The sequence below is a fragment of the Corythoichthys intestinalis genome, chromosome 1 (assembly GCF_030265065.1).
Source record: "Corythoichthys intestinalis isolate RoL2023-P3 chromosome 1, ASM3026506v1, whole genome shotgun sequence".
NCBI lineage: Eukaryota > Metazoa > Chordata > Actinopteri > Syngnathiformes > Syngnathidae > Corythoichthys > Corythoichthys intestinalis.
The window spans coordinates 61,229,015-61,373,193 of record NC_080395.1 but is presented as its reverse complement, the minus strand read 5'-3'; the positions used below and the strand labels follow the sequence as shown (position 1 = coordinate 61,373,193).

Sequence of the window (144,179 nt, the reverse complement as noted above, 5' to 3'; positions counted from 1 at the left end):
ATTTAGAATCTATTTAAAATACTTTTTAACCTGATACAATATTATTAAAAAGAAAAAAAGTACCCTACTGTAAATGAAAGTACTCTGGCAATTCATGTGAACGCAAATGTTAATAGACTGAATTACAATACACACAGTGCAATGCTTACAATTTGGACAGCATGGTGAAATACTACTTTGGCAAGGCAAATTTTATTTATTTCTTCTCAACAAATGGGGTGGGCCAATTGTCAGGAGCAGTGGGATGTCAAAAGGGCGCGAGTGATCCCCTGGAATATGTTCTTTTTGCCATGCTACAATAGACCCTACCCACGTGACGTCACAACTCCGCTCTCCTGACTGGTGCCGCCCACTTGTCCGTCAACACATCGTGTTGACCTGTTACGGCTACGTACATTCCTCCTATTTATGGCGTGTTTTTCTGCTCGTTAACATTAATCATCAAAATGGTGAAGGTGTGTGTGGCGGTCGGTTGCAATAACAGAGAAGATAGACGGAGAGACTTGAAGTTCTACCGGATTCCGAGAGACCCGGAGAGGAGAGAGCGAGATGGGCTGCTGCAATTCGACGAGAAAACTGGGCTCCAAACGATTACCACAGATTATGTAGTAGTCATTTTATATCTGGTAAGATGCATTTAATATATATTTAGAGGGTTTTGGGCTGACAACCACAATTAAGATCATTGCTAGGCTAATCGCCGACAACATACACGTATGTATGTAGTAAAGTGCTATCGCTAAACCATATAAACATTAAAAGCCCTAGCTCCATTGACAAATGACATGAAATACATTAGACTTGACAGTGGATGTTAGCAAGAACAAAAGATTTTGAATTGAAAATTTCGTAACTCACCTTCCGAGCACAAGATTCCTGCCGAATTTTCGTGTACGAGGACCTGTTTCACCCAACCAGCAACGTAGCATTTATAAGCCTCCAAGCTCTTAAGTTTTTCAAACTTTCGTGAGAATAGGCTGATTTTGTGTGGACAAGATAGTTGTAAATATCAGGGTCAGGCAGAGACGGCGAAGGCAGCCGGTCAAAAATCATCGATTTAGGCATCAAATATGGATCTGGCGACTGTATAGAACGAAGCTTTTCCACATAACGCCTTTTATGCAACACATCCAGTGAGTTTACGGCATCAGAAAGCACCGGGTCTTCCATGAAATGCATTTTAAATTCCTCGATCAATTGAAACCAATGCTAATACAGAGACAAAATGACGGACAAGTGGGCGGAACCATACAGCGAGCACGTGGTTTTGTGACGTCGGTGGGTAGGGTATATAAAGTGTAATAGTAGATGGTAGTGGCTTACTCATTGTGAAGAGTGTGTGTAGGGATTAGTATATATACACGTAGGGTTTTATGTTCCAATCATGTGCAAACACAGCACTGAGCAGGAGATACTGTATGAAGTGCAGAAAATAAATAGTCAAGAGACAACATGAAAAACTTAACAGGGAGGTAAACAAAGCCGGACAGAGAGAAAAATCAAAACCAAGGAAAGTTTCTCAAAAGCTAAGAACAGGAAATATGACTCAATGTTACACTTGGCTTCATTGCGACTATGGTGGTAGACCAGGAAACACTGGCGGTGTATTTACTGTGTCTAAAAATGTGAACAGCCGACAGCATGAGTCTAAATACATTAAGGCGTCACTTTCAGAATTAGTTCCTGATCATGCTCATAAGCTGTTTGAGTAGTTTCATTTTGCGGAAACGTGTAAAGCCAACAATCAACAATTTTATAGACAGATTATGCCATTTATAGTCACTGAGGCGAGTGTACGGAGTGGAATTATTTTGCTCTTCATAGGAAGGGCGTAACAGAAAATAATTGAGAAGCTCTTGGTTAGATAATTACACATTTTGAATCAAATCATTGGTAATGCAATTACAGGACTTACTCATTTACTCACAGTAATCACTATTTGGACATTGCATGATTGTATTTAAAATAAATGCAGACAGATGTTTATTTACTGTTTTACGCATTTTCCAATTGTAACGATGCAATTGATAATTTGATAATGCTCTGCTATACTCAGAGTAACGAATTAAGGTAGTAACCCTCCAGTTCTCCTTGAAGTTACAGACACATTTGACCCTTGGGTTCAATTTGATCTAGGTGTTATATGGTTGTTTGTACAGTAAATCTTGCTTTCTTTAATTATTGAAATGAATAAATGATGGTGCAAATTGCCCCGTCCTCTATTTTGTAGACAAATCAATACGTGCCCTTTAAAGAATAAATACTGTCGATTTGTGTGACTATGCGATCCTTTCACTCACCCTTCCTCTTTTCTTTTCTGAGTTTGGGACAGGTAATAAGAGTTGAAGAGTATTTTTCTGTGTATTTATTGTTTTTGGTGGGGCCAATGGGGCTTTGATATTTTTTCTGTAAAATTCAGAAACAGAGAATCATAATCTGCACATCATTTAAATAGTCGGAACATGGATCAGATATTTAGGCCCAACAGTAAAAATTTTCCACACAGGATTCACAGAGAGTGTGTGCATGCTCCTTGCAGACATATACAGTATATTTTTTTTAATTTCGGGTGGGACAAATCTGGTACCTGTCACACATACTGCATGTGGTTCATATCATTGGAGGAGCTTTTTGCTGTTTGTCTACATGCCCCTTGCTATAACTGCAGCTTTTGATGCTCCTGGAAGGCACCCCATTCTCAAAATATGGGGTTTCACGAGGGGTGTCAAACAAATTTTTGTTATGGGCCACATCGCAGTTACGGTTTTCCTTGGAAGGGCCATTATGACCACATGTTAACAAAATTTATAATTGCCTATAGACAACAAATTGAATGGTATGTGATTTTGCAGTCTTTTTTTGTTCAACAATTATTCTATGCATTTTAAAAGGAGGATTGTTGACAAAAAAAAACATGCTTGCAATATCAAGCGTTAAGTTGATGCAAATTACAGGCCACAAAAAAATTATGTGGTGGGCGGGGTCTGATTTGACTTACAGTATTCCAGTCTTTGACACACCCAAAACAATTTTGGGTCAAACTGACCCAGAGGGACACCGATGTTTGCAAACTGTATACAGCACATTGAGAGAACATCAACATTAAAAAAATATACATGTTGAGTTGTCCGCATCAAGTTAGGATACAGTATGTCCTGAAATATATACAATATACTGTATATTACATTATATTCATTATTATAATATACAGTGCCTTGCAAAAGTATTCGGCCCCTTTGAACCTTGCAACCTTTTGCCACATTTCAGGCTTCAAACATAAAGATATAAAATTTTAATTTTTTGTCAAGACTCAACAACAAGTGGGACACAATCGTGAAGTGGAACAAAATTTATTGGATAATTTAAACTTTTTTAACAAATAAAAAACTGAAAAGTGGGGCGTGCAATATTATTCGGCCCCCTTGCGTTAATACTTTGTAGCGCCACCTTTTGCTCCAATTACAGCTGCAAGTCGCTTGGGGTATGTTTCTATCAGTTTTGCACATCGAGAGACTGACATTCTTTCCCATTCTTCCTTGCAAAACAGCTTGAGCTCAGTGAGGTTGGATGGAGAGTGTTTGTGAACAGCAGTCTTCAGCTCTTTCCACAGATTCTCGATTGGATTCAGGTCTGGACTTTGACTTGGCCATTCTAACACCTGGATACGTTTATTTTTTAACCATTCCATTGTAGATTTGGCTTTATGTTTTGGATCATTGTCCTGTTGGAAGATAAATCTCCGTCCGAGTCTCAGGTCTTGTGCAGATACCAACAGGTTTTCTTCCAGAATGTTCCTCTATTTGGCTGCATCCATCTTCCCGTCAATTTTAACCATCTTCCCTGTCCCTGCTGAAGAAAAGCAGGCCCAAACCATGATGCTGCCACCACCATGTTTGAGAGTGGGGATGGTGTGTTCAGGGTGATGAGCTGTGTTGCTTTTACGCCAAACATATCGTTTTGCATTGTGGCCAAAAAGTTCAATTTTGGTTTCATCTGACCAGAGCACCTTCTTCCACATGTTTGGTGTGTCTCCCAGGTGGCTTTTGGCAAACTTTAAACGAGACTTTTTATGGACATCTTTGAGAAATGTCTTTCTTTTTGCCACTCTTCCATAAAGGCCAGATTTGTGCAGTGTACGACTGATTGTTGTCCTATGGACAGACTCTCCCACCTCAGCTGTAGATCTCTGCAGTTCATCCAGAGTGATCATGGGCCTCTTGGCTGCATCTCTGATCAGTTTTCTCCTTGTTTGAGAAGAAAGTTTGGAAGGAAGGCCGGGTCTTGGTAGATTTGCAGTGGTCTGATGCTCCTTCCATTTCAATATGATGGCTTGCACAGTGCTCCTTGAGATGTTTAAAGCTTGGGAAATCTTTTTGTATCCAAATCCGGCTTTAAACTTCTCCACAACAGTATCTCGGACCTACCTGGTGTGTTCCTTGGTTTTCATAATGCTCTCTGCACTTTAAACAGAACCCTGAGACTATCACAGAGCAGGTGCATTTACTGTATACGGAGACTTGGTTACACACAGGTGGATTCTATTTATCATCATCGGTCATTTAGGACAACATTGGATCATTCAGAGATCCTCACTGAACTTCTGGAGTGAGTTTGCTGCACTGAAAGTAAAGGGGCCGAATAATATTGCACGCCCCACTTTTCAGTTTTTTATTTGTTAAAAAAGTTTAAATTATCCAATAAATGTTGTTCCACTTCACGATTGTGTCCCACTTGTTGTTGATTCTTGACAAAAAAATTAAATTTCATATCTTTATGTTTGAAGCCTGAAATGTGGCGAAAGGTTGCAAGATTCAAGGGGGCCGAATACTTTTGCAAGGCACTGTACATTATGCGTATGTACGTACAGCATCTGTAATTGTTTTCAGATGTGCTGACAGCTAAACTACTTTAACACAGTCGGGACTGTCTGTACTATGCCCCGTGGGCCTAAAGTTTTTATTGGCTCGCAACAAATTATGAAAATATCATTGAATATAGCCTGCACAAGACGTTTTTCAGTCTACATTCTGTTGCACTTCTTAGTTTTAAAACTAGATGGAGTAAGTTACTTAAACAGAGACCCTCCATTTGTCAAAACCTGACAAAATGTTGAAATCAGATCCATCAGCTAATCAAATGCGCTGACAATGGCAGTTAATGAGTTAATACTTAAAATACCCAAAAAATCTTTTACATGATTCTTTTCCTCTGAAAACAAGAAAGCCCGCTAACAGTTTGCTGAAGACATGTGAACAAAGCACATGGATAACTGGAACCATGTCCTATGGTCTGATAAGGCGGGCGGGCTTTCTTGTGTACCGTCTTCAGAAGAGGCTTCCTCCTCGGGTGACAGCCATGCACACCAGTTTGATGTAGAGTGCGGCGTATGGTCTGAGCACTAACAGGCTGACCCCCCACCTCTTCAATCTCTGCAGCAATGCTGACAGCACTCCTGTAGCGAGTCACATGACATTTTGGAGGGAAAATGATCAACAGTACTCAATTTGGACATCTCAGGATGTACGTAGTTTCTAAGGGGTGTAATCACTTTTGTTGCCAGGGGTATGGATATTAATGGCTATATTTTGAGTTAATTTGAGGGGAAAATGAATGAACTCCTATTATATAAGCTGCACACAGACTACTTTCCATTGTGTCAAAGTGTCATTTAGTCAGTGTTGTCCCATGAAAAGATATACTTAAATATCTGCAGAAATAATGCGTGGGGTGTACTCACTTTTGTGATTAACTGTATATTAAATCATGTACATCAATGCTGTATCTAACAAGATATGGTATATCTTTGTGTTTTCCAAATGATAGTTGGCCCTAGCATTCTTTGATTTTTTTTTAAAGAGACCCCCTGAGGAAAAAAGTTTAGACATACTGTACCTGCTTTAACACAAAACAACATCTCTTCCAGAAATGAAAATGCTACTCTGTCTCTATCGAATTCAAAGCACTCACAGTGTACTACCCCTTCATCAAATGTTGTGACATGTTCATTGAATATAAAGTATACTTGTATGTAGAAATTGTCTCAAAAAGGTTGTTTTTCAAATGTTCTGGAAACTGCCATTTCAAGCCTCCAATATAGAGGTCTTCAAGACTTCCCTAAAAAGGTTAAAAAATAAATAAAAAAAGCCAATAGAGAAGGGTTCAACAGTGTTAATTTCATCAAGTGGTTGAATTTATGTAGCCCATAAAGCCAGAGGCCGTCTCAAAGGCATCTGAATGGCAGCAGAGGCGACAGGAAGGCCCACACAGGAGCCATGAAGAGACTGAGCCTATCAGCTTTATGATAGGCTAATTACAGGACTGGGAGACCACACTCAACAGTCAGAGGGATAGTGATATCATTAAGAGCTAAAGAAAGCCCGGGATGGATGAACATGTTGCTATACTGCACAATTTATGGTTGGATTGCAAAAATACCACAAGGAAATGAAAAATTCAAGCAAACTTTGAGGTGTCTGCCACTTTCAACGCATAAGAATAGCATAATTAGTATCAAATATTAATCTGGGTTGTCTCCCTTCACAGAGGTATAGCATTAGGAAAATCTACTCTGGGTATGCTTTTCATTTGCTGTGAAGTCAGACAAGTTCAAATGAATAAATGAACAAGTCATGCAGAACTTTTAGGCCAAAACCAAAAATGAAGTGGGGAGCAAAATGAGCAAACAACATGGTTTGACCCACAAAATTGTTAAGGTCAATAAGGATGCATGTAACGTGTCCAAAGGACATTATTAACATTATACAGACAGCAGACCAGACCCTGTTAGAGTGAGTTTCCTTCCATTCCTTGAAAAAAAAATCAAATGGTCAACTACACCATAGCTGATAACAGATATTTTGTTAGGCACATCCCTAGCATTAAGAATTTTCAGCCACCACACAAGATTAAGAAAATGCCTTTATTTCTTTTTTTCCTTTTACATTTTTGAAAAAGCTAGTTTTAAAGCACAAAGTTTTACTTTGTGTATAAACATCTCTATGTCACTAAAAATGGTAGCATTTGCACACTGTGCTTCAACTGTCACGTCTGTACAACCACTCCCAGTCTCAGGTAGTGAAACAACAAAAGTTAACATTTTATTGCATAAATTACATTGACTCAATGGCCATTATGCAAATAGATAGTGTGGGGGAAGAATGATGAAAAATATAGTTGTATAGTGATGACACACTGAAAAATAGCTGCTTTTATCTTTAGATGTTTGCACCTCATGTCGGAGAAATAATATGTAGAGCCAAAAATAAAGAAAACATAAAAACATCTCAAATGTAACTTGTGCTTTTGTCTGCAAGGCAAAAATATTGAAAATCTTCTGTATGTCATTTAAAACAAAGACAAAAAGAGATAACCCGTCCCGTACCCACTTGAAAATGTAAATACAAACTAAAATTGAAGAGAGTGTGCAGATATCTGCCCATTCCTGTTTAAAACAGAAGAGCAAAGTTTTACTAGAATCTGCACAGCCGTTGGTAGTTGAAAGGCACAGTCACATGGAATACATTTCCAAGATGACTGAATTCATGAAATGCTTAAGGTTTTGCACAAAAATATACACATTTAAATATTCTCTACATTGCAACTTTGGTATTAAAAAAAAACAAAAAAACAAACAAAAAAAAAGTGGCAAGAACAAATCCTGGGAAAGAAATATTAAAAAGTTCCAGCATTCATAGATTTTTTTTTCTTTTTAGCAATTTCATTTAGCAAACAATGCAGCTAGAATACGTGTAGAAAGGTCAGAGGTCTTTTATGACAACTTGTACCAAACTAATCCCCATAGTTACATCATTGTGTCTAACTTAGATGGTCGGTTCACAATCTTGGGCGGTATTCATAATACCAGAGTAATGGGACCACAATACCATTTGTGGATAGAAATGTATCTTTCAAATGTGTGGGATTTTAAACAAATTTCATAACAAAATGTTTTTTTTTTAACACACGGTATAAATCTGCATATCACGTTACATATTTCACACTTAATAAAACTACCATCTGTTTACTGTCGATAGTTTGTAACTAAACAACCAATTATCTTTTACGATGTTGCCTTTCAAACATTTACATTCATGTTTTGTTTTTCGCTAATCCTTGTGATGTAACCAATGCAACATCCAGAGAGCAACATCCACATTTTGTTCATTTTGCTCAAATTGATGCTGTCAAAAACCAAGTGAATCGTCCTAACTTTGTTATAATAAACTTCATACTGAAACCCTTGGTTCAGGTTGAATTAATCAAACGATGTGAGCTAATTAGCGTGAAGGACTTGTCTGATTCACAGAGGTCAAAATTGGGTGAGTACATTTTCCAACTTTAAATTATGAACACTTCAATGTGAAATGTATAAGCAATATTTTGATTTTTTTTTTTTTTGTGAAAATGCAATTTTACTGGGTGGGGGGGGGTGTTGGTGGTGGTAAAGAGATCTCAAGCTTCTACATGCAGTACTCAGCATTTATTAACAAAATTATTTTCCATCCATATTTTCAGTTTCATAGTTTTCGGGAGTCCTGAAAATAGGGATCATTACAACTGTACTGTGATATCCTTGGCAAAATAGTGCAACATTATTACGTCACAAGTTACATTGCCCTTTCTACCTAAGATACAAGTATCGATGCCTTTTTGCTATATTGATATCAGTTTGGTGCATGGTCTTGGTTTTGATCATAGTCGAAACAATATATTTACAGTGATACCTTGACATACGATCCTTTCGACATCCGACGTAACATTTGACTCGTTATTTGTCTCGACATATGACGACATGCTCAAAATATGACGATTTATGAAAGCGTCGCAATTTGCTTTCCCGCACGACGGACGCACGGTGGACTTTCTTGTGAGAGAAACATGGGCCCCAAGAAGGTTAGTGCAAGCAGTGAAAAAAGGTGACACTTACCATTGAAATTAAAATGGAAATGACAGAATATATGAGCGTGGTGTGCACGTCAGTGAATTGCCTAGACAATATGGCCGGAATACGTCTACGATCTCTACGGTTCTCCTCCGACCACCCTTCGCCAGTCTTTAAAAGTTAAGGTGACAATTATTATTATTGTAACACTGGGAGGGAAGTCACCAGCTTCATTAGGCTTTTAATCATTTATTTTAGAATTTGTGCAACACAACACAGCTACTGTCCGCCATAACCGATGCCAATAACAATATGAAAATAGGAAGTAAGAATGTCCCACTTTTCTGCACCTCTCACTCTGTTGTCAGTTACACTGTGCGTTCAGGAACAGCATGCAAAACACAACTGCGACGTTAGAACCCTTTTCGTTACATTATTATCATACCGATTTGTATTTGGAATTCGTTTGTTTTCCTATGTGTAATTGCTATTTTTAATTGTACCAGCAGTATTTATTAAGGATTTAGCATAGTTTTTTGGCTGTGGAACTAATTGAATTTTTATAGGAAAATCCCACTCGACATGTGACCATTTCGACTTACAAACTAGGTCCTGGAATGGCTTAAATTCGTATGTAGAAGTACCACTGTATTTAGTTCAATTTTTAAATAAACTTTGTTTCCGAGTCGTTGTAGTTGAAAGCACAGCTTGATTACTGGCTACTTTACTTCAAAATGAAAATACACTGCAAGAATGTCCCTTGCTGACTCATCCTACATGACGTTTTCGCTACTCACTGAGATTTCAAAGAGTGATGCAATGGGTAAATCTGTTTAAGCCTGTTATTGAGTCGCCTCACACTATATTGTTTAAATATTTAAATTGTCTAAATAAAACTACACTGGGAAACAGAATGCACGATTCATACTGAAATAATGAATGAGGCACTCTCAGAAAAAACAAACTCCAACTGCCCAATAAAAATCTTATGTTGCAAAGAGAGGAAATGCACGAAAACCCTCTTTAAAAAAAAAAAAAAAAAAAAAAGCTGTCAATTTGATTGCTAGGAATTTATTAAGGAATTAAGGATATTAAGGAATCGACAAAATACTGAGAACCGACCTCACTTTAACAGCTTCGACTGTGTGGAAAAACTAGCTGAAACCTGCCCATATTCAAAAGTAAATATTACACTATTATTAATAGTATATATATTATTATAAGCATATATTATTAAGTACATCGACGGATTTGAAATCATGCTAAAACAAGCTTAATTAATAAGCTTAATTAGCGGTTACTTCCCACCCTCACATGTATAAAACTGTAGCCATTTAGTCAATATAGTTTCTCCATTAACCTTGCCTTTTATCTCCTTTGTGGGGATGGAGTGAAAAGCATCTTTTTTATCCTGTAAACTGTAAAGGAAAGAGCCACAATAGTATTTATGTTGAGAAGATACCATTTCTAAAATAGATTACCGTAATTTCCCGAATATAACGTGCACTTTTTTCCCCCAAAATCAACTTGTAAACTCATGGTGCGCATTATAAACGGGTACATGGATGGAGACAGAAATATATATGTATTACATATAGTATATATATAAACCGATTTTTTTTCATTGACACGGCCACGTTGTGTTGAAGAAACGTATGCGGCGACCCGTTGCGGACCATTACGGTACGTGACGCCACCATTTTGTTTCGGTAATACTTCACACTAATCGGCCGAGTGATTTCGTCTGTGTTAAATTCTGCTTTTTTCACTCTTCATAAAGCACAGAATTTAGTTTCTTGAACTCATTTGAGTCGACGTTTATTGCAGCTCCACAATTCGGAGCATAACAAATGTAAGGACACACACTTCCTGTGTCCGTCAACTATATCGGTCCCTCGGGAAACTCAAACCCAAATAACAATAGTTCAGTAGTTTTACCGTATCAATCCATGGAAGAAACATTTATTCATCATGAGGAAACGAGCAAGTTATACAGCACCCTTTAAAAGAAAAGTCACATCCTTTTTGTTTTCTCCTAGATTCTGGTAAGTTGGAGAAGTTGTCAAATCATATTATTACCGTAAATATTGTCAGTTTACGGTAATGTTTTGAACTACCAATGTGCTATGCTTGTGCTGTGTTTCACCAGTCAGTAAAATGACATCTCTGTATCTGTACACGAGCTCTGTTTTCTTGTATTCTTCTATTTATTGGTGCTAAAATTAGGGTGCGCGTTATAAACGGGTACAATAATTTCCCCCAAATTTTACAAGTAAATTTGGGGTGCGCATTATACACGGGTGCGCCTTATATTCGGGAAATTACGGTAATTCACACAAGTTTTTCTTTTTTCACCATGTTGCACGCTGCTTTCATTGAACATCAGGAATTCAAACTAGACCTTACACACATATCTGCTAACATGTTTTCAAATAAAGTCCAACCATTGTGTCTGTAGCAGCATTGTGTTAATTCGTGTTGCCACTAAAGACCGGTCTTAAGTCTCGAAAATACATTTTGAGAGTCTTGTATTGATTATCAAGTCATAGTCTTTTGTCAATCACGGACAGGCCGACAGGGCATATCAAGACTAGCAATTCAACTACATTACTGTGATTTAAAGGAAAAACACTTTGTAAACTAATAATGCAGGTAGTCCCTGGGTTATGAACGAGTTCCGTTACAACGCTGGCGAAGTAACTCAAATTTCCGTGTAAGTCGGACTAAACCCTTTAAATACCCCTACATCTCAAAAGAACTATCCAAAAGTGTATTTTATGTCATTGTACCTTCCTCACCAAGACGTTGAAGTCCTAGCTAGACAGCGGGCTAAGCTCCGGAATAACGATGTCAGACGTCCGTGTGGTTTGCTGAATTTATTCAGCTGCTCATGAAATCAACACTTGCAGAATGAAACTAAAATAACAATGAAATTAGTTTCCTCTTCAATAACAGCAATTCAAAATTGCATAACTAGCTGCTGATACAGCAACAACAATCCACACAAACAATTAGCATGTATCAGTAAGCGTCCGCACATCATAAAAAACAATCACATAAACTCTCCTCAAGTATTCGACCACAATTGAAAATGCACAATAAACAGTACGAAAGGTGTTATATACTAATGTTGCCTCTCTGTATGCTTCACAAGCAACAAATGTGCACGCGGGCTTTCTTCCCCCCCACACAGCCGCGCGAATTCTTTGTGTGTGCGCGCGCTCTTCTTTGTACGCGCAAATACATTTTACATGTGTACATGCGCTCTTACTCGCGTGTGGAAGTACTACCTGTTCCATGCTTTCTGCGCCAAAATAAAAGCATGCATAACAAAAACAAAAGTCAACATAAAGAAAAAAAAATACACGACTGGAGACAAAATAGCGGACGAGACTTCGGCGTCGTACAGTCGAAATCACCTAAGTCGGGTATGTCGTAACCCGGGAACTACCTGTAATAATAATACGTTTACTTTTTGTGCTACTAACAGTCCACCTTCCTTATAAATGACTGTAACCTTAACATGAAAATATAATATATATTTTTTTCAATGGATTCTTATAATGTTTGTCTCATACCGGTTTGTTTTAGTCCTGGGCTTGTCTTAGTCCCAACTCCCAAAAGTCTTGGTCCCGGAGAATGCGGTCTTGAGCACAAAACTAGTGTTAATATAAGTCTAGTTCCCGTAAACTGCAATGGACTAGTGAAAACAAATTGTAATCCAAAGCGTCTTATTTGTATTCTTGTTTGAGTGCAGAATTGTAATGCATATGTTAAGATAGAATTCCTTATTGGAAATGTCCGCTTGCAAACATGTTTTAATATATTATAAAATATTTACAGTTACTTTTAGGTATATTTGGGATTCAATTTAAAAAAATAAATCTAAGGAGATTAGTGAATGATTGTAGAACTGAGCCTACCATTTAACATGACCTAAAATCTGTTCCCAAAAACAAAGCAGAAAAACAATTAAATATGAATGTAAACAGAAACTAAGTCTGTGCATTACAAACTCTTGCCCCCAAATAAAAATGTGTGCTACAATTAGTGCTGCAGGGAACACAACTCCTGTAACAGAGCACACATGTTCTAATGTTCAAAGCTGCAGCTATTTAAACATTCTTTAGGATTAGAAAATATACTATACACCGCAATGCACCCAGACACACACACTAGAAGCTCTTCACATTCAGTCATCAACCATCAATTCACACACTGAATCAAAGTCTGTCTAGTTGTGCTTAGCACGATTCCCTTTCAAGTAGCTTTTCCAGCGCTTCACCACATCCTTGAAGATGGGAGAGTTATCTATTGATGCCAGCAGTTGGAGCTGGTTAATGTGCGTGGTGTGATAGTCCCAGCGAGCCAAGTTGGGCGCAGTGCCCAACATGAAGTGACGTAGGTCATAGATGCTCCCTGACCCTGTGTCAAAGAAAGGCAGCATGGCCTTCAGCGACTCCATGCCACGGCTGAACAGCTGCCCTGCCTCCTTGCCGAGCTTCTCACCGGCTGTCTCGCTCAAATCGTAGAGTCCCAGCAGGGAGTAGATGAAGCCGTTGAGGACAAAGGAACTAGGTGAGGTGGGATACTCTTCATACCAGTCATATTTGTTCATAAATACAGCCTTGACCCCGTGCTGCGCTGACGGCACCTTATAGGGTCCAACTGCCTTCAGCGCAGCATTGAGGTAAGCCTGATCCTTGGTGAGTAGGTAGGCTCTAACAAGGGTGGACATAGCCTGACCCTGGGCCATTGCAGAGTACCAGCCAGGGTCTAGTGGCCGGAAACCTTCTCCCAATTTACGTGTGACCATGATGGGCCACCCGCCATGTTCGTCCTGGTTGCGTCTTAGCCAGTCGCTGGCAGCAAAGAAGGCAGCCATGTGGGCAGTGGTAGAGACAGTGATGTTGTCAACAAATCCCCTTCCTTGTAAGAGTAATCGCACGACTCGCTTGGGCATGATCTAAGGGCAGAACAAAAACAGGTTCAAATTAACTTGAGCTAGCATTAGTTACTCAAATATAATTACCCAAAACAATGTAGAAGACAATAGTCAGAACAACGACGTGCAGCATAGCATCTGACCAACCTTAGTGGCTTTCACAGCCTTGGTGTTAGATAAACCAACGCCTTTTCTCAAGTCTGTGACGAGGTCGCGTGTCAGGGTGCTCCATGTGGTCCGCGGACCTATGCCATAGGTGATTTGACGATCTTTGCAGGCGATGAGTTGAGTATTGGTAACATAGCGAATGGTAAAAGGGGAGCCTTTTTCTGTAGTGTCGAGGATCACAGACAAGCTGCCGTTGGAGGTGAATTTAATGTCCAAGCTGAGGATGAAGTCTTTGGTGTTATCTAGAGGGAGTGACACTGCCTCCAATGACTCTGTGAGGGGGGGAAGTGTCTGATGGATTAAAATGCAAGATAAGAACCAGTCTATAAAATGAAGACAATCCAAATTTAATTTGTTGCAAGTGCACTAAAGGTGACCGCCCATTATTAATTATTTTATCTTACGATCCCTTGCAAAAATGATGGAATCACCATTCTCTGAGGATGTTCATGCAGTTGTTTAATTTTGTAGAAAAAAAACGCAGATCACAGACATGACACAAAACTAAAGACAGTTTAAAAAGGCAACTTTGGGGCCTTTAAGAAACATTAAAAGAAATCAAGGAAAATAGATGGGCGAGCCAGTTAAAGTTACTTTTTTCAGACCAAACCAAAGGCATTTTGGCCAGATGCTGGATCTCAACTACGATGTCCAATTGCCACTTTTGATGTCATATTATTGACCCAAATTTAGTAAAGTCATACTACCGTATTGGCCCAAATATAAGACGACCCTGGTTATAAGACGACCCCCTCTTTTTCAAGACTCAAGTTTGAAAAAAGACTTTTTGAACACCAAATTAATTTTTATACAGAAAATAATTACAGTACATCCGAAACAAATGAGTATAACAATATATTTGAGAGAAAAAGCATGTTATTTTGCCTCATTCAAATCTTAATATCTGAACATTTAAACATGTAAACTAAAGTGCACTCACATTCGTAAATGAATAGCTTCTGGTTTTTGAAATGTAAATATAAACCAATCTATTGTGATAAAACAACAAAATTGCAATAACTGCATTAACCATCAAAGTGAAGTCTAACTGTAACTGTGGTCTTGAAACAAATCTGATAGAACATCGCTTCAATGATATCTGGCGCAATCTAGCGTCGTGATTAGGGAGCGTAGCTGAGATCTGTCATGACAGAACATCGCTTCAATAATATCTGGCGGCATCTAGCGTCGTGAATGGGTATGATGTCTAGACTGCGAATATAAGACGACCCCCTCTTTTTCATTCTTATTTCAGTGTAAAAAACACCGTTTTATATTCGGGCCAATACGGTACCAAGGGCAAGACCAGAGAGCTTTCGTAAGACACCTGAGAAAAAAACTGTTGAGCTCCACAAAGCTGAAAATGCTGTGGGACCACTGGAAAGCAGCTTGGTGAGAATAAATCAACAGTTGCAGCAATTGTTAGAAAATGGAAAAGGCTAAATATGACTGATTATCTACCTCAGACTGGGGCAACATGTAAAATCTATCCTTTTGGGGCATTACTCATGATAAGAAAATTGAGGGCTCAGCCTAGAACTACATGGCAGGAGCTGGTCAATGACCTGAGACAGCTGGATGCACAGTTTTAAAGGCTACTGTCAGTAGAACACTACGTTGCAATGGTTTAAAATCATGCATTGCTCAGAAGGTTCCCCTGTTGAAGCCAGTACATGTAAAGGCCTGTCTGAAGTTTCCCAGGCACCATCTGTATGATGCAGAGGGGTCATGGGAGAAAGTCATGGTCAGATGAGACCAAAGTAGAACTTTTTGGTGCAAACTTTACTCGTCGTGTGTGGAGGAAAAAGAAGAATGGGTACAATCCCAAGAACACCATCCCCGCTGTGAAGTATAGGGTTGGAAACCTCATGCTTTGGGGCTGCTTTTCGGCAAAGGGGACAGGATGGCTGTACTGTATAAAGCAGAGGATGAATAGTGAAATTTATCGTCAGACTGAGCCACAACCTCCTTCCCTCAGTCAGAGACTTGAAGATCAGTCGTGGCTGGATCTTCCAACATGGCAATGATCCGAAGCACACAGCCAAGCTGACCAAGGGTGGCTGCGTAAAAAGCATATCAAGGTTCTGAAATCGCCTAGCCAGTCTCCAGCTCTCAATCCAATAGAAAATATGTGTTTCTCACATACAGTCCCAAAACCCGACAGATCTAGAGAAGATTTGTGTAGAGGAATGGGCCAAAATCTCCGTTTCTATATGTGAAAACTTTGTGAAGAACTACAGAACTACAGTCTGACCTCTAATTGCAAACAATTGCTAGGCTAAATATTAGCACTTATTTTCTAAGGGGTACAAATACTTATGAACCCCAGTAAATTGCAAAAACATTATTGAAAAATCATACAGTGAGAGTTACGGATTTTTTTTTTTTTTTTTTTTTTTTAAAGATTGTCTCTATCAGTGGAAATGCACCTATGATTGAAATTTCAGACCTTTACCTATTTTCTAAGTGGATGAACTTGCAAAATCACAAAGGGTGCAAATACTTCTGCTCCTCACTGTATATACCTTATTATGGCTTAGTCACAACTAGAGGTTCCTCTGCCATAGCACCACGAAAAGTGCACAATGTGAAAGTCTTTATGAAATTGGCCTGAATACAGTTAAACAGTGGTTCTGAAATACTTAGGGATTCTTTCCAAAATATGTTGAAACCATTTAGAAACTTGAACTCAAAGTTTGTCTGACTCTGTGGGAGATCACCTAAGTCTAACAAAGAATGACCTAAATTTCAAGAATTTGAGTGCTCTAACATGACGACAGCCTACTCTTAACCCACTGTGAGTGTTCCTAAGATCAAATAATACAAAAACACATGACAAATACTGTACTGTTACAATGCGAAGAACGTGGAAAGAACATTTCCTCTGTAACAATATAATTCACACTCTAAGACAAAACAAAAACACAAAAAAATCATAACTTAATTATAATAGCAAGTGGAAATGCAATAACCTTTTCGTTCTGAATTTTCAGCCTAATGTTAGTGTGCCACCACCCCTCTTTCTCTGAATTAAGTCTGTTTAAAGTCAGTGCAAGTGCTTCAGTAGGTTTTGTGAATTCACTTCAATCCTCTAAAGTGCCAGCAGTTTTCAGAATAATCCCCTCTTTGGAAATAATTTCTACTCTGGGCAGCCAAAAGAGCTCAAAATACTTCTCAGATGAAGGCCCCTTAAAACTTGGTGAAAGAAAAAAAATAGATATGTGAGCCATCATTCTATTACTTAAGTGAAAAAAGCCAGTCTGAAAGCAAAAGGGGTGGAAATGAGCCAATAGTGGAGAAGACAATTGACTACCACAGACAGAATTCTCACACAGTGTATGCCACGATAGTAGAACAAGGCGAGGGCCACAGACACAGAAGCAGTCATCATGAGGAGAAATGAAGAAGAAAGACAGTCTGGCAGGAGCCTCTGGATAACTACGATTCTTTAATGCACTCATAAATCCATTACTTAAGACAAATGCGGAGACTAAGCGCATTTGTGCTCTGGCCCTGTGATTACCCTACCATCAATAAAGGATGGGCAAAGAATTTAGAAAAGCTTCTACTTCTTCTGTTCTTCACTTGACTGGGGCTGTTTAGCACAAGGTGATCAGGATGTCGTTTAGTTATGTCTGCTTTGAATTAAGCTGGGGAACTGATAATGTTCATAAGTATGCTAAGGCAAACAAAAAGATTTAAACGATAATGTAATGTAAATATGACTCACAGACAACAGTCCAGGCAAAGGACAGACATAGACTAGTGCCATTTAAAATAAGTTATTATTCACAATTGACTATTATTAGAATTATTACTATAATATTTGGCACTTTACGTACAGAAAGGTCCAAACTTTTTTTTTTTTTAATCTTCTGGCACATTTTTGTTTCTTTAGCTGTAACAAATGAAAGACGGGAGTAAGATTGAAGTCTGACGGTGAACAAGCAGCAACATTTTCCAAAAGCTGAAAATTCATCTGTTGATAATACACCACACCCCAACACACACACACAGAATGTTTAAATTTTCCAGTCCCATTTTGTCATCTCTGGTGTTTCACTTTATTTTCAAGTGACGAGTCATTCCTCGCAGCATCTCGGAAAAAAAAAAAAAAAAAAAAAAAATGCTATTTCAAACATTCTGCCGTCAGGGCGCAAACAGGGTTAGCCTATACTTTCATGACACAAAATTGTTAATTTTTTTGCTTTAAACCTTTACAGTATGTACGGCTAATGGGTATATTGCAGAGACTGTGTTTGGTGCTGGAAAATACCAATTCCTAATGGTTTCTTTGGAACTATTGGTTTTTAAATTAAATGTAAATTAAATTAAATTTGGAAGGTGGTTTCTGATAAGATAATTATTAAATTGCTGTTAAATATTTGCTTTTACCAATGAAGGCTCATAATAAAGAATTGATTGCTATAATAGGATGTTCCATGATTGATTGCAGCAAGAGACATTTTTGACATGTTTAGCACTTGATAATACTGCTTTGTCATTCTGACTGGTTTAAACCGGCCTAGGTTCCACAGGTCAACTTCAATACATTTAAGGAATCATATTGTTGCATTTTATTACTTACCAAATGCTATTGCTTCATGAAATGTAGTTGATGAGATAGTTATTAAGTTGTTATTATATATTTGCTTTTATCAATTGTTGCCCGCAATGAAGAAATGCTTTTGCTTATTGTTGCCCGCAATGAAGAAATGCTTTGCTTATTAATATTGTTCACAAAGAAAGAATGTTTTGTCTTGCCTGGTCAAGGTCAGAAGAGGCCGCCTTGCTTTGCTGAAATGTGCTGACACATATGTATGTAATTCCACCAAATGCACACACATAGCCAAACAAAGACAAGAGGTGTCGCCAGCTTGCTTCCCCTTTTTGGGCAAGACACCCGTCTGTTGCTAGGGCCATCCCAAATAAAAAGCCATGTGAAGGAGGGGCAAGTTAGAAAGATAGTGGAAGCTAGATGGTTTCCCCCTCTTTCACCTTGCAAGCTTTTCAACCAAATTGAGTGCCTTCTCTCCTTATTTTGGATAATATTATAAATGTCTATTTGTATTTGAACTTGACAGTTTCACTGAATAGCTTGCATATAGGTTGTAATGTATATTGACGGAATAAAATGAATGTTAGCCTATAGCTTACAGAGTTCATTAAAAAAAGAAGAAGGGGAAAAACTAGTACTAGTTTGTAAAGCAGCAAGCACAGCATCTGCACGTCTGGCTCTGTAAAAATAGAATTAAAAATCAACATCAATGTTTATCAAGGATGAGCTAGAAATGTCAATTTGCTTGGAAGGCTAAAAACAGATTCGTTCAAATGAATTGGCATTATAGTGGTGGTTTATTTTACTGCCTACTTGTTTATTTTATTTTTTTGTGGTGACAGCAAATGGTACAGTGTTCCCAGTAGTGGCTTCTTTCTAATAAAAAAATAAAATAAAATAACGTGTGAGGATGAATGCGATGTACTGTCTGCTCTTTGAGGTCTGCCGAGACACTCCCAAGTACGGGCTACTGTATTGTGGAGTTGCTATGTGAAAACCAAACAATGTCCAATGGCCTAATATGATGGTGATGAAACTCAACAACACTTTCTCATGGACTAATTTAAGATCACGTGAAGTTTGGACTGCCATAAAGAACATTTTTTGAGAATCGATTGTCAATAGACAACCAATATATACAGTGAAGGAATGAGTATTTGAACACCCTGCGATTTTGCAAGTTTTCCCACTTAAAAATGATAAGCGGGTTTGACATTTTCATGGTAGGTGCTTGTCCACTGTCAGAGACAATTCCCCCCAAAAAATGATTTGGGCGATTGTCATGTTGGAATACCCAGACATACCAGACTGTTTTAATTCTCTAACTGAGGGAAGGAGTTTATTCCCCAAAATCTCACAATACATGACCTCGTCATCCTCTCCTTAATACAGTGCAGTCGTCCAGTCCCATATGCAGAAAAACACCCCTAAAGCAAGATGCTACCACCCCCATGCTTCACAGTAGGGATAGTGTTCTTGGGATGATACTCATTATTCTTCTTTCTCCAAACACTATGTTAGTGTTTTAGGACCAAAAAAATTCAATTTTGATCTCCTATGACCACATGATTTTCTCCCATGACTCCTCTGGATCATTCAAATGGTCATTGGTAAACTTAAAACAGGCCTGGACGTGTGCTGGTTTAAGCAGGGGAACCTTCCGTGCCATGCATGATTTTAACCCATGATGTCTTAGTGCATTACCAACAGTAACCTTGGAAATGGTGGTCCCAGCTCCTTTCAGGTCATTGACCAGCTCCTCCTGTGTAGTTCTTCGCTGATTTCTCACCATTCTTAGGATAACTGAGACTCTACGAGGTAGATCTTGCATGGAGCCCAAGGCCGAGCCAGATTGACAGTCAGGTTTAGCTCACTTCCGTTTTCTAATAATTGCGCCAACGGTGGATCTTTTATCACCAAGATGCTTAGCAATTACCCTGTAACTCTTTCCAGCCTTGTAGAGGTCTACAATTCTGTCTGTGGTGTCTTTGGACTAGGCATGTGCCGGTATGAGATTTTGACAGTACGATAACCGTGAGCAAAAATACAGCGGTTTCACGGTATCACGGTATTGCAATTATAGCTACAAAATGTGTTCTTTTGAGATGTATGGGTTAAAAAAAATAACTTTTTTCCATTGAACAGGATTTTTTTTTTTTTCAGAACATAGTTGCAAATTGTAACATGAATATATTGTTAAAATAAATGCATTATCAATAAAAAAAAAAACATTTGAAATAAAATTAAAATATAACTAATAGACTATATCCACAGCCACAGCTCAAGTTGTTTAAGATTAGAGCAAGAACAAAATAATTTCTGTAAAAAGTAAAAACACTTCTGAATAACATTTTTAAAAATGTATACTGCATGACTTTTTTTTTTTTTTTTTTTTTTTTGAGGGTGGAAAAGCTCAAGTGAAGTTTTGCCATTTTCAGCCACTGTGTCAAATCCGGTCATGCCTTTTTGTTAAAAAGAACATAAAGAATTCATAAGTTAATAAGTTAGTTAAAAATGTACAAGTTAGTATAAGTTAGTTAAAAATGTAAAAGTTAGTTAAAATGTAAATATTGTTGTGGAAAGGTTTCATTTAAAAAAAAAAAAAAAAAATATTGGGAGTGAGACCTCTGCTTGAGCTAACAATCGTGGACTTGTGCTTAGGGCAAGATCATCTTTCGTCAATTAACGATCTTTGATGCTATGCCTTTTTTCCCCCTTCATTCAAGCAAATCAAGCTTGTTTTCTCACTCTGCGGCTGTAACACTCGACGAAGTTGCTCTTCCAACTAAGCTTAGGCTAACATTCATCTTTGTAAGCTTTTAGTTAGTGCGTATATCGAATTTGAAAGGAAAATGTGTGTTTTGTTTTTAGCGAACTTTTCCATGGTGCTAATCTGTTGAAGCTACTCACGTCTCACACATGGAAAAATACAATTGTACAATGTTTTAAATGTATTTATTTTGTATATTACACTTACCACGATTTGAGAGCTCAATATATTGAAGAAAAGAACGACTTATGTTTGGAGTATTTGTTTTTGGGTTTGGTTGCTGTCTAGCCGATAGCATCACTTTCACACACAGAAACAAACGGGAGGGGGTGAGCGCTGCCGCGCCACGCCACTTCTGGCTGCATTTTTGACACATGAAAAATGGCGAATACCGTACTACGGTCTGACGGAAAATTTTAGTGGTTTTGAAACCGCAACGTTTTCACACCACGGTAAACCGTGAAACCGGTAACCAGCACATGCCTACTTTGGACAGCTCTTTGGAGTGTATGGGGTGGACAGCTGTTTACAAGCAGGTAACCGCCTCAAACAGGTAAAAAAGTCAGACTCAAAAGGTCCACCTCCACTTATTTAGAAGAATAAGTGGAGTGGAGTTGGACTTTTTAAAAAGGCAACTAACAGGTCTTTGAGGCTCACAATTCCAGCTAATAAAATGAGTTCAAATACTTATTTGCATTAGTATAATACAAATAAATTGTGAAAAAAATAATACACTGTGATTTCTGGATTTTTTTTTTTTAATTAGATTGACAAGCACCTAACCATCAATTCAAAGTGGGAAAACTTGCAAAATCGCAGGGTGTTCAATTACTTATTTTCTTCACTGTATGGACTCATTGATGAAAAAAAATGGATTCAAAACTAGTTACTCAAAATTATGATACGTTTAATGTATACAAATATGAAAAAATGTGCAATATGTGTAGAAAGTATATTCATTGATATTCACACTGTTATAATGCAGATAACCATGGAATTTAGAGGAGTGACAAAAATTGGATACACTGGGTCTACCGAGGCATTAATTTGTACAGATTTTGGTGTGATATCCAGACCAGTTTTATGATGATTTGTGTTGATGTTTATTCCATTTCTGATCTGATGTTAATTATTAATTGATGTTAACCAATGTTAATTATGTAAATTGTATTTAAGGAATTCAATAAAGTTCTTTAAAATAAAAAATGGTGCAGTGGATTTTAGATGATTTAACAACCCGGGGAGCAATAATAGTGGTCAGTGGTGGAGAGTGAAAAAATGGGCAGCAGTTCAGCTAGTCGGTTATCAGGAGACCAACAATTTATCCTCTTGTCAGAGGATTTGAGATGGTGCGCAACACTTGCACCTAAGATACAATAAGAACAAAAAAAGGAAGAAGCAGACGTAGACTAAGAGAGAAACTGATATCAGTGGAGAAAAACAACACACAGTATGTAAAGATGAAGAATAATGACTTGCAACAGATGGAGTAAGTAAGTATGATTGCAAATTGTAATGCCTCAGCAGCACAAAAAGGCTGACAAGTAGGTGGAAATCAGTAAACACTGCTAGACGGCAGCCTGAAATTTCCTGCTAGACAAGAGAGACAAATGGAGGCTCAAGAGTGCTGAGAAAACATTAAGGAGTAATGATGAAAACGCCAAGGCAAGAGAGCAATGATCGCGAGTTGAGCCATAAACCAAGGTGAGCAAGGACAGGAGAGGGAGAAAAAAAGTGTAGAGCTTGGCAACTGCAAAGAAATTGTTGATGATGAGAGGCTGAAGGGGGAGGATAGGAAAATTACAGAACAGACAGCAGCACAGCAGAGGACAACCAGAGAAAAACAGCAGGTACTCTAGACAATCATGACAGCTCACACACTAAGGTCTGCGTGGAAAAATCTCAGTTATATTATATACCGTAGTCACAATTTCCTGATACTATTGCTTAAATAATCATACAGACAAGACAAGAGCAGAATAAATCACACTCACAAGAATTAACTATCAAATCATTTGCACATAATCTGAAGAATGTACTTGCTACTCTTCTGCCAGCCACTGCCAGAGGTTTTTTTTTATCTTCTTCTTTGATTGATGAAATGTTTAAAAAAAAATATGGATGTCGTCCAAACTGAAATCACAGATCAACTTACTTTCTTAATAGAAGAGAAAGTTGGCATTGGAAGCAAATCTTTCTGACCCAAATAGAGTGGTAATTTTTAGTTTCCGGCTCATTTTCTTTAATGAGTCTATTTCTCCTGGTAATTTAATGCTTTTATGCACTGCAGTGTCTGGGAAAGCAGGTTCTGGGACAGAGCAATAATCCACAAAATCATGGGTACGTTTAACAAGGCTAGAAAATCTGTACTTGTTCCATACGCAGTTGAGTTTCGATGACGATGAGCACATTGAAACACATTTATTATTTTGTCTGTCTGCATTATTTTTAGAATAATTAAAAAGTCATTTAAAAAATAATTCTACTCGGATGTTCATTACAGATGATGAATACGTGGCTATCGTAGTTTACCACACTAATTGATGGTAAACCATATTATTCTCAGCGGATATAACGTCACGGATATATACGCAAAGAGTCCATTGGACTGAACCCGAGAAAAAGAGAAAAGCTGCCTTTCAGAGGGAATGGGCCACATGCAACTGATAGGACGACGTGAAACTGGCAACATTTCTGCTCAACATGTTATTTTAGCACTGCTTTCAAAATTGTAATGGATTGTACATTCAAAAAATAAAAAGTCTTACACCAATATCATTTTGGGTCATTGAAACACTCTTTTATTTACAATAATAAAACAATAAATACTGTAATTTCTGAGGTGCACCTGACTAGAAGCTGCACCTTCCAATTTTTAAAAGAAAACAGTATTTTATTCCAGCTGCACTGGACTATATGGGCAGCTAAAACATATTAGCTCAAACAAAAACTTACAACCTTATGTTGGTCTTAATAGGGAGCGGCTGGATCCAGCCATATGAGACGAGTTATGTAATATTGACTGTAGCCACTTGAGGGCAGTGTATCCACCCAAATCAATAAAATTAAATGCAAACACTTTCAAAACAAACCATTACAACGCCACTCCTAAATAAACGAATACTCCTAGTAGCAAAATTAAGAGTCAAAGCTTTTTTTCCTAATCAAATTACTCGAGTTAATCGTTGCAGCACTACTTTATAGCTCCCATGAATAGCAGGTATCTTACTGTCAATTCTCTTAACTCTCAATTTAGTTTTGCGCTAATCATTGTAAATTGTCTGTATTTCATTGAATAACATTTCTATGAATCTGTTATAATGTGAGCTCACTGCCAACCATCAGTCTTCTGCTATTAGGATATTCTATCTGTAAGCCACAGCACTCTCACAAACCATTCTGCCTAGAAGGCAGCACTCATATCGAATGTCCAAGAGCCAACGTTAACAAGTGATAAGCTCCCTAGCCCAAGATACGTCTGGACATGAGGAATGCTTACATACCTGGAGTACTGAACTGACGAACTGAGGAAGCACGGCTTTTGTCCTGAACACGGGTGAGACTGCAGCCCTTTGGCACACTCCACATTGCCATGCTGGCCCTGCTATCTCTCTCCTCGGCTGTATCATAAACCACCAGGTGGGGTGGCCGCTCTGTCAGGTTTTTGCTATAATGACTCAAGCCATACTGGGCAATTTGGATGGCATAGAAGTAACCCTGAGGACCCCACTGAGTAGACAGAGGCACACCTTTGGAAAAGACGGTAGGTAAACGTTAGTGGCCACAATGACATTTTCTTCAGTCTCCAAATGCAGCAAGCCTGGTAAAGTACAAAAATTCATACCAAAATTATAACCACTTTGCAATCATTAATTCAATATTTTGAAAAAGTACAGTGAACTATGAAAGTACTACTTAATGAAAATATCAGATAAGTGTTTCCTATGGGCAAAGAATGCTGAATTGACCTGCGGAGTGAATTGAACCTTTAATAAACCTTGTTTACTGTCAAAAGTAAAACCAAATGTATGTTGCCGATTTTGTCCTCATGTCATTATAATATAACACTAACCCTGTAAAGCATACTTTGACATTTCTGTTTTCCTGTATTCTCTAAACATGCATCATTGCGTGTAACTCCATAAAACCTTTGATTTTCTTAATAATAACATTTTCAGGTGTTCGGGCGCATATGCGTTTGATGTCACGTTAGTTTGTGCTTGCATGTTATTTATGCTAGTTAGGCAACAGACACAAACATTGTTGAGAAAAGTTATTTTTATGTGAACTAGTTTTCATAGTTCAGTTCAGCGTGCAGGGACCACTGCATTGTCAAGTGACATAAGGACTCCAGTAAGTGTACCAGGGGCCTCAGCGTCCTGCTAGGTGCCATACAAGCATCTAGCATTGCATAGAATTTTGTATCAAAGTGGATTGTGCCCCTATCATAACGGCCCACTCTAATTTAGTTGCCAAGCACAATGAGCACAAGTTTGTTTAACATTAAATACTACACACTCGATAGACACTATTGTAGGTGTTGTTTAAATGCATCGCATTTGCCAACTGGTCACTCATGTAACTTTATGGTTTAATATAAAAATAAATTATTGCTTCTATTCGGCAATACCTTTGTACCACAGGATTATTTTGTTGTTGAGAGCTTTTAAATACAAGAAAATTATAAAAATCTGCTCCTTACTAGCGGATTTAGATTAGCTGATAATCAAACAATTGAATCCGAACTTGAAAGCGCAATAAAAACTGAAATCATACACTGTCCAATAAATAAAACAACACAACAAAATAGATTAGGATCTTTGCAAATGGCCTTACCTTCAACTCCACTTATGCACTTGACTCTGTCACGGACCTCCACATTATAGCCCTCAAATGACATAAAGACGCCATCTGGGTGATACGGCTCCCGTTGTGCATAGACCTTTGAGTAACTATGCTGAAACTCAAAGCGATCATAGCCATCATACTGTACCACTTTTCCATACACCTCAAAGTATTTTTCCATCCAACTGAAGGGCATATAGATCTCACCACCCTCACGTCTGCCTTTGATCGTGGATTCATCATTGATCAGGCAGTCAATTTCATCATATTTGGTTCCTCCAACAACAGGTGGGGGTTCTGGAGGTTGTGGAGGGTGTTGTTGGCTGCCCAAGCTGATGTCTGCCTCCCTGGGACTTGGTGCCACCAAAGCAGCTCGGGGTAAAAATCGTAGGGAGGTGTTACTTGAGCAACGATTCCACAGCAACACAGTGATAAGTGTGAAAAGTGCGCAGATGACAATGAGGGTCTTATAGTTGACCCGAGCAGCCAGGCAACGCATGGTCACAACTCTGAAAAACAAAAGTAATGCATTAAACAACATTGGAAATATAAATGAGATGTTGCAGTCCCACATAAATTAGAGCAGGGCGGTAAACCGAAAATTTACCGGTACCGAAATTCTTCACGATGACAGACGTAATTTTGACCATGACGGTAAATTCGGTAATTTAATAAAACAATAAAATATAGTCTTTTCATCCCGCTTTGACTCTGTGTTGTTCAGCTATGTTCATTCCCCTTTAAGAAAGCAGACCGTGTGCCTACGTATGGAGTCACGTGGTTATCAGGAAGCCAAACAAACAAGAGCTCGGTAGGCTAACGCTAGCGGCTAACGCTACAAGCAAACGTGATGGAGTGTGGCTTAAGAAAGGTTCGCCAAACTTTCACCCGACATTAAATAGACTCTTGGCGGCATCCAGACTGGCTTTCACCCGCTGTCCTCCCTTGTTCTCACGATTTCCAAAGAGGATGCTTTCAATGAGTTCTACTGGTAGCCAAGCCACAGGCTAACGCTAGTGGCTAACGCTAGCGGTTAACGCTACAAATGAACGTGATGGAGTCTGATAGCGGCTCTAACCTTGTCGGAACAGCTGAACTTAATGAGTGGAATGGGCAAGGACTGCATCTAGCAATTAGTAAGTCATGTTATTGTGTATCTCTGTCTGTGTGTGATTTCTCTGATAGCTTTTGTGATGGTAAAGCATTCAACATAAAGTACAATCCAACAGTGAAAATTATAATATGACCGTTTAATAGCCCCATTTTTTTGTATGTGCTCAATTCTGTGTTATTAGATCAATGCAGCTTTAATGTGTGTGTGTCTGTGTGGGGGTTCATGTGTGCTAGCATGTATTAAAAAATGCACTGTGGAAAAAAAAAACTGAAACCTTGAAGTAAACACTTGTGTTGAGTAATTATGTCACAGCAGCCATTAACAATAAGTTGTCTTTTTGAAGTGTACTGTTCAAGCTGTCATTTGCGTTACAATGACATGTTTGGACAGGCATATTGATTTTGACAATGTACATTGTTCAAGCCATACAAGCTGTTATAAATGTTCATACTTGAATTCTTATTGTTCACAATAAATTTTTGTATACTTAATGTTTAGACTGCATGTACAATTGTTAAATAAATTAAATTGAAATCTGGTAAATAAATCAACAAGAAATTGTTAATCTGTATTTCACGCATTGATTCAGATTTTCAAATTATATAACAGTCCGCTTGGGCGAATTTATCGTCATTTATCGTTATCGAGGTAAATCTGCTCAATTTACTGTGATACGTGCATAAAGCCATATCGCCCAGCCCTAACATAAAACTTTAGGGATATGTGCTGTGCTAACCATGAGCAATAAAACAGAAGCTGTGTCTGTGAAAATATATTAACAGGGTTTCCACTACATATATAAGATCGTGCCACACCTTGCAAATGAGATTTTTTATTTATTTATTTGTTTAAGATTTAAAGATCTCATTTATTAATTTGTATAATTTAACATAACGTCTAAATGAATATAAAAGCTGACTTTTTACGCATTATTTGCAATAAGTCACGGTTTATTTTGAAAAGCACATCAGTTCCTCAATTGAAAGCTTGTGCCTGAGTGAGTACGTCGGCTCGGAAATCGGAAAATAAAATTATTTAAAAAGCCTACTTGCAAAAATTTAAATATTATAGAATTGGACTTTAACCCCTAAAATCCTCTGGAAATGTTTTTTGCACAGATTTGTTTGCACACTATTTGTTCTGTCAAAGAACCATGGCACGGCCCTGAGATAACGGTTACATCTCTTTTTCATACAAGTCGATGTCTTTCACCCAACACCTTCCACCCAACGACTATAAAATGACAGTGAGTGGGGAAATCATTTAAAAAAAATAAAGTTTCTGTTACAAAATGTTTCTTGAAGAGTTTGTTATTTATTACGTACCAGGATGGGTGTTCAAAACCTTTTTTTAGGGCTGTCAAATGATTAAAATTTTTAATCGAGTTAATTACAGCTTAAAAATTAATTAATCGTAATTAATCGCAATTAACTGCAGTTCAAACCATCTATATAATATGCCATATTTTTCATTAAATTATTGTTGGAATGGAAAGATAAGACACAAGATGGATATATACATTCAACATGCGGTACATAAGGACTGTATTTGTTTATTATAACAATAAATCAAAAAGATGGCATTAACATTATTAACATTCTGTTAAAGCGATCCATGGATAGAAAGACTTGTAGTTCTTAAAAGAAAAACTTTAGTACAAGTTATAGAAATGTTATATTAAAACCCCTCTTAATGTTTTCGTTTTAATAAAATTTGTAAAATTTTCAATCAAAAAATAAACTAGTAGCCACCCATTGTTGATGTCAATAATTACTTACACAATGCTCCTGGGTGCTGAAGCCTATAAAATCAGTCGCACCCAAGCACCAGCAGAGGGCAGCAAAACTCCGCAAAACACAATGAACAAGTGGTCCTTTCACTCTTCTGTCATTTAAATCTGTCCTAGCTGGGCAAGTGCGTTAATTGCGTCAAATATTTTAACGTGATTAATTTAAAAAATTAATTACCTCTTGTTAACGCGATAATTTTGACTGCCCTACTTTTTTTAAAGGAAGAAACTTAAAGAAAATTTCAAAGGTCTCAAAATTTTGTATTTTTAACTCACCTGATTTTTACTACTTTTCAGGTCTCAAAAAATGCCCTACAGCTCAAAAATTTCTTCCACCAGAAAGTAATGATTTTAAGCTTTCAAATGATGCACATGCACGTAGGACAATTTTGTAAATTTGGCCAAATTGGGGGTCTTAGAGCGGAACTTCGAGCCACCTGTGTGTTTTCCGCCAAATATATAATAAAATATTCTTAATTAAATTAAAAGAAATGCAGTCCTAAACCCACAGCTCGACATTATTATCATCAGGGGAAAAAAATGAATTATTTTCCTCAAAAGGCACGTGTGTATGACTCACGTCATGTTTACATTATACACACTCGCTTTCTCAAGACAGGCAGTTTGCAGATAGAAAAAAACACAGCGTTTTACCACCGGTAGACACACTACACACGCTGGAGTTTATGCTCATAGCTGATGGGGAAACGTTCATGACAGTGTTTGCTAACCTTTAATTTTTTATGAATGCGAAATCATATTGGAGGTATTGCCTCCTCGACAGCTTCCCTCCGCAAACATGTTTTAGATGTCGGTTGGCCAATCTCCTCTAAGCCGTGGCCGTCTGTAACTTTTCTGTGGCTGAAGTACTATCATTCCAGCGATTTCGTTTTCTTTGATGGGGGAAAAATGTTCAGGAGTTTCATCTCCTCCAGCCATCGTGTAGCAAAGTTGACTCACTGACGCTGAGCAACAACCAGTGTGGGAGAGTTGAGCCTTGCAGCTGGCAAGCTAGGGATTTCTCAATGAATTTTGGGGACATAAAAATAGCTAATACCTTAGGGATGGCATGACAATTTTTTTGCGGTTTTAAAACCTTGACATTTTCATACCACGGTATACCTTGAAACCGGTATTCTGCACATGTCAAAGTATAACGTTATTCTTGTATGTAGTATATTAGTAGTATAGACTTTATTCTCAGTCCTTTTTTTCCTCTTTGTTTGGCTGAATTATTCTGTCATAGATTATAATTTGATGCTCATGCACCAAAAGATGATTTCCCTATTCAAAAAATAGGGAAATCATCTTTTGGTGCATCTTTTGTGCCAGTTCAATCATATGCAAAGTAACAGTTCATCCATATGCGACCAGAAAGGCTATCAATCTAACCATGCCGACAACAAACTATGAACTTCTATGTTACACCTCAATGTGATTCTGAAGAGAGCTGTACTCCAGCTGCCTTTCATACTAAGACAAGACTTGCATCTTCAGAGCCTTGTTAGTTCACTGAAAAGGCCACCGACTACTTTGGAATATTAAACAGCTCATGCTGTTGGTGCTCAAAAAGGATTTTGGCAGAGGACAGGAAGCTTCAAAGAGGCTTTGAAGGTATATATTGCTCGGTGTAGGGCAGATATGACAATGAAAATATGAAGACAAGAGAACAAAGGGCTGATGACGTAGGAGGGTGGAAGAAGTTATTCATTTCTCTCAAAAGTCTGCATAGGTAAATATCGCCAATCCTCTAAAAGAAATGCTCTTAAAATGTCATCAATCCAATCTGATAATCACCAACTGGAGTCCTTCAAGGGATCCTCTATTTTTAAGACAAGTAATTCTTAAAAGATAAATCTTAGTATGAGTTATAATAATTTGATATTAAAACCCCTCTGAATGCTTTTGTCTTAATAAAGTTTGTAAAATTATTTTAAGTGACAGGTCGCCATTCTTGTTACGTCGCAGTGCGTGACGTCACAGGTCCCGTTGCCGAAATTCCAGCGTGTCACTCGTTAGCTTTCCCAACATGTCGTCAGTTCTACCCTTCCTATTTGAATCAGATCTGAAAAGTGAAGAGCAGGATAGCACTGTCGGTCGTTCACAAGACGAGCTTCAGGGAAAAATGCGTGCAGCAAATACCTGATAAGACAAAAGTTGGGCAAAACTGGTGATGCGAGAGAGTGCTGTTGGGAACACCGGTTGGGAGCGAGAGTGTATGCTGTTGGGAACTCCGATTTTATTAGCAGATATTCAAGGTAATCATATTGCGTTTTCAAACTTATCCCAATATAATTATGTAGATTGTTAGCATCCAGAGCTGTCGTGTGCTTTACATAAAGTACAGGCCAAAGAGCACACCTTGTGTAATCCATGTCTTGTACATTGTAACGCGTGGTAGCTGGGATACGTGTATAAAAGTACCAAAAAGGGGGGATGCTTCCACTTCTGCACATTTATTCACAACAAATAATATTTCCACCTTGACCACGCTTCACTCGGGAGCTCAGCAGTACGCAAACACGCGTTCCCAGACGAACTCCAACATTGTTGTAAGGTCCACGTCAGAGTCACTGTCGTCACTGTAGCGTGCCATAGTGCTTTAATTATTTAGTATGATTTGGGGAAAACTCCCACGAAGAATGGTCAACATAAAAGCTATATTATCCAAATCCGCGTTTTTTACTCACTATTAGACAGATCCCATGGCAATGTCGCAGCCGCGATCAGGCCGTCAATTCCACTGATCTTTTAGACTGATCTGAAAAGCCGCTGTGGGACCGACGAATGAAAAAAATGGACAGATCCAAAACCAATATTGCAGACGCGGTGGGACCGTCGGATCAAGAAAATAGACGGATCCCTTACTTGACTGAGGATCCAGGAAAAATGTTTGGGCGCCAGTTGTAACGCGTGGTGTGCAGGATACGTGCATACAGGAACCAAAAAGGGGGAGAAGCTTCCACTTATGCACATTTATTCACTAAAAATAATAATTCCACCTTGACCACTCACTTCACTCCCCTTGCTTCCATTTGACTGGAAATTGCATCCAAAAGCAGCACATCGTGGTAATTTTACTTCGCGAGTTTAGGCAGCAATAAGCAATTGTTGAACACGCTACACATTTGGAAAGATTCCAATTACGTCATCACTGCGAGCCCGCAAACCATGGCGCCAACTAACGGTCAATATATGGACTAAATATTACAAAATATTGCCATTGATTTAACATTTTATGTGTTTCTAACAACATATTTTAGTACAAGAGAACAATTGTGGTTTATTAGAGCCTACATGTATTTAAGTTAGAGGATCACTTTAAATAAAAGCAAAAAATACTGGCACAAAGCATTTTACTATGATTATCACACAGGAGTAGACAAATTTATTTTTGCAATTCAGAAATTCTCTACTGTTTATCCTCATTAGGGTTGCAAGTCTGTTGGGCCCTGTCGCTGCAGTCTTCAGGTCTTAAAGTGTTCATTAGAGATTTTCGCAGTGTTGTAGTGTAAAACACAACTCTGTTAGTAGTGATCACTCGCCTCTTTCCGAGCTGTCACAAATCCAACATTCAGGACAGACGATAGAGACTGTGTCCGTGCCTCGTAATGTGAACAGTAGAAAACATAGTACTATAGGAACGAGACCAAAGAATTTAATAAATATAGCCCCTGAAAGCAGTGAAAATAAAATAACTCCTAATAAATATATAAAATGCGGATTACTAAACATCAGGTCAATCTCGCCCAAATCTCTGTTAGTTAATGACTTAATTGGGGATTATAATATTCATATTTTGGCCCTGACTGAAACTTGGCTTCAGCAGGGTGTCTTTGTTAGGCTTAATGAAGCCACACCCCCAAGTCACGTGAATTTTCACACAGCGAGAAGCACGGGCCGCGGAGGGGGGGATGGCAGTAATATCACACTCTTGTCTAGGTATGAGCCCAAAAAGTAAAGCTAATTACATTTATAACTCCTTTGAAAGTCTCGTACTATCAATTATAGATGCTAACTGGAAGAACCAAAAACCAGTTCTTTTCATAGTGGTTTACCGTCCCCCCGGTCCCTACTCACAGTTTTTGTTAGATTTCTCTGACTTTTTATCCAGTATTTTGTAAAGATGCACCGATACCGATACTAGTATCGGCAGGGGGCGCCGATCCGGCCCGAAATGGTGGTATCGGTATCGGCGAGTACCAACAAAGACGGCGCCGATACCATTTACCGGTCCATTAATATAACATTTGACCGCAGCCTTTTTTTTTTCTCCTGGCGCTCACTACACTCTGTCTCCGTGTTGTGTGATGACACGTGAACACCAAGCAGCTATCGCTATTGGCCTGCTCCAGACCAATGAGAACGGGCCAATAGCCACTCCTGACCAATGACAAGGCCGCTTGGCGGCGCCGACATGGCGGCTCCGACATAGCGGCGGTCGGGAAATATTTCAAAATAGAAATCCCGTCGATTAAAATCAATGGCTGCATGCAAGATTTGTGGCCTGAAAGTTTCGAGATGTGGAGTTAAATCGGCCAGTTTCAATACCTCGAACATGATAAAACATTTGAAGACGAAGCGTGAACGAACACAACGAGTTTGAGCCTGCAAGAGCAGGACTGCTATGGAAGGGCGCTGGACCGGTGCAACAATCTCTGGTCAGTTCACTACGTCAACTTTACTTTGTCTTTTTTTAAAGAAATGCTGCACTAATTTGGGAACTGTTTCCAAAGTAGGGTTGCTACCTTTCAGAAATAGAAATAAGGGACCCCCCCCTCCTGAAAAAAGGAGGCTAATAGAGAGACGGGATGCTGTGGTCAATTATTATTACTTATAATTGTTAGCGTCCGCAAATGTTGAAACAAGGTTGGACCTCGAAGCGGACAACAAGCGGGAGATACGTACAAGGGTTTAATGATTGCAAACAAAAAATCACGGGATAGTAGAAATAACAAAAGGAATTCCGTGACAGCAGGTTGACGGAGCTCAATACTACAAACTCGAAGGTTAACCAAGATGATAGGCAGCGAGCCAAAAAGTCAAAATAAAAACACTCAAATACCTGCACAGGGTAGAGGTTACAAACAAGTGCAGCACACTAACAGAAAAAAACCAATGCAGGGGCGTAACAAGCAAATGTAGCGAGACTATAGTGCGAGATGTCAAATGGCAATCAGCAAAGCAAATATCTCGGCAGCCTTCTCTGAGCTCACCCGTGCTTAAATGCTGCGTTGATTACCCTGCATTGGATTCAGGTGCGACGTCAGGAACGCCCCCACTAATAGCCCAGCAACAAAACACAATCTAACCAGCAGCAGAATGTGACAATAATTTCATGAAAGTTGCACTGTTTGGCCTTTGAGAGGTTTAAAAAAGTTTACTCAGTTCATTCAGAGTTTATTATTATTAACTTATTTTTACTTTCTTACTGTTGGGCTAGAATTATACTTTGTACAAATCCTTTTCCTATTTTGCAAAGGTAAGCAACAGCCTGACAAAGCCTTGATAGCAATGATTTCACATCCAATTATGTAGCTCTTTGGGGGAGGGGAAAAAAAAAAAAAATTATATATAAACCGGGTGGTATCGGTATCGGCCGATACTGCACAGCCAGGTATCGGTATCGGGGCCAAAAAATGGTATCGGTGCAAAACTAGTATTTTGCTAAGCTGGGATAGAATTATAATTGTAGGGGATTTTAATATACATGTTGATGATGACGGTGACTCTCTTGGTAAGGCTTTTAATAACCTACTAGACAGGACTGGCTTCATTCAAAATGTAAATAAACTAATTCATAGTCACAAGCACACCCTGGACCTGATTTTAACCTACGGTACGGAGATTAGTAGAGCTGGGAATCTTTGGGCACCTAACGATTCGATTACGATTCAGAGGCTCCGATTCGATTATAAAACGATTATTGATGAACCCCCCTCCTTTTTTTTTCTCTCTTTTTTTTATGTTTTGTACATTAGTTCCATAATTGTTCAAAAATACTCTCAGGCTAAACCACACTACTATATCAGTATCAAGTTAACATATAGCAGTAAACAAATATACAAAAATAACATTAAATAAAAAACTCCAGTCCCCATTCTGTATCAGCAGCTTTAAACTACATTCAATTAATTTAATGTTGTGAATCAACCGTTAAATTTGTTAAAATTGCTCCCGTTATTCCATAATTTCCCTTTTGTCTACTTTCGACATGTGAAAGTTTGAAAACTATTGTAAAGTTAGATTCAAGTCAATATTTTACCGATTTAGGAGTATTTTAGATAAAAAGTTAATTAGGTTTGCTTGGAAGGTTCACTACAACATCCCTGCAGGGAAGTGTACTGCTTTAAGATGGCGGCCGTTTATAACGGCCGCAACTAGCTTTTTGTAGATGTGCTGCTAACACTACCAAATCTATAATGCATCTAGTCCTATATAAATGATATCCACCGTACCATTATATGGATGTACTTTTCTAGCAGCTTTTCGGCAGCAGTCAGGTATGTTGTTGTGTTTTTTTATCTTGTTGCATGAGTTGAGCTAGAGCCGTGAGTTGAGCATTGGCATTACCCAAGGGGCCGGGTAATGGGAAGCATGATGTTTAGCTACTCTCGCTCCGTTCCGTCCCGAAGACCGTGCGGCGCGCTGAGTGTTGTGTACTTCCGCTTTACTTCGCATATTTTAATAATCGGAATTTGGATGTTTGTGAATCGTTCTCGAATCTTCCACGGCCGAATCGCGAATAATCTAAGAATCGGAAATTTTGCACACCTCTAGAGATTAGTAATCTTAGTGTCCATCCCCACAACCCCGTACTGTCTGATCATTTTCTAATTACCTTTCAGTTTGTGCTTCAAGATAATCCGTCACTAATGACTAGAACTCTGATGAAAAGGACATTATAAGATCGCTCTGCTTCAGAGTATAAACAGATAATCCAGCCAATATTTGCCTCCATGTCATCTGATTATGAAGGAATAATGTCCGGCCCTGCTGTTAATGACGAGTTTGTTGATAGTGTTATGTTTACTCTTCGTACTACACTCGATGTTGTCGCTCCCCCCAAATTAAAGTTTGTCAAGCCGAGACGAGCCTCTCCCTGGTACAATGCTGAAACACACTCTCTTAAACAATCGGCACGTAAATTATAAAGACTTTGACGCCGTTCCAACACAGAGCACACTCTCTCTGCCTGGAAACACAGTTTGGTGACCTATAAACAAGCCTTGCGTATGACTAAAACCAGATATTACTTATCCTTAACAGATGAAAACAAGAATAATCCTAGGTTTCTGTTCAGCACTGTAGCAAGGCTGACAAACAGTCACAGCTCAATAGAACCTTATAGACCCTACCCACGTGACGTCACAACTCCGCTCTCCTGAATGGTGCCGCCCAATTGACCGTCAAAACATAGTGTTAACCTGTTACGGCTACGTACGTTCCTCCTATTTACGGCGTGTTTTTCTGCTCCTTAACATTAATAATCAAAATGGTGAAGGCGTGTGTGGCTGTTGGTTGCACTAACAGAGAAGATGGAAGGAGAGACTTGAAGTTTTACCGTATTCCGAGGGATCCAAAGAGGAGAGCGAAATGGACGGCTGCAATTCGACGTGAAAACTGGGCACCAAAAAAATCACCACAGACTATGTAGTAGTCATTTTATATCCGGTAAGATGCATTTAAGATATACTTAGAGAGTTTTGGGCTGACAAATAACCACAATTAAGATAATTGCTAGGCTAATCGCCGACAACATACACGTACGTATGTAGTGAGAGTGCTATCGCTAAACCATATAAACATTAAAAGCCTTAACTCCATTGACAAACGACATGAAATACATTAGACTTGACAGTGGATGTTAGCAATAACAAAAGATTTTGAATTGAAAATTTCGTAACTCACCTTTCCAAGCACAAGATAGATTCCTGCCGAATTTTCGTGGACGAGGACCTGTTTCACCCAACCAGCAACAAAGTATTTATAAGCCTCCAAGCTCTTTAAGTTTTTCAAATTTTCGTGAGAATAGGCTGATTTTGTGTGGACAAGATAATTGTAAATATCAGCGTAGCAGATGTCAGGCAGATAGGGCGAAGACAGTAGGTCGAAAAACATCGATTTGGGCATCAAATATGGATCTGGCGACTGTATAGAACGAAGCTTTTCCACATAACGCCTTTTATGCAACACATCCAGTGAGTTTATGGCATCAGAAAGCACCGGGTCTTCCATGAAATGCATTTTAAATTCCTCGATCAATTGAAACCAATGCTAATACAGAGACAAAATGACGGACAAGTGGGCGGAACCATACAGCGAGCACGTGGTTTTGTGACGTCGGTGGGTAGGGTCTATATACCAATCACCCTTAGCTGCGATGACTTCCTAAAATTTTTTAACAATAAAATCACAACTATTAGAAATAAAATAAATGAATGACTTCCAACTATTAGGTCTGATAAAGTGCAGACTAAAAATTCAGAATCTCCTATAAACCCCTCTAAAATATTAAATAACTTTACCACTGTAGACCAAATTGATGTAATTTCAATTATAATGTCCTCCAAACCATCAACGTGCCTCCTAAACCCGATCCCAACCAAACTTTTTAAAGAGACCCTGCCATTAACTATTGATATTATCTTAAATATAATAAATACCTCATTAGTTACTGGCCACGTGCCGCAGTCCTTTAAATATGCAGTTATTAAACCGATTTTGAAAAAAACTTCTCTTGATCCTGATATTTTGGCCAATTATAGACCTATCTCTAATTTACCATTTCTCTCCAAAGTCCTTGAAAGAGTGGTAATTAAACAGCTCTGTCAGCACCTACAGGACAATAGTTTATTTGAACATTTCCAGTTTGGCTTTCGAGCTCATCATAGCACTGAAACTGCATTAGTCAAAGTAACTAATGACTTGTTACTAGCCGCTGACGTTGGATTAGTCTCGATCCTGGTTCTGTTGGACCTGAGTGCAGCCATTGACACAATCGACCATAATATCTTATTGCAGAGATTAGAATGTGACATAGGCATTAAAGGAGCAGCCCTCTGCTGGTTTAAATCATATTTATCTAATAGGTACCAGTTTGTCAATGTAAACCAGCAATCATCACCATACTCTAGAGTTAGTTATGGTGTGCCGCAAGGATCGGTCCTCGGGCCAATCTTGTTTACGCTGTATATGCTTCCTCTTGGTAATATCATCAGAAAACATAGCATTAACTTTCATTGTTACGCTGACGACACACAACTGTATTTATCAATTAAACCTGAGCAGATCAGGCAAGTGGACAAACTAAGCACCTGCGTCCGAGATCTAAAAACCTGGATGAGCACTAACTATCTTCTACTTAATCCTGAAAAGACAGAAGTCCTTATAATAGGCCCGAAAAGTGTGACAGACTCTTTAGCTGCCCAGATAGTCACTCTGGACAATGTAAGTGTAGCCTCCAGCACCACAGTTAAAAACCTATGAGTTTTATTCGACCCTGACTTATCGTTTAAAGCTCACATTAAACAAACCTGCAGAACGGCCTTCTTTCACCTGCGCAACATAGCCAAAATTAGAAATATTTTATCTAAAAGCGATGCAGAAAAATTAATTCACGCATTCGTTACATCGAGATTGTATTACTGTAACTACTTGCAGCTTGTCCTAAAAGTTCTCGAAAAGGTCTTCAGCTTGTCCAAAACGCAGCAGCAAGACTTTTAACAGGAACCAATAGAAGAGAGCACATCACCCCTGTGCTCCAGGCCCTTCACTGGCTTCCAGTCGAGTTTAGAATTAAATTTAAAATCCTCCTTCTTACATTTAAGACCATTAATGGGTTGGGGCCATCTTATCTCACCGATGCTCTGGTTCCATACCGCCCCAACAGAACACTCCGCTCTCAGAATGCAGGTCTACTGGTAGTTCCCAGGGTACTGTCGGAGCTAGAGCCTTTATAGCCACCAAGCCAGTTTTATGGAATCAGCTTCCACCTAATATTAAAGAAGCGGAGACAGTATGCACATTTAAGATTAGACTGAAAACGTTCCTATTCAACAAAGCTTATGGTCAGGCTAGTTGAAGTCGGAGTAGACTCAAAGTTTAGTCTAAGCTGCACTAGAAGCTATAAAGCTGGGGGAAGTAGAGCCACTGAGTTCTATCTCCTTTTTCTCACTCTACCTACCACTTATCTTACTTTATTTCTATTTTCCAATGTTAATATCTACTTGTCTAGTCTCTTCATCACTAGTCACCCGGTGTCCCCTTTTCCCCCTCCCATCTGGGGAGGGGCTATTTTTCAGCTGCAGCCTCCTGACTGTCCGGACCCCTGGCTGGACGGACGACGTCCTACCCCCGTCTCATCTGGCTAGATGGACCGCTTCTTGTTCCTTTACTCCACTGCATCTTTACGGACTGTAACTTCGCCTGCTAATTCCTATTAGCGGTCCTGGGGCTTCCTGTCTGTCCGTCCTGGGAGTGGATCTCTCCTGACTGTGGTACTCCCCAAGGTTTCTCATTTTTCTCCCGAAGACTCAGGAGTTTTTGGAGTTTTTCCTTGCCGACATGGAGGGTCTAAGGATGGGGGAAACCCAGGACTTGAATTTATTTATTCATCTTTGTTGCTTCATATGCTGTTTCTGATTGTGTATCATATTGCCTCTGCAAAGCCCTTTGAGACAACGTTGTTGTGATCAAGGGCTATACAAATAAAATTGAATTGAATTGAATAGATTTTGCCCGCTAAATTTCGTCGAGGCATTATTGTCTGCCATTATGTTTGTGATATATTGCCACCCAACCAACTGCGCATACACTGGAAAAATGTCCACAAAGATCCTCCTTCCTATACAGCTGCATAGCAAGCCCTGCAATCAAATCGTTCCACTTTGGAGTCAGCAATGCTTTCTGGATTCCCTGTTGCCGTCAAAACAGACCAATCTGCAACACAGTTGTTACGGATTGCTGTCATAGTGTCTCTATGTAAACAGCGTCTTTGATGAGTGGACTTGGCGTAGGCTGTTCTTCGGACTTGTCAGGTGGCCTTTTGCCCATAAAAATCTGTCCAAAGACATCTGTTTTTCAGTAATCTTCGCTAGCATGTGGGCTTATTATTTCCAGGAACAAATCTGATGTGCCTACATCATACGTCATTGTCGAGGACAAGCGCACATAGATATAAAACTATAGATGCTAGCTCCAATTAATTTCTATGAAGACATCCTACCCAGTTTTATTATTATGTCGATTGATTAATCCGAGCAAAACAACCGGTACATCGTCCGCCATTGCTGAGGTGTGCCACCGCAGCACCCAGACAGCAGCAGGCAGATAACTGCTTACTGTTTACAGTGAGTCACGCTGAGCTGCTACCGAGGTGTGTAAATCCCCAGTTATGGCAGCCACCAGTAGAGGGCATTAGGCAGGCAAATTGGTGTGTCAAGAGGAACAGACCCGAATGTGGTGTGATGTGCCTCAGCTCATCGTTGATTGTTTGCCCACAAGGAGGTTGACAAGTGGCAGGTGGCCGGAGCAGAGCTAAATGGTGGCCTGCTATATAACCAGGTGCGAATGTCATGCTCGCCTGCCAATAACTGTACAGTATTTACTATTGTGTACATTTTCCCACAATAACTTGTTCTCAGTTTAGTGATGTGCTAGTTGCAATAATTTTACTTTCCATTTCATACTTTCCACAACTCAAATGAGATCTACTAACACTACTAACAATGCTACAGTATATGTCCATATTAGAGATGCATGATATTAGAAAAGATCCAATCTGCAATATGGGTGTTGAATAGCATATCCGTATTATTGCGATCTTTAATGCGCTTCTAAAGTACTAATAGGTTAATTATTGAATTTATTAAATACTTTTTTTTATTACTGCAAAATAAGAAGGCAATATGGATCTAACGAACTGTAATTGAGGTTGAAACATTTTGTGACACAAACATTTAGACTAGAAAAAAGTAAACCTGCCCCCCCAAAAAAAGACATTAATCAAGCATATATTAGATCAGTGTTTTTCGGCACACCGGTGTGCCGTGAGAGATCGTCAGGTGTGCCCCGAGAAATTATCTAATGTCACATTTATATACACATATACACACACATATATATATATATATATATATATATATATATATATACACACATTAGGGATGTCCCGATCCAGGTTTTTGCACTTCCGATCCGATACCGATATTGTTTTGCACTTCTGATCCGATACCGATACTGGCAGATACCGATACCGACCTCTCTGAGCATGTATTAAAGTTTAAAGTTATTTAGCCTCCTTACTTAGTTGTCAGACTCATGTTGAAAAGGGTTTTAGTAGTCTTGATAACAACTTGCCAGCTGAATTAGGTGAGTTGGGATAACACATAATTGTTGGTAACAAGAAACTGACCTGTTTATTAAATGATAAACACAAAACATTATAAATAACAAACAGAAATGACATATTCAGACAGTAAAACATGCTAATAATATTGTAAACTGTCTTAAAAAAGCAAAACACACAAACAACCTCAAACTATTAACTATTACACACTCTCTTTGATTTGCTTGCCCAGCCCGAAAAAACCCAAAATTTTATGTTTTATTTGTAGGCACGAGCCCAAAAAAAAACAAAATTTTATGCTTTATTTGTGAGGACTAAGGAGCGATGCGTGGTTACATTTTGTGTGATCACGTTTGGTGACGCCAGTGCATATATGCATAATGATAACAAATTATAGCCTGTCTTTTGTAACAAATTCTCCCAGTTAAACAAGACTGTAAGATGGATACTCAATAAACATTTATATATTTTATATTTGCATGTGTGTTCTAACAGGTGGATAGTGGATTTGACATTTATTTTAATCTCCTCGAGTTGGCAGAAAAAAAACGCAAGTTTTCTCAATGTTTAAATACTCTAAATATTTTTATCATTATAAATGCATTTACACAGCGAAATAACGCTGGAAAAGTACATATATACATTGTTTTAGTATAACTCCATGAATATATATATATTTTTAAAAAAGTTTGCCCGATGCGTCTGAATCCCACTTTACTCACGAGAGATAATGGCTCGTCATCCAGAATGATTCCTTCGGCAATGACTCTTCCCTGGGCTTTGGGACTGTCAAGTGCCAGTTTGTCACGCATAGCAAAAGTTTCTGCCAGCGTTTGAGAAATGGCTTTTCTTCTTGCCACTCTTCCATAAAGGCCAGATTTGTGCAGTGTACGACTGATTGTTGTCCTATGGACAGACTCTCCCACCTCAGCTGTAGATCTCTGCAGTTCATCCAGAGTGATCATGGGCCTCTTGGCTGCATCTCTGATCAGTTTTCTTCTTGTTTGAGAAGAAAGTTTGGAAGGACGGCCGGGTCTTGGTAGATTTGCAGTGGTCTGATGCTCCTTCCATTTCAATATGATGGCTTGCACAGTGCTCCTTGAGATGTTTAAAGCTTGGGAAATCTTTTTGTATCCAAATCCGGCTTTAAACTTCTTCACAACAGTATCTCGGACCTGCCTGGTGTGTTCCTTGGTTTTCATAATGCTCTCTGCACTTTAAACAGAACCCTGAGACTATCACAAAGCAGGTGCATTTATACGGAGACTTGATTACACACAGGTGGATTCTATTTATCATCATCGGTCATTTAGGACAACATTGGATCATTCAGAGATCCTCACTGAACTTCTGGAGTGAGTTTGCTGCACTGAAAGTAAAGGGGCCGAATAATATTCCACGCCCCACTTTTCAGTTTTTTATTTGTTAAAAAAGTTTAAATAATCCAATAAATGTTGTTCCACTTCACGATTGTGTCCCACTTGTTGTCGATTCTTGACAAAAAAATTAAATTTCATATCTTTATGTTTGAAGCCTGAAATGTGGCGAAAGGTTGCAAGATTCAAGGGGGCCGAATACTTTTGCAAGGCACTGTATATATACATATACACACACACATATACACCTATATATATACACATTATATACATATATATATATATTATATATACACAGTGTTGGGAGTAACGCCGTTATTTTTTCAGTAACGGGGTAATCTAACTAATTACTTTTTCCGCCGTTACAACGCCGATACCGTTACTGACGGTCAAAAGTGGTGCATTACTTACTCTGAATAAATTGAAGAAACTACCAGCCGTGTCGAGTCGACTCTCTGCTCTGTTGATTTGTCATCCACGACTCGAGAATTAGCGAGAATTAGGTTCGAGAATAGCGCACGTACTTCTGACTCCAAGCTGTTTGTCCCTGCTCATTCAATTAGACAATGCTTTCCAAAGTTTGGTAACGTTTCTGTGTTTGCTACACCTGATGCTACTAGCCTCGTTCCCATCTCCCACTGTCAGCCAGCAATAATTCTGCTTCCATCTTGAGGACGGCAGACGCTTTGAAGGTGACGTGAATTGTCGGGAAACGAGCCTACCTAAATGCAGCCCCTCTAGAGACGCGATGGAAGTGATTGTGATTGGCTGAGGGTTAGAGTCATGTGTCGTGATAAGCCAATCAGAGCCGGTGATTTCACAAGCAAACCGTAACAGCGCGTGCGGCAAACACACACACGCAAAACAGATGCACAGGGTTGGGATGGCAGAGCATTCAGAAGAAAAATTGTCCTTTAAGAGGTGGAGATATAGACACTATTTCAAGTTTGTCAAAATTAAAGGAAAGAACCTGCATGTAATGTGTAATTTATGTCCTGGGGCAAAGCTCTTGTCGACATCTGTGGTAAGCAATTCAACTCTGCTGACGCACCTAACAAGTTAACTACCTGTCTGTTCTTCTCTATTCCACTGACTCGAATACTGCTCAGAAAATTTCAAGTTCCTTGACATACAAGAAGTTCTTTTTAAAGTAACGGAAATAGTTACTTTCCCTTGTAACTAGTTACTTTTACTATAGGGTAATTCAGTTACTAACTCAGTTACTTTTTGGAAGAAGTAGTGAGTAATGTAACTAATTACTTTTTTAAAGTAACGTGCCCAACACTGTATATATACATACACACACAGATATATATATATATATATATATATATATACACACAGATATACACACACATATATATATATATACATATACATACACATACACACACACACGCACACATACACACACACATACGTATATATATATATTGAAATGTCCGTAACTGTGCGGGCCCATGAAGGGGCCATCAGACTGCAGAGTGGTGACGTAGCGGGAAGCAAGCAAGGAGGGAGGGAGAACGGCGTGTGAGCGAAGTGAGCGGTCGCATGTTGGAGAGTTGCGGATGACGCTGTTATTTTGTTTATTATGCCAGGGTGAGGCAGCATTTAGTTATTATGCTCCTCACCTCTGGAACAAGTTACCCGAACCTCTGAAGTATGCTCAAACTGTTAGCTCTTTTAAATCAGGGCTAAAAACGCTTTTGTTTAGCACTGCATATCCATAACTGTCTATACATTTCAATCTACCTGCTTTCTATTCCTCTTGTGCTTATCTCCATTGCTGATTTCAATTATTATTAGGAGTAGTAGTTTTTGTTTTATTTTTTATTTTTGTTTTATTTGTATTTATTTATTTTCATTCTGTGATTAAGTGCGATCTTTTGTCTTGGTTTTTACGTTGTATTGATTTAAATGTGATTTTTATGATCTTAATGTGATGTAAAGCACTTTGAATTGCCTCGTGTTGAATTGTGCTATATAAATAAATTTGCCTTTGCCTATTATTTTTCATTGTTGCCACAATAAAGTGGGAAAGTCATCACCGACTCCTTTCTAATTCCCCATTCGGGGCTATTACAATATATTATTTCACGTCGTCGGGCGGAGTTAGAGTAGGAAGGAAGGAAGGAAGGAAGGAGTAGGTAGAAAGTTCTCAGTCGGGTGCAGATGAGCGAAGTATTGCTCTGCTGCGTTCAAAAACTGCTCGGATTTCTAGCCATCAATGACCTTGCTGTCCGCGACAATGTGGACCCCAGCACGTCTACTGCACATTATTTGGCTTGACTCGTCATGTGTCGATATACATGAAAGTGTCCTTTCTATTTTATCCATATGTGACGACAGACAATCCTCCCCCTGTGTTATTTTCAACACATTGTTGAGAAGAGCAAGGTGGTTAATGGCTAAAAATCCGAGCAGTTCTTGAACGCGACACGAGCAGCACAGCGCCATGGTGTCAAGCAAGATTAAACGTCATCTCCAAACGAAACACCCGTCGCTTCAAAACAAGCCGATGGACTATTTTGTTCGCCTTCGTGAAAACACAGAGGAACAGGCAACTTTTTTTTTTTTTAATAAAAACTAAGAAGGCAAATGAGAAAGCCCTCAATGCCAGTTAACTTGTTTTTAAATCCAAAAAGCCCCACACCGTGACAGAGACATTAATACTACCTGCCTGCAAAGCCATTGTTTGCGAGATGCTTGGCCATGATGTGATTAAAGACATTGCCCAAGTCCCCCTGTCTGATATTTCTGAGCTTTTTCAAGCCTGACTGCTATAAAAATAAATAAATAACTAAATAAATAAAAACAAACAATGAGAGCGGTTGAAGAATAAGGATATTGACTTTGTGTTCATCTAAACAGGCTCAAGTTTCACACTGAGTAAGTATACATACTGAGAAGTTATTTTATAATTAAATATACTGTACAGATGGTAATTTTGGGACATTTTTAGTTTGTGGTGTGCCGCAAGATTTTTTTCCAATGTAAAAACGTGCCGTGAGTCAATAAAGGTTGAAAAACACTGTATTAGATTCATGATTAGTCATGTGTAGAGTTGGGCATCGTTTGAATTTGAACGGTTCCGGTTCTTGATTCAGATTCTTTTAATAGTCAGGGTCAAAAAATTGCATAGTTTATATACATTTTTTAACTTTGATTATTTTCTAACTGAATTTCTCACGAGGATATTTTTAAATTTTATATAAATATCAGTCTTGGAACTTGAATATGGTGATGTTTCTTTCCACAGGAGTGCACTTTCACAAATATGTTTATTTTTCAAAAATTCACAGAGAAAACATTTTTACATATTCTTTTGCCTACGTTTTATAGTGTTTCATGTTTACATATAGTGTTTACATGTTATTGAGCTCCCACTAATGGGCTAACCTGGTGCAGAATAACAAACAAACAAACAAAAACAATAACAACAACTTGTAAAACCCAATCCAGATTAGCAGCGGGTACAGTATAAAATCAGCAACAGTTTTTGTTGAGGAAAATGATCATATCTGCCTTCTCAGGCAGTAAGCGTGAGCGTTTGGAGAGTATCTCCTGCAGTGGAGAACACACATTCACTGGGTGTAGATGAAGCTTGAATGCATAAATATGAGAAAGCGAGAAAAAGTCGCAAATATTACATAAGGGTAAGGTAGCTGTGAGCCGCTACGCACTTTACATACATGTACCTTCGCTGGGAGCTACGAGGAAGAATTAGTATAATTCTTCTATTGATTATAAATTGATGTAGGTGAGGCAAGAATAATAAGGGTTTCCTTATTTGTAAAACAGATTCTAAAATAAAAGATGCTTTTAATACTGTTGGTTTTAACGGAGGCGGCAATGCGCTATGTGAAGTACGCAGCTGCTTGTATCGTTACATTAGCCCAATGTAATAATATTACTCATTCTCATACTATTCAATCCATCATCTACCGCTTAATCCAGGGTCAGGTCGCGGGGGCAGCAGAAGACTGATGTAATTTATTGTTTTACTTACCTGGTTCTGACTGGTTAGCTGACCGGCGGCCCGGCACAGCGTGTCAAATAACTGGCACTCAAGTATACATTACTTGGCACTTGTATTACATGAAGCCGGAGGTGTTTAATCATATTGGTCGTGCAGCCAACTTTGCGTGATATAGCTGTGTTGCAAATGTCGCACTGAGCTGACTGGTCATTTTTCTTTTTGTAGTTGAGCCAAACTTTTGAGCGCCACCGCACAGTGTGCATGGTTGAAATCAAGTTGCAATGCACAACTCGCTTGATGTGGCTTTTTCTTCATGGTGTTCAGCAGCTATTTTTTTAGTTTGGCAGTCAGGGCACCGAAACAATGAATCGAAATTTAAAATTCGAACGGTTCCTAGAGTATCGGAGTGTTAGTCCCAGATCCCATCGATGCCCAACCCTAGTCATGTGTAAGTAACAATCATGTAATTGATCATTTAATTGTAACAATATCTAAAGGGATGGCAATCCACAAATTATAAATGGATTAAGTATTAATTTAAAGTAATTATTTTCAAATCACGTTTCAATTGCTATTACTATGATATCTACCAAATACATATTTTATCCATTGTGCAGCCTTAGTACTTATATTAATCTTAAAATGCCGCAAGCAAATAATACTGACCAAGCCACTTAAATGTCGTTTTATCATGAAGAGACAAGCAGAATTTCACACTCCACCCACCACCACAAGTCAAATCATAACCTGTGAGAAATGCTATGTAGCACAATACATTATCACTGAGAAAGAACAAGCATGGACATAAAAGGACAAAAGCTTTTTTTTTTATTGTAAATGTTAATGCATGTTTTCCTTGTCCTTAAGGCAGTACTTCTCAAATAGTGGGGCGCGCCCCCCTGGGGGGGCGCAGAGCGATGCCGGGGGGGGGCGCATGTGACCTCGGGGAACGTTTTTTTTTTTTTTTTTTTTTTTTTTTGCCGTACTGGAATAAAGTGTACTCATCCACTCAGTAGGTGGCAGTGGCGCTCTCATTTTCAGAGTGCGCGCAGTATTTTTGAACTAAGGAAGAGCACTCAGCACACACAGACAACAGATATGAAGAGCAGTGTGCCACCGCCGTTTTCGAAAGCCGTTTTCCGACCAGACTCACTCACGCAGCGACCCACTGCCTTGTCCGGTTCTCACGTCGCCGCCCGAGAAGTGCCATTTTCGGCTTGGGATCGTCGCGACGACCGCCCTCACCTACGGTTCTACCTCGGCCGCCGTGAATGCGCTTTTTTCGTGCCGTTTGCCTTTTAGCTTTGACTTTTAATACAGTGGGTGATGATGAAAGACCACTGTTTACTGTGTCTAAAAATAATTATAGCAGACAGCCAGAAGCCAAATCATTTAAGACGCCACTTAAAGACATTAGACCCCAATCTCATTGTTAAGCCGCTTGATTTTTTCAGTGAAAACGTGCCGAATATTGCCAACAATCGTCCTGCTTTGTCAGTGTTACATCAGTAAACCAGTGAGCATTGTTAGCATGCTAATTGCAAAATAACTCCACACCATTGCAAAGGAGGTAAATACTGTGAGCAGCAAAAGTAAAAAGTCTCCTGTCCAAGGACACTTTTTTTTTTCTCTTTTATTCAGATTTGTTTTTTCGGTCAAATTTTTTGGCACATTGTCCTCATGAGTGAATGTTTCTAACCAATTTTAATTTGTTATTATTTACTGATTTTATTACATTTTATTTTTCTGTATCAAATGGTCAAAAATGTACCTTGAGTGTATTTTTTAGTTGGATGTGATTTTTTTTTTTTTTTAAATTCAGGCAAATTGATGCACGTCAAGTCTTCTCTGTTACAAACAAAACAATGTTAATAAAGTTATACTTTATTATAAGTTGATCTATGTTACTTTTTTTCTTTATTAGAAAAAAAGGACACAATGTTAGGCAGATGCGTATTTATAATAGTAATTTTATAGACAAATGATACTATTTACACTGGCGGCAGAGAGTTTGGGGGGGCGCGAAACATTTTTCTTCTTCCTTGGGGGGGCGTGACAGAAAATAATTGAGAAGCACTGCCTTAAGGCAACTCAACCACTGAGGTAAAAGTTTCAACTAGTAACCATAATTGCAGATTAGTCCTACATCAGTATAATAAATGGGGGGCATGTGGAAAAATAACTAAATTAATAAATTAAAATAAATACATTTTAAAAACACTGATCTCTTAATTCTTCCTCCACGCCCACTAATATCAGGAATGCTGAGCACTGGAAAAACCGTTTGTAAGTTGTCACTGAACCACACCTAGCATACATCGAACCCACAACTTCTGGGTTGGGGAGCAACTATTCTACCACTGTACCACACCATCCCCCAAGCAGAAGAGACAGAGCCTCTGAAGAAGAAGCTGTCCTAACAAAAACTGGAGACTCCAAGGAAAACTTTTCTTGTGTGTGAGAAGCTCTAGACAGAAAACTCAAATTCAGGTACTTCTGGAGCTATTATTTTCTATTTGTGTGATTCAAGAAACATGCTTTAGACCAGGGGTCCCCAAACTACGGCCCGCGGGCCGGATACGGCCCGCAGCCACATTTGGTCCAGCCCCCTGAACAAAAAAAAAAAAAAATTGTGGGGGAAAAAAAAAAAAAAAAAAAAAAAAAAAAATTTTTTTTTTTTTTTTTTTTTTTTTTTTCTCAATAGAGTTATTCATGTCCTGGCTTTTTTCTGTGAAGAACTGAGCAATGGTTATTTGGTTATTATCTGTTTAATTAATACAGTATTATTATATTATATTACATGATATTATATTATATTATATTATATTCAGGGGTGCACATAAGTGGTCCGCACATGCGTACTGGACGTAGACAAACGCGCTGGCCCTCAACGGCTTCCATACGCTTTTGCGTACCGATGGCTGACCACTCTATTTGCGGCGGACACGAGAAAATAACTTCTCAAAATGTCGATGAGGCAGGCCACACTGAGTAATTACTTCCGTGTTCCCCCACCCCCGTCAAAAGACAGACAGACGACAGAGACGTCACCGGAGCTACCGAAAAAAAAGGACTTTTGCTGAAAAGTGGCTACAGGAGGTACCATGGCTAGAAGCGAATGATGCTCGCACGGAAATGCGGTACAAAATGTGCCGTGAGAATCCCAATGTCGCCGATTAGAGCAACGCATTTTATGTAGGGTCAAAGAATTTCAGCCATCCAAACTTTGAAAAGCACGAAAAAAACAGAGAGCATGTGGCAATTAAGCAAACTATCGATGTCAAACAGGACCCCACTCGCCCTATGGACATGTGGCGGAATAGGGCGGAATAAAGGTAATGAACAGCGACATGCACTGACAAACGTGTTTTTGCTCGCATTTTACAAAGCTAAACAGGCACGTTCAATGAGGTCTTATGAGGAGGACATCCCACTTTTAAAAAGGCTTGGAGTTAATGTGGGAGCCGCATAATGCCCTTTATTTTGAATTGGTGCTTTTATGTTTATTTCTTTACATTTCACTGCAAAGTAATGGCAATTTTGTTGTGCCAGTTGATGTTAATCAAGCATTAACTGTTAATATAATTAATCAAAGTTAATTGGCTCTAAGTAAAGCTTGTCATAAATTTATCGCATCAGGTGGGTCGGCTCTCAAGCTCAATGAGGACCAAGTCACATCTCCAGGTCCTCCTCTGAGAACCTGGGCAAAAAAATTATGTGCACCCCTGATTATATTATATTATATTATATTATATTATATTATATTATATTAAGGGCTGTCAAAGTTATCGCGTTAACGGGCGGTAATTAGTTTTTTTCATTAATCACGTTAAAATATTTGACGCAATTAACGCATATGCCCCGCTCAAACAGATTAAAATGACAGCAGTGTCATGTCCACTTGTTACTTGTGTTTTTTGTCTCCCTCTGCTGGCGCTTGGGTGCGACTGATTTTATGCACCATGAGCATTGTGTAATTCTTGACATCAACAATGGTGAGCTACTAGTTAATTTTTTTGATTGAAAATTTTACCAATTTTATTAAAACGAAAACATTAAGAGGGGTTTTAACATAAAATTTCTATAATTTGTACTAAAATCTATCTTTTAAGAACTACAAGTCTTTCTATCCAGGGATTGCTTTGACAGAATATTAATGTTAATGCCATCTTGTTGATTTATTGTTATAATAAACAAATACAGTACTTATGTACAGTATGTTGAATGTATATATCCGTCTTTGTCTTATCTTTCCATTCCAACAATAATTTACAGAAAAATAAGGCATATTTTAGAGATGTTTGAATTGCGATTAATTACGATTAATTTTTAAGCTGTGATTAACTCGCTTAAAAATTTTAATCGTTTGACAGCCCTAATTATATTATATTATATTATACTATATTATATGATATCATTTTTATTTTATTTACTTTGGTTCCGTGAAGAATCCAGAAAGGGTTATTTGATTGTGGCTTTCTGAAAAACAATACATTTTTACATTTAGGCACTCCTGCAATCGTCACACTTTTTCTGTTACAAACTGACCCCGGCCCCTCATCAGAGAAGAGAAGGGTTATGTGGCCCTCACAGGAAAAAGTTTGGGGACCCCTGCTTTAGACATTTCAAGGAAGTTCAGTGTTTGCACTATTCAATTGTTTAAATCAATTTTTACACTTTTACTGCAAATTAGTATCAGCTTCAAAAATCGGTTAACAGTCCCGCTAACTACTAATAATCGGTATCAGTACTGAAAAACGCATATGTATATACTTATGTAAAATAAAAATCCAGTTCAAAGGAAAATAGTTTTATTTTCTTTTTAGCCCAGACATCTCAAAATAACACATTTTAGAGCTTTTTTTTAGGTAAAGAGCAATTATAAATATACATGAGAAAACAAGACAATTTACCTAATATTGAACCATTTTTAGATATCCAATGTCTTTATTTTAGATGTACATTATTGAAAACAGCCAACAATTTAATTGCAGATTTGACTAGAAAAATAAAACAACAAATTCACTGATTTCACCCAATCTTATTTAAAAAAAAAAAAAAAAAAATCGTGTTTCTTACCTAAAAAGACACATCACTTAAAATTTAGGTGTTTTTCCCACATGTTTCAATTGAATTTCCATTTGTGTCAAGCTATTTTTAAGTTGTAGTTAAGTTTTAAGTTAGTCTAAATTGTAAGTCCCGATAGGATTTTGCATTTTTGCAGTGTTCAAAATAAATGTATGATACCTGGGCCACACATCGATAGTAGTCGTAATTAATAGAAACCTAGTCATCTTAATCTTATTAATCAGCGCTGAGAAGTCTACTGCTTTAAGATTGCGGCTGTTTACCAACGCCGTCTAGTCTGACATTTCGCGTCTTGTTCTATATACATGTGCTAACGTCACCGAGTCTGTCATTTCTCATCTAGTTCTATAGACCCTACCCACGTGACGTCACAACTCCTTCCTCCTGACTGGTGCCGCCCAATTGTCCGTCAACACATCATGTTTCCCTGTTACGGCTACGTACATTCCTCCTATTTACGACGTGTTTTTCTGCTCGTTAACATTAATAATCAAAATGGTGAAGGCGTGTGGCGGTCGGTTGCAATAACAGAGAAGATAGACGGAGAAGACGGAGAGACTTGAAGTTCTACCGGATTCCGAGAGACCCGGAGAGAAGAGAGCGAGATGGGCTGCTGCAATTCGACGAGAAAACTGGGCTCCAAATGATTACCACAGATTATGTAGTAGTCATTTTATATCTGGTAAGATGCATTTAATATATATTTAGAGGGTTTTGGGCTGACAACCACAACTAAGATCATTGCTAGGCTAATCGCCGACAACATACACGTATGTATGTAGTGAGAGTGCTATCGCTAAACCATATAAACATTAAAAGCCCGAACTCCATTGACAAACGACATGAAATACATTAGACTTGACAGTGGATGTTAGCGATAACAAAAGATTTTGAATTGAAAATTTCGTAACTCACCTTTCCAAGCACAAGATAGATTCCTGCCGAATTTTCGTGGACGAGGACCTGTTTCACCCAACCAGCAACGAAGTATTTATAAGCCTCCAAGCTCTTAAAGTTTTTCAAACTTTCGTGAGAATTGGCTGATTTTGTGTGGACAAGATAGTTGTACAGTTCAGGGTAGCTAGCAGATGTCAGGCAAATACGGCGAAGACAGCGGGTCGAAAAACATCGATTTAGGCATCAAATATGGATCTGGCGAATGGATAAACTGAAGCTTTTCCACATAACGCCTTTTATGCAACGCATCAAGTGAGTTTACGGCATCCGAAAGCACCGGGTCTTCCATGAAATGCATTATAAATTGCTCGATCAATTGAGACCATTGATAATACAGACACAAAATGACGGACAAGTGGGCGGAACCATACAGCGAGCACGTGATTTTGTGACGTCGGTGGGTAGGGTCTATATACATGTGATATCTATGAGACTCATCAGACGCTACAACCGTAACAGCATGTGGGCGTAGTTTGTTGCAACGTTGGCGTAGTTTGTAGCGGCTGTTGGATGCAATCACGTATTATTATTTGAGTAATCGTTTCAGCTTTAAAAGAAACAAAAATGTTTCGTAAGGCGCAAAATCACAAATCCAACGGAAACAACACAAGAGGAAATAAAAACCGCCAGCAGGAAAATGTTATGCTAGCTGTCATCGGAAGTTAATGTTAAGTTAGCCTCATGCAAGCATGACAATGTCTGAAGTATAGAAATACCTAACATTGGATGTGCTTTTTTTTTCTCCGTCATGAATTGCCAAGGTACTGGATCTGTACTCAGTATCGAAAGATACTTAAAATCAGGTACCTCAGACTTGAATTCAAGTGCAAAAATATGTGATCGGGACAACCCGATTGCAGAGGCAGCTCCTTACGCCATGGAGGTCGGGCACTGCACTAGGCTACCCACGAAAGGAGGACCTAGGCACACTAGGCCTGCATACTACCATATATCTGCAAATTAAGTTTCATGCACTTTTGCTTCTCTGTGTGCATGCCTTCAGAAAAACCAAAGAACTTAAAAATCCTTCCACTTTCATTTATTAAAATGAGGATAGGAATCAGGTTTAAAAAAAAAAAAAAAAAAAAAAAAAAAGAGATCGGGGTTTGAAAATGTATTTTTTAAGAATTAACTCTTTGGCGGCCATTAACGGCAATAGACGTCCAATTCAATTTGACTGTGGAGCTAGCAGCGATCACTCAGTGCCAGCCTTCTAAGTTGAATTGGATGAGTTCCATCTACTGTTCAAACTAGGGATGTCCCAATCCGATCATGTGATCAGAAATTGGGCCGATTCTTTTAGAGGACTGGAGTTGGGTGAAAAGGATCGGGTTTTTTTTTTTTTATTGAAAAAATATGTTTATGTTTTTCTGCTTCGTGCACGTACAGCCTCTCACTCTCCCTTCATGTTGGTTTTCTTGTTCAGCAGTGCACTGGAGTTTCTAGTTAAAGTTAACAATGATTGACAGGTTTGTAGTTTTGATCTTGCCAGAGAAGCTTGGTAGCTGTACAATCAAAGGTGCCTGTGTGTCAATCATCGTTTAGCTCGTTACACACTTGCGGTAGTGTGCTATAGCAGCTCATTGTGTTAGTGAGAGGCTGTTCTCAGCAGCGTGAGGGGATTCGTGTGGACTCAGTTAATGAAGCACTTAATAAAGATAAGCATTTTTCTACGTTATTCTTGTTTTAAAATAACTCACATTATGAAGGTGGCACAGAAACATGTTTAAAACAGTTTAAAAAAAAAAAAAAAAAAAAAAAAAAAAACTTTTTCAGGTATTGGATCGGTACTTGGTGTCGGCAGCTTCTCAAAATCATGTGACTCGGTCTCGGGTGCAAAAATATGTGATCAGGACATCCATAGTTAAAACTGAGAAGTGCATCAGAATGTAGGCTGGACTCAAGCTTCTTGTGCAGCCCATATGACATTTCATCATTTGCTGAGAGCCATTTAAAACACAAACACCTCTGAACTAAATAATATAAGTAATAATATTTTTAATAATAATGCTGAGTTGTGGAAGGCTAACAAAAAACGAATTCCCTTCAAATCTCAGATAGCAGTCTGACATTGAATAAACGTTGATTTTCCATCAAAATCATCAGTATGGTTGACATCGAAATTTCGACGTCAAGTGACGTTGAAACAACGTGGTTCTATGGTATGTAGTATATAGTTGGGTTAACATTGTTTCATAGTTGATGAACTAATGTTGATAAATAGTTCATTTATTTAGTGACAGGGAAATATGATTGAAAAGTCATTGAATTATGGATGAGCGGGCGTTTTGGTAGAAAACAACATTGATTCAGCATTGATTGTTCCAATATTATTAATAATCGAAATGACGTTTAGGTTTTGTAAGGATTTCAACGTTGAAACAACATTAATTGAGGGTGCAAAAGTGACGTTGATTCAACGATATAAGATCGACAGCGGAATGTTGATCCAACATCTTTTCAACGTCGGTCTGCTATTTGGGATGTGAATCAACATCAGCGAAGTACAGTACACCAACTTCAGTGAAGTAGCTACAGTAGACACACTAATGTACATTGGCAGAAGCATTGGTTTCTTTTAGTTTACATAACGGGACAGCAGCAGATAAGCAAGCCATTTGTAATTTTAATTCGGGATCATTTCGTGCATTCTGCAAAGGGCCAGAATCAGAATGATTGCTGTGATAAAAGATTAAAGTAAGAGCTAAGCCGGTGTGACTTAAGCGCATTCTTCCAGGAAACAAACAGGGAGAGTTCACATAGTTGGTGGCGTGAACTACCAAGTGTTGAACCTCCTTGCTCATCCCCATAACAACCGCGATAACACCAAAAGGTCATTTCACAAATGAACAAGAAGCAAGCACGGTCACCGAACAAATTAATACAATATAATTAAGCAGGGGTATCGTTAGCATGCAAGCTAAAGGTGGTTTTTACATCTCAGGGAGGACGGCGAGCTCTGAAGTTGCGGCATTCTTCTTCGAGTTCCTTTAATACGGGCTGATGTGCTCAAAGCTATTATATACACAGGACGAGAAAGTGATTGGAAAAAAACTATTTTGAGCGAGAGCGAGGGGACAACGGTAATTATATTTCGTTTGTTTCTTGTTTTTGCACTGTGTCGTTAAATACAAGTGTGACCCAGCTAGCTGTGCATATGAGAGTGTAAAAAATGGAAGCCTGTAAGACGTGCCGTTTGCGACCTTACCTGCAGCATCAATGGCGAATACAGCGCAGAGCTGAATCTTGTTCCGCCACGCCGACAGTGATTGTTTTCGTCTCTTGGTTAGTTCAAAAGAGTCAGACTTCAAACCAGGTAGAGGAGGACAGACAGCGCCGCCTCCAGCACAACAGCAACTGACCACAGCAATGTGAAGGGTTTACTTGGTCGAGCTGCAAGGATTTTGAGGATCGCGAGCTAAAGCGAGACCTTAACGGACCAATCAATAGGCCACGTTTATTTGCAAACACCCACAGAGATCACAGCTATAATGCTAGATGTATAAAGACTGACTCAGCGGTGTAAGTGACAAGCGGCCATCTTAAGTCGGTAGACTTCTCTGGCGGACCCTTGGTACTTCAGTAGCGGACGTAAATAATGAGTGTTTTTCTCCATAAAATACTCATAACTCGCTGAATTAATGACGTTCATAACATGACATGACAAACCTTATTAACCTGGCTAAGATTCATAAGGGATGTATAAATAAAAAAACATTTTTTTTAGCATGCAGTAAATTTAATGCATTTAATGTTTATGAGAAACCAAGACACTTTAAAATACACTGTAGATGGAAAATTTAGCAAAGCATAGCTATTTAAAAGTACACGCTTCATTTCACTTTAGTGATAAAGTTGCATGAAAAAAGTCCAGACCAAATGTATTTTAGTGCAGAGTCCGCACTAAAATACATTGGGACCAAAGAAAGCGAACTATTACCTTTCGTGGTGTTAATACAGCAATAGTTATCTTTGTTAATTAACAACTACACTGCTAAAATACTACCGATTTACTATGCATTGATTTTTTTTAACCCCTCGATGCCTACATTAAAAAAAAAGTGGGGGGCTCGGTCTCAGAGGGTCGCGCGGGACAAGGGATACTGACAGAAGTACTAAAGAATTTAAAAGTTGCGCGTATGTTTTGCAAAGAGCAAGAAGGAAACATTTTTTTTCATTCAATGTATTTTGCATGAGGTAGCGAGAGCACTTTACGAAAGACCTAAATTATTAAAAACCTTCTAATGCTGATGCCAAATCTTGTGAAATACTCTGGGAGATGGAATAAACAAAAATTTCATAACGCAGAACATAAAACATGCATAATTAAAGAGCCAATGTTTTCTTAAAGCTTTTATTTGTTGAGGGGGTCTTCAGTTGAGGTGGGGCCCTGTGTATTAACTGGCCAAGGGCAGCACATACAGATTGAAAATGGGACCATGAATGGACAGCACAACTCAGCGCTATTTGGCTTGATAATTATTTATGTAAAGTACCTTCTGTTCTCAAGATAGGACATGAACCATTTTAGTACAGCACAAAAGTTGCCATTCTAGTCTTTTAATTTGTTTCATTTGTAAACATGACGGCTGTGTCATTTGCTTCACTGAGATCCAGAAAGAGGACGATCGAGAATTCACCTGTGCCATTGTTCAGACGGATGTCATTTGTAACCGTCATAGCATTCAGTGCTATTATGGTGGCTGAAAGCTGATCATCAAAACGGGAATTCAGCTGAAGAAAGGGAGAGGGTTGAGCGAATCAAATTTTGCAAGCAGGTTTGAAATGGGCCAAAGAAGGCTAGTCTTGTTTTGTAGGGCACAGACGACAGCAGTTTTCAAGGCTATGGTAAATGGTCCAGAGTTAACTGAAATGCTAACTGTATGAGTAAATTGAGGCAGCACACTGCTCAGCCTGGATTTTAAAAAGTTGGTGTGCACATAACAACTCATGACCTCATACTCATTGCACTTAGATGTGGAAACAAATCCTAAAGGTAGTTGAACAGGAGGGATTGTTAACTTATTACTTGTGGTAAAAAGGCGGGGCATGACTGTGTGCTGCTCAAGTAATCATTAAAATATGAGCTTCTTGCCTGTCTTCAATTCTTTTAACTTTAACAAAGGCCCTGAACATTTAGAACACAATTAGAAAATAGTTAAATATTGTCAACATCTTGCCATGAGGTTTAAACAGTATTCCTGTTGTCATGGCCTCAGCCCCTGCTGCAGCATTGCCTAATTGCCTTCAATTATCCCCACCTGTCCTCAGTTCAACTACTCACAGCCCAGCCAATAGCACTCCTTCATTCAGCAATCAACCTGTGTATTTAAAGCCCAGATTTTTCACTTCCACACTGTCAGACCGTCTGCGAAGCCTGCCTGTTACCTGCCTGCCTAGCTCTCTGAATCTGACTCTCGTTGCCGAATCTGAACCTGCCCGACTGCTGCCTTCTCTCCTGCCCTGGTAACTCGACCTGCCTTTTGCTTTTGGAAACCTGTCTTCTGCCTAGCCCTTGTCTGTACTGCTGCCATCATTACACCTGCCAAGCCGGTCCTGTCAATAAATTGTTGAAAACGTGATGCATTTGTGGTCCTCCTCTGTCGGGTCCGTGACACCTGTACTCTCAGCATTGCAAGTAACTAGTACTGCAAGTACAATGGTTAATTTGGGAGGAAAGTCATGGTACATAAGTGATCAACTAAAGCAGCATCAACTAAAATGCCATTTAAAATATTAACCTATTGAACATGTCCACAGTGTGCTTTTTGCTGCAGGTGGGCTCACTCACATGCTGAAATAGAACAAAGGTTTCAAATCAGCACACCAATCTTTGGCACTTCTGCCAGACACCTTATGCACATGAACATTCAGATAAACTGATATGAAAATGCAGTAAATACATAGGTATATATATCACGGATATGTCACGGATATCTACCTCATAATTATCGCTAAATTGTATTTTGTAGTTACTGTCGCATTTTCCCCGATATGTTAGATGATAGATAAATGATCCAAACAAAGAAAAATTGAAAAAAAAGAAACATTTAAAAAGGTAAATATAAGAAAATCTCGACCACTCCTTGATGTCTGCGATTTCTGCATCGCGACTCTTGTCATATTACCATGTTTCACCCATAAAATCCACCTGTGGCCATCCACAGCTGTGTGTTGACACTCAGTGATACATGCGACATGGAGTTTTTGGATCGAAACGAGGTAAGTACGCGATAATATCTCTTTAAAATCATGGCGTTTGTAATTCTGTTCTCGCGTGCTCTCACCTCCAGACAGGGTTTTGCTGTTTAAAAAAATATTTTTTAAAAATGCCCTTCTGTCCAAAATTTTTATTCCCCCACAAAATCGAGAGTTTAAGCTTTCCAATGATGTATCACACATGCATATCGGACAATTTTGAAATTTGGCCAAATTGGGAGTGTCAGTGCGGAACTTCAAGTCACCTGAGTGTTTTCCGCCATACATATATATATATATATATATATATATATATATATATATATATATGTATACATACAGTGGGGCAAATAAGTATTTAGTCAGTCACTAACTGTGCAAGTTCTCCCACTTGAAAATATTACAGAGGCCTGTAATTGTCAACATGGGTAAACCTCAACCATGAGAGACAGAATGTGGGGAAAAAAAAAACAGAAAATCACATTGTTTGATTTTTAAAGAATTTGCAAATCATGGTGGAAAATAAGTATTTGGTCAATACCAAAAGTTCATCTCAATACTTTGTTATGTACCCGTTGTTGCCAATAACGGAGGCCAACCGTTTTCTGTAACTCTTCACAAGCTTTTCACACACTGTCGCTGGTATTTTGGCCCATTCCTCCATGCAGATCTCCTCTAGAGCAGTGATGTTTTGGGGCTGTTGTTGGGCAACACGAACTTTCAACTCCCTCCACAGATTTTCTATGGGGTTGAGATCTGGAGACTGACTAGGCCACTCCAGGACCTTAAAATGCTTCTTACGAAGCCACTCCTTTGTTGCCCTGGCTGTGTGTTTGGGATCATTGTCATGCTGAAAGACCCAGCCACGTCTCATCTCCAACGCCCTTGCTGATGGAAGGAGACTTTCACTCAAAATCTCTCGATTCATGGCCCCATTCATTCTTTCCTTTACACAGATCAGTCGTCCTGATCCTTTTGCAGAAAAACAGCCCAAAGCATGATGTTTCCACCCCCATGCTTCACAGTGGGTATGGTGCAATTCCTTATTCTTTTTCCTCCAAACAAGAGAACCTGTGTTTCTACCAAAAGTTCTATTTTGATTTCATCTGACCATAACACATTCTCCCAGTCCTCTTCTGGATCATCCAAATGCTCACTAGCGAACCCCAGACGGGCCTGGCTGGACGTTTACTTTCTTCAGCAGGGGGACACGTCTGGCAGTGCAGGATTTGAGTCCCTGGCAACGCATTGTGTTACTGATAGTAGCCTTTGTTACTGTGGTCCCAGCTCTCTGTAGGTCATTCACTAGGTCCCCCCGTGTGGTTCTGGGATTTTTGCTCCCCATTCTTGCTATCATTTTGACGCCACGGAATTAGGAGGGAGTTGAAAGTCCGTGTTGCCCAACAACAGCCCCAAAACATCACTGCTCTAGAGGAGATCTGCATGGAGGAATGGGCCAAAATACCAGCAACAGTGTGTGAAAAGCTTGTGAAGAGTTACAGAAAACGTTTGGCCTCCGTTATTGCCAACAAAGGGTACATAACAAAGTATTGAGATGAACTTTTGGTATAGCCCAAATACTTATTTTCCACCATGATTTGCAAATAAATTCTTTAAAAATCAAACAATGTGATTTTCTGTTTTTTTTTTTTCACATTCTGTCTCTCATGGTTGAGGTTTACCCATGTTGACAATTACAGGCTTCTCTAATATTTTCAAGTGGAAGAACTTGCACAATTAGTGGTTGACTAAATACTTATTTGCCCCACTGTATTTGTTCGGTGATACTTTTGGACCCAAAACAGAGAAAAATAGAGTTGAACTGAAAAGTGACAGGGCTGTGGAAAAACTGTATTAGTTCACTGTTTAAAGCACATTTGCTGCGCAAAAATATGCTTTACGTTTTTAAAGACTGATTAAACTTACCACATCTGCAGAGCTGAGATTTTGGTTTTTCTTTAAAATGACATCTCTCAGCTCCATGTGGAAAAATGTGGACTCACTGAAGCAATTTTAGAGGAACTTCAAACAGCAATTTTTAGAGGAACTTCAAACAGTGATTCTACTTTTGATTGCTGTCAAAAATCATTCTACAGTGAAAGTAGCAGGGAAAGCAGATTAGCAGATTTAAGGCACTGCATGAAAATAAAACCACACTGATTTCCCTATTTAGATGTTACTAAACCAAATACTGTATCATTTTTAGAATGGCTTAAAATGTTGTGAGGGGGAAAGACATAAAGTACCTCCATTGCAGCGAATTATCTATCTGGGAAGGTCACTTTCCTGTCCAGGGATCTTTATAGCAGGCACGAAATGTAGAATGACTGACTGGAAGAGATAAGACCGTCACTATTCCCAACATTCATTTGATCTATTGCTCATTTGTATTCTAACCGTGTCTCTCATTTTGAGTTTTGGAAGAAGAGGAGGCACTCTTCCTATCTGACATCAAATTTAGGCAGAAGTGAATGAAATAAATTGATGGACTGAGCTATGTGACCAGATACATTATGTGTGTTTGTGTATGTTTGTGAGAGCATGTGTGTGTCTGTGATCTCATTGTGGATAGAGACATTAATATGAAACTCCTTTGTCGTAGCTCTATCACTATGACATTTTTGTCAGCCAATACTTGTCCAATGCCTAGAAATCAATGACTTGTGTGCCTTCAAAAGAAGCTCTCACTATATTATTGCCAGGGGTGAAAGTGGCTAGACTTTCTTGCCGGAACTCCTCGACGTGAAGGTCGCCACGGTTTAGAAATTTCATTTATTTATTTCATTTTTTGATCCATTTTATGTTGCATTGCCCTTTCTTTGTCGTATCAATTCAACAAGCTTTTCTTTTTTTTGCTGTTCCAGAAACATGCACATTTGACCATCTCTGTTGCTAACCATCTCTGCTGATGACATGTTAGTATGTCAGCCTATTAAACAGATAAATGAGTCCAGGCGTTTTGTTTTGTTGCGTGCATTCGCACATTGAACTGACTCATCATCATCAGACTGAGATACTGTAACTGCAGCAGCAGGGGAAACCTCCAAGCCGTCCGTAGAATAAAATCAATAAGAGATATTGGTGGAAACGGATTACGCTACACAAGCACTTCATTATACTTGTTGTTAACACTTGAATATGTAAATCTGATGTTGGTAGATTGTTTTCTACTTGGAGCTTGTTGGAATTTAGTCCCCCCGGCCAAAGCTGCACGGGAACGGCGGCAGCCGAACGGAAATGGTGCTCCGTTGTTTACCGCCCCCACGAGCCAAACCAGGAGGAAGCAAAACTCAGCGCGTTCCTGTGTTAACCCTTTGTACTGACTCCATGTTCCAAAAGTTTGAAGAAGACTCACCGAAAGCAGGTTGACAATTTATTCGTCGACAATGGTCAAAAAACAAGGCAAAAACAGACGACGGAGGGACAATTCTGGATCCAAAACAAGACTACATAGAAAATGTTTCCGGGCAGCAAATCTGTGTTATCTCAGTGTCCAGTGTTTTTTAAGTCTGTGGTGGAGTAGGCCAGGCCGAAGGTGTGTCCGGGCATTGCTTTTGGGACCTTCCCTCTGTGGCCGGATTTGGCGGTTTAGGTTCGTGTGCGGATGGGACGTGGTTGCCACAGCGGCGGATGCTGGTCTTGACGTCCCAAGCGCCCGCTATCAACTTTGTTATCCGGGCTGATGCTACTTGTTTTAGGACAAAGCGCGCTGGTCTTTGTCCTTGTTCGTTGTCGGGAGAATTGATTGCCAGACTTGGTGCGTCAACCTTGCTCATGACGCACTCGTTGGGCCTCTGTGATAAGATGGCGTTGTGTATCTATTCTGCTTCTTTAAACTATGGTGTGCTATTTATTTTATATTAAGTGTGTTAGAGTAGTGCAGTCCTACAGTAAATATGAGAAATTGCACTATTCCCTGATTAATTATATTACGTGTGTTCGAGTAATGCAAACAGTTAGACGGTGCCTACGAGAAACGGTACCATTTTTTCATTTCCCCCTCATGAGCTCCGATAAGGTGATTCACTTTACTGTGTCAAGGGCATGGAGTGAAGTCTGCCTAAACTATAGTTAGATGAATGTGTTAGACTAATGCAAACAATTATATGGTGTGTGCGAGAACGGTACCTATTCCCTTCAAGCTGAAATGCATGTGTGGCAGCTTAGCATTTTTTTTTTTTTTTTTTACATAGCGTTTTGACAGTTGCTGTCATATTTTCAGAATCAAAGCACCGTGTACCGGAACAGCATTCCAGCCCTGAATCTTATACTGGAACTGCGTTCTGGCCCCAAATCTTATACCGGAACTGCGTTCCTGACCATTCTGGCCCACTTTCACCCCTGATTATTGCCATGATTTTCCATTCACATCTCCTGAGGTTGGCAGAATATTTGCATGTATCAAAAGTGATGCCGGGAAACCGGGAATAAGTGGGCTACAGTAATGATGTGTTTTTACACAATGCAAACTAGTTTTTTTATTTACTGTTCATAACCTCAAAATGTACCATCTTGGGATTCTCAAAGGTACCCTAGAGGCTTTATTTGGCTTCATGAATAAACTGCATGTAAACTGTCCCATTTTCTAAAAAAGTGCTTAATTGAGTGCAACAACAATGTGGAACAAATCGCATTCATCTGTATTGTGACATTTTTACCAAGACAAAGATGGAAGTACAATTATAAGGCCAAGATCAAATAGGGTTTTCATGTAATTTGGCATGTTCAAGTTGAAAGCAATAGGAGCAAGTCTCGTTTTGACAACTTAAACAGTATAATGTCACGTGTGTGTGTGTGCGGGGGTGTGCATGTAAATAAACACAGTCGCATTGCATTACAGTGACTTGTAGAATTCTTGTAAAAGTGTGTCTAAAATTCTAGTGATCTCTTGCCGCTTTGTGAGTGAGCAACAGTATAGTGTCTGGCTTTTCAGCCTACAATCAACTCCTGTGTAAAAGCAGCAGCAAATTTCAGGTTGAGTACCTTTTAGTGAGCTCATTTGCTGACAACCAAAAGGATAGCAATTAATGTCTATTTTACGAGTTCATTTTTGACTCAGTGAGCCTGAGATGCTTTCAGCTCACCGAGAAGGTGCTGTCTTGTTATACAGTAACAATACTTTCTTTGGCCCTAATACACCGTTGTACTGCTGAACTTTTGTTCACCGGATTTTGAGGCAATGTTTTGGCTCTGGCAGGTAGTTACATGGCAGCTGAATTCACATGAATTATAAAAAGTATTTGATTGACAGCTTTGTCATTGTCACTGAAATCTGTCGCAGAAAGATAAACCAAAACCATCTTCTTGCGGTGCGAACTTTCATCATGTGACATTGCGGCGTCTATTTGGTGAGAGCAGTGACAACATGTTGTGCTAGATGCTTCTCACCGGTTGCCCTTAAACGCGTCATTACATTGACTTTGTATGGGAACCCAAAGCAGAATGAAACTTGGCAGCATAGGCCTAACTTTATTTACTGTCATGGGCTTTTGAAGTGAACCTGAATCTGCGTTGCACAATCCTTTTCACAATTGTAACGGTTTTAAAGCAGTGCTGCCTGAGGGAGTTTTTGGCCTTGTGGGGGGGGGGGGGGGGGGGGGGATTTAGTAATGTCCCAATAATTTAATACAGGATGTACTTTGCTTGTAAACCAGTGTAATCTGAAGACAGTTACGTGTTGTTTATCAGTGTGACAACATCCATTTATCTTCATTTCTATAGACATCAAGTCACTCCTGTATTTTGCACCTTTTTTGTAGTTGCGTGTATATTTTGTGTATTTCCGTACAATTGGTCTTTGAGTCTGCTTTTGGGATCCACTTTCATGTTTTAGCAGACTATTTAGATCAGGGGTGGGCAAACCGGTCCTCAAGGGCCGTAGTGGGTCATGGTCTTTTTTCCAACTGATCCAGTACAGACAGTTTAACCAATGAGGTTTCTGTTGAAACAAGAAGGACCAGGCTGCGATCAACTGATTGCGCTTGCCAGACACCAGATTGGTGAAAAGGTTTCCTCTTGATAGGTTAGAACAGAAACCCATACCCACTGCAGCCCTTTGTGGATAAGTTTGGCCACCCGATTTAGATGAACGAACAACCGATTTCAGGAACGCAAGCTTCCACACAAAGGCATATTATGTAATTATTATGCCAGTGTTGATATTTGATGAAGATGATGTAAAGGTGATTATTACTGTTGCTGAGTATGGTAATGTCATAATTTGGCTGGTCTATATTGATCAAGCATTTGCCAAGACACTTGGAGAAATAAACATGGAAGAGAAAAATAACATTCTGTTCAACTGATGGCAATCACTTTTGCAAACAGCCCCCAGCTGAGCTGATAAATTATGCCTAGTTAAACCCAGTGGGCAAAGCTTGTTTTTAGATGCTTAGGAACTTCAGATAGAGAAATGATAGTATATGTAAGTCTTTGAATTTTAGAGATAGAAATGATAGGAGCCCACATGTAAGTCTTTGGCTCAATACTGGATCTTCGGAAGAGTGTACTCTATTCTGCTGTTGAAGCACAGGGAAAAAAACGTTATCATGTTCTGCAGCTGAATTTGAAAATATTGTGTTTTCATTAGCAATATGAAGAAAGATCCATGGGAATTTGAGTTCTATGATTGCTGTGACCTTGTTAAGACTTTCTACAGCAGTGCAAAAACAATGTTATAATGAGGGATGTTAAGAAAATGTTCTGTAAAATTCCACTCGAAAATAGTCTCATCCTGTCTGCCGCAGTCTTGCATGTACTTGAGTTAATCAGATCGGTGTCAAATGCTCTGTTAGCTCGTAATTAACATCAGGACACTATGCAGATTAGCACATGGTGAATATGTAATTATGCATCATGATGTTGGAAATTCTATCAAGCACTGGCAGCGGGGTGTGTTTGCGTGAGGTTCTTTTACATTGCACTATGTAGTTCTCTCTCTCTCTCTCTCTCTCTCTCTCTCTCTCTCTCTCTCTCTCTACTGTATCTGTTTAGCTCTCGATCAGCCCAAATCTCTACAAAAACCTTTTGTCAGATAATAATATGCGTTGCGTGCCAGTATAAAAGCTTGGTGGTGACAGTAAGCATGAAAGTGTCTGCACATTACTGTAAAATCGGACTGCTCCAGTTGAGCCGAATAAAGAGGCCTCATTAAAATTTAATTACCTCAGAGTGCTGAGTGCTTCACCATCTCTATGAAGATGCCTGCAACCTTTTTTGTTTCCTCACTCGCCTCTACCAAATGAGTGTGTACATCTCATTTATCCTCTTGTCATCTAAGATACTGGGTGATTAAATAAAAAAGGCTCTTGTCAGAAACATAGACACAGTTTATCAACATTTTAATTGTGAAAAATTACAACAGCAATAAAAACCTACAGTTTTTAGTTTTAAAGCTTTTATTCTTCATTCATTCATTATATGTGCCGCTTATCCTACGAAGGTGCTGGAGCCTATCCCAGCTAAGTATGGGCAGTCGGCAGGGTACACCCTGATTGGTTGCCAGTCAATCGCAGAACAGGACCAGACAAACAACCATTCATGCACGCAATTCGGAGTGATCAAGTCAGTCTAACGTGCATGTTTTACTCACTAGGAGTAGCATTATACAAAATGCTGCTGTTCGATTCATTAATTGTTTAAACTGTAATGTAATGAACAACTAATGAAATGTGAAGATGTTTTTTATGCGTCCTTTTTTTACTTGTTTTTTATCGTGCTGCAGTGTCATGAGGAATCAAACTAATTGTACAGTTAATTTTTTGAAAGATTGATTAAATATGAGGTGGACCTTGGACTGTGATTTCCATTCAGGTTTGCACATGGGGTACGGCTGTAAGACCATGCTGCATTATGATGTGCTTCATTGTTGCTTTAGAGCAGTGATCTTTTTTATTTATTAATTATTTTTTTTATACAGGTTGAAGGCCTGTCAGGTCACCGCTCATGTTGCTGTTAGGGATGTGTACACTATCATTTTTTCCATATATTTCTCAATTTTTCATGAATGTCTCCAAATTAGATTTGGTTGGTATAATCTGGGGATACAGTGTTTGACATGTCCGCCTCACAGCTATGAGATCAAGGGTTCAATCCCGAGCTCCAGCATTTCGCATTTTCTCCATGTGCCTGCGTGGGGTTTCTCCTGGTACTCCAGTTTCCTCTCACATCCCAAAAACATGCATGGTAGGCTGAATGAACACTCTACATTGTCCCTATGTATGAGTGTGTGCATGAATGTTTCTTCATCTCCTTGTGCCCTGCAATTGCCTGGCAACTGATTCAGGGTGTACCCTGCCTATTACCCATTGTTAGATGGCATAAACTCAAGTTTGTGAACATAATTGGCACAGATAATGATTGAATGAATGATTAATTAAGTGGGTGGAATGCTTTGACAAAACTAGTGTGCTACTACAGGATGAAGGCTGTGATGAAGAGTGTGCAAGCCTTCTACTGGCTAACCTCTAACCTATAGTCAAACATATAGTATTTCCACAATTAATTACAGTAATCAGACCTAATACAAAACAAAATTGGACTCTGAGGATTGATACGTATACATCCTTAGAATAGTCGTTCATTTATTCTGATAGCCGCTTTTCCTCATAAGGTTTGCGGCGGGGCTGGAGCCTATCCCTGCTAACTATGGGCAGTAGGCGGATTACACCCTGAATCTGTTACCAGGCAATTGCAAGGCACAAGAAGATGAACAACCATTCATGCACAAACTCACACATAGGGACAATTTAGAGAGTTCAATCAGCCTACCATGCAGGCCACAAGGAGACAAACAACCATTTACACATACACTCACATCTTTGGATGATTTGGAGTGATCACTCAGACTCCCATACATGTTTTTGGGACGTGGAAGAAAACCAGATAGCCGGAGAAAGCCAAATCCACGCAGGCAAAAGTAAAACATGAAAACTCCACACAGGAATTCCAGAGGCTGGGAGTGAACACTTGATCTTAGTACTGCGAGAAAGACGTGCTAACCACTCTTTCACCTTGCCACCCACTTAATTTTGACATTTATTATTTATTTTATACAGGGTCAGACCAGATGTGAGAATATTCAAGCATTGTGTTGTCTTTTTAACCTTATACAACAGAATAGTTTAAGAATGTTTAGTTTTCCACCTGATCAACATGATCAAAAATTAAAGCGACATAATAGGGGAAAAATGCTACTACATATGTAAAGCTGTGGTTCTTTTGGTAGCCTGCTCTTTCAACAAGTGTCAAACAAAACACCAAGTAAATCTTTTCTCATATATTTCAGAAAAGCTGAATTGTAATGAAGTTCCAAATTTACTGTACTTAAATAATCGTTACACTCCCAATTCGGTGGTATGATGGGATATTTCTGTTGGGTGATGTGTGCCATGTGCCACATGTACAGAGCTCAGTGCATTTCTCTGTTTTTCACCTCCACACACTGGATTCTGAAATCTGTTTCCTTAAATAGCAATAACGTCCAGGCCGTGCACTGGACATCGCTCACCTCACAAATGGCAACACAGATATTACTGCTGTACACTATTGTATCCAATACAGAAGTTCACTTGCATGAGACAGGGTAGCAACTGAAAGACAACATTTACCGTCCTCCTGTCCTGGATTGGTGTTACATTACAAAGAATTGTCTCCAACCTGCCAAAAATCAATTGCCATGAATAATGAATGTCTTCTAAAGCTGGTTCACTGCTTATTTTGACAGAGCTGCCATTGTTTATTGCATGTGCACATATATTGGTTTAGCGTTGCAGGCGCTATGATACGTGAATTAAGTATTACAAAATAATTTTGCATTGTCATGAATCTTTCAAACATGAATCTTTTAAAATGTGTTATTATTATAACATAAACATTGACCTATCATCACTCATCAGCAAATTCATGGACATTTTTCTACTGGAATTGTTCAAGAAGGATAATGTGTTCAAATGCTTTCAAATTAGGCAAAAAAGAAAAACAAACAAACAAAAAAAACTATTAGTTTATATGTCCACATTTCAGAACATCTATCACATTGCCTTAAGATTAGATTAAAAGCGTTCCTATTCGATTATGGTCAGGCTAGTTGAAGTCAGAGTAGACTCACAGTTTAGTCTAAGCTGCACTAGAAGCTATAATGCTGGGGGAAGTACAGCCACTGAGTGCTGTCTCCTTTTTCTCACTCTACCTACCACTTGTCTTACTTTATTTCTATTTTCCAATGTTAATATCTAGTTGTCTAGTCTCATCATCACTAGTCACCCGATGTCCCCTTTCCCCCCTCCCATCTGGGGAGGGGCTATTTTTCAGCTGCAGCCTCCTGACTGTCCGGACCCCTGGATGGATGGACGTCCTCGTTGCTACCCCCGACTCATCTGGCTAGATGGACCTCTTCTTGTTCCTTTACTACACTGTCTCTTTACGGACTGTAGCTTCGCCAGCTAATTCCCATTAGCAGTCCTGGTGCTTCCTGTCAATCCGTCCTGGGAGTGGATCTCTCCTGACTGTGGAACTCCCCAAGGTTTCTCATTTTCTCCCAAAGACTGGAGTTTTTGGAGTTTTTCCTTGCCGACATGGAGGGTCTAAGGATGGGGTATGCCCAGGACTTGAACTTTATTTATTCATCTTTGTTTGCTTCATTTACTGTTTCTGATTGTGTATCATATTGCCTCTGCAAAGCCTTTTGAGACAACCTTGTTGTGATTTAGGGCTATACAAATAAAATTGAATTGAATTTGCCTGATATTGAGATCTAGTACTACATCCCATTGTGTCACTCTTCATTGTTCTGTGAGTGCTAATTCCAAAGCGTGATCGACATTGCCAACCATTGAGGATGTGTCTCCTTAATTCACATCACCCTCTTGTGGTTCCCTAACTCTTTTGCAGGTGCATGCTTGCATGCTTATGCAGTACTCCACTAATAATTGTTTTATTTTAAGGATTTAATGTTGTGTCAGTGGTTTTGGAATTTATACTTACAGTAATTGTTCATTAGCTTGCACATACAGTAGATATTACTGTAGTTGTGTTCACGTTTTAATGAATTTAAAATGTGTTTGTCGCTAGATCCACAATTTTGGGATTTATAAAATATGATAGCATGGAGGCCTTGTAATGGTCTAGGTCTGCTTTACAAATTACTTCTTCCTGAAGGTTAAAATTTCGGCTGGGGTTTTTCTATGTGTGGGGCTTGCATGTCCTTTTAACTAGGTTTGCTTGGCTTTTTCCCAAGTACTCAGGTTTCTATTACATTCAAAAAACATGGATGTTAGATTATTTGAAAAGTGAATGCTCTGCAGGTGTGAAAATGAGTTATTGTTTTTGTTAGTTGAACACCCAGTCCAGTGGGTTCCCGAATTAGTCAGTTGGGACAGACTCTGACACTTTTGTGACATATATGATGACCAAAGTTGTTAAAAAAAAAAAAAAAAATAACTGATGAATATATGGCAGTGAAACTGATGAATCTGCATGTAGACATTTTAATTCTACACATAATGTATATTGTTCATAGAACTTTTCGTGTAAATCCCAACTGTGTCTGTCTGTACATGGAAAGTAAAAACTCAACCCTTTTTTATTTATTTTTAAATCTGCTTTAAAAGAGTAAACACAAAACGCAATCACATGTTCTGAGTGTTGTGGTTGAATAAATAAGATTTTGGCTTCTATGACGAAAGAAACGAGTTATTTGTCGTAACGATCAGAAGGTAGTTCTTCCAGTCTAAGGCCTGGCGCAAACCATGGAATGAGGTCGATCTCAACTGAACTCTCAAGCAGTCGGGTTTGGAAACTATTTTTAATAGTACCTGGTCACTCAACCACCAGTTTTGCGCAGTTGCATGTTGTGGCACTGGCCAGTCAAAATGCATACAAGCTTTTAGTTTCACATACACTAAAAATATGTTTCCAAGTTTTATTTACAATGTATTGATATTGTGTCCCCCTTTATTCATAAAAAACATTTTATGGGATTTTTGGGAATACAAGAGAGCTTGTACCATAGGCCGGATTTTGACATCTCAGTCCAAGCATTAGTGGAAAAAATGTCAGAGGAGCAGGAGTATGAAGACTCAGTAAAAGATCAAGAGGAATATAGTTGCGTGAAAGGGTATTGTTAACAAGTACATAGATGGATGCCAAACTGGCTCTGTGTGCTGAACAGCTAATGAAGTCATTTATAAAAGATATCCTAATCTGTGCAAGCATTTTGATTAGCAGCATCAAAGAAGCTACTTCATTTCCTCAGGAGATACAGTACAGTTAAATCTAACAGTAGATGGAGAGTAAAGAAAATTTAACTTTCTGATAAATCCATTGCAAGAATCTCAAAGTCTTTAGATCGTGATAAGTGTATGTTAGGATTGTCGGAATGGAGCGGATCCTTATGCAGACACAGACACGGTGTGGCAAGAACCAAAATGCTTTATTTGTGTCCAACACAAAAGCAGTGGAACTGGATTGGGGTAGTCGAGTGGGCGTGAGGCAATGAAGCTCGGGAAGGAGGCAGGCATGAAATCCGACAAGGGGAGAAAGAATTAAAGAATGCGAGCTACAACTGACTTAGCAAACAGACACACTGATCAGGCAACGAGGTGGCGGCGTCCATTGCTTTTAAAGGAGGCTGATTATCATCACCATCACCTGTGGCCGCTCCACCTGTCTGACGTCCACTCTGTAATCAGAATAAAAACACGCACACCTGCCAGAGGTGGGCCAGGGCTCAGGAGGGAGGAGCAGAGGCCCTAACAGTGTACACATTTTCTATCGACTAATAATTAGAATTAAAAAAAAAAAAAAAATCCACAATATAAATGACACATCATTATATCGCATGGTATGAAAAAGTATCTGAAACTTTTGGAATTTCTCACATTTATGCATAAAATCACCATCAAATGTGATCTGATCTTTGTCAAAATCACACATATGAAAAAAACGGTCTGCCTTAACTAAAACCACCCAAACATTTATAGGTTTTCATATTTTAATGAGGAAAGTATGCAAACAATGACAGAATGGGGAAAATAATTAAGTGAGCCATCACATTTAATGTTTTTTTAGACAGCAGTGGCTTCCTCTGTGGAGTCCTCCCATGAACACCATTCTTGGCCATAGTTTTACATATAGTTGATGTGTGCACAGAGATATTAGGAAGTCTTCAGCAGACACTCTAGGATTCTTTTTGACCTCTCTGAGTATTCTGCGCTGAACTCTTGGCGTCATCTTTTGTGGACTGCCATCCCTTAGGAGAGAAGCAACAGTGTGAAACACTCTCCATTTGTAGCCAGACTTTTAGAGATGGTTTTGTATCCTTTACCAGCTTTATACAAATCAACAATCCTTGATCGCGGGTCTTCAGACAGCTCTTTTGACCGAGCCATGATGCACGTCAGACAATGCTTCTCATCAAACAATTCTTTCCAGGTTTGTGTTTTATAGTGGGCAGGGCCGCATTAAACCACTCATCTATGATTGGGCACACAACTCACTTAAATTGTTTGGTAAAAATTGGTTTCAATTGCTCTTTAAGTCTCCTTAGGCAGAGGGCTCATTCACTAACTTTCCCCCTTCTGTCATTGTTTGCATGCTATCCTCATTAAAATATGAACTTCTATAAATGTTTGGGTGGTTTTAGTTGAAGCAGAAACTGTTTTTACATCTGTGTGATTTTGACAAAGATCAGATCACATTTGATGGGGATTTTTTGCTGAAATGTGAAAAATTCCAAAAGGTTCAGATATTTTTTCATACCACTGTATCATATAACGCACAATTCTATAACTGTGAATGAAAGAGTGAAGGTGTAGTCTCGGTCGCCAAAATGTGTAAATGTGCATGTAAGTACTGCCCCTTTTATCAAGTGAATGGGCATTTTCCAACCAGTTCATTTCATCCCCATTATTTTCTTTAGTTTCTCAAAAGTCCCTTTTCTGTATCAACCTGCTTCCTATCTTTTCCAACTCTCATTCTAGTTTATGGTTTAATAAAAATGATTATGTACAGCCAATCACATGCCAGATATAGACAAATAATCATTCAAATCATCACGTTACACAAATATTCAGTTTACCTGACATACATGGACGTGAGTTAAGATTCAAACATGGGACATTTCTAATGTGAAGCAGATGTGCTGACGACTGCCGGTGTCATCTCTATAGATTCTTCTTGCACTAAATATTGTGATATGGGTTATTTTTGCGATTCATTTTTAACCTTTGCGTCAAGATGATAATATTAAGTGACGGCAAAAGTCTCAAACAGATTTTCGAAGCAAACGGTGCACTGATTAATGGAGAATGTCATTTTGGTTGTCACATGTAGTAGGTCTTCTGAGAATAACCATATGCGTGTACTGATTACTAATTTCATTACATAGACAATTATAGAGTAGAAGTGCTCAGATAATGGGTGCATGTCAAATTCAATGCATCTGACCTTTAATAGAAAGGAAAAGAAAAAAAACACACAATCACCGAAGAGCTTTGTCTGCCCAAAACTCAAAGCCCTGTTAGAATACAAAATGCAATTCAAGGCTAGTGTCATTTCCGTTTTGTCAAATAATTTTAAAAATGAAAGGACATGAATATATACGGCTTTTGTTGTTATCAGTTGTTGTCAGTGTTGATTCATTTTAGTTCTTGTTAAAATGAATAAGCAATACTTCCTCTTTCAAAATTACTTGACTGCAGTGATGTGCGAGATCATGATATAAACATTAAAAAAAAAAAATTTAAAAAAAAAAAAAAAAAATATATATATATATATATATATATATATATATATGTATGTATAAACGACATGATATAAACATTTTATTCTCCTCGATTACGTTAGGTTTGCCTCAATTTTACTGAGGGAATCATGTAATTTGTTTTCTTCTGCTTCATAATAAAAGTAAATGGAAGGCTTGCTTTAGTGTTACTTGAAACACTGTGTAATTTATTTATTCATTCATTTTCCGTACCGCGTATCGTCACTTGGGACGTCGATCCCTTGAGCCTATCCCAGCAAACTATGGGGATGAGGCGGGACAGGACCAATTACAATCTGAAACGCCTTGCCAACCTGAAACAATACAAAATTGCGACCTCTTGTGTTTCATGGAGAAACATTATGAGATGAAACGGATGTACACCGAGGTGTTCTGATAGGCAGCCCCAAGTAACACGAGTTGCATAGCGGCCTATACAAAAAAGTACACCAAAATATATCGATTTTGTAAAAAATTTGTAAAAGTGATAATTTGGAAATGTAAACACTGACATTGTTTCATATGAATTATGTTTTCCATAATGATATTCATCAGTTTTTTTTTTATTATAATTTGAGAGATTAACACGATCAGTGTCCTTACATATATGAATATCATCAACTCTAATACATAGTAATAACATATTACTAAAGGTAATTTGGGCAAATCAGCCCCCTGTCCTCCAGAGGTGTGTATCAAACAGGTAGCTCTTTGCATTAATCAGTTCCGAATAGGTAGCACTCAGTTTCAGAAATCTGGGAGACCTCTACTGTACAGGAATATCTTTATCACAGTCCTGTCAAATCGCTCCTCATGTTGTAGTTGGGGGTGTGTACTCTCTCTCTCGCTCTCTTTTTTTCCCCAGCTATTCCTCCATGATTCATGGAAAGATCAGAAATAAATTTGGTAGGTATATTTGACGGATGTACTAGGATATGCATAAGTGGGGATTGCTCTTAGACTGCAAGGGAAGCCAATGTAAAAAAAAAAACAAAACAAAAAAAAAACAAGTGATATATAAATATATGTAGGTGTGTGTAGATGTCATTGACTAAATATGTGCTACAACGCGCTAAACTTTTGTTGCGAATTAGCTTCTTATCACTGGTTGCTTTTCATTCATCCGTACAGCTTCACAGTCCTTGAAACAGTGTGGACACTGTCCTTCTCCAGAGTTAAGAGTGCATTGTTCCACTACAGCGAAGCGAGACGAGTCATTGAATTATTCCAGCCCATCGGAAGCTGCGTCTCAGGAGGGGTCTATGGGCAGTGGACGGGGCTCAGCGGGGCCCGGATGCTCTGCTTCTCTACGTGATGATCTACGTGAGGCATTTTTCCAATTTTCATTCCGTTGTTCTAAGTTCAATTAGAGACTTTCATAATCATCCTAGCGACACAGAATCAGGTTCTAATGTGGCGACTGTGTTTTGCATGCTGTTGCTGAACGTACCATGTGAAAATGACTGGCCGAGACAGGCGGAGCCTCTTGGGGCGGCCATTTCGTGAGTCTCGCTTTCCTGGAAGTGGCGACAATTTGACAGACCAAAAAGTTACGAAAGTGAGAGCGAAGCGTGCCTGTGTGACTTTTTATATACTCCAGTTTGCTCAACATTGAGTCAGGAGGGAGTGACCCTGCCACTGGCAGAGCAGTGACTTGCTATGCTATATTACTTTTTTTAAAAAACATTTTTAAATTCAAACTCACTTGCATAAAAACTTCTGCAAAACAGTCAGTTGCACATACACATGCACGGTTATATTATCATCAAAAAGTACATTAAAAAAAAACCTATATACAGTTTAACATGGAAAAATAATGCTATTCTACATTACTGCAGCAACACAGCAGCAAGCTGTGACACTTGACGCTCCCTCCCCTCTCAGGAGAGAGGTATTTCCTCTTCTATTTGTCCAATCAATGAGTGCGCTTTTCGTCCATGTGATGCTACTCGGAAAGCTTGGTAGGCGCAGTGCGAATGCTGAACTTTTTCAACATCTCATTTGCAAGTTTTGCTGCGAGGTAGCTCTCCAACCGGACCTGGTCCTCTTGGTCTAGTGTGAAAGCGCCCGTAAAGACAGCTACGACAGGCTCAGACTCCCCAGAACTCTGCTGAGGATGAGCGATAGAAATGTATTGATTTTTTTCGAAAGTGAAAGCAAACCAGAGCACACAGAGAAAACCCTCACAAGCGTGGTGAGAACTTGCCAACTCCACAAGGAAGAAATTTCATTCAAGAAACATACAACTGTGAGACCAACGTGGAAACCGCCAGGTCTCTGTGCTACTTAATTTATGCATTTTTTTTTTAAACACTTCATTTTGAAAAAAGATATTTGACCTTTAAGTATGCGGTTTTCTTTTATTTTGGCTTGAATTAAATTATTAAAGCCCTTTTACATCTTCATTTTTGGAAAACAATTACGAAGCATAGTGTGTTTATAGTAGTTGAGAGGGTATGCATTAGTTGGATCAAGCCCTCCAATATAAAGTTTCTATGTGTGAAAGAAGAGGCATGTCAGCTTCTTGCACATTCTCGGGTCGCACCAGTTCACCTGTGTCTTTAAAGAGAAAATTTGCAACTTGTCGATCCCGGTGGAAAGAAACATCAATTTTTTATAATTAAAAACAAACCAATAATTCATTTTCCTGAAGTGTAATAGTGGAGAAAAACATAAATAAAAGCCTGTATTTGCAGTATGTAGCAATCCCATATGGGGGCAGACATTTTTATCACTACCAGTAATAATTTAGTAAAACAAATGCGAGTATCCTAAATTACCAACCTGTCCTCGTTGTCATTAATACCCATTATCACATCACATGGATATCTTCATGAGCTTTTAATCGTTGGCGGGCACTTTCTATAGAAGGAAATTTAAAAAACAAAACAAACAAACAAACAAACAAAAACTTTAGGGTGTTACTGGAGGCCATAGCCATGTATAATTCTGGTATTATTCATGTTTTAACTTTGAAAATTCTTTTGACATTAGTTTATAAATCAATTTATTCACAAAAGACATATAATCAATATAAAAATACAATAATGACTATCGTAATAAAAATAACATAATAGTAATTGAGATCTGGCATCCAAACATCTGGACATCATATTTTGGGTCATGTAGACGACCCGTGCATAAGTAATGTTAAGTGGTATAGAAAATGGAAGGATGTATTTTTTTTATTTTTTCGGAACAAGGTCATGTAGATTTGTTTTTTCATAGGTGTATCATTTCATGTTTCACGTGTGTGTGGTTATATGGGATTTATTTTCTTGTGACAGTGGGGGGAGGGGGTTGCAGCGCTGTCACTTGGGGTATCATTTCATTTCACAATGATATTGGGAGTTGAAGACAGCCTCAAAACAACCAGCCGTCGACAACAAAACCCCACCCAATTCGGAGAGTTATTCCATTGGTTCGTGCGTATGTAGATCAGATCGCTCAAAATTAGGCTCCTCTCATTGGTCGACAGTGACGACAATCATAACCCAGTGCCCCCGCCCACCTAGCGGATCAAGTTTGAATGAACTGCAACAGCCTTGCTCTGGAGGTGCCAGGAGCATTTGCGGTAATAATTTAAAGTGTGTATCAAAAGGCGCGTTGAACCAGGATGGAAATGAAGAAGAGAATTCACCTAGAACTGCGGAACCGTACTCCGTCAGACGTAAGTTATCACGCGTACCATCGCTTTCCCTTGTCACCGGACGGTAAACGCTTTCGTGTGCCTTCTTGGCATGGTGGAGAGAAAGATACAAAGTTTGTCAAGTCTTAGGAGGATGCGGACGTCTTACTGCGTTGTTGCGAACATGTGAAAAGTGACAGGTGCTGCAGGCGCCTCAACTCCATCACCGGTGTGGTCGTAGCGGACTATTTTGCCATGTGTGGTCGTGTAAATACACAAGGCAAGCGGCGCGAGAAGCCATATTAATAACTTTGATCTGCGAAGACGCTCGTATTTGTTCGAAGTCCTTGTTAATATTGACCCGATGCATTGGCAATGCCGATTACAAGAGTAATATTAAATGGTCCATGTCTTAAAAGCTATGTGACTACTCAACTTAACGTCAAAAGCCTCCTAGTGCCGCTGTCCAGCTCCACCCAGAACCCAGAGTTCAGCGCAGCTCTACACTTTTACAGTAGTATTGCAATGGTGAGGCATACTGTAATAGAGCACTACTATGCAAAACCTAAGTACTCGCCTCCACCTTGTGGCAAAATACGGCGACAATCTCTTTAAATTTGCACCGCTGGTATTAGTTGGGGACTTTGCAGATGTCGTGCCAAATTGAATGCGTCGTCGCCATCCACTGAGCTCACCGGAATACCGGCGCGTGGTTGTTTGTCGAAGTAGGACAAACGCCGCCATTTTACCGCCATACAAGGTCCTTCTTAGAAATACCGGAACGCCGCGTTTATTCGACAATAACAACGAGCGATTTGTAATACCTGTTTATAAATCGTAACCTATGAGTGTCCATCGATCCTATCTGCGTTTGTTTGTCGTACTAAACAGCAAGGAAAAATGTTCGGCTGGCGGCGGCGTAATCCGCTTTAGTTGCCCCTCCTACTCACGAATGACCCTGCGGAGTGCGGACTAGGCTCTTTGGCTCCGATTTGTTCGTACAAGCGTGTCTCTGCGTCGTTTACAGGGATGTAGCTCGACACAACAAATGAAGTAACCCACTTTTCTCCACGAAGAGCAAATGCATAATTAACTTAGAAAATGACTGAATTCAACACGAGAAAAAAAAACTGCGTCGGAAGGGTTGCTGTCAGCGGAATAATCCATTGTACATTTTGCAGGGCTATGTTCTGGTTCTTGATGCTGATTGGTTAACATCGAAGGCCTAAGCACTCACGTGAATATCCATCCGCTGAAATCTCCTAACTGCTCTCTATTTTGTGAGAGTAGAACGACAGAGAGGGGTGGGAGAAGTATAAGTACTTTCTTTGGAAATAGGTAATATTTGGTGCATTCATTTATATCAAAAGTCTCCACCTCTGTTGCGGGCCACACTGTAATTATGCCATCATGACTGTGAACCCATATACTGGATGCATGTAAGACCCATATTATACACAACAAATTGAAACATATGGCGGACAACACTCAGGTGACTTGAAGTTCCGCTCTGAGACCCCCAATTTGGCTTGCCTGGTACACCAGACTACTGCTGTTCCAGCTATTGAGTCTGGCCACCATTCACGCGGATACAATTTCCAGGGCGGAGCAAGCCACAGCAAACAGACAGCGGAGTGGACCAATCAGCGACGGGCAGACGTGACGTTAGTAAAATGGCGAGGGCAGGACGAAGGACTTGCGCGCGGAAGTAAACATACGAAGAGAGCGGAGTTTATTCAACATGGCTAGCGCGAGACAGATTGTTGTCAATGACTCGTGTCGATGTGTTTTTGGTCATTTAAAACTGATTTTACCGTGGATTGGAACACATTCTCGGCTCTCCCGTTCACCATCTGTGTTGTTGAAGAGACGACTTCCGACGCGCAAGAGTGACGTTGCTCGTGAAGAACACGTCACGCAAATAAACTAATCTGATTTGTTGATTGATTTTGTACCTGCTCGAAAGGCCGTTAATGGGATGGTTCCCAAACTATTTCTCTCAGTGTTTGAAAAATATAGGGAGAATAGTCTGGCAGAGCCAGGCAACAATTTGGCCAAATTTCAAAATTGTCCTGTATGCATGTGTGATACATAATTGGAAAGCTTAAAATCTCTATTTTCTGGGGGAAGAAAAATTTTGAACAGGAGGGCATTTAAAAAAAAAAAAATTAAACAGCAAAACCCCAACTGGACATGAGAGCACGCGGGGGCATAATTAAAGACGCCATGACTTTACCAAGATATTATCGCGAACTTACCATGTTTTCATCCCCAACTCCATGTAGCTCGTATCATCGAGTGTCAAGACACATATGTGAATGGCCACAGCCGGATTTTAGGGGGATTTTATGGGTGAAACATGGTAATATAACAATGATTGGGATGCAGAAATCGCAGACATCAAAGAGTAGTCCAGATGTTCTTTTTCATATATTTACCCTTTTAAACGTCCCCCGCCCCCAGTTTTTCTTTGTTTGGCTCAATTATTTATCATCTAACATATCAGGGAAAATGCGACAGTAACCAAAAAAAAAAAAAAAAAAAAACGAAAAAATATGCGAGTGAATAAATTTTTAAAGTCGTTTTTTTTATTTATTACGAATTATTAAACATCAATTAATGATTCTAAGCTAAAAATGACAGACATTTTGAATAATAAATATAATTGTTTTTATGGCTGGGTTGAAACAAAAGCGGTTGCGTGACATCTGTAAACGGGGGTTTCCAGGGTAAAACGGACAAATTAAAAATAGTTCGGGGGCATAATGTGCCATGAATACTTGACAGGACAATGTAAAACCACGTTCTACCTACTGTATGTTAAAATCGTGTGGCTTCTTAGTAAAAGAATACAGGTACTAGACTGGCCTGATTGGAGTCCTGACTCCTATCCTCCTGATTCCTGTCCTTTCTCCCAATGAAAAATGCATTGTGCATTATAAAGTGTAAAATACGACAACGGAGACCCCAGACTTAAACAGCTGAAGCTGTACTTCTAGCAAAAATGGAAAAGAATTCCACCTACAAAGCTTCAACAACTAGTGTCTTTAGTCCACAAATATTAATTGAATGTTGTTAAAAGAAGAGGCGATGTTACACAGTGGTAAATATGACACTGTCCCAGCTATTTTGTAACATGTTGCAGCAATCACATTCTAAGTTATACTTTATTGTTTTTAGCAAATACTAATGATATATTTTGACGTTAAATATCTTGTCCCAAATATTAATTGAATTTTGTTAAAAGAAGAGGCGATGTGACACAGTGGTGAATATGACACTGCTCCAGCTATATTGGAACATGTTGCAGCAATAAAATTCTAAGTTATACTTAATTGTTTTTAGCAAATACTAATGATATATTTTAACATCAAATATCTTGTCCTAGTAGTGTATTCAATTATTGTTATTATTATTTAATTACGTTTAACACAATGTCCCAGCTTCATTATTGAATTGGGGTTACGCTCATGCGACTGGCTTAAGCCTTCGGGCGTCTGCTTCAGTAGTTCGTGTCCAAAAAGTCGGGACCAAATTTTCTATAGTGTGTTTCTGTGGCAGCAGATATTGTATGTGATCGACGGATTAATTTTATATTACGACAGGGACAGGGACTTTACCAACAATATTGTACTTGTGGCTAGAGCTTTAGCTACCATCCCCCGAAAAATGTATGAAAACATACACCGCTGGCCAAAAGTATTGGCACCCCTGCAATTCTGTCAGATAATGTTCAATTTCTCCCAGAAAATGATTGCAATTACAAATGCTTTGGTAGTAATATCTTCATTTAGTTTGCTTGCAATGAAAAAACACAAAAGAGAATGGAAAAAAATAAACCATTATCATTTTACACAAAAATGGGCCAGACAAAAGTATTGGCACCCTTTAAAAAAATCATGTTATGCTTCTCTAATTTGTGTAATAAACAGCACCTGTTACTTACCTGTGGCACATAACAGGTGATGGCAACAACTAAATCACACTTCCAGCCAGTTAAAATGGATTAAAGTTGACTCAACTTTTGTCCTGTGTCCTTGTGTGTACCACATTGAACATGGAAAAAAGAAAGAAGACCAAATAACTGTCAGACGACTTGAGAAGCAAAATTGTGACAAGGCATGGGCAATCTCAAGGCTACAAGTCCATCTCCAAAGACTTGAATGTTCCTGTGTTTAACGTGCGCCGTGTCATCAATAAGTGTAAAGCCCATGGTACTATGCCTAAACTCCCTAGATTTGGACAGAAAAGAAAAATTGACGAGAGATTTCAATAAAATATTGTGCTGATGGCAGATGAAGAACCTCGACTAACATCCAAACAAGTTCAAGCTATCCTGCAGTCTGAGAGTACAACAGTGTCAACCCGTACTGTCCGTTGGCATCTGAATGAAAAGGGACTCTATGGTAGGATACCCAGGAAGACCCCACATCTGACCCAGAGACATAAAAAAGCCAGGTTATAGTTTTCCAAAACTTAGCTGAGAAAGCCAAGCATGTTTTGGAAGAATGTTCTCGGGTCGGATGAGACAAAAGTAGAGCTTATTGGGAAAAGGAATCGACATGGAGTTTATAGGAAAAGAAACGGGGCCTTCAAAGAAAAGAACACGGTCCCCACAAACATGGCGGAGGTTCCTTGATGTTTTGGGGTTGCTTTTCTGCCTCTGGCACTAGACTGCTTGACCGTGTGCATGGTATTATGATGTCCAAAGACTACCAACAAATTTTGCAGCATAATGTAGGACCCAGTGTGAGAAAGCTGGGTCTCCCTCAGAGGTCATGGGTCTTCCAGCAGGACAATGACCCAAAACACACTTCAAAAAACACTAGAAAATGGTTGAAGAGAAAGCACTGGAGACTTCTAAAGTGGCCAGCAATGAGTCCAGACCTGAATCCCATAGAACACCTGTGGAGAGATCTGAAAATGGCAGTTTGGAGAAGGCACCCTTTAAATCTCATAGACCTGAAGCTGTTAGCCAAAGAAGAATGGTCTAAAATTCCAGCAGAGCATTGTAAGAAGCTCCTTGATAGATACCGGAAGCGGTTGTTCGCAGTTATTTTGACTAATGGTTGGTTTAATAATTAAAGGTTGAGGGTGCCGATACTTTTGTCCGGCCCATTTTTGGAGTATTATGTAAAATGATGATTATTTAATTTTTTTTTCCATTTTCTTTTGTGTGTTTTTTCATTGCAAGCAAAATAAATGAAGATATTACTACCAAAGCATTTGTAACTTCAATCCTTTTCTGGGAGAAATTCAGCATTATCTGACACAATTGTAGGGGTACCAATACTTTTGGCCAGCAGTGTAGGTAAAATGTTTACTTTCTTTGATAAAAGCTCAGTTTCAGTGGGTATTGGGTGATCTATTGCTAAGTTGTTGTGGCATCGCCAAGCCATCAGGCAATTGATTAGACTGGTATGCCAATCTTTTGCCTCGTGAAGTGGTATACCTGTTTGGTCCAATATGTATGCCAATCATTCACCCACAAAATAGTGTCAGAAAACGAGTCGTTTTGCAAAGAGCGCTGTCAACACAGCAATAAAGGTGCGTCAATTTAAAACCTTGAGGTTCTGGGAACATTCTTGGGGCAGTTTACACGAAAACGTTGCCATACCATCCCACAACGGCTGCATTTCTGATTGGCCTCATGCTCTCGCGGCAATGATGAAAACAGAAAGCAAAAATGTAACCGTTTGATTCCGACTCCAAAGTGGAACGTTTCAGTTGCAGAGCTTGCTGCGTTCATGTAGGGTCATTCTGATAGCGGTGTCGTGTGCATGCAAACCTGTAGTGGGTCGTTTCCTGATGATTCGGTTGGAGTGTCACTATCTAAACGAGACCTTAGTTGTACACAGAAACTGGATGATGAAAAACCACTTTACCTTGGGTTAAAAAAAGTATATGTGGCCTTTTTACATAACTTGGAGTAGTGCCCTCCCCCAAACATTTGTGAGAAGGATTCTGCTTAAGCCTAAAATATTCTTTACTTGAATTATTATTTGTGTTTTGCAAATGATAACGAGACTTGAATGTGTTTACTCTGTAGGTCAAAGAACTTTTTCTTGACAGCTGTCGTTCCAATGATGGCAAGATCGAAGGTCTGACGGATGAATTTGAGGAGCTGGAATACCTGAGCATAGTGGGAGTTGGACTGACCACGATCGCCCACTTGCCAAAACTAAAAAAACTGAAGAAGGTTGTTTCTTGTTAGATTTTTTTTTTTTAATTAAAAAAAAAAGCCCACATATTTAAATCTGTGTATATTTCTGATTATTTGAATCATGTACAGCTTGAACTCAGCGATAATAAGATCTCAGGGGGCTTGGAAGTGCTGGCAGAGAAATGTCCCAACCTCAGACACCTCAACCTAAGTGACAACAGGATTAAAGACCTCAGGACCATTGAACCATTGGTGAGTAAATCATACTTTAGTTGCCTTGTACAGTGTAGAAGTGGACCATAGTGTATAGACGTGCAAATTGCCTACTGCTGCACGTTGAAGATATTTGGAAGTGCTTCAGACCATGCCGCCACGCAATTATGGATCAGCTTTCGAAAAACTTTGAACTTGCCTTTTACTGTACCTAAGACTCTCGATACAGACAGTTGTAAAAAAGGACAATCATTTTACCAATAGTAACTTAAATAGGGAAGTTGCTGATTAATTGATATCTGCCTTTGAAAAGGACACTCCTTATCACGTATACAACCATCTACTGTACTAGGTGAATATAGACGTAATAAACCATGTTACGAAATATGTCATTTAAAAAAAAAAATGAAGTCCATACATGTTACACATGAAGATCTATGATTTGTTGTCACACAAGGAAACTTTTTTACAATCTGTGATAACACCACTATTAACATGTTAGACCTAATAAATCTGTTTGTTTCGCTGGTATTTAACAACAAAACAAATGCCCAAAACAACATTCACTTACTGCAATAAAGAAATCTAAGAACTCTGAAGATCTGTTACTACAGTCAACTGAACAGCAAAAAAAAGGAGATTACAACTTCATGATTGTCAAACAAACGGCTTCACGCACCACACAATTTTCATTAAGTTGGATGTTGCCCTGCAGACAAAAGTGAAAGTCTGTCCAGGTTTAAAAGTGTATCCCAAGTTGTAAAATACACTTAATGTGAGGTATTAGTATGTTTTTTTTTTTTTTTTTTTTTTTTTTTTTTTGTAAACATAATCCATATGGATTTTGAGAATGTATTCAATTATTTTTAGATCTCACTTTTTAAAGACCACTCTCACCCCCTGGACTGTTCGAGCTGTGATGCCACGCCAGTAGCACATTACTGCTGCCAGGTGGCTGTCACATTGCTTTTCATTGTGGTAGTCGTTTCTCTATAGAGGTATTTCGATAGTTGTCTTTCGAAAATCTTTTTTCTTTTTTCGTTAGTGGATGCAGTATGTCACTGCATATCTTTGCATGGTCTCTAATTCACACTAAAGCACTACTATATAAATTATATGAACGATTTAATTAATCTGAGTGAAAAATATCTTAAAAGATGTCTCATTTTGCATAACTTACCACTTTGTTTTCCGCAAATGAAGACTGTTGTAACTAGAGATGTCCCGATCCGATATTTGGATCAGATCGGACGCCGATATGGGCAAAAAAATGCGCATCGGTATCGGATCGGCCGACAAGGAAAAATTCCAATCCAGACTTCCGATCCAGTTTTTTTTTTTTCGAAAGTCTGCTCCGGGTTTTCCAGCGCATCGATTTCCATAATCCATTCCAGTTTTTGCTTTGGTTTCCCTAAAATCCAGTCCGCATTTTACGGCACACCTTCAACATACTACATTACCGTCTCCCAATTTACCGAGAGACTTTATCGGTAAAAATTTCAGCTGTGTGGGATCATTTCACCTTAAAGGATGACAAAGACAAAGAGGCAGAGTGCAACATATGCCACAAAGTCAAGCGTGGTGGTAAAGCTGTAAGAAGTTTTAATACAACCTCCCTAATCAAGCATTTAGCGACATACCACCACAAACAATATAAGGAGTATGTTAAGAAAACCGAAGACAAAAAGAAAGGTCCTACGCAACTAACACTGGCAGAAACTTTTGCTATGCGTGACAAACTGGCACTCGACAGTCCCAAAGCCCAGGGAATAACAAGAGACATTGCAAGAATTCATTGCAAGAAGAAGAATCAAGAATTCATTCCGGATGACGAGCCATTATCTCTCGTGAGTAAAGACGCGCCATCCAACACACTATGCTGCATTCCAGAGAAGTGGGAAGTCGAATTTATCCCACTCGGATGGTACCAGTTCCGATCTCAAAGCGATACAAGCAAATGTAAACAACAAAGATGGCTGATCGTGACGAGGTGTTTTTGATTTTGGCCATCCAAAGACATTTTGACCTCCAGCGAACCTGCCTTCTTATAAGCGATCACATAGTAGAGGAAAAACAACGGCTGCGTTATAGCCCACACTGTAAACTGCCTTTTTTCAGTTACATCCTTTGCTGGTTGTCAATATAAAAACATAGCACAACAAAGATAATTCACTGTATGAGGAAAAAAATACATGGCGTCTCAAATAAACTTGATTTACTTCATTATTGTGTTATCATTCGTGTTCTTGAGTGCCATTTTGTCCAGTGACGTCAGATTGAAACAACTTGGAAGTCGGGGTAGTTATTTTTTCTCTGACTTAGCGACTTGGACCTCCCAGTTTGAGTGGTGTTCCAATGATATTTTCCTAGTCGGAGGTCAGAAAAGTCCGACATCCCACTTTTCTGGAACGCAGCATTAGAACCACGGTACAACATGCCCAGACGTCATTACATCCTTGAGCGATTCTGCCGTGGAAGATTCGAGAAGGATTCACAAACATCCAAATTCCGATTATTGAAATATGTCAAGTAAAGCGAAACTAATGCACAGCGAGGTCTTCGGGACGCAATGAGAAACAGACTGCCTTGCGTCCCGAGAGTAAACATGCTTGTCTAATAGATATCATATGTATGTAGAACTAGATGCAAAATGACAGACTCGACAGCGTGAGCAACACATGCATTGAAAACTAGGTGCGTTAGTAAACAGCCGCCATCTTAAAGCAGGAGACTTCCCTTGTAGGCTGTGTAGTGAACCTTCCAAGCGAACCTAATTAACTTATCATCTAAAATACTCCTTAATCGGCAAAATCTTGACTTGAATCTATCTTCAAAACAGTTTTAAAACTTTCACATGTCAAAAGTAGACAGATGGGAAATTATGGAATAACGGGAGCAATTTTAACAACTTTAACAGTTGATTCGCAAAATTAAATTAATTGAATGTAGTTTAAAGCTGCTGATACAGAATGGGGACTTGAGTAGTTTATTTACTGTTTTAAAATGTTAACTTGAAACTGAAATAGTCGTTTATTTAAACCTGAGAGGCTTTTTATACAATTTTTGTAACTAATGCACGAAACATTAAAAGCATCTAATAGCTTGGGGGATTTGTGGGATTTTCCACTGACAGTTTACAATATTATTTGCACGTTTTACTGACTGACTATGCCATTTCTGTTTGTTATTTATAATCTTTTGTGTTTGTCACTGAATAAACAGGTCAGTTTCTTGTTATCAATCATCGTGTGTTATTCAAACTCACCTAATTCAGCTGGCTAGTTGTTATCAAAGTACTAAAACCCTTTTCAACATGAGTCTGACAACTAAGTAAGGAGACTAAATAACTTTAAACTTTAATACATGCTCAGATAGGCCGGTATCAGTATCGGCCAGTATTGGTATCGGATCGGAAGTGCAAAACAATATCGGTATCAGATCGGAAGTGCAAAAACCTGGATCGGGACATCCCTAGTTGTAACATCTGATTGGTATAATGGAGCCATGAGATGTGATTATTGTTGCGATGTCTTATTGGTGAAACTGGTAGAGCCACTGACTGCATCTCTGATAAAAAAAAATAAAGTCAAACCTAATATGTAGAATTAAAAGGAACAATGTAACGATTCGAGTGTAGCCCAAAGTAATGGAGTAAGAATAGCGTTTCTTCCCAAGTCAAAAAAGTAAAAAATAAGGCGTGATAAAACTACTCTTAGAAGTCCTGTACCTTTTTGTCAATAAGTTACTCAAGTACCGTATTTTTCGGACTATAAGTCGCAGTTTTTTTTTTCATAGTTTGGCTGGGAATGCGACTTATACTCAGGAGCGACTTATGTGTGAAATTATTAACACATAATGATATCATTTCACATGTTATTTTGGTGTTTTGGAGTGACACTGATGGTTTGGTAAACTTGTTAGCATGTTCTTTATGCTATAGTTATCTGAATAACTCTTAATATCTATGGCCACGTTCGCGTTCTGCCATTGGCAATGTGTGTTCAATTGTATGATTGACTTTTTTATATTGAAATGCATGCTTTTAGTTTGTGGCGCTCTCACGCCCACGTGGGGGCGCACTCGCACTTGTTTACGTGAAGAAGAGCGCTCACATGCCAGAAGAAGACTGACAGCTACGTAGCTCTGAGTGAGTGGGCGAGTTAGTGAGAGAGAAACACGGCTGCGAACTGACGTTCATTGTTTATGCTTGTAAAATATCTCTTCAGAGGCAACGCCTGTGTGTATCACCTTTTCTGTTGTTGTGTGTTTTCCACCCGCGATCGGACACTTAGAGCCAGTTGTGTGTTTGTTTGAACGGTGCGCTAATGCTAGCGAACGCATGCTAACCGTTTATGTCATGTCATTGCAGTAAAAGCACCTAATTATCATTTATTTATGTCGATGCGAACCTGTTTGGTATCGAGGATGAAATTGAGTCACCAAATTATACGGACGTCCAGAATCGTCATTTGGGAGTTTAGCCCGCTGAATAGCCAGGACCGAGCCGTAGCGTCCTGGTGAGGACAGTATATTCACATTTCGTTGTTCATGCACTGTACACTTATTCAGCATGTTGTTCTCTATTGTATTTTTATATTAAATTGCCTTTCAAGATGACATGTCTGTTCTATGTGTTGGATTTTATCAAGTAAAAATGTGACTTATACTCTGGTGCGACTTATATTTTTTTTGTCTTCGTTGGGCATTTTATGGCTGGTGCGACTTATACACAGGTGCGACTTGTAGTCCGAAAATACGGTACATGTAACACGTTACTGCACACCTATGGTTAGAGCAGAGAGGAATCAACTGTGAACAGCAAATGTGGACACAGAAACCATAATACCAAACCACTTGCAGGAAGGAAATAATACATTATCGCACTGTTGTTAACACATTTTACTGGTTAATGCCACTCTCTTTTCCAAAGTCTATGCTTGTGCCTGTATAAGAAATGACCCTAATCTGGTATAAAATGCCCCTTCGCACAGATTCGCATTGGCCTTGATTTGAGTGGTGGAGCCGTTGTTATAAAGTTGACTGAAGTGCCACAATGCACACATATTTTTGGGAATAGAATAAAGATAACTAAAAATGGTCTTGGCTGTTTCATTTTAGGGACTGGGCCTTTAAATGTCCAACCTTTGGTGTACAACTCCCCCAAAAAATCCACTATACTGTGTATCCAATGTATACAAAGTTGTAAAATAATATATTGTTCTCATGAGAATTATCCTTCTGACAGAAAGACATTTCAACACTGAAAAGCCTTGAGCTGTTCTCGTGTGAGGTGACGAACCTGAGCGAGTACCGAGAGGGTGTTTTTAAGCTACTCCCACAGCTGATCTATCTGGACGGATATGACAAAGATGATAGAGATTCCGATTCGGACCATGAGCTTTACTCAGAAGACTGGGGACATGGCAATGAAAATGACGATGGTATGACTGTAACACATCCTTTTCATTTACATTACAAAGATTATATGGTTAGATACATGTCTATTTAGCTAAAAGCCCTTGTTTTTCCCTGATGTAGACGTAGAGGATTATGATGATGATGATGATGATGCACCTTCAGGGGAGGAAGAAGAGGATGAGGGCGATGACGATGAAGAGGAGAATGAAGAGGGGGGCCTCAGTGGAGAAGTATGTCTTAGATTGTTATTGAAAATTGGTAACACTTTACAATAAGGGTCCCTTAATTAACATTAGTTAATGCATTTCAAGACAATAACTAATGTATAAGTAGCATTACAATAATTCATATAATTGCTTATCTAACATTTATTAATATATTAATTAACATGAGTTAATGCATTAGTTAATGCATAACTAGACAGTAATTAATAGTTTGGTAATTAATTTTTTTTTTTTTATTATAGGCCTAGTAGTTCTTCGTTAAGGGACACATGTGCTACACTTTACAATAAGGGTCCAAAAAGCATTCAGTAATGGTTAATAAAGGTTGGGGGGAGGGGGGGGTGTTAAGCATTTATAGTTTCTTAGTTAAGGGACACATGTGCTACCCTTTACAATATGGGTCCAAAAAGCATTCAGTAATGATTAATAAAGGTTAAAAGGGGGGAATTTAAGCATTTATAATCTCTTAGTTCAGGGATATGTAAATAAATAATATCATACTTAAGTTTAGCTTATAAATACCTGTAGTTACTAATGTATACTGGCAGTGGTACTAGTAAGTGATTATGTTATTTTAAAATGAGAAATATTGCATTGTGAGTTCTTGGGTACTGCTAACCTAACCTTAAGTATGGTATTATTTCATGTGAATGTACCTCATAAGTATTACTTAATCTTAATTAACCATTACTGAATGCTTTTTGGACCCTTATTGTAAAGTGTAGCACATGTGTCCCTTAAAGAGCATATGACACGAGAAAAAAAGTCTTAAATGGCATTATTATGTGAATTAGAATCATATTTTGAGACGATTCGACTATATACAACAATTTAGAAAAGCACAGATGACGAGAAATTAGTCTTTTAATCTGTCGGTTAGCCACGCCTACCATTATAGGGCTTTAGCTTCCCCAACAGGTGGATGACGTCAGCGGTAGACTGGGCTCATCGGTTTTACTATTCAGCCCATTGAGGGGGAATTATTCAGAACGAGGAAAACGCGACGAAGAGAGCCGCAAAATGTCATTGTTTCAGTCTCTCTACTCCAATATTTTTACAGGATATTCTTTTTATCCAAGTATTTTTCCCCAATAGCTATATAAATGGCTTGAGAAGGACCAGTCAGCCCGTCGAGGGGGATCTATTCACAACAAGGAAAACGCGACGAAGAGAGCGGCAAAATGTCATTGTTTCTGTCTCTTTACTTCAATATTTTTACAGGATATTCTTTTTATCCAAGTATTTTCCCCAATTGCTAAATAAATGGCATGTTCATGACAAATAACAGTATTGTGCTGAATGGAATATGAAATAATAAAAATGCATTTATTCAAGACGACATGGCAAAATTACTCCATAATGGTAAAAAATGTCGACTTCACCTTTACTGTCGCACCTCCCGAACGATATTTTATGACACCTAAATCGGACATATGTCATTTCCCTTCCCCGGCTTCGGAGAATGTAAACAAACCAGAAGCCGTGACAGCTAGCCGACATGCTAACCCAAACCGAGTGATGTTTCAAAGTCTTCGAAGTGGAAAATCACACATAACTATCCTGGATTATTTGACATGACGACCCGGTTGTCAGTTGTTTTAGTGGATCGGCAAACCGCCTGGCGGAGAGCAATTTACAGTTCGTTCCCCGGAGGAGGGTGGCTGGATTTGTTGTGCAGCTAACGTGGTGCTGCTAATGACCATTAGGATAGCTTTTTACATGCCTATCAATGATCAAACGTAAGTAGTAGTAGTAGTAGTGTTTACTTTGTAATCGCTGTATTCGTTTTTGACATAATACAAAACAAGATGTTTACTCACTTCCTCATAAGTCCAATGGTCCCACAGTAAATATCCACGGTGAATGGGAACCTTTTGAAACTCCAAAACGGCGCATACGCCTCTCCCTCATACAGAATGATTTTTCTGCAGCCGTTTGGCTGGCGTGATGCGAAAAATAAACGTATTAATCCGCAAAATCAGCTGAATCCTTCGTCCTCATACACAACAGTACACTGTAGCGTGAAGAGGACGTCTTCTACCGTACACGTCACAGCGCCCTCCTCCTCAATGCAAGACCGAAGCCGGAAGTCACTCATTTTCATGGCGCGGGATTCAAAAAACTAAATAAAAATAGCGATCGCTTCCACACACATCCAAGCGGCCCATATCATTCAGGGGCATAAAATACCGCGTGTATTATGAAATAAACATGCTTTTTCGTGTCACAGGCACTTTAACTAAGAAATTATAAATGCTAAGTTAACTAACCCTATATAGGCCCATATATATTTTTAATTTTACCAAACCATTAGTTACTGTCTGGTTATGCATTAACTAATGCATTCGCTAATGCATTAACTCATGTTAATTAATATATTAATAAATGTTAGACAAGCAATTATATTAATTATTGTAATGTTACTTAAACATTAGTTATTGTCTAAAAATGCATTAACTAATGTTAATTAAGGGACTCTTATTGTAAAGTGTTACCTGAAAATTTAACTATATTGAAAATTTCCTTTCGAATGCCAATTTAAAAATATGTTTTGGGAACTCCTAACATATAAATGATCATTATGTTTTGTCTTTGCTGTTTTTCCCTATGCATGCTACAGTACAATTTGGAATGATACGTCATAGAATTTCTGAATTTTTTTGTTTGACATTAACCACAGTCTTGTTTTGAACATTTTGCATAGAAAATGAGTTTTGGTCATTTTGAAATAAAGCCGCAACTTCATAAACAGGAGGAAGATGAGGAGGACTTGAATGACAAAGAAGTAGATGACGATGAAGAGGAGGAGGAAGAGGAGGAGGATGGTGAGAAGGATTGGTTGACAAATACAAATCTGAATTACTTTTTTGAATGAATGCGAAAAATTGCATTGCTTTTTCTGGGATCCTAACAATTTAAATGTTCCAATAGAGCAAGAGCGGGGTCAAAAGAGAAAACGGGAACTGAATGAAGAAGGAGAAGACGACGATGACGATTGAGGGGGATTTTGAGGCTTTGCGTGAACTGTTTGAAGTTATATTTCACAAACTCTTCCCAGTAACCAAGTGTGTTTCCCTGCATTAGGAGCGCTTTGGTCCTTTGCCCCTTTTGTCACAGGCTCTGCACCTTTGTGTACCTTAAAGCTCTTTACAGTCCACTTTTAACAACTTTGCAGATACACATTTTGTAAGCTAGGCAAGGAGAAATCTTTTAAGAGATATTTGGGGTGTTTTCTCACTCTTTGTATGAGACCAGTTTGTCAATACATGTGTATTTTAAGCCCCTCACTTTAAAAAATGTCGAGTTCTAAGTCTAAATCCAATAGTAGTTCAGATGTGTGAGCTGGGATCCAATAATTATTCTAAGAATTCTCCTTTCTTTTTCTTAGTTTTACACTGCATTTTATTTCCTCGGAAAAAAACAGTGTACTATGCTATCCTGATATGACCGTGCTGAAGACGACCCTGTTGTGGCATTGCAAACAATAGCAGAAGTCGACCCTTGATTAAGAAGCTCAACCATGTCAAATCCTAAGCTTTGCTAGTTTGGATATTACGAGTTCTTGTAAATATTGACCAAATCTATTTTTTGTATTCTCTTTGATGGCAGCAGACATTGAACATATAACTGATGTGAAACTATACATTGTAATAAAATATATATACACATATGTATTCTACTAAACCCGAGCAGAATGAGAAGTAGAAATCTCGAATCAGGCAAATCTCTTTTAAAAAATGATATAATTCACTATCAGAATTTGTCCCTTTTCTGTGACAGACTTCAGGCCATAACGGGAAATTTTCAGGGAGTACACAGAACTGTTAATAGCAGTTAGGGTATTTCAATTTTCCTTATACATGTTCAAACTGGACTGTCTAAATCCTCGTTCAAATTGTGTTTCTTTTCCTCTTTCAATTTAAAATAATAAAACGGGTTTATATATACTATACTTGGAAATGTGTGGTTTTTGCCGCATGATGAGTGGTTTCCTATCTACAAGCAAGCCCGTCAACATGAGGGAGCAACCGGGTATGTTGTCCCGGGCCTCAGGACCATAGGGGCGCCTGAATGACCCTTAATTTATTTTACTTTAAATTCACATATTTCTTTTTTATTTAAATGATTGTCTGATTAAATATTATGTTCCATTCGATATATACTTAAAAACCTTACCATATTAAATATTTCAAATATATATTTTTCCTTTTTTTGCACAACGCTCACCCATCTACCCCCTCTGTCTCAGCAGAGAATGGTTTGACCCCGCTTTGGCGCACTCAAGTGCTACGCATTTTCTTGGCTTTGCCAGTGACCGTAGCTGGAGGAGAGCGAGCCTCCAATAAAATGAAAATAATAAAAACCTACCTATGCTCCACCATATCACAGGACAGGCTTAAAAACCTAGCCATTGTTACCAAACTGCACTTATGGTAAGTTGCGGTACTCTCAACTCCGCACTGTATTGTGTAGTGGACGGGCGATTTACTTGGATCGTTCGTCATCAGTTCGTCCGGGTCCCCCTTCAGTGTGCATAAAAACGCAGAGACTCGTCGGATTGCTTTTTGGTGGAACTTTTATTAACAATGGGGGACTCACAGCCAATCAACTCAGCGCCACCGCACAACAACTCCTTTCTCGCCACCTTACGCTCGCCATCCTTTTCGTCTGCGCCAAATTGGTGAAGCCGGTCATATTGTAGGGGACAGCAGCCCTTTGGGGATGCCAGTAACACCATGCTCTCCATTGAGCGCGAGCTTGCTCAAAAACAAGATTTCACTGATGTAATAAATGACTTTGCTGTCAAAAAATCTAGGCGCATCACTGTTTGAGGGCTTGATAACCCCAGGTATGTGGAGGGGGCAGGCACAGGATGTTTAGTTATAATGTTTTGTTGCTTAGCAGGCAGTCACAGCACTCTCAGTTGTATTGTATTTCAGCCTGCATGGGACAATAGATGGAAATTGTTTGTTTATATTGTGTCACATCACATTACAGTCAAATACAGTGTTAAATTTAACTGTCCATCTCAAATAATTTGAAAATTTACACTGACATTGCTTGCAAAGTGTTAAAGTACTGCGCATTTTGTTGTGGCATGGATGGGGCGGGGGGCCCTATAATGGTCTCTTGTCCCCGAGTCCCTGCAAGTCTATTGACAGCCTTGTCAAAAGTCTCGGACGCACATGCATCTGAATAAATTCAAGATTCAACACATTGTCCAAAATAACTTGCCATCATGTTAGTAAATCCTACAAAAAGGCAAAATTACTGCTGTGACCACACACATAAACAGTATTCCGTCTAGTCTTTACTGTGCGTCTCATGCATTATGTTCGCAGGTCAACTTGTGACATAACACACTGAAGCTTTCCTTTCACCAAGGTTTAAATTTCGCATTGTTACATTTACTCTAGTAACTTTGTGAGAAAAATGTAATTCTTAAATTTACTCTTGTAACTTTTTGAGAAAAATGTAATTCCAACAATAGTTTAACTAAGCCATACTTTTTGCATTTACTTCAGTCGATTTGTGAAGAAGAAACGCTACTCTTACTCCGCTACTTTGGACTACACTAATCGTTACATTTTTCCATTTTTCCTCTTTATTCTACATATTAGATTTTACCCCCCCCCCCCCCCCCCAAGCGATGCCAACAGTAGCTCTACCAGTTTCACTAATGAGACGTTGCAACGATAATCACATGACTGCATTATACAGTACCAATCAGATTCAAGCTTGGCGTTCTACGATCATGCCAGCCTGTTTATCACGTGGCGTCTTTAAAGCACCATAAAAAATTAAGTATTTGACATAGAGCGCTGCCATCAACATGACTCGTAACCTCTCTCCCAGTTTTTATTTGGCAACGATTGAAGACAGAAAACCGGAGGTATAATCCTTTTAATTTCATAAAAGGAACTATGAAGCAACTATTCAGTATTCAAACTAGGAAGTATTTTCTCCACTAGAGGGCACTCATGCTCTTTGGACAAATGATGCTTCAGTTCTGCAGATTTTTTTTTTCTCCTCTTACCGGGATTCAATGATTTCTTATCTTCATGCAGTTGTCTCATAGTACATTATTATAATAACATTTTATATGAATAACTTGGTGCTGAGAAAAAAAATACTATTTAAAATTCAAATATTGTAAGCAGTTACTCACAATGTTACTCATAACTTGAGTATGTGTATTCACCAAATACATTTTTACTTGACTACTACTACTTTTACTCTTAGTTGAGTAATAGTATTCTAAAGTAACGCTACTCTTAGTTTGGGTAAACATTTTGCCTCTATTTCTTACCTTTCTTGGATAACTAGCTAAGGTAAAGTTGACCTTTTGCACATCTAATGAGGTTCAATACAAGATAATATTGTTTTGTTTAAAACCTGCACACCACCTATTTAGAATCTAGTGTAATAATATTTATCTCTGGTGTTGGATCTTATTGGCAATGCAGTAACTCCTACTGTTTGTAATGGTGAGACACTGAAAGAGATCCTTCAATTTTACCATCTTACAATATTGTTGAGGTTAACTAATGTCTTACCTTTTGAAGCGTGCAACAACTTCTGAATGTTACAATGAAAAGCCAACAACAACAACAACAAAATCAGACACACAAATAAACATTCTAAGTGAAAGACTGTAGAAGACTCAAAACTTTACTAAACTTTCTGTAGGTTCACATTTCATTCTTGTTACACCTGAACAAAAGCCAACATACACTTAGCTCTTTCTTTGTCCACTAGTGACAGGGTCAGTTTGAAAACATTTTTAAATTGCCAAAAAACAAACACTGGTTTTAAACAAATATTTAAGCTTTTAAAACACATGGTTTAAAGTTAGCATTTGTGTTTTTGTGAGGCAAAATGACAGATTTACTAGTAGTAAATATGGTTTATAGTACTAATAATATAGTTAACTAATAGAATTTCTGAGAATATACTAACTACATACAGGATCTACCTTGCCTGCAGTTATGTGGTGTCATTGCCAACAACCATCAAAGAGTTTTTCAAGTTTCTCTTCTTCCCACTCCCTTTCGAGTGCAAATAATTATTCTGAATGAACTATACTGTATTTCTATACTGTTTTTTTTTTTGTGTGTGTTTTTCTTGTGCATGCTTGAAATAAAGCTTCATCATCATCATCATCATCAAGAGCCACTTCCGCAACAAACTTATAAACATTCAGTGAACCCAAACACAATCATTGCTTGCCCAGCCACATTATTATAAACAATATGAGAAAAAAAAGTTAAATAAATAGAAGTAAACGCATAATACAATCCCCATAACTGTGTTTAGCCCTAAAACCAAATAAGTGTCATCAAACTTTCTCTTAAGGCTTGGCTTCAGACTTCACACCAGTTTGTCAATTGTTGACTCTGGTGTAAAGAAGACTTCTTGAGCCGCTGTGTCAGTGGCAGGAAATAGCAGACATTTGTACGCAAATGCATGTCAGCTATTTTGAGATGGCGCTGTAAGTCCCAGTAAACAAGTGTCAGTAACATTAAAAACTTTCAAGAAAAAAAATGTACGACAATAGTATCTTATCCACGAATTTAGGCTGAATAAGAAACAAATGCTGCTCCTCGTCAATACTTGGGGAGAATATGATCTCCAGGCATTTTAGTTATAGCATACTGGTTGAGACAAGATTAGTTAAGGTCGAACCAAAAGTGTGTATTAATTCATCACCGTTTTCATTTTAATACATTCAAAACATGTAAAATAACATTTCACTGATTTAAATATTTCCTTTAATATGGAAATCATGACCCTGCTTCTTATTATGTAACATATTTGTCATTATTAAAATACAGCTTTAATAATAATAATTAAAAAAAAAAAAAAAAGTCCAGTAACCAGAGAGTGTGTGAGGAATGGCAGCAGGAGTTAGGCTGTGGTAGCAGGTCAAATGTGAATGAGGGTGCCGAAGCTTTCTGGAGGTCTAAACTGGTGGCGGATTTGTCAGAGCTCAGATGTTATGAGGGCTCACATTCTTCATGTTGTTAAGTTCCAACTCCAACTGACGTATTCGTACATCCTTGGAGCTCAACTCCTCCTTCAGCCTCCGCAACTCATCCTGCTGCCGGAAGAACATCCGCAGAAGCTGCATATGGAAAAGAAACAAAAGGAAGCAAATTGGAGGTTTTATGGAACAATTAAGATCACACATCATTAAAAAATTGTATTATTATTGCTAATATTTTTTTGTGGCGCTTTGTCTTTTTTGTTTTTGTGGATGGACTGTTGTGTTCGTGTCGTCATATAGCATCCTCCTGAATGGACTGTTAATTTGGTTATTATGTATGTATTGAACAATTGCAGGAAAACACTGTAATATTTGAGAGGGGAAAAAGTTTGTAGGAGTGACTGAAATTCATGCAATAATTATTCAAACAAAAGGAGCCAGGTGAGTGGTTGGCATGTCAGCCTCACATCTCTGAGATAAAGGGTTCAATCTTGGGCTCAGGTCTTCCTGTTCTCCCCATGCTTGCTTGAGTTTTCTCCGGTTTCTTCCCAGATCCAAAAAACATGCATATTAGGCTGATTGAACGCTCCAAAATTGTACCTACGTTTGAGTGTGAGCGTGAATGTTTGTCTTTCTCCTTGTTCTTGCAGTTGGCTGGCAATCGACAATTAGTTAGAAGAGTGGTCTCCCATTTCTTACTTTATTCCTCAAAGTGAAAACTGACAGCTGACATCTTTGAGCTTGCTCTTTATATCCTTCCACAAACCAGGATGTTGAACAATCTTTATTTTTAGGCCATTTGACAGTTGTTTTGAGGCTCCAATGATGCCACATTTAACAGTTCAAATGTCAAATTCACAAAATTGCGAAAAGCAACATTGCTGGGGCATTGCTGTGATATTTAGGACTCTGGCCGGCCAAAGTCAGCAGTTTTGCTTTATTACAATTTCGCGACTTTGACGCTTAAAGGGTTAAGAGAAGATGCCAACAGGAAGACCACTTGTGAATGACAACTATATATACCCTTTCTCATAATTGGCTTCACCTGTGTATGTACAGTAGGTCATGGGTCAACGTGCTTCCAAAACTAAATTTGGGGGCCATTTACATTGTAACGCTCTGACAAAAACAGCAGAACACGAACCATTTCATGTTTGCATTTACATGGTTCCGTCTTTGTTCCGTCTCCGTTCGAACGATGTCCATATTCCGCCTGAAAACAATGTAGTATTCATGCCAGGCCCTAGGGGGCAGTGCAGCTTTCATGTAAATTCGAGGCCATTCCGCAACACATTCGCTGCGTCTTGGTGTCGCAGCATCACCATGTAGACAGCCCCTTGGCTTCCAATAACTTGTGCGAAAGGTGTGGAATTCAAGAAAGAATAGGGTTGGCAAAATTTTTGCACCTGGGTTCTTTTGTTTGAATAATTTTTAGACAGTTTCCATACCGCCTATAAACCTTTTTTTTTTTACCTCTCAAATATTACTGTGTTTTTATGGTATTTTATATAATGAACAAAATTGCTCATCCATTCAACACATTATTTAAAAGGGAAAATCTCAAAAATTATCAGGGGTACCCAAACTGTAAATAAAACTCATCCCTCCATTACACGCGTTAACTCATGCATCAACCTACAACTGTCATGTACTGTATTTCACATGGTAATCAATTTGTGTGTGTGTCTGTGCGTGTGTTTCTATATATGGACCTAGTAATGTTAACATCATGTACATGTGAACGGACAGACATGTTTAGGATGTTAGCCAAATAACATATTTGGCAAAGGTTGTATTCAATACTTATGAAGAACTATTGGTGAATGAAAAACCATTTACTGAAGGAGACAAAGGTGGTCTTCCAGAACCTTTTTTTAGTTCACCCACTGAATCAGTTTTAGGGTAATACATAATTTTAGTATTACAAAAAACTGTTTCACATTCAAAAAGTAAGTATTACTAGCTCATTTTACCTCATTTTCCGTCCTGGGAGGAATATTCTCAAGCAGGTCGATCCCATTCACGACAATATTTTTCTTCTCCTTCACTGGGGCTTTGAATACTAACTTGTTTGGTCGGTGGTACCCATCCTTCAGGGACATTAGGACTGGGTCTTTTTGTACCAAAGAGGCCACACAGTGAGATCGGCGACCACAAAATCATAACATCAAGTTTCATCTGTGAGTTTTGAATCTACTTCAAATCAAAAGTGATCCCTACCTTTGTCAATACCACTGAGCCACTCGTTAGCTGAAAGTGCAGGTTCTGTTCCTGCAGTCATTGGGTAAATGTCTTCTTGGTATGTGTCCGACTATAAAACACATAAATTAATTTACTATGGTTGCATAGTATTGCATCCACTAAGAATCAGGAGGAAAACTGACCCTTCTTGGTACGATCATTGAAATAGGCTCTATCAAGCCTTTCAGTGTGACAAGCTTATAGAAGCGGAACACCTCGCAAGCTCCCACATCCAGACCACGCTTTGGCATTACGCCTATAAAGGATAGTGAAGAATGTATCACATATACATAGATCACATTTAGGGCGAATGCAGAACTAGCTTTGACAGCATAGGACTAATTGGGGTTTAAGGAACTTCCACTTAACATGACTCTTCTTTATCTTTCAGACAATAATGTCTGCTCAGATCTTATATCCTCTCACAAAACAATTTTGTACAAAACACATATCCTATGTGAACCCCACACCTCTGGTTACAATGGACTAATAATAATGTACAGTGTATCACAAAATTGAGTACACCCCTCGCATTTCTGCAGATATTTAAGTATATCTTTTCATGGGACAACACTGACAAAATGACACTTTACAATAAAAAGTAGTCCGTGTGCAACGTATATAATAGAGTTCATTTATTTGCCCCCTTTTCCCCAGTACTCAATTATGACATTTAGGGATGTACGTAGTTTCTAAGGGGTGTACTCACTTTTGTTGCCAGGGGTTTAGATATTAATGGCTATATTTTGAGATATTTTAAGGGGAAAATAAATTAACTCTATTATATAAGCTGCACACAGACTACTTTTCATTGTGTCAAAGTGTCATTTTGTCAGTGTTGTCCAGCGAAAAGATATACTTAAAGATCTGCAGAAATGCGAGGGGTGTACTCACATTTGTGATACACTGTACATAGGTAGGACTTTCTTTTGAGCAGAGCTCCTTCCAGTAATAGTGATGATGAATAGCAGATCATTAAATAGTTTACCTAATCCTTTCTGGGGGGCTGGTGACCGGAACTCCATTAGGTATTGGATGTATGGTTTCTCTGTTGTTATCTCGAAGTAGCGGATGTTGCCATCTCCCTAGACACACGTCATTACATGATCAAATGTTTGATTATTATTACATACATTTTTTAAAATTAAGCTGTACTGTTCAGTTTCTCGGACACACAAAATGTTTAAATGCATTTCAATGCTGAAACAGTTTCAATATGCTACAGGGGAGTTTGGTATATTACTCCCTTTGTGGTGGTTCATATCGTGGTGTTTGTTAAAAACAATTCAGCTGGACAGGAGGTGGTTTAAGCCTTAAAACACCTCCCCTTAAACTTTAAGGGGACAGACAGAAAAAAAAGAACAAGAGGAATGGGTATACAGACACTTGATTGAATGGATATGCTCATTTAAAACTTCCTTTACCAAGGAGACGGCATGTGGTGAGGAGATACATCTTCTAACCGTTGAGACAAAAAGAAGGAATAAAGGACAGATTGGGTATGACAAGGCTGGGCATGTGTGCAAGCTGTGCTAATGATGTGCAGTGGGGAGCCAAGTATTAATTATGACTGTGAAAATTAGTGAGTTGTCATCCTAATATTAACTGTTTTATTAGTATTACAATTACTTTGTCTAGTATGACCTGGATAGTAGTAGATAGTAGTTAGAAATAAAAGAGGTACCTTTTTTATTTTTATTTTTTTTACCATCTTTGTGAATGTATAGCACCATAAACTTAGCACCCAAAATGCGGATTTCATATCGGAGGAAATATTACACTAGCAGGAAAATATCTCCAAGTATGTGACAGAAGGTGGCACTGCTGACCTTGCCTGCTAAGTACAACATGTGAGTGTCACTGTCATAGAAGGGAAACAATAGTCCTGAGAGACCATCAATGTCCTCCTCCATCACCGGCATTGACAAATCCTCCTGGGAAGAACAACACACACTGATGCCAACACAGACACACACTCGCCCCTCCCACTCAGAAACTGCCATATGGAGGTTTAACAGACCTGATCCCAAAGAGCAATCTGACGTGTGTTCCAACGAGAGACGCCTGTGGTGAGCAGCCGCTTGAGGTTGCCAAGGAAGACAACTCGGTTTACACGGTGGTTCTTATAGCTGGCTTGCTGGAGGAGGAGTACAAAGACAAGCAGGAGTGCCAGTTTGGGATGAGTGCTCAAATCAATGTTGACATTTAATCATCATGAAATATTATTACTATTATTATTATTATTTATTATTTCAAAAATTGCAGCAGCAATGTAATTTTGTGGGTTGCACAAATGCAACAATAATCATATTTTGTTTTATATTTGGATTTCTAGAAACAGCTTGTTCAAATTGATGCAAGGGCATTGGGCAAAAAGCCGAAAAATGATTTGAGGGAGATTGATAAGACTCGACATTTCAGTAATAAAAATACATATTTAAAAAGTGAAAAAAATTAACGATTAAAATATATTTTTTTTCTGGTGCAAAAAAAAAAAACCCAATAGCTAGAAACATTTTTAATGCTATTAATTAAATGATTATGTGTAACCCCAAAACAATTTCACTAAATTAGTGGAATATTCATTTATCAATTATACTGAGCATGTCATTGAAGCAACCTACTTCTCTTGACATTTTTATTAGTTAAAGCCTGACTGCCAAAATTTGCTTATATTTGCCAAAGTAATTATTTTAGATCACTGATTGCATTTGCTGGGTCATTTTTTTGTTTGAGAGAAACAACAGTGACAGACCTATAGTGTGAGACCGAACAATACAGCTTTTTAAAGTAATACCGGCCCTTCTATAAAATTAGCATATTGTGATAAAGTTCATTATTTCCTGTAATGTACTGATAAACATTAGACTTTCATATATTTTAGATTCATTACACACAACTGAAGTAGTTCAAGCCTTTTAATTGCTTTAATATTGATGATTTTGGCAAAGAAGTCAAGAAAAAACAAAAATCCCTATCTCAAAAAAATTGCATATCATGAAAAGGTACTCTAAAGAAGCTACTAACCTAATCATCTGAATCAACGATTTAACCCAAAACCCCTGCGAAAGATACCCGAGGCCTTTAAAAACTCCCAGCCTGGTTCATTACTCAAAACCGCAATAATGGGCAGGACTGCCGACCTGACTGCTGTCCAGAAGGCCATCATTGACACTCTCAAGCAAGAGGCTAAGACACAGAAAGAAATTTCTTAGCGAATAGGCTGTTCCCAGAGTGCTGTATCAAGGCACCTCAGTGGGAAGTCTGTGGGAAGGAAAAAAATGTGGCAGGAAACGCTGCACAACCAGAAGAGGTGACCGCACCCTGAGAAAGATTGTGGAGAGGGGCCGATTCCAGACCTTGGGGGACCTGCAGAAACAGTGGAGTGAGTCTGGAGTAGAAACATCCAGAGCCACAGTGCACAGGCGTGTGCTGGAAATGGGCTACAGGTGCCGTATTCCCCAGGTCAAGCCACTTTTGAACCTGAAACAGCGGCAGAAGTGCCTGACCTGGGCTACAAAGAAGCAGCACTGGACTGTTGCTCAGTGGTCCAAAGTACTTTTTTAGATGAAAGCAAATTTTGCATATCATTCGGATATCAAGGTGGCATAGTTTGGAGGAAGACTGGGGAGAAGGAAATGCCAAAATGCCTGGAGTCCAGTGTCAAGTACCCATAGTCAGTGATGGTCTGGGTTGCCATGTCAGCTGCTGGTCTTGGTCTACTGTGTTTTATCAAGGGCAGGGTCAATGCAGCTAGCTATCAGGAAATTTTGGAGCACTTCATCCTTCCATCTGCTGAAAAGCTTTATGGAGATAAAGATTTCATTTTTCAACACGACCTGGCACCTGCTCACAGTGCCAAAACCACTGGTAAATGGTTTACTGACCATGGCATTACTGTGCTCAATTGGCCTGCCACCTCTCCTGACCTGAACCCAATAGAGAATCTGTGGTATATCGTGAAGAGGAAGTTGAGAGACACCAGACCCAACACTGTGGATGAGCTTAAGGCCGATATGGAAGCATCCTAGGCCTCCATAACACCTCAGCAGTGCCACAGGCTAATTGCCTCCATGCCACGCCGCATTGAAGCAGTCATTTCTGCAAAAGGATTCCCAACCAAGTATTGAGTGCATAGCTGATATTTAACTTAATTTGATTTAGCTGATAATTAATTGAAGATTGACTTTTTTTTTGTATTAAAACCACTTTTTTTGTATTTGTAATTTGAAATAGGCAAATCAATTAGGATTTTTTGGTTTTTCTTGACTTTTTGCCAAAAACATCAATATTAAGGCAATAAAAGACTTGAACTCCTTCAGTTGTGTGTAATGAATCTAAAATATATGAAAGTCTAATGTTTATCAGTACATTACAGACAATGAACTTTATCACAATATGCTAATTTTTTGAGAAGGACTAGTATTTCAAGTTCAAACAAGTTTGTTCTAGCAATTTCATAAACGTTGATGTGATGACATAATAATCCAAATTTTCTCAAGCCATTTTGAAACCCAAGTTCACCTGAGCCGTGAATAATAATTACTTGCCTTTGATCTAACTCACCTGAAGGACTCTGCCGGAGCGTGGCTCAATAACTCGCAGCTTCTTGTCCTTGCAGCTGGTGGCCATCAGACTGCCGTCTGTGTTGAAGGACATGCTAAGGATGACATCTGTGTGGCAGTCAATCATTTTTACTGGCTCTCCAATCTCCAAGTTCCAGATAAGGATCTGACAAAAAGGGTGAGTTGGTGGTGTTGATAGCTTGTTGAAATGTGTTTGAATGAATAACCTTGGGCAAAAGACCACAGGCAGATCAAGTGTACTAAATTGAGTTGTGGAAGATGTAAGCTCCATAATAATTGGGACATCAACACACAGCTCATCATTTTTTGCTCTAAACACTGCCACAATAGCAAGTGAATAAGTCAAATATTATGCAATGGCCAAGTCAATCACCAAACTTAAATTTTATTAGTCTTGCATTTACTTTGGTGAAGAAAAAACATAACTACTATCGTATTAAAACTGAACGATCTAATTTGAAGTACAATTTTGTTTAATTTCAAATCTGTTTTGGTGGTGTTTTGAGACAAAAGATGAAAACGTTCTGAATGTCCCAATATTTATATATATGATGCAAAAAGGTTAATTCAACAATCAGTCTCCTATGTTTGAAGCGGGATAGAAACAAAAAATGTACAAAGTTTCATACACACAATTAGTCTTCTTATCACTACACATACACACTAGATTTAATCATGTTTTTTTTTTTTTTTTTTAATGTTTGTTTCTTAATGCAAACTCAAAAGATGTTTTTAAATTATTGTTATTATTTTTATGTAGTGGATAACGTGAGGCTCACTAATATTATGTGCTTTGAGCTTGGAATGAAATTGAGGTACTGATGCGATACCTTATAATCGTAGCCAGCGCTGAAAAGGATGCCACTACTGGTTGGATGCCACTCAATCAGACCCACCCGTCTGCTGTGACCATATAGCTCCAACACTGCCTCGGTCATATTGCGTTTCAGTCCGCCCTCTGGGATCTCCCATATTCGCACCTGGCATATTCACATGTCAGAATGAGACAGTCGAACAGAAACCTTGAAAATTACCGTATGTGGATTATATTCTTGTTAAGGAAGGGATCCATGATGTGTGTCCTTCAGTGTTGTCAGTAAACTGTTACTTTGCGTTACTGTAATCTGATTACTTTCTTTCAGTAACTAGTAATCTAACGCGCTTCTTTTTCCAAACTAATTATCTGATTAAAGATAGTTTCCTATATGTCTGTGCGTAAATATTTTGTTATTGCCTCATAATGTATGTAGAATAAAGAATACTGTTGTCATATACAAAGAGCATTTTGAATAGAAAATGCTAGAAAGATTCCCGGTACGTGTTCGTTTCCATGGCAACTGCTCACAGCTACTTCCTGTTTTGTTCTCGAATCACACGCGCTAAGTGTTGTGGGACTGAGAAAGGCATGGGGAAGGCTGCCAGTGGGAGTGCACATTCGAGCTCAATGTTGAGATCTGCGAGGGAATGTTGATCTGTGTACATCCATGAATGAACGTCATCATATTCGTGTTGCACGTTTGTGCCGTGAAGTGACATGTTCGTTTAGCATCTTTGGGATGTTTTATAAGTTTGATTGAGTGTAAAGTGCTTTGTTGCCGTCACGTTTTGTGCCCAAATTGACCGCGTGTGTACGGCATACTTCCAGGTTGTGCGCCCCCACCTTTGTGGTTATTTCATTGTGCAATTCATTTGGGTGTTGCTGATTATTGTGCAGTCAGTTTGCATTGTTTTACATTGGCACTGAGATTCTGTTAACCCTAACCCGAAATTCAGAATTTTTGACATTAGGCCTAATCTTTGAGTTAGCGGAGTTTAATTCGGTGGAGTTGATTTTAGCGGATTCCATGCAGTTTGTCAGTTATTTGTAAGTTTCAGGTCTCTGGAGTGGCTAAGCTAGTGCGACTCATTGTTGGTTGAAATAGACTCCATCCACTAATTAAACCTCCATTAACTCGAACATTAAGCCTTATGTGAAAAATTCTGATCTTCCCCTTTAAATTCAGTTATCAGAAAGTCAATTACATGCGATGACATTTTTCTGTTGTCATTCTTAGGTTGAGACGGCAAAGGGACAAAATTGGTAAAAAGTAACTGATAAATTACTTTAGTTACTTTGATAATAATCAGTAATGTAACTACCGTAATTTCCTGAATATTAGGTGCACTTTTTTTCCCCAAAATCAACTTGTAAAATCTTGGTGCGCATTATAAACGGGTGCATGGATGGGGACAGAAATATATCAAACCGATTTTTTTTTATTGACACGGCCATGTTGTGTTGAAGAAACGTATGCGATGATCCGTTGCCGACCATTACGGTACGTGATGTCAACATTTTGTTTCGGTAATACTTCACTCTAATCGGCCGAATGATTTCGTCTGTATTATATTCTGCTTTTTTCACTCTTCATAAAGCACAGAATTTAGTTTTTTGAACTCATTTGAGTCAACGTTTATTGCAGCTCCGCAACTCGGACCATAACAAACATAACAACACAGACTTCCTGTGTCCGTCAACTATATCTGTCCCTCGGGAAACTCAAACCCAAATAACAATAGTTCCTATTGTTACTGTCGTGTCGACAGCGATGAGCTCTCTCGGATTTCGGACTTACGTTCTCACTTTCATTATACCGTATCAATCCATGGAGGAAACATTTATTTATCATGATGAAACGAACAAGTTATACAGCAGCCTTTAAAAGAAAAGTCACATCTGTTTTGTTTTCTCCTGGATTCTGGTAAATTCAAGAAGTTATCAGATCATATTATTACCGTACATATGGTCAGTTTAGGTAATGTTTTGAACTACCACTGTGCTATGCTTGCGCTGTGTTTCACCAGTCAGTAAAATTACATTTCTGAATCTGTACACGAGCTCTGTTTTCTTGTATTCTTCTTTTTAGTGGTGCTAAAATTAGGGTGCGCATTATACACGGGTAAATAATTTTCCCTAGATTTTACAAGTAAATTTGGGGTGCACGTTATACACGGGTGCGCCTTATATTCGGGAAATTACGATACATTACTTTTTTGAGGCGTAATCAATAATCATTAATTAAATTACTTTTTCAAGTAATCTGTGATAACACAGGTGTCCTTTATTAATATTATCTAAACAATGATCCCCTGAATGGTGTAGTCCATTGCTTTCACATTAGACCAGATTACATCTATGGCTAAAAGCACTCCGATGAACCGAAGGGGATTACTCATCAACAATGTAACTACTAATAATACAACACATGCTACATTATACTGTCGTCTTTGGTGTGATGTTTCGAGTAATGGCAGAATGAACGTGTGGGCTGTCTACAGGGCATCATCGTTAAAGGAACAATGGGTGTGAAGAGGAAAGAGGGCTTGTGTTTCAAATGCAATATTTACTGTACATGTCGTTAATGTCTGAGACTAAATTTCTCCTCAGAGAAAAATGAAGTCTCGATTTGAGGCACAAATGAATGTATAGGGAAAAAATGATGAGGACCACTTGCCGAGCTATCCTCTGAACAGGAAGCTATGATGTTTTCAAAGAAAGGGTTCCACTTGATGTCCAGTACGTTGCCTTGGTGCCCGCATACTTTTGGGTAGTGAGAATCAAGGCGGCCTGACTGTAAAAAAAAAAAAAAAAAAAAGAGGGAGGCGTTTGCTTGTCTCATTTATAGGATTTCAATATGCACATTGCACAATTCATAATGTCTCATATTTCATCTGATGAAGAATGAAGATAGGCCCACTTGAGAAAAATGCGCTGCCTTAAAATAAAAGTTTAATTCTTTTTTTCATACATACATACATACATACATACATACATACATACATACATACATACATACATACATACATACATACATACATACATACATACATACATACATACATACAGTGGGACAAATAAGTATTTAGTCAACCACTAATTGTGCAAGTTCTCCCACTTGAAAATATTTGAGAAGGCCTGTAATTGTCAACATGGGTAAACCTCAACCATGAGAGACAGAATGTGGAAAAAAAAAACAGAAAATCACATTGTTTGATTTTTAAAGAATCTATTTGCAAATCATGTTGGGAAATAATTATTTGGTCTATACCAATAGTTCATCTCAATACTTTTTTAAGTACCCTTTGTTGGCAATAACGGAGGCCAAACGTTTTCTGTAACTCTTCACAAGCTTTTCACACACTGTTGCTGGTATTTTGGCCCATTCCTCCATGCAGATCTCCTCTAGAGCAGTGATGTTTTGAGGCTGTCATTGGGCAACACGGACTTTCAACTCCCTCCTCACCCCGTGGCGTCAAAATGATAACATGAACGGGGAGCAAAAATCCCAGAACCACACAGGGGGACCTAGTGACTGACCTACAGAGAGCTGGGACCACAGTAACAAAGGCTACTATCAGTAACACAATGCGCCGCCAGGGACTCAAATCCTGCTCTGCCAGACATGTCCCCCTGCAAGTCCACAAGTCCAGGCCCGTCTGTGGTTCGCTAGAGAGCATTTGGATGATCCAGAAGAGGACTGGGAGAATGTGTTGTGGTCAGATGAAACCAAAAAGAACTTTTTGGTAGAAACACAGGTTCTCTTGTTTGGAGGAAAAAGAATACTGAATTGCACCATACCCACTGTGAAGCATGGGGGTGGAAACATCATGCTTCGGGGTTGTTTTTCTGCAAAGGGACCAGGATGACTGATCTGTGTAAAGGAAATGACTGATCTGTGTAAAGGAAAGAATGAATGGGGCCATGTATCGAGAGATTTTGAGTGAAAATCTCCTTCCATCAGCAAGGGCATTGAAGATGAAAAGTGGCTGGGTCTTTCAGCACGACAATGATCCCAAACACACGGCCAGGTCAACAAAGGAGTGACTTCGTAAGAAGCGTTTCAAGGTCCTGGAGTGGCCTCGCCAGTCTCCAGGTCTCAACCCCATAGACAATCTGCGGTGGGAGTTGAAAGTCCGTGTTGCCCAACGACAGCCCCAAAACATCACTGCGCTAGGGGAGATCCGCATGGAGGAATGGGCCAAAATACCAGCAATAGTGTGTGAAAAGCTTGTGAAGATTTACAGAAAACGTTTGGCCTCCATTATTGCCAACAAAGGGTACATAACAAAGTATTGAGATGAACTGTTGGTATAGACCAAATACTTATTTTCCAACATTATTTGCAAATAGATTCTTTAAAAATCAAACAATGTGATTTTCTGTTTTTTTCCCCCACATTCTGTCTCTCATGGTTGAGGTTTAACCATGTTGACAATTACAGGCCTCTCTAATATTTTCAAGTGGGTGGGAGAACTTGCACAATTAGTGGTTGACTAAATACTTATTTGCCCCACTGTACATACATGACAAAGTTGTATCAATAAAATAATAATCCAAATTAACTGAATAATGTGAGGTGTTATTGCAATAACCCCTTATCCCCACTGCGGGGCATTGGCCCATACTAACCACATATCATAGACAAGTGATGTGTGTGATGTCATAAATGTTTGATGCCACTTTAGTCCACTGACCTCCTTTCTAATCCCTGGGGGATTTGTGTTACGTCACATTTAGTGAAATTTGACTTTGTGTTTGGTCAATACTGCACATGCACTGTGTCCTCTGAGCTCTGAGAATACATATGACACATCAAAAATAAAAAATACAAATATATTTTTTTACAGTAGGTTAAGTATCCTCAATTATGCCATTTAATAGTACCAGCATTTCATATATTGTTTGTTTTTCAACCACAATGCACAGTTCTACATTTTTCCATTCGGGTTACAAAGGTGCAAATATTTTCAGAGCAGGTTATAAATATTTGGTGACATATTCTCCCACATGGTCTGTCACTCCTCATTAGAATAAAACAATTTGGTGAGTCATGGTTCTAGAGGTTAATTGCTATTCTGCTGCTGCAGTTTATCAGACGGACAAAGCTGTGCTGCTCAGTCTGGCTAGCCACGTTGTTTCCTTCAATATTTAAACAATAGTTGAGTGAATCGGTATTGCTGCTCCCTTGTTAAGGAATACAAGAATTATTTGCAGGCAAATTTGTCTTTTTATGTTTTACAGTAAGTCCATTGACAGAAACTACTACCAATCACAAAGAATCCATGACTGTGGTGTTAGTGAGCTCATGTGTCACGTTCTGGGTCCTTCTGTGTGGCAGGTGGTGATAGCAGTCACCATTCTTTCTGCCCGTGGCTTTGTCTGAGGGGAAGCTCTGTAGCCATCACAGTGGCTGTAATCGTCAGCCATGATGAAGGGCATGACCTTCGCATTGACATCAGGGGAGAAACGAATGAGATATACTCGGAGCTACCTGCTATACCAACACATTTGTAAGACTCACTATGCATCACTAAATTTTCCACTCTGCTTCTGTGTGGCATTTTGTCTTGTCTATTATACTAGACTGCTGCACTCACTTCCTCTCTATCATCATCTGTGTACTAATGGCTGTGTCATGTGACTTTTCAGGGACGGCGAACAAAAGACTGTCAAATGGATGTGATGCACTTTAGTGTATGGCAGCGGCATCACTTACTCAGCCTTGACCACTTTACTTTCAGCTGCAGTTGAGCTCAAGAACCCTTTGTGTGTGTTAAGTAAAGTCAATGGAATACACGTTGACCTCCACAATGTCAAATGATACCAAATTTGATCATCATCCAATTTTTCACTGTCAACATATTCTTCCTGCATAACCCTGAATTTTCTGAACAGGTTAACAGCGCTTCTCAAATAGTGTGTCGTGACCCCCGATGCCTGGGGGAGCGCATGCGACTCTTAGGAACATGGTTTTTGTTGTTGGCTGCACTATAATAAAATGAAATTGCACAACCACTACAGTAGGTGGCAGTGCTATGGTGTAAGGCTTTTTTGCACCAAGCAAATGATTTGAAGAGAGTAAACAAATGCTGTTTCTTATGCGCTCTTGTCTGTGCTTGGGTTCCCCTGTGCTAATGAAACATCATCAGATCCAGACTGAGTACTGTTTCATTCCCAAATTCACACCAGAGCTAGAACGGTTTAGTCTCCGTATGTTGTTTTCGCTCTGCCCACTTCAGCAAATCTGCTCCAGAGCAGACTTGTGCGTTCTTGGCGACCAGTGTATTCCAGGTTCCTTTGCGGCAAAACAAGCAAGTGAGCAGCAGCTTCTTAAAATGCAGGACTCAATAACAAGAAAGCAGTTAAAACTTTTATTTGATGCTCATTGTTTATGCTTATCTGGGGTAGTATAGCTCAGTGGTAGAGTAGTTATTCTCCAACCTAAAGGTTGTGGGTTCCCTTCCCTGTTGACCTTGTCTAAGTATCCTTGAGCAAGATGCTGTTTCCCACATTGCTCCTGATGCTACACCATCAGTAGGTAAATAAAGCTATAGTATCAAATCACCAGTGTTGTGCATGAACATGTTCATATTTTGGGCGAACGTGAACTGAGGCATCATATTTTTGTCTCATGAACGTTACTGTGAACGCGCTCATTCTAGTGGTTGTGAGCCGCGTTCATAGTGGTTGTGAGCAGCGTTCATAACCTCATTCATTGTCAAGTACTGGTGTTGTGCAGCAAAGAACATATGCAACTACTGCAGTATACAGTATGTGCTGTCAACTCAAAAACCCAAACCTTAATAGTGGAAAACAATCCAACCTGGCAACCCTGAGGCTTTTATGGCGGCGAATATCCATTCTTTTAAATTCAATTGGACTTTATTTAGCATCCGTGGAAAATATTTCAACAAGTTGCATCATGAACATACTTCTGCAACACGAGTACGGCGTAAATAAGTGCTTAACGGCACGGGGAAGACGCAGTGAGAGAAAACTTTCCTTCATGTGCATCCATGACCAAATGTAAATACATAATTCCTTTACTTATAGAAAGTTTTTGTGTGGAATTGCTGCATTTGCGGCCGTTTGTAACGTTACTTGGTTATCTTGAACTGCAAAGTTGCAATTTCTGATGGGGTACAAAATCTGATAGAACCTGGCTTAGTACCAACATTTAAGTGAGTTTTATGTACAGGTTGATAACGACGCAGATTTGAAATTGAATATGAAGATGAACCAGACACAGTTTCTGTGTTTAAGTCGATAAAATAATTTATGTCTCTGGTTCTAATATCAAGTCTGTCAATAATAGCTTGCAGCAATTATAGGGGAGAAGAAAGAACCGCAAAAGTTCCTTTTTTAACCATGAACTTAAGTTCAATATTTTGAAATATGAACAATGAACTGAAAAGTTCATTATAAAATTTGTGGACTGTAATTTAAACAGGTTCATGTAGAAAATGACCTTTCCCAACATGGCACTTTCAGTGCCTTATCATGAAAAAAATGTGATTCAAGTGTAAGACCATTTACCATTGAATGTTTTCATTTGAACCCTCTGTCTCTTTTCCTTTGTAACATATTGTTACATTTTAGTAACTTGCCTCTTTTTGTATTTTGTATGTTCTGGTTTTGGAAATGATGTGTTAATCAATAACATTGTCATCCTCAAGTACTTAGGTGTTCCAATATTCAAGCAAAGCGTTCTGCATGCTCCCAACTCTTTCGTTTTCTTACCAAGTCTTTTGGGTTCTCAACAACAAGAACATACTTCTCAAGAGCACAAGGACACACCGCTCCCAAACCCCTGAGAGACAACTTTTTGCACAGGGATGAAAAGAAAGGTGGCAAGAGACTAAGGGCGTAGGTTTGGTCTCAATATTGGTAGGGATGATATAACAGCACAACCTGCATGTACACTTTTTGCTGGGGACGGGACATTCATAAGACCAAATATATTTGGTGAACGGGGGTCAGGGTCAGTTCTCACCAATATGAACCGAATTAATTGATAGGCTAAATGATTAATGCAAAACAAATCTGTATTGACCTCTACTAACTTTCACACTGCAAATTTATAACGTCTTCATCTGATATTTTTTTGTTAAATCTAGTCAAATAATTTTCTCCCATCCTGTTTTGAGTGTTAAAGGCAAGTTAACAGATTAATGAGTCAAATTCCTCCACTTTTGTTAAGTAAATATTACTACAGTATTTGTTTTTATTAAGCCCATACATCCAAACGTTGGTCATTTTTCACCTAAATCAAGAAAAAAATGCTTTCAAATAATGTTTTGAAAAATATTCTTGCATTAAGAACAAGAAGTTTTTCTTTTAAGATTAAATACACAAACTTTTTGCTTAAAATAAGTCTGTTAGTCTTATTTTCAGCTAGCTGTTTTTCTTATGTCAAGAAATCTGAGTAAAATTGACTTTAAGCACTGTAGCAGGTGCGAAATTAGTGGTGTGTTCCCCACCTCCACAATATTGACGTATTTTTACATTACTTCTATATTCTACATTCTAATATCCCTCGTCTTCGAATGGGCGGGGGAGGCGGCATGTTGTATTTCTGTCGGGCTGCGAATGCGCGCGTGTGTGGGCGCGGTTCAAGTCATGAGCCAATCAAACGTGTGTGTGAGGGAAAAAATGGACTGGCACATTCAGCGAGTGAAAAGGGGTCAATGTAAGTCTGAACATAATGAAAGTACTGTAATTCACTTAATAATGGTAGGATCAATTCTATTCTCACAACATATAGGAGGACAATCTAAATGACCTATATACCTGAAGTCATAATGCAAATAAGATTGCTAAAAAGTTGGTGGGGATAATTTCAGCATCCTAAAAAGTTGGTAGTGTTATGTCCCAATGCAAACCTACGCCCTTGGTCTGAACATAATGAAAGTACAGTATTATAATTTACTTAATAATGGTCGGGTCAGTTCTATCCTTACAACATATTAGAAGACAATCAATCACCTATCAAACTGAAGTCATTATATAATGCAAATGAGGTTGCATAAAGGTGGTGGGGACAATTTCAGCATCCTCAAAAGTTGGTCGTGTTATGTCCCTACCGTCCCTATGCAAACCTATGCCGTTGCTAGACGTAGATAATGAGACATTAAAAATGTTCCACGTTAACACTTTAACCAGTTATGGTCTCACAAAAAAAAAAAAAAAAAAAAAAAAGTAAAAAAAGGACTTTTAAGTACGATGTCATAGAAATTTTAATCACAACACAACAATGTGTGATTCTGATTAGCTTTGGAGTCACCACCAGGGGTGAAAGTGGCTAGTGGCTTTCTTGCCGGAACTCCTCGACGTGAAGGTCGCCACAGTTTAGAAATTTTATTTATTTATTTCATTTTTTGATTCATTTCATGTTGCATTGCCCTTTTTTTGTCGTATCAATTCAACAAGCTTTTCTTTTTTTTTTGCTGTTCCAGAAACATGCACATTTGAACCAATCAGAGCTAACCATCTCTGCTGATGACATGTCAGTATGTCAGCCAATTGAACGGATAAATGAGTCCAGGCGTTTTGCTTTGCTGCGTGCATTCGCACATTGACGTGACTCATCATCGTCAGCCTGAGATAACTGCAGTAGCTGGGGAAACCTCCAAGCCGTCCGTGGAATAAAATAAATAATAGATATTGGTGGAAACGGATTACACTACACAAGCACTTCCTTATGCTTGTTGTTAACAATTGAGTATATAAATCTGATGTTGGTAGATTGTTTTCTTCTTGGAGCTGAAATGCATGAGTGGCAGCTTAGCATTTTTTTTTTTCACATAGCGTTTTGACAGTTGCTGTCATATTTTCGGAATCAAAGCACCGTGTACCGAAACAGCATTCCAGCCCTGAATCTTATACCGGAACTGCGATCTGGCCCTAAATCTTATACCGGAACTGCGTTCCTGACCGTTCTGGCCCACTTTCACCCCTGGCCACCACAGAGAGGCACTCACAAAATTCAAATTCAAAACAATTAATTTCACATGTGCCACCCCTCTCTGATGGCAAGTGTTACCTGGGAAACAGGAATGATGATAAATGAGCCCCCACCAGCACTCTCAGTGACCACAGCCAAGAACTTGGAGTTGACAGCACAGAAGTGGTTGTCATGGACGTTCTTGGTGATAGGGATGCCGTCATAGCAGTGCTCCCGACTTCCCACTTTTCCATAGACGTTTCGAAACTTGGAGCTTCGGTAGGTCGGGCGCCATGACATCTAAAATGAAAAGAACATTGTGGACATTATACAGCATTAGGATCTGGGTTTAAGGCTGATGCCCAATTTTATATAGAGTGGACCCTCATTATGCAAGCACATCACCTGACGAGTTTGTCACGGTACGGGTATTGTCAGGAGAGAAATTGAGTCTCTTTAAGCGAGCAAATTTTCCTCATACGATTGCCAGAAAAGCCTGTCTTTCGCTTGCCATGTCCGAGTGCCTCAGCAACCCGCTAGTTGGCATGGAAGGTCTCTCTTGTTTTATTTCTCCAAGTGACTTAGCGTCTTGCTAGGGGTCCTACTAGCATCTTGCATCAACAAAATTCCCTATCTTCCCACTTCTTGCTCATCATCGTTGTCCACTGTGATGGAATTTTGTACCGAAGTTTATCCAAATCATTTATTCTTACAAGTGAACATTAACCATGTCCCTCAGGATAATGACAACCAGAGACAGCGGTGAGAATAAGAAAAGAATGCTCGGATATGAAACACACCAATAAAAATAATAAAATAACGATGAAATGAGCGCATGTTAGCGATCTTTATAATGAGTATGCAGTAATCAAGTTTGACAATATGGTAAGTGCCCGAATGTAGATAATATTGTAGATCTTGTAGATAATTTTTTAAAAATTTTATTTCTTTTTCAGATTATTTAGCCTTAGAAATTATGCCTTCAATTACTATTTACGGGTAACATTGGGGAGTTATGGGAAGTGTTGCATGCATTAAGGAAGTTTTTAATAAATATTTTAATTTTGCACAAACACCCAGTCTGCCTTGCCCTGCCTATTTGTTTCCCCCCTGCAATGTGAGCCCTCACCTCAGCCGAAAAAAAAAAAAAAAAAAAGTTAAAATTGCAAAACAAATCATGCATCCTTGATGTGACATGCATGCACACCATAACTATTCGTCACATATCACAGTGTTTACGGAGATATTGGAATTAGGTCCCTCTGGGAGGTATTTGCCTTATACAGCACTTTGGATGATTTTATACTACCAGTGTTAGGGCCTCTGCCCCTCCCTCCTGAGACCTGGCACTTTTTAAGCAAGCGTGTGGGTTTTTCTGATTGCAGGTTGGATGTCAGACGGGTAGAGCGGCCACAGGTGCAGGCTGTCACCATCAGCAGCCTTGAAAAGCCAGTAGATGCCTCGTCGCCAGATCAACTCGTCTAGTTCTGCTGTCAGTTGTATCCCGCCTTACTTACATTTTGTCTACGATTCTCGGCTCACGATTTTTGCTTTAGTCCCAGGACCTGTTTCTGCACGCCCCTTGTCGCCCCCTGATTCCCCCTCGAGCATTGCCTGCCTCTCGCCGGTCTGGATTACACCAGCAACGTTCGAACAACAATAAACAAAAACAATTGGTGTTCACACCCAGTGGTCCCGTTGTCTGCTTTGGGATCCCCTCCTGTCCACAAACCCTAACAACGAGAGGCAACATTTTCTTAACCTGATTGCTTAGTATCCAGAATATTTTTTTTTTCTGCGCCTTTCTTCTGCCATTGCACGTTCACATTTGCTGTTTGTTTTAACACTAGCAACGTTTTTCATCTGTTGATGTTGTACAGGTCGCATCTATACCGATTTCTTATACATGCGTTTATTGCCCCACTACAGAGGTGTTTGGTAGATATCCAGTTTATATCCACATACGAATGAGCCAAGGTTTGATTTGAAATACAAAAATAAAAAAATAATAAAAAAATGGAATTGAACTCTTGATACTGCATGAAACAAACAGCTACCACCCGTGTTGTTCTATGGACTGTGGGTACCGGCCAACCCCTGGAGTGGACCTCGCAAATTGTCAGGTGTTCAGGATGCCTGCCTCACAACCCAGGATGGAATGACCACATTTGCATTAATTTGGACCCCAGGAACTACTCTAGTGTCATTTGCAGCTGCATTTTTCACCTGTGCCTTTCAGACAGAAGTCACATGGAAATTGCATCCACTCTTCTTTTATACCTCTGATGCTTCCTTACAAAAAACTTTTCAGGTATCTAACAGACTTTCGGTAACTCATCTTCTAATGGTACAATCATAGACTTCACTGTTAGTGGAGTCTATGGGAGAAAGATTCCCTCTGAGAATCATTTTTCAGTGGACATGTTAGCGTGAAGAAAAAAATTGTCACATTTTCATCAAACAAAACCACAGTTACAGTGTTGGCTGACCCATCTGTGTTTGTCTGAACAAAGTGGCACATGAAGTGGTGAGAAATATTCCATCGATGTGAAGGATGGATTTTATCTTGTACTGTCTGATAAGGAATGATAGAATTCCTTGTTTAAGGTAAACACTGAGGCAAATACTGAAAATACTATTTGGTAATACTTGTCAGACTAACAAAATAATAAGTAAAGATTTTATTACTGTTTGAGCACAATTCTCCCATTCTCAGACCATGATACAACAGTTTTTGTTCCATGTTTTTTCAAATCATACAGAAATGGTATCCAATAACTTTCTCATCACTTTGCACTGATGGGCCATCTACCAACTGGTTAAACAAAAAATTGACGTGTAATAAAGGAATATGGAATATAAAAAATAATTAACATAAAAAAAGTCCTTGTATTGTTTCTGTTCATACCCAATTGTCTAATTTGTTTGTTTGTTTGTTTTAATCTGCTATAACTCAGGAAATCCAAACAGAAATCAAATTCAAACAACTGCATAGTAGCAGCTTGATAATTTATTTAGTGTAGCAGAAAATCTGCATGAAGAGAAAGAAATTACAGAATCATCTGTTTTTAGCTCTCCTGACATGGACCCATTCATCAGTTTGCCCCTAATATGCTTCTTCTCTCATGGTTTTACCATGCCTTTCTTTTAATATTCCCCACCCATTCTGAAGCTCATAAATGTCCACGCTTTTATATCCCTGACACTAGCCAACATTTAATACTGGACATTTGGACTCTTCACTTTCTTCTGCTTGTGGTACTGTAATGCCTGACCGAAGCACCAGCGGTTATCACACATTTCACGTTGTAAACATCTTGTTTCCACCAGATTTTATGTGTAACATAGCTTGAAATGACATTTCATCTCTTCTAATAAGGTTCACCCCTAAAGAATTGCATTAAAGTATGACAACAGTACATCGCTGCAAGGATGCAATGCCTTCATTATCTTGTATTTCATGTGCACGCATGAACTGGATGTGCAATTTATGGGCCCTGGTTAATCTAATAAATAATATAATAAATTAATGCTCAGAAAACATGAATGCAGTATAATCTAATAAACTTGAAGGCATCACTTTGGAGAACACAGATACATTAAAACATCATCTAAACACAGAAAACCACAGAAGTGTTCTTTTGATTGAAGATGTTTACGAAATTGAATGAAGTTAACATGCGTAATAAATGAAGAGGACAGAAAGTTTAGACTAGCTAAAGATAAAATCTATCGAATGAATCTATGAATTGTGTGCATCAGATGTGGATGCGTGTGTCTTGAAGTCATCTTCTTCTTGGAGATCCCAAGGCGTTCCCAGGCTAGCCAGGTGAAATAGTTTACCCAATGTGTCCTAGGCCCCTGGGTCTCCTCATAGTGCCCAGAACACTTCACCAGGAAGGTAGCCAGGAGACCTTCCTAATTTGATCACCAAGGCATCTCATCTGGCTCCTCTCAATGCTCAGAAACAGAAGCTCAATTCAAAACCCTTCTAGGATAACCAAGCAGGATGGCCAAGAGATAGGGTGAGGTCCTATCTCTCAGGAGAACTCTGCGGAAGAAAATTAATATCGGTCGATTGTATCTGGCATCTGGTCTTCTTCACGACCCACAGCAAGATTAACCGGTAAATAGGGAGCTTTACCTTTTGGCTCAGCTCCCTCTTTACAACGACGGTGCAATACAGAACCAAAATCCTGCAGACACTCCACTTATCTGCCTGAGGATTTCTTGCCCCATACTTCCCTCACTTGGGAACAAGACACTAAGATACCTTTACTCATCTTCTTGAAGACGGACCTCATTCCTGACTTGGAGAGTGCATTCCACCATTTTTCAACTGATGACCATGGTCTTAGATTTGGAGGTGCTGATTCTAATCCTAAACAATTCATGCTGAAAATTGCTCCAGTGAGAGTTGAAGATCGCTGCTTGATCATCCAAAAAGCCAGAAATGCAATACTAAGACCACCAAACAGCATCCACTAACTGTATCTGGTGTGCCTTGAAATTCTGTCCATAAGTGCTATGAAAAGCATAGGTGACATAGGGCAGTCTTTGTGAAGTCCAACCTTTACTGAAAATTGAATGTATTCAAACTATATTTCATTGCAAAGCAGTGAGCATACTGATTATGAATGTCATAATGCTCATAATAGCTGCAGCTTTAATCAAGATCAACTTCCACACAGGCAGTAGGTAGTGGGGACCCCTCCCAATTGACATAAGCTTACACAGAATTTTCTCAAGCTAAATGTGGGGGGTTATCATTTTTGGGTCAGAAAAATGGAAAGGGTACAGATAAGCACACACCCTTGGCACAATGTCACCTACAGCTAGAAATCATGTCAGAAATCTTGGCTTAATTATTGACTCAGACCTAAAATTTGACAGCCGTAAAGTTACTCACTAAAACTGTCCATTAGCATCTAAAAATATAGCCAGAAATCAGGGGCTTCTGTTTAAACAAGACATGAAAAACTTAGATTGGACATGGATTGTACTACTGCAACGGTATATTTACAGGTGATAATAAAAAATCAGTCAGGGAGCTGCAGCTAGTACGGAATTCTGCTGCCAGAATCCTAACAAATACAAGAAAACTGGACCATATTACACCAGTTATGAAATCGTTACACTGGCTTCCAGTGAGTCAAAGGAAAGACTATATAATACTACTGCTTGTCTACAAAACAGTTCATGGCCTTGGACCAAAATACATGCTTGATTTGTTTGAACCCAATGAAGCATCTAGAGCAGGGGTCCCCATCTGCCGGGCCGCGGACCGGTACGGGTCCGTGGCGCATTTGCTACCGGGCCGCACAGAAATAATAATTTATTAATGACCGCATTCTGGACAAATTAACCCTGTGCCCCTGTTTAACACACCAATATCCCTGTCTACTCTAGATATAATACTACAGGATCGATTAGAATGTCGTCATAGAAATCCATTGATTTGACTGCTAGCAGTACATCTTGTTTTGTGTATACAATATATCTATGGGCGCTTGTCCTCGATAATAACGTATTACAATGCCGCGGGCGCAGCACATTTGTTACCGGAAATAATTAGCCCCTCACGAGCGAAGATGACTGGAAAACAGACGTCTTTGGAGATATTTTTTAGGGTGAAAAGGGCACCTGATGAGCCAGAAGATGAGCCTACAACCTCAAAGACCCACGAACTGCGAAGGAGTGGATTCGTGACCCGTGAGTGATTCGAGCATGTCTGTACAACAGGAGGATCAGCTTGTAGAGATCGCAAATGACGGCGACCTTAAACGTACATTTGAAACGACAACTCAACCCAGGTTCTGAATTAAAGTAACTCCGGAATATCCTGGCATTGCTACGAGAGCATTGAAAACCCTACTACAATTTCCAACAAAATCCAACGTATCTTTGTGAAGCGGCTCAATTAATGCTTAACGACAAGGCGACGTCGTTAATGGTGAGAGAGCCATGTGGAGTTGTTGTGTGCAGCTAACATGGCAGGATGTATCTGAGGAGAACTTTTCTACATGCCCTTCCATGATCAAACATAAGTTAATATTCCTTTCTTTAAAGAAAGTTTGTAGTGTTTACTTTGGAATCGCTGCATTTGCGGCCATGTTTAACGTTACGCGCATGCGCAGAACCTCATCGTTGCAATTTTTGATGGGTTGCAAAATTTGTCAGAACACCGGTCCATGAAAAAAAGACCCAAATAACACCAATCCTTGGTGCAAAAAAGGTTGGGGACCCCTGATCTAGAGACCCCTAAGGTCATCTGGACCGGTCTGCTGTATGTTGTAATAACAAGAACCAAGCAGGGTGGGTGAGGCAGCATTTAGTTACTATGCTCCTCACCTCTAGAATGAGTTACCTGAAGGTCTGAAGTGTGCTCAAACTGTTAGCTCCTTTAAATCTGGGCTAAAAACGCTATTATTTACGACAGCATATGTATAACTGCCTTCATATTTCAAATTTTAATTGTTGTTTTTATTAACTGTCTTGGTGATTTAATGTGAACTTTATGTATCATTTTATTTCCTGTATGATTTTTTTAATCATTCATTTTCTTGTTTTATTTTATATTTCCTCTTTCAATTGTCTCTGTTTTTAACCTTCTTATTGATTTAATGTGATTTTCACGTATCATTTTATTTGTCTTTGTGGATCTTCATGTGATATATGGCACTTTGAATTGCCTTGTGTTGAATTGTGCTATACAAATACATTTCCCTTGCCTTGCCCAGCATAAGTTCCCCTAAATGCATTGCTGCATGCAATGCCAACAATGTTAATACTTCATATTGTGTCGAAGTATGGGGGAACACTTACCAAAGTACATTAAATCCATTAGTTATATTACAAAAACGAGCAATTCGGATTATAAACAAAGTGTTGTTTTTTTTTAGATCACACTCATAATTTATTCACTCAATCAAAACTTAAAATTTAATGATCTTGTAAAATACAAAAACATCAATATTTTTATTTAAAGCATTTCATAAGTTATTACCCCTCAATTTAAAATGTCTTTTTACAGTGCAAGAGCAATCTCATAATTTGAGAAGATTTGCCAACTTTTCACGACCAAAGTTTCGTACTACCCGTAAACTTAAAGGATTCTGCGTGTCTGTATGTGGGGTAAAACTCTGAGACAGTTTGGGATTACAATATAAGCAGTTCCATAGTATCCAGAAATTCAAATTGCTGTAAAAACATCAGGTCTGGTCACGATATACAGAAAGAGGTCTTTAAACGTCTTGTGTATATACCGTATTTTTTTGACTATAAGTCGCAGTTTTTTTCATAGTTTGGCTGGGTGTGCGACTTATAATCAGGAGCGACTTATGTGTGAAATTATTAACACATTATGATATCATTTCACATGTTATTTTGGTGTTTTGGAGTGACACTGAAGTTTTGGTAAACTTGTTAGCATGTTCTTTATGCTATAGTTATCTGAATAACTTAATAGCTATGGCCACGTTCGTGTTCTGCCTTTGGCAATGTGTGTTCAATTGTATTATTGACTTTTTTATATTGAAATGCATTCTTTTAGTTTGTGGCGCTTTCACGCCCACGTGGGGCCGCACTTGCACTTGTTTACGTGAAGAAGAGCGCTCACATGCCAGAAGAAGACCGACAGCTACGTAGCTCTGACTGAGTGGGCGAGTTAGCGAGAGAGAAACACGGCTGCGAACCTTCATTGATTGTTTATGCTTGTAAAATATCTCTACGGAGGCAACGCCTGCGTGTATCATCTTTTCTGTTGTTGCTGTGTGTTTTCCACCCGCGATCGGACACTTAGCGCCAGTTGTGTGGTTGTTTGAACAATGTGCTAATGCTAGCGAATGCATGCTAACCGTTTTTGTCATGTCATTGCTGTAAAAGCACCTAATCATCATTTAATTACGTTGATGCGAATCGATGTAATCATTATGATTAGGACAGTTGTTGTAGGGAAGTGACTGCATTCCTATGGAATTTTTGGAGTGAAATGGGGGTGGGACACAAAAAAGCTCGGCTTCTTCCCACTCCTTTTTGAGCTACACGTGTATGTATTGTTAGTATTTCTGTCACAATCATCATTACTGTTTTATTTTTATTTATTTATTTTTCCAAAGTTGTTTTGTTGTTGTTATTGCTCGAAATAAAAATCAATCAATCAATCGATCGATCGATCAATGTTACATAAAAACATATACATTTTTATTGTTACCAATTGTTCAATGGATGTATCCCATAGTTGTGGTGCCGCTAAACAAAACTACGTTATGTAATTTTATAGGGAGAGGGAACATGCTAGCTCCTCACAGAAAGGCCTATAAAGAGTACCCACCATAGAAATGATTTCTACCATGGTTTACAACTCTTATCTAACACTAATCTCTGAAATAAAATCCTCGCCTGCCAGAGCCAAATGGCACAGCCTCAAAGATCATGAAATGAAAAAAACATTTCTATCAGATTTAAAATCATAAAACCAGGGAAAAAACAGTTGTGACTTTATGAATGTATGTAAGAAAAAAAAAAGCTGCAAAACGAAAACTTGATTGCTGAGAACTTAATCGAGAAAATATTACCCAAACTGGAAATTGTTGGGAATTACATTCAGTATTAAAAAAAAAAATCACCCTCCAATACTTGAGCAAACAGATGGACTTGAACACCCTCTTCTTATCTTTTAGCTCATCAATCAGCCAGATTTGACCTCGATCTGTTCTCAGTATTTTCTATGGCCTCTCATCTGTCACTCTCTCTTCCCTTCATCACTGATGGAGATGAAGTGAAATAAAACTGAAATAAGGAAAACACTTGATGGGTGTAACCACAGCACCGTGGAAGAGTGGTCTGCATGTCTGCCTCATAGTTCAGAGACAAAGGGTTCATTCCCAGGCTGTGGCCTACCTGTGTGGAGTTTACATGTTCTCCCCAAATCTGTGTACTCTGACTTCCTCCCACATCCAAAACACATGCATGGTAGGCAGATTGGCAGTTTCAAATTGTCCCTATGTACAAGTGTGTGCGTGGCTGGTTGTTTTCCTCCTTGGGCCCTGTGACTGCATGGCAGCTAATTCAGGCCGCCTACTGCCCATATGTTAGCTGGGATAGGCTCAAGAACAACCCACAACCCTCGTGAAGATAAGCAGAATGGAAAATAAATCACTAAACTAGGGGTGCAAAAATACTTGGATCTGGATCGATATATCGACTGGTTAAGCAACAATCGAATCGAACCAATAGAAACACAAGACATCAATCAACGTTGACATCTTTATTATTGGCCGTTTTGATTGTTGTTTTACATATGTGACATTTTTTAATCTTATAATGTACTAAACACCTCAAAATTGATTATTATTTTTTACTGCTTTTCGTGAAATGTATCTAATTGTTATAATAGATAATATCAGATGAATTTGATCAAAAGTCCTTGAATCAATTAAACATCTTCGATTATGTAAATACCGGATTGTGAGTGATTCATTTACATTGATGTTTTTCTGAAAATCTGAAATCTCTTAAATGGTATCATGAAAGAAAAAGCTAAAAGCAGTGTTATGGCCACATCTTTATTTACATTTTATAAGGAAAACATTATTGGAAAAAAAATGTTAGCAATATAACAAAAATAAAGCCATATGTTTAGAGAGTTCAGTTAAAAGAACACCACAAACCTAAGAGTTGTAGTCTGAAACCAGCAATTGTTGTCTCGTGATATTCGTGATCTCTCTCTCTCTCTCTCTCTCTCTCTCTCTCTCTCTCTCTCTCTCTCTCTCTCTCTCCACATACATACATATATATATATATATATATATATATATATATATATATATATATATATATATATATATATATATATATATATATATATATATATATATACATACATACAGTGGGGCAAATAAGTATTTAGTCAACCACCAATGGCGTACCGCAAGCAACACGTCACTTCCGTTCATTAACATTCATGACATTAGCTACTGTTGCTAAGTAGGGACAAGACATCGTTTGTCCCTAATAGGAAATGAATGGAAATCGTGTACGAAGGAGATGTTTACAGAGCTAAACCTACCAATTCTCTCCGAAAATTATGTGCCTGGTGCCAAATTCACTGGCAAAGATGTGGAAGAACATAAAAATGTTCAGTTAAAGAGATGGCTTGAGTGTCGAAGGCTGAAAAAGACGAAAAAAACGAGCCGACCTAAGCATAGCCTTAGCTTTTTAATTGACGCGACTGACAATGACATTCTCCTGTTTCAACAAGCTATCCTTTACCATCAGCCCTGTCTTTCTTATATATCCTCTGGTTGTCCTACGTCTCTGACCTTTCTGGGGGGTAATTTAGTTAGCTTTGTGTAGCGATCGCAAATGCTACTCAGTGACAGCCAACAAACACTTTTAATTTTTTCACTGACAACAAAACTTAATTCTATAATTTATTTACACTTCCCCCTTACTAAAGTTGTTAAATATATGTATATAAATATAACAGAAAAGGTAACAGTGGCAGTCAGATACCGTAATTCTTTTCAGGTCATTCATTGTCAGACAGAAGCAGTACGGCACAAAGTTACGCTAAAAAAATTAGTTAAAATTATAAAATGGCTTACCTCTTTGTCCTCTGAAAGACCATGCCAACCCAACAAAATGTCTACTGCATATGAAATGTGAATGGATTCACCGAGTTGGTGTTAAAGTCTGCGCAAGTTGATTCGGTCTTCACATTTTTTCCTCCCGAGTTTTTGGTTTCCGAAAACGTATGAAGAAAACATCCTTCATGTGTCGTAATGTCTAGAGTCGTTTCTACAAGTTGCAAAAAAGCAATGTGTGATCGGCATGTTCGTTTTTGAAAGATTACCGGCGAAAAGTAGCACAAATTACGTTGTTTTTATGCGAGGGCGGGTCTACAATGTCCCACTTCAGCTTTACTTCCGCTTTACGATGCGACGTCACGGTCTAAAAATAGCATGCGTGTGGTACGCCATTGTGCAAGTTCTCCTACTTGAAAAGATTAGAGAGGCCTGTAATTGTCAACATGTGTAAAGCTCAACCATGAGAGACAGAATGTGGAAAAAAAAAAAACAGAAAATCACATTGTTTGATTTTTAAAGAATTTATTTCCAAATTAGAATGGAAAATAAGTATTTGGTCACCTACAAACAAGCAACATTTCTGGCTGTCAAAGACTAACTTCTTCTAACGAGGTCTAACGGGGTCTAACTAGGCTCCACTCGTTACCTGTATTAATGGCACCCGTTTTAACTTATTATCAGTATAAAAGACACCTGTAAGCAACCTCAGTCAGTCACACTCCAAACTCCACTTTGGCCAAGACCAAAGAGCTGTTGAAGGACACCAGAGACAAAATTGTAGACCTTCACCAGGCTGGAAAAACTGAATCTGCAATAGGTAAAACGCTTGGTGTAAAGAAATCAACTGTGGGAGCAATTATTAGAAAATGGAAGACATACAAGACCACTGATAATCTCCCTCGATCTGGGGCTCCATGCAAGATCTCACACCATGGCGTCAAAATGATAACAAGAACGGTGAGCAAAAATCCCAGAACCACACGTGGGGACCTAGTGAATGACCTACAGAGAGCTGGGACCAAAGTAACAAAGGCTACTATCAGTAACACAATGCGCCGCAAGGAACTCAAATCCTGCACTGCCAGACGTGTCACCCTGCTGAAGCCAGTACACATCCAGGCCTTTCTGCGGTTCGCTAGAGAGCATTTAGATGATACAGAAGAGGACTAGGAGAATATGTTATGGTCAGATGAAACCAAAATTGAACTTTTTGGTAGAAACACAGTTTCTGATGTTTGAAGGAGAAAGAATACTGAATTGCATCCGAAGAACACCATACCCACTGTGAAGCATGGGGGTGGAAACATCATACTTTGGGGCTGTTTTTCTGCAAAGGGACCAGGACGACTGATCTGTTTAAAGGAAAGAATGAATATGCGACGAGACGTCCTACACAATGCCCAGTGCGCCTCCGCACACATGCATGCGCACATCGGTTAAAAGTGGCTTGTACTCACTATTTTTGTTTTTATTGGGTCTTTTATTAGCTTTGAATTGTCTCAAACATACTTCTTCCATGTATTTCCCTCTCATACTTTTAACCATTGTGTTTTCTTGTGGTAGCTTTAAAGCAGAGTGTTTATCTGTTGACAACATGAGTCACGTAAACCGCCCTTATTTGATATACATCAGCTACCTTTAAGTATTTTCTTCAGGCATTTTTTCGTACGTTCTGCCTGTATGCATCTAAACAAAACAAGTTGAAAGCGCACGGTAGTACTTTGGGTGTCAAATTCGCTTCTTGCGGGAAGCTTCGACGGTTGATGGAGGACATTTTTTGCAGAACAGTGATTCGGGGTGTACCCTGCCTCCTGCCCGTTGTTAGTTGGGATAGGCTCCGGCCCCCACACGACCCTCGTGAGGATAAGTGGCTCATAAGATGAATGAGAGAGAGAGAATGAAGAGAGAGAAGAATGAATGAGTTCTTATTGGGCTGAATTTAATCAGCAAATTCTTTAGCCACCAGCCACGGTAGGAAAGTGCATGGCTTTCTGCACAGTATGTTAGATACTGTATCTATTATAAGGTCACTCATGCATATCTTTCCAGTCTGTTGCATTGATCTGTTTATTGAAAGCCTGTCAACTGGACTTCGACGGTAGAGTAACCTTGTGTGTGTGTCCCAGTTGCCACTTTTCACAGCCCTCTTTTGAAAAATACAATATTTTACTTATTTTATTCCAGCAGTCTTTTGTGGTTGTGTTTATTCTCTGTCAAATGTGAAATGATTCAGTATAAATCAGTACTTCTCAAATGGTGGGGCGCGCCCCCCCAGGGGGGCGCAGAGCGATGCCAGGGGGGGCGCGAGTGACCTCGGGGAACATGCTTTTTTTTTTTTTTTTGCCGTACTAGAATAAAGTGTACTTGCACATCCACTCCGTGGGTGGCAGTGGCGCTCTCATTTTCAAAGTGCGTGCAGTATTTTTGAAGTAAGCAAGAGCACACGGAAGAGACTCATGCAGAGCTGGACTCACGCAGCGACCCACTGTCTTCTTCGGTTCTCGCGTGTCCGGCCGAGAAGTGCCGTTTTCGGCTTGGGATCGTCACGACCACCGCCCTCACCTACGGTTCTCCCTCGGCCGCCGAGAATGCGCTTTTTTCGGGCCGTTTGCCTTTGACTTTTAATATAGTGGAAAATGAGGAAAGACCACTGTTTACTGAGTCTAAAAATGATTATAGCGGAGAAGCCAAATCAGTTAAGACGCCACTTAAAGACGTTAGACCTCAATCTCATTGATAAGCCGCTTGACTATTTTTCAGCGAAAATGTGCCGAATACTGCCAATTTTCACAATCGTCCCGCTTTGTCAGTGTTATATCAGTAAACCAGTGAGCACTGTGGTGAATCAGCGAAAATAAAAACTTTCCTTCTGTCCAAAGACCCCCCCCCTTCTATTCAGTTTTGTTTTTTTTTCGGTCAAATTTTTTGGCATGTTGTCCTGAAGAGTAAATGTTTCTAATCAATTTGAATTTGTTATTATTTACTGATTTTATTACATTTTATTTTTCAGTATCAAATGGTCAAAAATGTACCTTGAGTGTATTTTTACAGTTTGGATGTGACTTTTTTTTTTTTTTTTTTTTTTTAACTTCAGGCAAATTGATGCGCGTTAAGTCTTTTCTGTTACAAGCAACACAATGTTAAAGAAGTTATACTTTATTATAAGTTGATCTATGTTACTTTTTTTCTTTAATAGAAAAAAAAGGACACAATGTTAGGCTGAGGCGTACTTATAATAGTAATATAGACGAATGATACTATTTACAGTGGCGGCAGAGAGTTGGGGGGGGCGCGAAACATTTACGTCTTCCTTGGGGGGGCGTAACAGAAAATAATTGAGAAGCACTGGTATAAATGAATGATAGTGATCATTTGACATCAAATGATGTAAATACATGAATTAGGCATTCATTTACCCATTTCATACAGTATTTTTGGGGATTTGCTTTATAGCATCAGGGGAAGGGTTGTTGTTGCGACAACAACAACTAGAAATGGCTGAAGTGTACACAGCTGTACACCACAACTAAGCATCTGCAAATTTAATTTAGTATTTGTGTAAAACATTCTATTCGGACAATAAAACATAGACCAACACAAAGAGCAAGAGGGAGCATAACCGTCTCAGAGAAACCACATTATGTGTTGCTTAAAAAGTAATATCTATATTTACTCTGTATTCAGAGCCTTTGGGGATAATACAGGGCTGAGTTTGACCTGAATGAACTTAAGAGTGTGTGCGTGTGTGGGGGTGTGCATGCATGTGTGGGCGCTAGCATCAGTCACCATTGATGTGCTCTCCCTCCTTGCCCCACTCAGCACTTGCTAATGTTCACTCAACTCTCTAGTGCTGCCATCTCAGCCCATAATGTATGTAAGGAGATGTTGTGTATTGCATTTTAAATCTTGCTATCTTTAAAAACAAGAAATGTAACTACCAAACTGTGACTTGTGGAAAAAGAAGACGACTGAGTTGATATTGCATATGGATATGCAAAAAGACAAAACAACAAAGTACATTGTAAGTGTGATACATAACATGACAACGTGAAAAGATTTATAAGGCAACTACTGTTTCAGTGGGAGAACCGCCCTGGTTGTATATCAGTAGCACAACAGCACCCATAGTTAACATATGCTTATCTATGCATCGTCACTAGGACTATATAAACAGTGGTATGAAAAAGTATATGAACCTTTTGGAGTTTCTCACATTTCTGCATAATCTCACCATCAAATGTGATCTGATCTTTGTCAAAATCACACAGATGTAAAAACAGTGTCTGCGTTAACTAAAACCAAACATGTTTTCATATTTTAATGAGATAGCATGCAAACAATGGCAGAATGGGGGAAGATAAGTAAGTGAGGCCTCTGCCTAAGGAGACTTAAATACCAATTAAAACCAATGTTTACCAAACAATTTACTAAGTCAGGTGTGTGCCCAATCACTGATGAGTGGTTTAAAGCTGTCCTGCCCACTATAAAACACACACCTGGTAAGAATTGTCTTGATGAGAAGCATTGTCTGATGTGCATCATGGCTCAGTCAAAAGAGCTGTCTGAAGATCTGCGATCAAGGATTGTTGATTTGTATAAAGCTGGGAAAGGATAAAAAACAATCTCTAAAAGTCTGGATGTTCATCAATCGACAGTCAGAGAAGTTGTCTACAAATGGCACTGTTGCTTCTTTCCCACAGAGTGGCCGTCCACCAAAGATGACGCCAAGAGTTCAGCGCAGAATACTCAGAGAGGTAAAAAAGAGTCCTAGAGTGTCTGCTGAAGACTTCCACAAATCACTGGCACAGTCCAATATCTCTGTCCACACATCTACTATATGTAAAACTATGGTCAAGCACAGTGTTCATGGGAGGACGCCACGGAGGAAGCCACTGCTGTCTGAAAAAATATATATATATATTGCTCGTTTAGTGTTTGCAAAAAGGCACTTGGACACTCCACAGAAGTTTTGACAAAATATTTTGTGGACTGATGAAACCAAAGTTGAATTGTTTGGGAGTAACACACATCATCATGTGTGGAGATAAAATGAAACAGCTCGCCAACATCAACACCTCATCCCCACCGTGAAGCATGGTGGAGGGAGCATCATGATTTGGGGCTGTTTTGCTGCCTCAGGGCCTGGACAGCTTGCAATCATTAACTGAAGAATGAATTCAAAATTTTATCAGGATGTTTTGCAGGAAAACCTGACGCCGTCTGTCAGATAGTTGAAGCTAAAAAGAGGAAGGATTCTGCAACGATGATCCAAAGTACAGACGTAAATCAACTTCAGAATGGTTTAAGAAGAATAAAATACACATTCTGGAGTGGCCAAGTCAAAGTCCAGACTTGAACCCCATTGAGATGCTGTGGCATGACCTTTAAGAAGAATAAAATACACATTCTGGAGTGGCCAAGTCAAAGTCCAGACTTGAACCCCATTGAGATGCTGTGGCATGACCTAAAGACAGCGATTCATGCCAGACATCCAAGGAATCTGACTGAACTACAGCACTTTTGTCGGGAAGAATGGGCCAAGATTAGTCCTGATCGATGTACCAGATGTATCTGCAGCTACAGGAAGCATCTGGTTGAAGTTTTTGCTGCCGGTGGGGTTGTGGGCACAAAATATTAAATGTGATGGTTGACTTCCATATTTTTCCCATTTCTGTCATTGTTTGCATAGTATCCACATTAAAATATGAAAACCTATAAATGTTTGGATGGTTTTAGTTGAAGCAAACACTGTTTTTTCATCTGTGTGAATTTGACAATGATCAGATCACATTTGATGGTGATTTTATGCAGAAATGTGAGAAACTTCAAAAGGTTCAGATACTTTTTCATACCACTGCAGACAGTAAAATGTTGTGCATTTCACGCAAAATCTGCACTATAAGCTACAAATACTTCGCAAACATATGAAAGAAAATTTAATGTCTTATCTTGTCAGGGATGGCATGGCATAGTGGTAGAATAGTCGTTTCCCAACCCACAGATTGTAGCTTCACTTCTCCACCCTGTTGACCTTGAGCAAGATACTGAACCTAAGGTTGCTCCTGGTGCTGCATCAGTTGGTGAATGAAGATCTAGTATCAAAGTGCTTTGAATGAAGATCTAGTATCAAAGTGCTTTCAGTGCATTAAAGGTGGAAAGGTGCTAATCAAGTGTAACTCCATATCATCAATTCATTTATTTCAAAGCTGATGTGCAGCTGCTTGATTGCCTTTTTTTAATGGATAGGTTGATAAATTTAGATACTGTATAAGGTACTGTAGGTTGTGATATAGTTCTGTTTGGAAAGGAAAAGGCATGATGTAAGTTTTGTAATAACAAATATTCCAACTTTTATTTCTTAAACCTGTCCAATTCCCAATAAAAATATTTCACTCAAAATAGAAGTGTAAAAGACCATTGTACTTTTGCTTTTCACAACTAGTTCCAGTCATTCAAAGGAAAGACTATCACTGTCATACTGTGAATGCTTTCAGCATGTGGTTGAATGATATTGTATATGCAGAGACATCACAATTGGAGACTTCCCTTCTCATATGGAAATGCACTTGAGTCCTTTCATAGACTTGAATTGTACAGTTTTACAGACCCACCAACTGAGAAGTTTGGACCTTTTCTGACAGGAAATGAGCTCATGAGATCTGAATGTCTTCCAATGCATAAAGCCTTTTCTATGCCTCACTCAAAACTATTTATCTCTTCTTCCTCTTTTGTTTCACACCTTTTCTCTACCCATTCACACAACTTTTTAGTTAATCTCCCTTGCATGTCCATTATGTGCTGATTCATCTTGGCAATGAAAATGAAAAAGGCCTAAAAGCTTAACTCTGGTTTTAGTATCGCTTAATCTGTGACACAAGTGAGTTTTACAAATTCCAAAAATAGGATATTTTGCTTTGCTAGGTGACTGACTTACGTTTCAGATTTGTGCATGCCAATGTGTGAATGACTGTTGTCACTTACTTTAGACAAATGAAACTCATTTATTGAGCTACATAAGGTGCAGCAAGCAAAGAATGTTTATAGTTTCAATCAGAATGTTCTTATTGACTCGTATATATACAAAAATATAAAATATAGTATGAGCTTCTCAAGATGCAACGTATAAAAAGAACTTGGATTGTTGTGAGTTAGAATTATTTTAAATGCCTTGCAGTAACTACCAGAGGCTTTACCATAAACATATAGCTGAACTCTTTCAAACCACATCTGACTGAATGATGTCAGAACGTCAAAGGCCTTGTTCATAATTGGGGTGTTTGCTGATATATAATTGCAAACACACTCAACACAGCTGGAAAGCCACTTTGAATTTGACAGCACTCACGCCACTGGGATAGCTTTGGCTATATACAAATGTGTTTATGCTTATGGTAGAGGACTTCGTGCTCTTCTAGAAAGAAAACCTCCCTGAATATGAGCACGACTGAATGTCCACTATTTAGTCCTTGTTCAAGGGTACCGCTTCAAATTTGGGTTTCGGGCTGTCAGGATCACAGTCAGTAGGTAAGTGTATTTAGAAATATTATCATTGTCCTCAAAAATGTAAATCAATCTAATCCTTAATTGCTCTGAGCAAAGACGAGGAATGTGAAATATTTTTGACATTAGTGTTTGTTAAAGGGTTAATTTAAAAAAAGCAATTTCCACAAAACCTGAGAAAAGGTGATACGAAGGATGAAAAAGGGTGAATTACATATAAGTATAAATCTGCATTAAGCTGTAGATACAGGGGTATATTTCAATTTTACTTTTTAACACAACCCTGGCAGTCAGTCAATGCACTGCATTGTCCACACTATTAGGAGCACCTAAAAGCCTTCAATTCCCTCAAAAGCAGACAGTGTGGCTTATGTGCCATTGCAACTTATATATAGATCTATATTGGTTTAGCGTACCTTTATCTGGTGTATACATAACACAAACCCAACTATAACTACTACTAATACGCCTTATAATGCTGTGTGACCCCTATATACTGTAAGAAAACAGGTTTTAAAATAGGCCATTCATTGAAGGTGCGCCTCGTACTCCGATGTGCCTTATAGTGCTTAAAATGATAATTTCTAGACAGCTTTTTTCTTGTATGTTAAATGGAAAAACTGTGAAAGACAGTCCACTCACTGCTGTCTGTCACCCCCCATCTTATTTTAAAATCCTTGTGTTTTTCTTCTTTTTCTTTTTCTAACTACCCACCTCTCCAGTCATAATGCACTGATTTCTGTGTAGTGTCTCACACAAAACAGATTGACTATTTTAGGATTTGACGTACATGAATCACAGCTCTCAATTGGGGGGGACTTTGTGCAACCTTTCGTGCCAGTAGCTGACCATTAGTCTTTGTGGCACTTCTGCTGTGAAATGGATAGAAATTTGTTGGAACACAAGGCACAATTCAGCTCTTTTGTGCCTTCAATACTGAAATTCCCAAGATAGACTCCAGTCAGACAGTCTTCTGGAAACACTTTTGAAAAAAGAAGTCTAGTTGAAGCCATTGTGTCCTTCCCTTAAAAGCATAACCTATTAAAGCGACAGGAGAACAACTGAGTATAACAATCAGCAGAGAAGATAGGCCTTTCTTGATAGAAACTAATGGGTTCCTACTGAAAGAATTTGAGAACACCATATGGGGTTTCTTCTTCCTACTTCAATCTTACGTAAGAAAGCAGATGCAAGCTGCAGGGTTTTATTTAGAAGCCTTGAGGATGTCCACACACATTTGTACGGATTTGGGTCATAAAAAAGATTTATTTTTTTTTTTTTACCAGATCACAGGATCTTCAATGGACTACACCAGTAGAAACGGAAGTCATTTGCCCACCTACAGCTTATCAGTCTGCCAAAAAACAGTTTGCCCTCTTATACACAAAAACACACACCTAAAAGTGCAAGCACACAAACGCGCATGCATTACACACACTGCAATATTCCATACTGAGCACTGACTGACTCGTGTAACTCACCACTTTTTGTAAGTAGCAGGAAATAGTTTCTCCTACAGCATTCCTGCTTCAAGAAAAAAAAAATTAATTTCATCGGATAGTAAATTACTAATTTATGTCCCATTTCAGGGCTCAGTGTAGTACACTAGTGCCATGATTGTGCATTTAAGACAGTGGTACAGTAGTACTTCTACATACAAATTTAATCCATTCCAGGACCTGGTTTGTATTCAAAATGGTCGCAGTAGCAAGCAGTGTGCAAACACCCTAGTAATTGCGGCCAACCACTAGATGGCGATCTACACAATTTTTACCATACCTGTCCGTGGCCCGGTGGTTGGGGACCACTCCCATTGGGAATGACCCCCACACACCCACACACAGACAATTTTTCATTTTTATATAAGTATAGATGTGGGAACTAAGTACAGTGGTGCCTCTACATACGAATTACATATTAATTACATACTAATTTGTCCAGGGCCTGGTTTGTAAGTCGAAATGGTCGTACAGTATGTCAAGTGGGATTTTGCCATAAGAATACATTATAATTCGATTAATTTGTTTTACAGCCCAAAACCCCATGCTGAATCCCTAATAGATACTGCTGGTACAATTACAAATAGCAATTACAAGCAAAACAAATTAATTATAAATACAAATCCGAATAATTAAAAATAATAATAAAAGTAACAATAATCTAAAAAATTGGGTTCTAATGTGGCAGTTGTGTTTTGAATGCTGTTTCTGAACGCATCGTGTGGCTGATGACAGAGTGAGAGAAGTGTGGAAGAGTTTTTACTTTCTCTTTTCATTTCGTTGCTGGCATCGGCTACGGCAGACAGTAGCTGTGTTGTGTTGCAAGTTCTGAAATAAATTATTAAAAACCTGACGAAGCTATTGACTATCTGGCAAACGGGGGTGGGAGGAGGACCGTCGAAATCGTAGACATATTCCGCACCGGGCCAGTTCACTGACGCCCACACCGTGCTCATATTTTTCTATCATTTCCATCTTAATTTCAATGATAAGTGTTATCTTTGCCTTTTTTTCCACCACCTGCACCAACCTTCTTGGGACCCATTTTGATTTCTCTCACAGGAAAATCCGCTGTGCGTCTTGTGGGAAAACATGGAATTGCAATTCTGTTATAAATCTTCATATTTCGAGCATGTCGTCATATGTCGAGACAAATGACGAGTCAAATTTTATTTCGAATGTCGAAAGGATCGTATGTCAATGCGATTGTAGGCATATGAGGAGTTTAAGGGGGGGCCCTAGTGGCCGGAAAGTAACATTGGATGTAATTGACTTTCCTGTATATGATTTTAAAATTAAGAGTTTTCCGGTAAAATATTGTTTATTAAAGTTGTAAAGCAATAAAACAAACAAAATCAATGAATTAAATGAACACAAAAAAAGTTTTTATAATGGGTCAAAATTATTTTTCGAACAGATCATGTGCTTAGCACCTTGGACGGTCATTTGCTTCGCTTAGCCAAAACCACGTGAGGACCAAAGAGGCAAGATGGATATACGTAATTTTTTCAAACCTAAGCTTTCAAAAGCGACAACAACTACTGAGCAAGAACCAAGGATTGAAATTGTGGACCATGAAATGCCGGAGAGCACCGCCAAAATGGTGAGTGGAATTTCAATTTGCCCCACTAAAGACACTAATTGTACAACAGAGCCACCACCGGTGTCTTGCCAATGTAGTTATCCCTGTCAAAAATTGTATCCACTGGCCGTGGGAGCGTGCGAACACACACACATTAGTTATGAGTTATGTCGACTTAAACAATTAATTGAAGCCAGAAAAGAGCACAATTATATATTTTGGACATCGACGTTTGTTAAACTGGAGAGACCCCATACAGGACTTGAATTACATTAATAAGTTATAGGTCATCCTACAAGTAAAACATTGCGTTTTTTTACGTTCAGTATGTATGTTACATTATATGACAGAAAACAAGTTTTTTTGATGGATGGGTCATGTTTTAATACCTTGTAGATAACTACATCACCACAACACATAAATCATGCAAATCAGTGCAGCGCAGTGGCTCTGCCTTTCCTGAATGCACTGCAGTGGCTCCGCTCAGGGGATACAGTTTTTGACGGGGGTAACTACATTGGCACGACACCGGCGGGCGTACCATATTCAATGGATGATCTTTGATCTTGGCGAAAAGTATAGCTGTCCAAAGCAGCCTGATTTAGAGTTCCCCTCAAGAATGAAGGGAAACAAAAAAACGCTCATTTTCAACGTATTATTATAAATATTCTTGTAAGTTAATTTTAATGCTGACACTGTGTTCGGGGTCATCAAAATGTTGTGCCCCCAACCGCCCCCCCACCCCCCGCCCCAAAATTCAAACTCCGCCTATGATCGTATGTCGAGGTACCACTGTTCTAGTTTGCCAAAATCAATACAAAAAGGAATAAAATAGAGATAAAAGGCACTATCACAATCCATTTCAATTTTAAAATGGAAGATATTTTTATGTTTTGCATGATTAAAAAGTCAAATCCTGAATTTGCATCCATAAACTGGCTCAAGCTCCATGCCCAAAGAAAGTGGACCATAGTGTCAGTCTTAAAATGTTAAAGAGCTTAAGTTCATGTCTGTCTCACAGACGCCTCAACAAAGTAGGGCCTTGTTGAAGTCAAAGGCCAAGGCATTATACAGACAATGACCTATTTTCATGGCATCCGCCATTTTGCTTCAGAAAGAGAGAAGAAAAACAGTCCATATACTTCCTGTTTTTTTGGCTGGTAAATCATTTTGTCTGGCATGTTTTCATGTAAACAACAAATTCCAAAAACTCAAACAAGATGTTCAAATCTGACAACAGAATTATTTTTTTAATGGCAGCATATGTGTGTATATTCTTCCACTTCAGAAAAAACAAGTCCCTGCTGTAGTTCTTTGTTTTTGTTTGCAGTGAAGTTGATGAACCCTGTTTAATTTTTTATTTATTTATTTTATTTAACCTTTATGCTAGTTTAGCCAAGAGGGACAAAAAGAGACAAAACCAAAAACAACCCTATTTCATTTAGTTTAAACATAAATTAATCATTTTGTTTTCACGATGAATTTGGGATTTGGAGTTTGTTGTTCAGGTTTGTGGTCAGGATTATTGTGGTAGGTTAAACTGATGGTCCATCTCGTTACATAATACAGTGATATGTGTTAAAGCTGTTCCAAGAACTGCTTTTAGGATGACTGCTGGATGTTGAATCGTAACATATCAACTTTTTGTAAAGTAAATAAATCCGCAGATGAGTCTTTGGCTCTTCTGACAAGTGCAAAAAGCACTAAACTATATGGTTACTTGTTCCCCTCATTTTTTTTGACAATATCTCTAATAGGCACGACAGTGAAAGAGTGGTTAGCACGTTTGCCTCACAGTGCTGAGATCAAAGGTTCAATCCTAGGCTCCCGCCTGCCTGTGTAGAGTTTGTATGTTCTCCATGTGCCTGCGTGGGTTTTCTCCAGGTACTTCAGTTTCCTCCCACGTCCCGAAAACATACTTCGTACGCTGATTGATCACTACATATGCTCCCGAGGCGTGACTGTGTGCATAAATTGTTTTTTTTCTCCTTGTGCTCTGTGACTTGGTGGCAACCGATTCAGAGTGAACCCCGCCTCCTGCACATACTAGTAGTTAGCTGGGATATAGGCTCCGGCACCACCGCGGCCCTTGGGTAAGCGGTTCGGAAAATGAATGAATACCCCTGATATAAAAAGATTATTTCAAATACATACATCACAATACAATCCCTCTCATTCACAAATTACGATAATCTAAATCGGGATTATTTTCTCAATTTTTTTTTTTTTTATAACTGTAGGCGTGATCAGAAATCAACACCTAGCTGTCCATTGTAGTGGCCCCTCTGACTGAAAAGGTTTAGCTTATTTAGCAAATTTCTGATGTAACCCAATCGATGAACATATATTCAATGGTGTCAAATATTCTTTCTACTCTTTGGCCGGTTGCTTCTTCAGTCTTGTTGTAAAAACTTAATTTCCTCTGTTATTGTGTAGACATGCTTGCCATGATATAAACATTGTCATAAAAGCAGTGTGTGCCATCCTGTGTGGGTTGTTCCAAGTGCTAGTGCTACTTTATCTATGGGGAAATAAATCATAAATCTGGTGTTAATGATAACAGAGCAATAGAAAGGCTCCCTGCAATATTGTCATTATGTGCTGAGGGATGGACGGCAATTCAGCTCTGTCAGCTTGGTAGCACTTGTCCTGCATCCCTCCCCAAGGTGACTTCTCTGTTGGCAGGCAGAGCCTTGAAAACGGCTCATTTCCATCTCTGGCCCACTCCTCCCACACATACTTCATCAACATTTAGACAACACTAATGCCCCCATGCTTCTGTTTTTCCCCTTCTAAATATTGGACGACTGAACGACTGTTTTGCAAAATGGAAAACCAAAATTGTCGACAGATAGTCAAATTTCGGCATAGACTTTTTAACAAAAGGACTACATGGCCTTTTCCTATTTCAGTTGTTATAGTAGAGAACTTTCACAGTGGCACTCACACCTCCCACACAATAACTCACACAGCGAGAGAATTTGTAGTTTGAGAGTGTTGAGATTACATGTCTGAGTGCTTATCTGTAGAAGATGAAGCTATTTCATATGCAACTGAACATTTTGTAAATACAGGACACAGGAACTAGCAAATGAGTCCATTGTCCTGTCTACACTAGGTCATCTATTTTAGTCCAGTTTAATTCTCCTCTTGGGTGTAGGTGTACTCATTTCCTCTCTATTTCTTCCTGACACTCTTTCTCTCTCACAATGTCTTTCTCTCACTAGGTTAATTGATTAAGAGGATTCAACGTGGCGCTGCAGTCTTAAGCACACACCAAAATCTTTCACTCCACGTAAACACACTTGTTGATCGGCATTGCAGCAGAGCAGGCAGCCCAAACAATCACGTTGGCCTCAAGCTAAAGGGGACCAAGAAGCCCGACTGAAGTTGCCTAATATACTGTAAATGACAAACAATGGCACATCTTTGGACAAGTTGGAAAATGTGTCAGAAATGCCTATCATGTGGTCAGTGTTAAGACATTGCTGGCTGATGGCTAATATTAGTCTACTGTATGGAAATGGCAGATATGCTCTTTTGCTTGGTGCCCTTAGGTGCTGTAAAAGCACCTCTTCCCTCAACGTCAGCTTAACCCCAAACTTGCGTGATTTGCTTTGCATTATGGGTATCAAACCTAAAGCCTGCGGGCCATTTTTACTGGACAAGAACATTCAAGCAATTCCTAAATCGAACAAAAATCTCTGCTGAAATGTTTTGAAAAGCTTGACGTAACAGTGAACCAACATATCCTTATACTACATGACAAAAAAACAATTATATTGTTTACATTTTTAGAAATGTAGTATGACACTTGAAGGATTCCGTACAAACTCAAGTGACCTCCTATAGGAAAAAGATTCCCGGCTCTGGTTTAATCAAGAATCCAATCATCAGTTAAAGTAGTTAGTCTCTGTGATCCACTAATTACTGGTGCATCCAGTAATTTCACCTACAGCTAATTTGGATTAGGAATAAAGGATACTAGCATGCAAAACTGTTTAATGTTGCTCCTATTACACTCAGTTTAAACAATCCATAACTTGCAGTTTAAAAAGGTTATCTTTTGAGACTTCAAGAAGAAATACTTCATGTTAGTAAAAACTTGTAAGAGTAATTGCAGATGAAAAACTGCCATCCCACAATTTTCACCACGTAAACATAATCATCCTGACCACTTATCCTCATGCACTTCATTGAAATCAATCACAGCATCATTTCATCAACTTTCCAAGCCCTCTCCGACCGATAAATCACAATCCAACCAAATATGCCGCATGGCAAAGATTACCTTTGTGACAGTCATGCAGAATCAGTGGGTGAGCTGCAGGCCAGTGTCCCGTTGAAACAGAGATCAATGCTGCGGGAGTGGCAGAGTGATGATGAGGAGAGGAGGGCAACTCAGGGAGAGCGAGAGTGAGCGAGAGACAGAGAGAAAGAGAGCAAGAGAGAGAAATGGAAAAGAGGAGGGGACAGACAGGTTAGTGTGTCTAGCCCACTAAGTACAGAGACGCTGATTGCTGCTGCAGTGAAGTCACGGCTGGCGCTCTGAGTGCACTTGGTTGCTAACAGAGGGAAAAGCTTCCCCGCACTCTGCAGGACACACCCCTTCCTCTTGCCTCACCACATGCACGCAAGGAAAACACACACACGCAAACTGGGATGATGCACACAGTCAGGCTGCAGTGCTTTATTACTCTGTATCTCTAAAGTAATTATTCTTTTATTCTAATAGGTGAATACAGATGAATAATGAGTAGCCAGGCAGAGCTATGCAAGAGGAGTGACTCTGCAAAACCACAATGATTGGGTGGGAGGAGGGACATGATGTGGACACCCTGTCGCACTTTGCAGCACACTGCTGTGTGTGTCGCATAGAATGAATGCATTTTTTTTTTACATAAGCACCTCTGTTATCTGTACATAGTAAATAACAATTGTTCTCCATGTAACACCAGCTCAAGTTGGTGACCTGGTCTCTGAGCTACCTTTGCACTTACTTTAAAGAACAAAAAAGAACTGGATGTTTTGTGCCCCCTCTCTCTCAACATGCGCTACATTCCCGCTCACCCACGCACTGTACGAGGAAGTTGTAGAGAAAATGGATTGATAGATATGCAAGGCTACTTTATACAATAAGTGCAAAAAAGGTTTGGTAGAAGTTTGGTGTCACTTCCATCCAAAGATCTCACATTCATGTTACAGGTGTTTAATTTACAGACTGACAGATATTCAAAATACGCTAAAAAGAGTTGGTTTCGAAATTAACCAACTATCGGGTCAATTAAATCAATTATAATTTGGTCAAATGGATGGCCAAAATTCGGTTATTCATTTGCAGTGTTGGGCACGTTACTTTAAAAAAGTAATTAGTTACATTACTCACTACTTCTTCCATAAAGTAACTGAGTTAGTAACTGAATTACTCTATAGTAAAAGTAACTAGTTATCAGGGAAAGTAACTATTTCCGTTACTTTAAAAAGAACTTGTTGTATGTCAAAGAATTTGAAATTTTCTGAGCAGTATTCGAGTCAGTGGAATAGAGAAGAACAGACAGGTAGTTAACTTGTTAGGTGCTTCAGCAGATTTGAATTGCTTACCACAGATGTCGACAAAAGCTTTGCCCAGGGACATAAATTACACATTACATGCAGGTTCTTTTCTTTAATTTCGACAAACTTGAAATAGTGTCTATATCTCCACCTCTTAAACGACAATTTTTCTTCTGAATGCTCTGCCATCCCGACCCTGTGCATCTGTTTTGCGTTTGTGTGTTTGCCGCACGCGCTGTTCCGGTTTGCTTGTGAAATCACCGGCTCTGATTGGCTTACCACGACACATGACTCTTAACCCTCAGCCAATCACAATCACTTCCATCGCATCTCTCGAGGGGCTGCATTTAGGTAGGCTCGTTTCCTGACAATTCACGTCACCTTCAAAGCGTCTGCCGTCCTCAAGATGGAAGCAGAATTATTGCTGGCTTACAGTGGGAGATGGGAACGAGGCTAGCATCAGGTGTAGCAAACACAGAAACGTTACCAAACTTTGGAAAGCATTGTCTAATTGAATGAGCAGGGACAAACAGCTTGGAGTCAGAAGTACGTGCGCTATTCTCGAACCTGAACGCACTCCAAGTCTTGGATGACAAATCAACAGAACAGAGAGTCGACTCGACACAGCTAGTAGTTTCTTCAATTTATTCAGAGTAAGTAACGCACCGCTTTTGACCGTCAGTAACGGTAACGGCGTTGTAACGGCGGAAAAAGTAATTAGTTAGATTACCCCGTTACTGAAAAAAATAAAGCTGTTACGTAACGGCGTTATTTATAACGGCGTTACTCCCAACACTGTTCATTTGACCCAACTTGGAGTGAATGAGTAACCCAACTATTTGGATTTAGTGATGTCAAGTCATGTTTATTTATATATCCCTTCTTCACAACAATCTCTCAAAGGGCTTCATAGGCACACACCTCCTGGACAGCTCCCAGGGTTTCAGGCACATCTCACAGGGAGGAGGCACTGAGGACGACCCAGGTCAAACTGTGAAGACAATAGTATGTCTCCCGACTTAACTGGGAACGTCAAGGACTCCTTGTCCAACAGACCCCAGACTGTGAGACTTGGCCCCCACCATTCTTCCACCCGCACACTGAGCACCGGCTCACCACAAGGCTGCGTGCTGAGCCCCCTCCTGTACTGCCTCCACACCTACGACTGCAGTCCAATCCACAAGAGGAACACCATCTTAAAGTTTGCTGATGACACCAAAGTGGTTGGATTAATCTCACAGGAAGATGAGGCACCCTACAGAGAGGAAGTCCACAAACTCTCAGCCTGGTGTTCAGACACCTGCACTGCCCTGAACACCACCAAAACCAAAGATGTCATCATCAGTGTTGGGAGTAACACCGTTATAAATAACGCCGTTACATAACGGCGTTATTTTTTCAGTAACGGGGTAATCTAACTAATTACTTTTTCCGCCGTTACAACGCCATTACCGTTACTGACGGTCAAAAGCGGTGCGTTACTTACTCTGAATAAATTGAAGAAACAACCAGCCGTGTCGAGTCGAGACTCTGCTCTGTTGATTTTCCGTCCAAGACTTGGGGTGCGTTCAGGTTCGAGAATAGCGCACGTACTTCTGACTCCAAGCTGTTTGTCCCTGCTCATTCAATTAGACAATGCTTTCCAAAGTTTGGTAACGTTTCTGTGTTTGCTACACCTGATGCTAGCCTCGTTCCCATCTCCCACTGTCAGCCAGCAATAATTCTGCTTCCATCTTGAGGACAGCAGACGCTTTGAAGATGACGTGAATTGTCGGGAAACGGGCCTACCTGAATGCAGCCCCTCGAGAGATGCGATGGAAGTGATTGCGATTGGCTGAGGGTTAGAGTCATGGGTCTTGGTAAGCCAATCAGAGCCGGTGATTTCACAAGCAACCCGGAACAGCGCGTGCGGCAAACACACACACGCAAAACAGATGCACAGGGTCGGGATGGCAGAGCATTCAGAAGAAAAATTGGCCTTCAAGAGGTGGAGATACAGACACTATTTCAAGCTTGTCGAAATTATGGAAAGAACCTGCATGTAATGTGTAATTTATGTCCTGGGGCAAAGCTTTTGTCGACATTTGTGGTAAGCAATTCAAATCTGCTGAAGCACCTAACAAGTTAACTACCTGTCTGTTCTTCTCTATTCCACTGACTCGAATACTGCTCAGAAAATTTCAAATTCTTTGACATACAACAAGTTCTTTTTAAAGTAACGGAAATAGTTACTTTCCCTGGTAACTAGTTACTTTTACAATAGAGTAATTCAGTTACTAACTCAGTTACTTTTTGGAAGAAGTAGTGAGTAATGTAACTAATTACTTTTTTAAAGTAACATGCCCAACATTGGTCATCATGGACTTAGGAGGAACGGTACCGACCCGCCGCCCCTGTACATTAATGGTGAGTGTGTGGAGAGGGTCCACACCTTCAGGTTCCTGGGAGTCCAGAT

The 144,179-nt window shown here is 39.1% G+C and overlaps 3 protein-coding genes across 5 annotated transcripts; 1 reads left to right on the top strand and 2 right to left on the bottom strand.

The window, feature by feature from the left end:
* Positions 1 to 6,885: 6,885 nt before the first annotated feature.
* Positions 6,886 to 56,220, bottom strand: glceb (glucuronic acid epimerase b). Of its 2 annotated transcripts, none has more exons than XM_057836495.1 (5): positions 56,028 to 56,220; positions 26,159 to 26,676; positions 24,826 to 25,071; positions 13,974 to 14,266; positions 6,886 to 13,847 (listed from the first exon to the last, which is right to left on the bottom strand). In XM_057836495.1, exons 2-5 carry the CDS (start codon positions 26,664 to 26,666, stop codon positions 13,116 to 13,118), a joined length of 1,779 nt encoding a protein of 592 aa, XP_057692478.1. In that variant the 5' UTR covers positions 26,667 to 26,676; positions 56,028 to 56,220; the 3' UTR covers positions 6,886 to 13,115. The 2 variants fall into 2 exon arrangements, with proteins under 2 accessions (XP_057692478.1, XP_057692487.1); XM_057836504.1 differs by lacking the exon at positions 56,028 to 56,220 and adding an exon at positions 29,060 to 29,308.
* A 21,050-nt stretch (positions 56,221 to 77,270) lies between these two features.
* Positions 77,271 to 93,374, top strand: anp32a (acidic (leucine-rich) nuclear phosphoprotein 32 family, member A). The gene is made up of 7 exons (XM_057835349.1): positions 77,271 to 77,448; positions 83,456 to 83,605; positions 83,699 to 83,821; positions 89,028 to 89,223; positions 89,321 to 89,430; positions 92,177 to 92,249; positions 92,356 to 93,374. The coding sequence occupies exons 1-7, from the start codon at positions 77,395 to 77,397 to the stop codon at positions 92,421 to 92,423; spliced, it is 774 nt and encodes a 257-aa protein (XP_057691332.1). The 5' UTR covers positions 77,271 to 77,394; the 3' UTR covers positions 92,424 to 93,374.
* A 1,712-nt stretch (positions 93,375 to 95,086) lies between these two features.
* Positions 95,087 to 140,738, bottom strand: coro2ba (coronin, actin binding protein, 2Ba). 2 transcript variants are annotated; one of them, XM_057835326.1, is made up of 12 exons: positions 140,463 to 140,738; positions 115,101 to 115,301; positions 107,733 to 107,849; positions 105,069 to 105,218; positions 104,219 to 104,383; positions 101,673 to 101,789; positions 101,482 to 101,586; positions 100,641 to 100,737; positions 99,796 to 99,908; positions 99,632 to 99,722; positions 99,385 to 99,524; positions 95,089 to 97,549 (listed from the first exon to the last, which is right to left on the bottom strand). In XM_057835326.1, the coding sequence occupies exons 1-12, from the start codon at positions 140,475 to 140,477 to the stop codon at positions 97,415 to 97,417; spliced, it is 1,446 nt and encodes a 481-aa protein (XP_057691309.1). In that variant the 5' UTR covers positions 140,478 to 140,738; the 3' UTR covers positions 95,089 to 97,414. The 2 variants fall into 2 exon arrangements, with proteins under 2 accessions (XP_057691318.1, XP_057691309.1); XM_057835335.1 differs by lacking the exon at positions 140,463 to 140,738 and having other exon boundaries at positions 95,087 to 97,549; positions 115,136 to 115,273.
* Positions 140,739 to 144,179: the final 3,441 nt, after the last annotated feature.

Excerpts from the sequence above, each read along its gene's own strand:
- glceb (XM_057836495.1), bottom strand. The coding sequence starts at position 26,666 with ATGCGTTGCCTGGCTGCTCGGGTCAACTATAAGACCCTCATTGTCATC. Across the intron at positions 25,072-26,158 it reads GTGCATAAGTGGAGTTGAAG|GTGTGCCTCTGTCTACTCAG; the intron begins GTAAGGCCATTT and ends TCTTTTCCAAAG. Across the intron at positions 14,267-24,825 it reads TCGTCAGTTCAGTACTCCAG|AGTCATTGGAGGCAGTGTCA; the intron begins GTATGTAAGCAT and ends CCCCCCTCACAG.
- anp32a (XM_057835349.1), top strand. The coding sequence starts at position 77,395 with ATGGAAATGAAGAAGAGAATTCACCTAGAACTGCGGAACCGTACTCCG. Across the intron at positions 83,822-89,027 it reads TCAGGACCATTGAACCATTG|AAAGACATTTCAACACTGAA; the intron begins GTGAGTAAATCA and ends TCCTTCTGACAG. Across the intron at positions 89,224-89,320 it reads TGGCAATGAAAATGACGATG|ACGTAGAGGATTATGATGAT; the intron begins GTATGACTGTAA and ends TCCCTGATGTAG.
- coro2ba (XM_057835326.1), bottom strand. Across the intron at positions 104,384-105,068 it reads GCGCTGGCTACGATTATAAG|ATCCTTATCTGGAACTTGGA; the intron begins GTATCGCATCAG and ends CCTTTTTGTCAG. Across the intron at positions 99,525-99,631 it reads GCTCAGTGGTATTGACAAAG|ACCCAGTCCTAATGTCCCTG; the intron begins GTAGGGATCACT and ends TGGTACAAAAAG.